The sequence below is a fragment of the Solanum lycopersicum genome, chromosome 9 (genome assembly GCF_036512215.1).
Source record: "Solanum lycopersicum chromosome 9, SLM_r2.1".
Lineage (NCBI taxonomy): Eukaryota > Viridiplantae > Streptophyta > Magnoliopsida > Solanales > Solanaceae > Solanum > Solanum lycopersicum.
The window spans coordinates 50,899,375-51,043,553 of NC_090808.1; the positions used below are offsets into that span (position 1 = coordinate 50,899,375).

Here is a 144,179-nt window from a genome sequence, read left to right on the forward strand (position 1 = left end):
TGATTATAATATTGGAAGCATGAAATAGCATAGTAGAGGAGAGTGATATGAGAGAGGTGACAAGATCTTATGACAAGGTTAGACAAAAAAATTAAAAGCAATTAACAGAACATGCAAGTAAGCAAATAAGAATTAATTTTGTTAAGTGTACTAACATGCGTACGAACTTTTTTTATTTTAAAAGCAACTAACTAGAGCTAAAGACATCTTTTTATGAAATGGACAATAATTATGCTTCGATTTAACTACAGATAAAAGACATATTACTAAACACATCGAGAACCAAGAATTTAATCTATCTATATGTTCGACAAGTTAAGCTAAAACAAATATAAATACCAAAATTCATACGAGCAGCAAGTGATAAAGATAGCTTACAATGCTATAAAGATGTAACAGAAACTAACTTATATTATCAAATCATATGTATACATTGATCTTTGATCATTTTTAACATCAAGTCAGGCTGTATGAGAATAAAATCTAAAGTATGAACCAAAAAACTTTTAACACCGTATTCTATCAAAACAAATCTGAAGTTGATTACGAGAGGGGGTCTCAGTCATACTATAATGTCATGGGTATGAGGAAATATTAACTTAAATAAAAAATAGGTTGTTAGTTGCGACAACATGCCATTTAAGAATGTAAATAGGTCACAATATGACAGTTTCAGTTGAATGCATATTTATGAGACAAATCTGATGTATGCTCCCACTATCAGTCAACGGAGCAGGTCCCTTGTCATAAACAGTAATAAAGAGTAAACGATGAACAGAAGACAACACAAGCATACGTGGAAATGTCCTTTTACAAGGAAGTAAAACTACGACCTATCACACAGGATTTTCAACAGTTTCCACTAATCTCTTCAAGCAACAGGTAAAACCAGTTATAATCAAAGTGTGAAGAAGTTATTAATCTCACAGCTAAGTAATAACTCTATTACTTACTAAGCCTAAGCATATACCACACTGCCCTACTAAACCATCTAACAGTAGATGGTTTAGAATTTGACTAAGCAACACACAGGTTGCTCACTAAACCACCACCCTATGGACAATTCAGATGTTGACTAAGCAATAACAATGTTGCTCACTAAATCACCTAACTATAGATGACTTAGACTTTTAAAAACCGAAACAAAATATTTGAATCCTTTATAGATTAGGAACAGATTTACAATGTAAGCACGAAAGATATACTCTTAACACAACTAAAAAACTTTCAGCTCTATCAGGTCTCTGTTGCTTTTGAGGATAATCATTCTTGAAGATTGCTTTTGCTTCTTCAGCTTTTAGATTTTCTAAAATCCAAAATTTGTTTACCAAAACTTGAGTTTGTGTTGAAGGAGAAAAGACTATATCAAAATGAACACAAATCTTTGGGAGAAGGCCATTGGCTGAAAGCCTGTTGTTTACAAAAGTTATGCACCAACCATATCATACCTTTTCATATAGGCACTTTTTGGTACCACGTCCCTTGTTGCGTTCTTTGATACATGAGTTCTTTGATAAAGACGTGCTCACTTTATTCATCTTTTTGAATGAATGAACTTAATATTTTTTTCATGTTCAAAATATCAACCATAAAGAGTTATTAACTGATGAACAAAAAACAACTTCCATTTTGATTGGTTCAGTACGTTGGTGCCTCACCTACCATTAACAGGATATCATTACAGCCCATTATGCATCAGATGGAGAGAAATCTCTCTCTGCCAAGGACCTAGTCCCTACATTAGTGAGGATCATCAAAACACCTAGAATATAACATTTTCCCCATTTTTGATGAAGACACACAAATATTCCTCATGTTGAGTTTATTCATTCACTTCCCATTTCATTTGTCACAATACCAGAGGACCCTTTCGTGGATTTGCTGGTGCCTAGTTAGATTTTGGATTTGTCAGGATCATCAAAATACCTAGAATATAGCATTTTCCCCCTTTTTGATGATGACGTACAAATGTTCCTCACATTGAATTTATTCATTAATTTGCCTCATCATTAATCCCTATAATAAGGATCTTGTACCTTGTTAAATCCATAAGTTTGTTAAATATTCAAAACTTAAAATTAGCTCCAAAAATTATATTTTTTGCTTTTTTGATTATAACAGATTTATTGACCAGTTCCTCTTTCACCAGTTCCCCTATCAACAAGGGATTGATCCTAACTGTGTCAAATCATCAAAACTTCTCATCATCAACAAAATAGAGTTTTCACCCTTTTTGATGATGACAAACTGGTTCAACACTTCTTCCCCTTATCAGCCTAATAACTATGTCTTTTTCAAGTAACACCGATTCCCCCTATTGGTATGACCATGTCCTCATCAAGTAGCTTCATGATTCCCCCTATTGCATGACCATGTCCTCTTCAAGTAGTTAAATCATTGATCTCATACCATAAAAATTTTCTCCCTTTTGATATCATAAAAAGTGTTAAAGCAGTAAACTAGGTTACCAGAAATACAGTTCAACAAAATTCATGGTCACTTGGGCAACACTGAGCATGAGTAAAAATGCATAAAGTAATGAGACAAGTCAGTAGAAATAAGGAATTTTTCATTCAAAAATAAAAGATTAGCAATCAAAGCATTGAAAATAATGTTGTGAATAAGAATCAAGGAAATACCCACTGAGTTTTGATTTTAAAAAAAAAAGAGGAATGAAGACTGACATGTTAACTTATGGAGAAATGGGATGACTTAGAAGCAAGGAATGGAAAGAATAGAATTAGTAGAACATATGGCTTAGCATGGTTTCTTGGAAGCTTCTCTTTAAGTTCAGCATGCTTTGCTGCCATAATTATTTTTATTCTTTTTTTAAACTCTGTTACTCTGATTTTTCCCCCAGAATCTAAGCCTTCAAACAAAGAATGTTAGTATCCATGTTAGCAGGAGAAACTTCCATAGCTTTCATATCAAGCCTAAGTTTCTCGTAACAGAAGATTAGTAAGTTAAACTTACTCCAGGCCTCTATATGAATAGATCAATAATTGAGGTATCATTTCATATATATTTTCATTTCCATTCGGTTATTTTTCTTTAAGTCAGACACCCTCCTATTCAACATATTTGAGTTCTCAGGCTATCAGCCTTTTACTGTTTTATCTTCATTTTTTCCGCCTTCTTCTTTTTGCTTATTGGACCTGCTCCCTCTTCACCCTCAAAAATTTCTTAACTAAAAATTCTCCAATAGGAACAAAAGGGTTTAAGCATTTGAAGTGTTTCTGAGAGAGGAGAACATGGTCTTGAGTATTTTTTACTTTTGGAAGGGAGTTTGAGTTTTCTAGGTGTATGGAAAGAAATATAGAGTATAAGGGAAATGGAAGGGTGTATCATGTGGAGGCAAGTGTCATCTTGGTACTCCAAAGATTGCACAACATTCGGATCCCTGAATGACAGACATTTGGCGATTTCAGCGGTTCTCATGCATAATTCAAAATGCAATGTTAAGAATGTTAACCTTCAAGAACGGACCGGGTCCCTCTTTATAATTTGAACGTTATTTCCAAGATCTGTACTGACCTCCCTTTTCCTTCATCCTATTCACGTGTGTATACCTACAAAGGTATGAGAATTAATTTTCTAAAACATACATAGCTGAAAAGCAAGGATACTCGTTCCCTTTGCATAGTCATGAGAGAGTTTATTTATAAGGCAAGATCTGTTCAAGAAAGTTTCAGCATTCCCAACTTCAACTTGATTATCTTAGCCAGTTCTTCTAAGAGCTTCAAGATGTTGCTTGATCTACAAGATTTGACCACTTCAAGCTTCACTTGCTACATATTGTACCTCGGTTGTTAAAAGAGCAACTGAATCTTGCCTTTTAGTTCCCCATGAATGAGATATTAGCCTAAAACAACCATTCATAAGGTACTCTTTCTACAAACTAGATGTCCATCATGATCATCATCACTATCACGACCAGAGTCTACACCCCAGACGTGACCGACGTCGTTGACCTCTCAGAGGTTGCAGACAAGCCTACTTACGTCATCGTTACTTCATCTAGGTTAATTTTAGCAGAAAATTTGAACTTTTTGTTTACTTATTTCATATGAAACATATTATACTTAACATCATAGGCGTTCATAATCAACCATATTATGTTAAGATCATCAAATGAAAGAAATAGTTTGATACTGCATTAAGTGTATACTTGCCAAAATGGCACCAAATACAATGTCTGAAATAAAATGAGAAAGGAAACGCTAGTGGAACATACTCCACTAGCTAAAACCTACATCTATGCTAGATTATAACAGCAGACATCCTCAAAATCATGAGGGACTACCAAGTCCGGATGAATGCTCCACGTCTGGATAGCTGCAGTGTCGTATCGTAAGCTCTAGCGTCCGCTTGTGCCTGCACCTAAAAGTATAGAGTTGTGTGTGAGTAGTACACACTTGTACTAAGTACGGTATATGCAAGCAAACACCAAGGACATGCATGATTAAGAATATCTCTTTCCTAACGATATGAATTATGGAAAGTCAACTCACTGGACTTTGCCAAATTCAGATTAGGAAAGTCATGCCATGAGAGTAACATGCATCATCATATTTATCATTTTTCAAACAACACATAACATATTACACATATCATATCACATATTTCATATCATTCTTTCATATGCCATGAGACCTTGGGATCATGGACTTGACATTAGAACTTCCCAAAATGAGGGCTCAACATATGGGACCTCAACCAGGGAGCCTTATTTAACAAACACAGAGTCTGCTTCATTCATTCATACGTACTTCATTTTCATTCTTTCATATACCAGTGCAGCCACCAATCATACCTAGGATGTCGTTTAAGACTCTCATCGGATTTGTTATGTAATGACCAAGAATAACCTAGTGTGATTACTTCAGTCTAGATCACCTGTTGATTACCCTATCCTAACACCTTTGGTATCGTTCATTTCATTATGCACATTCGTTGAGGCTGGCCTCATTCTTTCTTTGGAAACTTTAACCTTAACTGACATAGTTCATGTGAGCATTATGAAATCTAGTGTTTGGCCCACACCAAAAAGAGGTGGAATCATCGTCCAAAGTGACCCGAACATGCTAACGTATATAGGGAGTCAAACCCTGCTAGATCCCTATATTGGCAGTATAGGTTCAAAGACTAGGAGATATAAGGAGACCCATACCTGGCATGCCGGACAGTCTCATCTCATGAGAGTTACGTGAAGCTCTACCCTTTCGGAAGAAAGGCATCACCCCTCATAGCTAGCCTATCGGTGCTCAATATAAAGTTCCATTACATTCAACTCATACATCATGGAAGTTGGCTTCTAGCATGAGGACATCATATCTCATTAGATGATTTCTCATCTTATCATTAGTACTAAGTATGCATTAACTTCAATACTTTCATTACAGTGTTCATAGAGACTGGTCTCTTCATTAACTTTACACTCTCATAGGTGAGTATGTTTTGGTAACATTTACTAAGGCTCATTTTCCTCTCGTCTTTCACATTAGCCTCTTATCATGTTGTCACCACATTCATTACCTTTAGCACATTTGCTCTTCATAATTACTCACCCCTTGTACGTGAATGTTCATTCATCATGCACTTAGACCTTTAGTGTGTTTCACACTCTTATTTAACTGTTTTAGGTTACATCTTTTCATCACATACATCTTAGGTTCACTTACTTTTAAACGTATGCTAGACTTATGAGTCTATACATACAATCCATGGGGCTTCATCCATAGTTTGTCTAAGTGACTCATATTTACCCAAGATTATGTGGTACAAGACTTATGCATCCTCTAGATATGCCAAGATATTGATTTCGATCATTAGAGGCAGCATTCATTAAATATTTATTTACGTATGACTTATGTGTCAATACGGAATTGGGCAAGGGAACCCGATTTTGAATCCCTTGAGTAACACTTAAGCTTATAGTAAACTTGATAATTGCATTTTTTAGATTTGGGGGACCATAGTTCAATCCCATCACTCCCATAATATTTTCCTTACTTTTTCTCCTCTATTTTTTTTCGTTTAAGGCAAGGAGGTTATGGGATCAATCCCCCACAAGATCTTCTTTTTCCTTTAATTTATTTCTTAACTTTCTCATTTATCCAAGAGGTTGTGGGTTCAATACCCACTCACTACATCTATTTTTCCTCCTTTATTTTTCTCCAAACTCTCTCATCTATTCAAGAGGTTGTGGGTTCAAATCCCCACAGCCTCACCTTATTTTAATTTACATTTTCTCCTTACCTTCTCATTCTGCCAAGAGGTTGTGGGTTCGAATCCCACATACCTCATTTTTTATTATTTCTTTATTTCATTCTTCTCCTCTCTCATTCATCTGTCCAAGAGGTTGTGAGTTTGAAACCCATACGCCTCACTTCATTTTCTTTCATTTTCCCCCTAACTTTTAACTTGAGCTTTGCCCCATCAAATCCCCCTTATCATATTTTATTATTAAATTTTTTATGACATGTATATGGTGAAGTCTTGGTTACAATCCCCACTGACCTCAAGCATTTGAAAAACTATTTTAGAACGTGATTTTTCTACAGTAAGATGCCCAAAATCAAATTTCTAGAATGCTGGAAATTTGTTCACCCTCTTTGCATTCCATTTTCTCAACTTTAAGATGTTAGATTTAGGATAAATTTTCGTGTAACATCTAGTGCATCTTTAGGTGAGTTTTCATGGTTATTTTCGAGAGTTTAATCACACCTTTTTACAGTCCACTTTCTCACCCTTTTTCACGTTAAACATTAAGACATTTTGAGCAGTTTTTTTTAGGGAGATCTTTAGGAGAATTTTCAAGATTACTTTCAATCGAGAATTTTCATTTAATTCAGCAACCTTGAACTTACATGAACATCATGTTTCTAACATATTCATACACGTAAAATACAAAAATTTAATCATGCAGAATCTCATACTCTTGGCTGAGAACAAGTCATAGTACACACGTGCACTCACAAGTCAACATATCACACATTTTCGGGAACATTTTCTTCATTACTACATAATTCCAAATACACATTCAAACACGTAATCGCAACCAGCCCTAAAATCATCTACCAGAAGTCATAGCAACCTAAGATCATAGGGAGCTAGTGCCAAGGACATGCAACAGTGAACAACCCTAGTTTTCTAGTAGATTCATCTGAGCCTTAAGGGTCTCTTGGGAAAGGGACCAAGACTAAGAAAACTTATACCTTAATGTCGTTCAAAACATATTTAAATGCTGCCAATTCCATGAAACCAAGCCTTACCACCAAAACATCAAGCATAATCCCGTCAAGAACTTTGTTTTGCTTTACATTTTTAGATTGCTTTGTCGTTTGTAATTTTCATGTAAGTTCTTCAAGTATGAAGAACTTTTGATTTTTTTTGTTATTATTTGATTGTTGTTTTCTGTTTGTTCAGAAAAAAGAACATGAAAGAGAGTGTTGAAGAGAGGAAGATATATACGTGAAAGAGAGAGATGTGAGGTAGTGTTCTCTTAGAACTAGGACTTTTCGACAAGACTTAGTCAAATAATATATCTTAATTAATAACTAATAATTAATAATAAAAATTGGATTTTCTTATTTCTTAAATCAGCTATTAAATATTAATTAATTAAATTAATTCACCAAATTAAATAATCAAATTAAATCATTGCTTCCACCTAGGTTCGAACACAGGTGGAGCAAGATTTTGCTCAAAGAACAATTTTGGCTCTTTCTCCCCAAAATGCCCCTCCACCATATTAATTACATATTTAGGGTAATTACAATACTACCCTTAAGCTGGAAAAATACCATTTTTACCATAGACCCTCCAAACTTAAGATTTCCCCTTTTAAAGTCCGATAAAGACACATCCGAGTAAATCTTCATATTCGGGAACCCTAAATGGCTGGACCCAACCTTTCCTAGATCAAATAACTCCCCAAGTTAGTTGGCTTGGCTGTTGCAAGGGTTAAGAGGTTTGGTTCTATGCGCATCAATCCGTGTGAATCCGATCTAATCGTAGGCATTCTAGATACATTAAGCATTACTTAGCATAGTCATTTTAGGGTTGTTACAATCACCTTGTTCCTCCAAGTCAAAAAGTCTCCTAATGCACAAAATAGAACCAGGTCCATGTATTCTTCAAATGTCTTAGGATTTTTTGAGCAACTTTCAAATGTGATTCCGTAGGACAACTATGGAATCTTACATAAATCCTAATACTTCAATCATTTATATGTGGAAAATATTATAAGCATCCAGCATCAAGTTGGTACCCATGGGAGTATCAGTTGACTTGGCTTCCATAATATGAAACTTCATTACTAGCTTCTCTGAGCTGGAACCAGTTCCCTATTCTTGAAAAAATGGTCCTTACTTAGGAATTTGGTGAAGATGTCAGTCATTTGATCTTCCATTTTTCAAATCTTAGAAGTTCGCTTGATTTACAACTCCACAAAGAAATTTAATTATTCCAGCATGCTCACTTTACAACTCACTACTCATGAGTGCAACAAACTCTTCACCCAATACCTCAGATCACTACTCATGAGTGCAACAAACTCTTCACCCAATACCTCAGAAGTTGCTTCAAAGATGATATCGTCGATGTATACTTGAATAGTCAGCAAGTCATTTCCTTGTGATTTCAAAAAGAGGATTTCGTTGATTTTACCTCTTTTGAAACCAATGTTGAGGAGGAACTTGGGAAACCAGTAAAATTTTCAGGAACCGAGTGACATACTTTGCTTCTTTCAAAATAAGCTTGATCAACTTTTGCTTTCTCACCTTCACAATTCACATTATCAATTTGAACTGCATCATCTTTGTTCAACATTATTTACTAGACCAGGTCCCGCATCAGGTTCATCATTTGCATTTGCTTCTTTGATATTTTTAGATTCATGAAGAGGATATTCTTTAGCAAGCTAACTATTTGGACCATCTCTCTAAATCTGAAGCAGCTCTTCCATCTCAGAATCTTCTTTGCTTTGAAACTTCTCAATTCTTCTAGACTCATAAAAACCACGTTAACATCTTTTTTTAATGCATACATTTTTATAGACCGGATAAGAATTGCTGATGGAGGACCATTCCACAAATAATTTTTATCATTACTTGGATCAATCTTCCCAATATCATCATTTTGGTCACAAGAACATGCACTATTCACCACTTCAGCTGGAACATTCTTTGGAAGATTAAATTTCTGCTTATTCCATTTGAAGGATAGTGTGATTTACTTCTTTTTAACGCAAGTATCACAAACATTGTTATCTGCAAATTTTATTTTGGGCAGAACATGGTCTAGGTCCCCTGATACAAATTTGTTCATAGAGAAGACCTCACATGACTAAGTCTCATACATCATGGATCAAAATTCTCACCTTGACCGCTAAGGAAAGTCAAAATGTTTCAACGATCAGTGTTTTGATCATCATTACATAATCTTACATCTCCTTCTTGTCAGCATCATCATTTGGGAGATCAAGTTGTGGCCACCTATCTATCTTATGATAGTTCAACTTAATTTTCTTTATAACAAATCTGTGAAACACTTGGAATATTGTACTTCAACTCATTGACCTAGTACACAACTTCAAAAAGAGTATCCCACAGACTTTCAAGTCCTGCCAACACCAAGAATGTATCAGTATTTACCATTTCCAAAAGAGACACCTCCATCTTGAAGTGTCTTGAGAGAGATGAGGTTTTTTTTTGTTATCTCTGTCATGGATTTGAGTATGTACTATTCATAAACCAAACTGACCAATACTACCTCCTCTCAAATGCATAGAATATCACTTGTTTGTCTTGGGAACCTATTTGAGATAGAGTTCCAAGCAAGCATATAACAAAGTAATAAGAAAATCTTTTGTCCAGGGAGGCAGACTGATTTTCTTCAACATAGGACCACAGGCAAGACCAGGCCCCTTCTTATGTATGTTCCTCTGTTTCCAGTAATTTGAAGAACTTTCTGTGCTTCTCTTCTAAGATAGACACTCCTTTTTCATATGACCATTTCTCCCACAGTGCAAACATAACAGATTGTCACCAACAACACTTCTTTTGGTGTGAGGATTGTATAGGGAATCTATATTCTCACAACCCACCCTTCTTCTACTGTTTTTACCCTTGATGATTATATTGATAAGGATTTTAGAGGAAGTGGTCCTTTTGAAGGATTTTTCCAGTTCCTCTATTACATATATTAGGTCCCTCTCCAACACCAAATTTCTTTCTAGAGCCAAGTTCATCTTCATATCAGCAGTTTGCAGCTTATTTTAAAGCTCCAAGTGCAATTTGTTGGCCTCGTTCTTTCTTTTAGAAATTGTAATAGTCACTATTTTTATCATTTTCGTCAGTTCTAGATTTTTAGCTTCGAGAACGACCATTTGTTTTCCAATATAAGATATTTGGGTAACTACCGCAATATTTTCATTTTGAAAGATGTCTAAGCTATTGTTCAATATACCTTTTTCAGTAGTTACATCATTGATTGAATCAATGAGTACAACAACTAGCTTTCTTATTTTCTAATGGAAAAGACATTCACATTTTGCTTGAAGTCAAATAAAGTTACCTTTTCATGAACATATTCATCATCTTACTTTGCAATGAAAGAAAACATAACATCAAACACATCTTCATCATCTTTGATTGCAAGCATGGATGCTTCTTCAGAATGTTCTGACTCTTCTGACTTGCTTGAGAAATTACCCGAGACAGAAAGAGCCTTTTTCACAACATTATAAACAGTTTCTCTTCTACTTGACTTGTCACAGACATGGTCCCTACTTTTGTTCTTGTCTCCTCCGAACTTGACACATTTTTGTACTCACCATTGTGCATAGGATAGTCTCTAATGATCTGGTCTGGTTTACAACACTTGAAACACATATCATTTGAGTTTTTAGTCTTGTCAAGATTTCTTTATTCATGAGAGCTCCACATTTTCTAAGAACTTTGAAATCATCAAGTGATATAGTCCATGTTCTCATTTATTTCAGGTACTTCACTTTGTGACACCTTGAGAGCAAGTGATTTGTCCTTTTTTGCATCTTTCTTCCGATCATCTTCATTAATCATCCGAATTTTTGTCATTACCCTTGAGGATGAGATGACTCATTTTTCTGTGTATCCCATCATCAAAATCACTAGAGGCATTTTCCTATACTGCAAGGACTTACCTGACCACCCAATCAACATTAGCCTTTTCCTTAGCATTATTAGGGATCTGGTCCCTTCGCCTTTTTTTGAGGTCTTCACATTCATACTTGTGGCTTGAGAGTCATTCATAAGCATGGTCACTTATGACAGGGGTTGTTTAGCTTTGTTGTTCTGTTGGAATTTCCCTTATTTTGAAATGCTACATGTTTTTTACTATTTTTTTAAAAACCGTTTAGTCAAATAAGTCATCTCATATTCATCTTTGGGAGCATCATTATGAGATACCTTTAGAAATATTGACCTATCCTTCTTTCTGTCTACTTCTTGATTTCTGTTCAGTAGAGAAATTACCTTTCCACAAGAATCTATCTTGGTGTTAACCAGTTAGATATCCCCCACTATAATACCAATTGATAAGATGTATGCGTCCATATTTAGTTAATGGACTAGGACCCTTGACTCAACAAGAATAGTAATAAAGAGACAATGAACACAAGCAGTTTATGTGGAAACCCTCTTGCTCAAGGGAATAAAGTCAAGACCTGTCACACAAAACATTCAATTGTTTCAACTAATCTCTTCTAGAAAATGTGAAATGCAGTTACAACCGAAGTGACAAAAAGTTGTTAATCTCACAACTAAGTAATAACTCTATTATTTACCAAGCCTAAGCAGATACCACATTGCCCACTAAGCTATCACCCCTACATAACTTAGACTTTTCTAAGCAGATATCACATTACCCACTAAACCACCTAACTCTAGATAATTTAGAATTTGACTAAGAAACACACAGGTTCCCACTAAGCCATTTAACTATAGATGATTTAGAATTTGACTAAGAAACACACAGGTTTCCTACTAAAACACCACCCTATGGACAATTTAGATTTTAACTAAGCAACAACCATGTCTCCCACTAAATCACCTAACTCTAGATGACTTAGACTTTTAGAAACCGAAACAAAATATCTGAATTCTTTATATATTAGGAATAGATTTACAATATAAGCACGGAATATATAATCTTAAGACAACTAGATAACTTGCAGCTCTATCAGGGTCATGTTGCTCTTGAGGATAATACTTCTTAAAGATGGACTTTGCTTTTGAGCTTTTGGATTTTCTGAAATCCAAAACTTTTTTTTGCCAAAACATGAGTTTATGTTGAGGGAAAAGAGACTTATCAAAATGAACACAAATCCTAAAGACAAGGCCATTAGCTGAGAGCATGTTGTTTTCAAAAGTTGTGCACCAACCACATTAGAGTTGGTAGCCTTTTCACAGGTGTCTTTTCGTTATTTTCACATACGCACTTTTCTGAACTAGGTTCCTTGTTGCGTTCATTGATGCTTGAGCTCTTTGACAAATACGACTTTCTTTGTAATTTTAAATAAATGAACTTAATATGTTGTTTTCCATGTTGAAAGTATCAACCATAAAGAGTCATTAATCGTTAGACAGACAACCGCTTCCATTCTGATTGGTTCAGTACGTTGGCGCCTCACCAACCACTGACAGGACAACTTTATAGTTGTACCCCATTGTGCATCAGATGGAGAGAACTCTGGCAGAGACCTGGTCTCTGCATTTGTAAGGATCATCAAAACGCCTAGGATATAATAAAATCTAAACCATATTTATGAGAAAACAAAGTTTAAATATCGCTAATATTACCAAGCGAGCAAGAGATACATGTTCAAAAAAAATATGCTTGCATTGATGGATTTGTATCAAGGCTCAAACAAGAAAATATATAAAAGAAGAAATATTAAAAAAAATAAACATCGAGGGAACAAGAGGTTTTAAACATTACAGACTAAAGAGTATATAATAGTGAAGCAGTAAAAAGGCATTTACCTTTTTTTTAGGGCAGCGACTAGGACAAACGAGCTACTCGAAGAAACTTCAACCACAAAATTTGAATGTGAATAGCAAGCCAAGAAAATATGAGCAGATACCTTCTTAGAACTTAGAATCAAAGATCTAAAAACAAAATTCTTAAGTTTAAAATTACTATTGCCAAAGAACCGAACTCAAAACCTCTCCCAATCACTTGAGTGTAAAGGGCTATTTATAGGGGGAAATGAAGCGATTTTGGGGGATCTCTTGGAAAATTTCTAGAGAAAATTTAAATTTCCTTTCCAATTCTCCAAGACCATTAGTGAAAAATGGGAAAAAGTTGTGACTTCTGCAAAAGGGGGAAAAGGGGACGACGCGGATACTAGCGTGTCATGCCCTGAGAGAAACCCCTAGCATGACATGGCGTATAAGACTTTGGAGAACCTCATACAAACCTCATAGTCTTTCATTGCATTCAAAATAGAAATAGAGCGTAATGAAAACTCATTTAAATCAAAAATATCAAACTTCACTTAAAGGAAATACTTGAAAATACACGGTGGAAGTCCAAAATCTCACATCGTCATCTACATAATGACTTGAAAACTAGAGTAAAGACACGGCCCTTTACGATCGAAAAGATTATAATTGTCTATAACATGAATAAAAGGAAACATAAAATCACTCGTCCTCAAATCCACGAGGTCATATCAAGCCTTTAAGCCAACATTCTTCATTAGCTTCATTTGGAACACTTTCATTCATTAAGGACACGTTCATTCATTGATCATTAAGACCTTGGAACTCTCTATAGCCCTCTCAAAGCCTACTCGTCCAATGCATGGATGACATTCCATACTGCCACCCACACTTCATAGAACTTATCAAGAGACTACAATGCACATCTTACATGATGGGAATAAATGTTTAAACAACATAGACCATGAGATCTAAATCATGAATCCAGTGTCATAAATCCTTACATTTTAAATAGGTGGTCTACTTGTTTAAGTTAAACTGGTAGTTAGCTTAAATGGATACACTAGCTAGAACTATGTGGGCACATAGTTATGGTATAAGAAGGTTGCTACTAGATACCTCGCCTCTACTCTGATGGGCATCCATACCAAGAGATTGATACTAGGTACCCCACCTCAACTCATGGATGAGTACCCATCTCATTCAATATCCACTCTGTGCTTAGCCTACATTCCCATAAAGTATTTAATTCTTTAGTTCATCAGCACGAGAAAAATTTATAACTAGATACTCCGCCTCACATACGGATGAGCACCTGTCTCATAGAATTGCTACTAGATACCCCGCCTTAACTCATGGAAGAGTATCCATACCATCCTAACATTCATTCATAGATAGCTCAAAGGGATGTTGAGATTGTTACCAAACAGTCTATCTCAACTTACAAATGAGTATCCATCTTTTAGGATTGCTACTAGATACCCCACCTCAACTCATGAATGAGTATCAATCCATCCCAACATTCATTCATTGGATATCTCAAAGGGATATTGAGATGATTACTATACACTATACCTTATCTTACATATCAGCATACATCTCAAATCCCACACTCATTAGGAAGGAATATAGAAATTTCTACTAGACACTCCGCCTCATCTAACGGATGAGCATCCATCTCAAATCCCACATTCATTCATTAGGAAGGGATATAGAGATTACTAGACACTCTGTATCATCTTACGAATGAACGTCCATCCCCAATCCCACATTCATTCATTATGAAGGGATATAGAGATAGATACTAGACACTCTGCCTCATCTTACAGATGAGCATCCATGTCAAAGCCTACACTCATTCATTAATGTACAATTGAGAATAGCCTTTCAATAAACACTTCTTCATTAACATAGTCATAGAAACTTCGTTCATTCTTCATTCATCAGTGTATAAGTTTGTGTATGTGAGAATAGCCTTTCACATAGAACCTCATCATTCGTAAGTGTTAATTAAAAATAAGAGTTTAATCATAAATACTATTAGACTCTAGGCATAATCATGATACATTCATAGAGATCACACACATACATCACTTTTATGATCATACATATATCTTTCATACATATAGAGGTACAAGTAAGATGACCATCAATTAAATACCACAATGAATGGATCAAGTAAACACCTCCACCATCCAAGTAGATCAACATCAAATTCACAATTCTAATTTATCAAGTAAATGATCATAACTTGACCTTAAGGTCATAAGTCTAAAATCACCAAAACACCAATAATTCACTATAATAAAGGCATGGATGGTTAAACAATTCAATAATTTAAATCAATCTAGACATAATGATTCATAAACTCTCATCATCAACAAATCCACTTCATAAAGGAATAATTGAGAAATTAAGAGAGTTCATAGGTTCATAGAGTTTCATCATATATCATCAATAAAACCTTAATAAAATCATGATATGGCATTAAAACCCTTTTGAAATCATGGTGAAAGGACCAATGATATTGAGTAAAAATTGGTGTTTTTCTTGAACTTGGAAACATTTAAATTACTTTTGATTGACTCTAGGGATGAAATTTATCCCTATATGAAGGATCAACATACCTTAATATATGAAATACACAAAAATCCAATCAATTAGCCTTCCTCTTTAAGCTCTAAACATTCTTATTCTTTTGGTTCATTAATGGAGTTTCAGACAGAAGTTTGTTGGAGAGAAAGGGTTTTGATTTGGGGATTTTGAATAATGAATCTAAAATAGTATTTTATTATTTTAATACTCTCAATATGTCTTAAAATACTTAGAATAAATGTCCATACACTTAAAGAATCAATTAGCAATTTACCATCTTGTCATCTTTTTAGTCGAGCCCAAACTAGTAAAGCAGTGCCCATTCACGCCCCAGGATCATGGACCTTGAGTTTACTCATGAACCATTCTGTTGGTCCGTGGTCAGGGGTTACAGCATGCTTTTAGGTATCATGACCTACGGAGGCCATCCACGGGGAGTGGATTGACCTACGGAGGCCATCCAGGGGGCGTGGATGGACCTACAGGGTGTGAACCCCATCCATAGGTCACCCTATTTTTGAAAAAATAAAGGTTTCCTTGGGGTTTAGACTTACGGTCCTTGTCAAGGACCCTTAGGGTTGTCATTGGGGGTCATAGATTGATGTCTAACCCCTCCTCCTACACACCTAAACCATGGCTAGTGACAACTTTCAACCAGTTCAAAACTCAAAACGTACTAACACACTCACTAGTTAGGCTCTAGATTTACCAATTCGTTTTACAGGTCGTTACATGAAGGGAAAGTACTTTTAGCCCAGAAAAAAATGACATGTGTACGGGTAAACACTATCGCGTCGTTGGGATCTGGATTCGGTCGAGTTTGAGGGAAAACAAGGAGAAGGAGTATAGGGGTGGGGTCATTGGATACTGGTATTGTGCGCCGCTGCTGATGGGTTATTTGTGATCGACAAATGGGATGATTTTATTTGGGCAATGGGATGGATTAGGATAAAAATTTGAATTAAGGAAGTTGGGCTTGAGTTTGTTTGAATGGAATGTGGGCTGCTAAAAAGAGTTAAAATAAAAGGCCTAAAGTTTTGTCTTTTAATGGGTTAAAGATAGGATAACCAATTGGCTAAAAATTGCAACAAGACATATTTTCATAAATTAATTAATGAATTTCTTAATCTCAAAGAAAAAAAATAATTGATTCCATTGTGAAAAAATAACCAATTTTAATTACAAACTAATTAAGTCAAAATAATAGCTATAATTTAAACTAATAAGATACTTAACTAAAAATTAAAATCTTTTGTGATGATTTTCAAATACTTATAAAATATATGAATTATATAAAATAAAATGAGAAATTTACAAGAATTGGCTTCAAGGATCAAAATATTTTTGAGATTTTATAAAAGCTAATTATTTTTAAATCGTTTGAAATTGAAGAAGCTCGATTACTAATTTATATTGTGGAGGTCCGAAATTGGGAATCAAAAACAACCCCTAACTTAAAAGTTGTCGGGCCAACAGACGGACTGAACGACGGTTCATACACTGACCCACTGCCCGTCTTTTCATCTGTCGACTTTCAGAGATTAAGGTCCTAGGGTCTCGATCCACGGCTCGTGAACAAAACTACGGTTCGTTGGTCCGAACGTAGGTCAACCCTTAGACAGTTTTCTGGACTTCTCTCGAAATGGTTGTATGTGGACATCCAAAGACCACCACCTACGTCCCGTGGGTCACCCTATGATTTGTGGGTGGCACCTATGGATTGCACCTGCAACTTGTTGAAATCTAATGGTTGGTCTGTTTAAGATATAGGGTGTTATATTAGGATAAAGCAAAAGTTTTAGTTTTGCTTCGTCATCATCTCAATGAAAGCCTAAAGGTTGAATATTTAACAATAAAAGATACGTTTGAATTGTGGAGAGGTTTGAAAGAGAGATATGAACATCTCAAGGCAAGGATATTGTCAAGGGCTCGTTATGACTGGATGCACTTACAGTTTCAATATTATAAAATCTTAACTAATTATAACTCTAATGTGTATAGAATCACTTTCCAATTAAAATTATGTGGAAAAGTTATAAAAGATGAGGGCATGTAGGAAAATACATTAACTATTTCCTATGCCTGCAATATGATATTACAGCAGAAATACCATGAAAAGGGTTTTTTTAGAAAACTCCAAATTAATCTCATGTCTTATGGTGGCTGAGCAGCATGATGACCTTTTAATGAATAATCATGAAGTTTGTTCCACTGAAAGTGCTCCATTACTGGAGGCACACGAGGAAGAAGCACACGGTTTGTCTGAAGAAAGACAAAATAATTGGGGTCATAATAATGTGAGGGCATAGCAAAGGCAAAAGACAATATAATAATCGTCGAGGTAGTGATCATAACAAAAAGGAGAACAATATGGTTATCATATTAATCCTTCAATAGTCAAGTGTGATCACTGTCATCGTTGTATCCTTAAAGTTCATTAGAAAAATGAATGTTCGGCACCTGAGCATTTTGTCAGGCTATATCAAAATTCCTTTAAAAGGAAAGGAAATAAAGTTGGTGTCTCCTCTTGTAATGCACGAGTATAGTCACATTTGACTCTCAAATATGATGCTCAAGAATGATCTTCTCAAACATAAGATGAGAATATTGAGGCAAATTTAGAATTGAAAGATGATGATTTTGATGGGGCTCGGTGAAATTTATCATATAAAAGCTGAAGACTTTTTTTGAGATCGCTATTGAAGATTGATAATTGAATTAGAAAATTAATAATGTTGTTGTGTATTTTTAATGTCGTTCTTAAAGTTCATGTACTTGAATTTTCTTTTGTTAAGTCTTGATCACCTTGGGAAACTAATTCTCCTTGGACAGGAGCTCCCTCATTCACCACACAAACTTCCACTCTTCTTGTGGGCGTCCTTCTTGTATTTATATCTTATAAATACAAGAGAAGATATTAGGAATAGACACTTATAACCTAAACTCGATGGCATGACACGAGAGTAATGAAGAAAGTGAAACTTTCATCGTCCTATAGCCTCTCACTCATAGACGTGGCCTCATGAGACTTTTGAACCTTAAGGACGACTTCATAATTTTATACTCTAACTCTAAGTTTGTAATGACCTAAGAGTAACCCTTACGCGTCACACACGTACTTGACCTCTCAGAGGTCTTATACAAGCCTCTTAAAATTCATTCATTGCATATATATGAAAAGTAGTACGGGATTAAAACTTTTCACAATTATTGTCAAACTATTTTATAGAACGTAAAAAAGAAACTAAGTCTCATCATAAGCCCACTTAGACTCATATTAATATCAAAGGATCATAGTCGTTACATTGAAAAGAAACTTATAGTCTAATACAAAGTCATTAATGAAAAGAAACTAGAAACATAGTCCATGTCCTCGAACATATGAGAACATACCAAGCGTCTTGAGAGAATTCTGCTTCCCAAGTATCAACTCTAGAAATCCTCACTTGCCACCACCTACACTTGTAGACATAGAGAAACATATGACATTAACACAATTAATGCACTAAGTATGGTGAACATGCAAGAAAACCATACAAAAAGGGACATTTACTAGTAGATATGTTTTGCATGCTCTATTGGTAAAAATCTCATAAGACAAGCATAAGAAACATCTTCAAGTCAATATCACATATAAGGTAAGACCACAATAATTAATTAACCCATTAAACCATATAATCCTCTACTAATTGTTTTCCTAAGACCCATCTAAGTGAGACGTGAAGAGACTGCTTATATAACCTCTTCAATACACACCTAAGTGTTCCTTAAGGACTACCAAAGATAAGGACATTTCTAATTCAATATACTAGCATTAGGAGAACGTGCATTACATAAGTCTTTTAGAAGTCAATCATACAATTAGGGTCTTCAAATAATGGTCTTGGAAGACCTTAGGAACTCACTTTAGCATTTTCAAATCCTACTTGTTCCATGTGTCGATAACGTCCCATTCCACTACTCATACGTTGTAGAACCTATCCAATAACTAGAGTGCACATCCCACATGATAAGAATAGGCATTAACTGACATAGACCATACTATTTAGGAATGGAATCCAGTGTCATAAGACCCCACACCATGGAAGGTGTTCAACTTGCCAAAGGTAGAACTAATGACACATCCCATGTTGGTACATGGTTTAAAGGATATCAAGGGCTTCTTTGTACTCTAGTCTCATTCTCAAGTAGATATACTACCACAAGCATATCCACTCGGTGCTTTGCCTTAATTCTCATAGAGTAAGTTCATTAACATAAAGGTATTTGAGAAGGTAGAATTTCTTAGCCCTACCAACACATAATACCTCTACCAAAAAAAGGGTCCACAAGGGTTGTCGATCAAGGTTCCTTAGGATAGCTCATTCTTAACCTTATTTTCATATTCAAGTTTCTATATTAGATTTCATAGATGGGTAACAACTTTAGGTCTACCGATCCTAGACTTCCATTCTTTCTTTCAAGACAAGGGTGTCTAAGCCTACCAAGTCAAGAGATTACATTCAAGAAACTTTCATGTATCAAGAAGAGGGACTTAAGTCTACCAAATCAAGACACAACATTCATCATATAATTTATTCAATATCACTCAAGTACCAAGTAGGGACAACTAAGTCTACCCACACAAGATACCACATCATTTCATATAGACTCTTCTTAGTCCTTCATCATCACATATCATCCATTAACGAAGAATCATAACATTATAACACACATAAAGGATTATATAGGCATGACATGAGTACTTTCACCTTATGCATTCATATATATCATAACATCCTTCACTTTTTACACCCATATAATCCATAACATAATAACATCACAACTCACATAATAATACCGACAAGGCCATATTCATAATGTTTATACCATATAAGTATCGCCACCATAAGTGGAACATACCAAGAAATTGCAATTCTATATCAATTCTACATTATATAAAGGAATTAGGTCAACTTACCACGTTCCAATAGCCATAATTATCATCTCTCAACTTCTAACACTTCCACATATTAATATAATTTACCAAATTACAATGCCCATAGGGCTAGACCACCAATTCACCCATATCAATGATTCAACAAAATCCAATATAAATATCAATATTAAACTAAAAACTATGAACAATAATCAACATATAATTCAATAGCCCATAACGATCAAAACATGAATTCAACATAATTAGGTCATAATCAATATACCCACTTTAAGAAAAAATTAGGAATTCAAGGAATACATGGGTTCATGGAATTTTTTTATCATAAAACCATCAATTAACATTTAGTACTTCATAAATCTTCAATTAAAACCTTTATGTAAGAACCCATGCTTAGAATTCGAAATAGAGCTTTAGGATTTTTGAGATCTTTTGAAAAGCCTTTAATATTGACTCCTTGAATGAGAAAATAATCAAGGATTAAATCACCATACCTTATTGAAGTTCTATCCACGAAATTAGGGTTGAAAACTTGGATAATTTGGTCTTCTTCCTTGGAGCTTGAAGTTCATCAATGGAGGATTTAACTAATAGAATTTTTTTAGAGAATAGAGAGCTTATAATTTTTCTTTGATTTTTATTAAGGGTTGGGTTTTTTTATTAGGGTAATGGGTGTTTATTGAACTAAATTCAATGTATAATACACCTCCAAATACCCAAAACACCCGTACATTAATTGGACCTTTTTAAACAAGTCAAATTAAACTTAAATTTTCAGAACTAATGTCGGGTAACAAGTCCGCGTCACGGAGTTGTTCCCTCGAGATTTTTTAGTATAATTTTTTGGGAAACGTAGAGTACGCAACGCGGACCAAAACTTTTTCCCATAGTGAACCTAGTCTGCGATGCAGACTTGTTTCTTCCATGCCTATTTGCTTGCTGTCTTGGGCAGCTTGTTGGCCAAAGGTTGGGTCCTTCTCAAGGAACCCTAGGGTGGTCCTTGGGGATTCGTAACCAAACTTTTTGACCCAAAAAATGTCCATATAGGTTTTAGGTTCATCCCCACTTATAGACTCCAAATAACACCTAAAAACACGTACAACATACAAGGATGCACGAGCACACACTCAAAACTAGTTTCCGAAAGTCTTGGCCGCCTTTTGACGTTTGACTTCAAAACTCTTTTAAACCGACTTGTAAGGATATTCTTCACTATTTTAACAAATTATTAACTCATTAAACCCATGTTAGGCTCTAGTTTATCGTAGTTCATTTTGAGAGTTGTTACATAATCCCCTACATATCCGGAACGGATACAAGGTGATATATGTATACATATTCACCATGCATGTGGACCAGTTGAATATTATATGGTCTTGATAAATGTATCTGCAAGATGGTCACATGTGTGCTTATTGTCAACTCACAGTTTGACTTTTGCGAGGTTGTTAGCTTAAATAATAAGGTTAAAAACACAATTTCCAAATTATGCAATAAAGACAATTTGTCTTGATAATACCAGTAAAATTACATCTCATACCATGTTCATACTCAAAACGTCTAGTAGGGTCACTGACTAAACGTCTCAAATTGATACGTAGACCATTATAGATGAGGACAAAGTTGTTAGTGTAAGTTTGGTGCATGCTATTTCGCATGCAGCGGCACATATGTGTAAAAGGCCAACCGGTTACCATATCTCCCCATCACAATTGATTTTTGGTGGGATTCAAATATTTTTCATGTTAGAATCTTTGTTTGTGTAGTATATGTTCCAATTACTCCACCTCAACGGATAGAGATGGTTAGGATATATGTGCAAGACCTCGTAAAATGACATAGGTGAACTAGATCCTAATATGGTTTCATGATGATATAAGGTCATAAATAAGTGTATAAAGAGGTATTGATGCAGTGTCTAAGAGTTTAGGTGAATTGGAAGTCAAACGTCAAAGGACGACTAAGACGTTCGACGACTAAATCACCTATGTGCCTCATATGTGGTTCTATGTTTTTATGTGTGATTCAAGAGGTTATAATATCCTTAAATAATTTAGTATAGCATATATAGGCAGTGTGTCAAGTTTCGTGAAGTTTGGAGGTCAAATGTCCAAGAACGTCCATGATGTTCGAAAGTGTTGCCTTGAAATGACCTTGTGTGTCTAAGCATGTTTCGTTGAGTTTTACATGTTCGTTTTGGGTGAAATTCATGTGAGAGGTGCTACACTCATATAAGATCATGTTTGGGTTGGAAACGCCGGGGCAAACATCCCCAAGGACCAACCAAGGGTCCTTGAGGAAGGACCCATGTTGGTGGCCAAAACTGCCCAAGGCAATCCCACCTATGGATGGCAAACGACGGCCAATGGCCTGGTCGACGCCCCGTAGGTGGAGGGATTCATCTGGTACTTATCCTAGGGATCTAATATTCCAGTTTCCAGTCTCTAAACCCATCGACGGAGGACAGTACGGTCCGTGTGTGGGGCGTACCGTCGTTTGGGGTCTGTGTTCCTACGCAGGCTACTGTTAAGTGAGGGGTGAAAGTGTAATTTCTTCCCACTTCAAAATAAAAGTATTGGAGGTTTCTTAAGGGTCTTTTGGGGATTTTAAATGTGTATATAAGTGTTTAACACTTACAAGATTTCATTATTCCAAATCAAAAACCCAAATCCCTTAGAATTCTCTCTAGAACTCCATTGGAGTCAAAACTCAAGGAAGGGCTTGGAGTGACGAAGTGAGTGGAGATTCTTCATCAAAGTGAAGAATTAGCTTCATCAAGGCATGAATTTTGATCCTTGAAACTCTCTTCATCAAGGAGCCCAACTTTCAAAGATGTTTTCTAAAGTTTTCAAGTTGAATTGTCCAATTTTATGATCTATTCCATGGGTTCTTGCATTAGTAGTTTCTAAAAATTGAATAATTATTTAATTGTTATTGTATTGACGATTTCTAAATAAAATAACCTACGAACCCATGAATTGGATGAGCCCTAGTTTTAGACTACTAAGTTATGAGTTACTTGATATTGATCTAATGTTGATGAATTATAATGTAGTTTTATGTAGGCTATTGATTGATGTATTAATTAAAGTAACTTGATATCTAGGTTGCATTGGATTGATGAATACGTAGTAATTTGACCTAGTTTCATCAAAATTGTTATAATTATGTTGAATTGTTGGTTATGGTCACGGGTAAGGGCCTTGTGATATCAAATGTGGTGATTTGGCATTGGATTGAGGTGTTGAGGATTATGTGGTGGTAATTTGTCCTATTTTCTTTGTTTTATGATTAATTATACTTCAATTATGTTGTGATTGGTATGGTCCACTTATGGTGGCGGTGTTATGTGTTTTGCTTCCAATTGATGTGGCCTTGTTGGCGTTATTTTAAGTAATATGATTATCATGGCCTTGTCGGCGAATTACTTGAAGTAATGTGATTATTTGTGTAGTTGATTATGTGAAGTATGATGATATCTATCTACATGTTAAGTAATGTGAAAGTATATGTGTTATATTGATGTTATGTAGGTGATCGTGTTAGACTATGAATGTGGCTTTGTGTGCAAAGTCTTAGGGTTGATGTATGTTATTCCTACTTGACTATATGAGTTTATGATTGTCATTATTACGTTGATATGATAGTATATAGGATGACTAGAAGATGATAAAGGCTATTTCTATGTGTTTCTAGAATGATATGTGTTATGAGTTAAAGTGAAGTATGTGTTGTCTTATCTTGGTTGACTTGTGTCCCTTGCTTGATGTATGTATGTATGTGAATATGTGATGTCTTCACTTAGGATGCTAAAGTCTCTTAGTCTTGAATGTATGAATGATATGTGACCTTAAATGAAGTTAAGAGGGTCTTTTATGTGAAACCTTGAACCTAGTGGTAAGGTTATGAATGTTGAAGTCGTAAGTTGTATGGTATCCTTCAAAGTAAAGGAATGATAGACTTAAGGTCAATTGGTTGTAACGGCATCATATTAATCCTTAGGAAAGTCATCATGAGCTTCTTGTCGCCATTTGGAGGTGGCCAAGTGGACCTTTTTTTGGTAGGGTAAATGTGATTAGGTTTATGAACTTGACATGGAACCCCTTTATATGAACCTTAAGTGTAAATTACTCTATGAGAACAAAGGATAGCACCGAGTGAGTATGGTAAGGGAAGTAGTTCTAGTAAAGAATAATACTAGATTACAAAGCATGCCCTTCATATTCCTTAACCATGTGCCTACATGGGATGTGTCTAAGTTCTACCATTGGCAAGTAGAACACCCTCATTGGAATAGGTTAGAGCTTTAGATTCCATGTCTTGCTATCATGGTATATGTCGATTATTGCATATTCTCATCATATTGAATACCTATTAGCATTAGAGAAGTTCTATGAAGTTTAGGTGGTGATATGGGACACTATCTAGACATTGCACAATAAGCTTTGAAGGTGTTATTGGGAGCTCTTAGGTCTTGTCCAAGACCATTACTTGAATGTCCTTTGTGTTAAAAGTCTCCTAAATGAACTAATGAATGAAATTACTTAAGTTAAGAAAGTATGTTAATTGAATAAGTACTTATCTAGAGTAGTTAAGGGTTGTCTAGTTAAGATGTGAAGGGGGCACAAGAATGATCACTTCGTATCTTACCTAGATGAGTTTTAAGAATGACTCTAGTTAGGGAAGATGTTGATTATGTGGACATTATCTAAACTTAGGAAGTCTTAAGGATTGTTTAGGTACTCTTGAAGAGGTAAATCATGGACATTATCTTCTTGATTTACTTAAGTAAGTCTTTTGATAGCCTTTGGTAGGAGAATGTCATATTATTTATATGTTGATGTGTTGAGTTCTTGTAAGTGTGTATGTGTCTTATTATAAGTAGTCTTGAGGGTCATTTAGGTATGCTTAGGGAGGTTGTATGGGAGGTCTCTCTTTGTGTTTCTTAAGTGGGTCTTAAGATAGCGTTTAGTGAGAAGACTACATGCTAGAAAGTGTCTAAGGAAGAAGTAGACAACTTCACTATAAGAGTAGTGAGTTGAGCTCACTGTTAAGTTGGCTCATAAATGTGTTAAACTATCTAAATGTTATCTTATGTGTTTCTAAGTTGTTAAAAATTGTTCTTATGATTATAATATGATTTTTAAATAGAAAAGATGCATATTTCTAATAAATGTCCATTTTCATGATTTGCATGCATTATGTCATACTTAGTACATGTGGTTGTACTAATTCATGCTATTATCTATCTTTATAGTTGTTGGTAGGTGAGGAGCATTTGGGAAGGAAGACTTGGACCGTAGCATCGTTCAAGAGAAGTCAAAGTATGTCCTCATTTGATTAGAGGGCATAGATGTCTTTTCTGTTTCCATTTGAAGTATTGTAATAGATGAAGTATTTCTATATTCTATATCAGTATTGTGTATGGGCCGTGTCCCAAATGTATTCTCGTATCTTAAGTTTGATGAGATTGAGACTTAGTATTTCCTATGACTTTATATGAAGAGTTTTTAAAGACTATGATATGTTTTGTGAAAGTTTTAATTCCGCATTACTTTTCATTATGTTTATGCGATTAATGATATGTAAGGGATTGTATAAGACCTCTGAGAGGTCAAGTACGCCGGTTGCAATCTGAGATTGCCCCTGCCTTCTAGGATGTGGTTTCGGGATGTGACAATATGTTGGGTGTGTATTTTGTTCTATTATAAAATACTTGGAACCTAGAACTGAAAATTTATTCACGACAAGGCTTGCTAATTTTCATTTTGATGAATCAGTATACTCAACATTAGGGGGAGACAAAAGCATTTGGGAAATGATATAAATTGGAATTCACGTTCATTGTCTTATTTAGATCCTTGAGCGAATCAATGTGTGCAGAAAGTTCAAAGGTGACTTATTTGCAGAATATTGCCAATCAACTACCGGATGCATTTACTAATCTTTTACGGGTTACTAAATCATATATCTCAGTTTCTATTGCTCAAGTTCGAGTTGATGTCTCGATTGAAAAAAATGTTAAGACAAAAGAGTCCAGACAACGATTAAAATATGGTAGACCAATTGATTTCAAGAATAAAAATTCTCAAAAAAGAAAAGAAATAAATGATTAAGATAATCATAATATAAAGACAATTGCTCATGAAGAGCTCTGAGACATAGTAAATGATGACAACACTAAAGAGGTCCACGTACCTAGAAATAATGAGTATGAAGAAATCTCGAAAAATTATGTCTCCGCGAGAAAAATATGGAACAGAAATAATTGTGGTGGATAATGTTTTTGCCTATAATGTTGTACTTCAAATGATACAACAAGATGAGGATTTTGAATCAAGATATGTCAATGAATGTAGACATGGAGATGATTGGTCAAAATAGAAGGAAGAAATTCAAACAAAATTGGTTTCACTTGAAAACGTGAAGTTATCGGACCAATAGGTCAGAACACCGGAAGGTGTCAAGCCAGTGAGGTACAAATGGATTTTTGTGTGAAAACACAATGAAAATGGTAAAGTCGTAAGATATAAAGTACGATTTGTGGAACAAGAATTTTCACAAAAGTCTGTCATTGATTATGAGGATACATATTTGTCTGTGGTTGATGCAATTGTCGTCAGGTAACTGATAAATATAACAGTTAATGAAAAATTGAAATTCATCTTATGGACCTTGTCACAACCTACTTATATGGCTCACTAGACCACAATATTTTCATGAGAATGCCTGAAGTACTCAAAGTGCCCAAAGCATATAAAAATTCAAAGAGAATTGATCAATAAAGCTTCAGAAATGCTTGTATGAATTGAAGCAATAGGGCGGATGTGGTATAATCGCCTTAGCAATATTTGTTAAAGGAAGGGTATAAGAATGACTTTAAATGTCCTTGTATGTTTACATAAAGGTCAAAATATGAATTTGTAATCATATTTGTTTATCTGGATGACTTGAACATCATTGGAACTCTTAAAGAGCTTTCAAAAGTTGTTGATTGTTTGAAGGAAAAAATTGAAATGAAAGATTTTGGTAAGACAAAATTTTGTCTTGGCCTTCAGATTGAACATCCGACGGATGAAATATGTATCCATAAATCAACATATACTAAAAATGTTCTGAAGCGGTTTTATATGGTTAAATCACACCCATAAAGTACCCTGATGGTTGTGAGATTTCTTGATATAAATAAAGATCTATTTCGACCTCAAAAAAAGGATGAAGAGTTTCTTGATGATAAAACATCATATCCCAGTGCTATTGAGGCACTAATGTACCTTGTCATCAATACTTAACCAGATACTTGTTTCGCAATAAGTTTATTAGTGAGATTCATCTCATGTCCAACAAGAAGACATTGAAAAGATTTCAACCATATAATCAGAGATCTTCGAGGAACAATTGATATGAGATTCTTGTATTCTAATGCATCCATGTTAGAATTGATCGATTATGCAGATGCGGGATATTCGTTTGACCCACATAAAACCTGATCTCAGACAAGCTATTTATTCACATATAGAGGTATAACTATATTATGGCGTTCGATAAAGCAAACAATAGTTGTTATTTCTTCAAATCATGCAGAGATAATAGTCATTCATGAAGCTAGTCGAGAGTGTGCATGGTTGAGAGTAATGACTCAATACAATTTACATTTATGCGGTCTTTTCTGTGCAAACAACGACTTCAAAAATATTCTTTGAAGATAAAGTTGCTTGCATAGATCATTTATAGGGAGGATATATCAAAGGAGACCAAATAAAAACATATTTTACCTAAGTTCTTTTTCACGCATGATCTTCAACAAAATGGTGAGATAATTGTTCAACAGATTCATTCGAGTGATAATCTTGCATATATATTCACTAATGCATTGTCAACGCCAACATTTGAGAATCTAAGATATAAGATTGGAATGTGTCTTCTCCAATATATCAAATAATTTTTTTCATCATGGCGAGCAAAATACGCGATGTACTCTTTTTCCCTTAGCCAAGGTTTTTTCACATTGGTTTTACCTGGTAAGGTTTATAATGAGGCAACACTCAAAGTGTATAACAAGATGTGTGTACTTTTTTTTCCTTCAGTAGGCTTTTTCCCACTGGTTTTTTCCTAATAAGATTTTAACGAGACAAATTATATATATACATCCAAGGGGAAGTGTTACAAATCCATTTAATTGTGGATGATTGTCTTAATTATCCCTAACGTAATGTATGTATTTATTGTATTTATTAAAGGTGTACTAACGTATTTGGTTAAAGGATGTAACCGGGTGTTTTATAAATCCTATAAAAGGGTATTCTTTTCACCCTTGTAAAACACACTTGAAGAGATTTATACGTCTCATCACCATTTGTCTCCCTATAATGTTTAATATTCTTATATTTTCTTCTTGATTTACAATAATATTCAAATTTTCAAGGGAGACGGTACAAGTACCCCCTAGACTATGACCGCAATTCCAGAGACACATAACTAAACTAAGTAACTATCTCCCCCCCCCCCTCTCTTCCCCTAGCGAACTCATTTTATGTATAATATTGTACACCTTTGACTTATATGGCACATCTCGTGACTCCATGCAGTTGAAGCGCATGAAATATATTTGGATGTCACGTAAATCAAAAAGGTGTACAAAATTACAAAATGAGTTTATGGGGTAATAGGGTCTTAGTTTAGTTAAGGTGTGTCTCTGGGATTTGGGTCATAGTCTAGGGTTGTACTTCTATCCTTTCCCAATTTTCAATCAATATTATACATTTTTTGAAGGGTTGAAATCTTTAATTATCATGTATTTTCCTTTTTTCTTGTAATCTTAAAAAATTAGTGTTGTTATCTTCTTCTTGTTTCCTAATTATGTAAAATTATACGTAAAATATAAATAAAATAATTGTACGTAAACATAAAATAAAATATAAAATTTATTATATAAAAAGAAAATTATTAGATGAACTTAACTAAATATATGAGGTATGTTAATTAATTAATAAGAGTTATATATATGAGACATTTGTCTTTTCAGGCTTTTAATAATAGAATTTTTTTAGTTTATTCCCAAATGCTTACTTGTATTTTTAGAAGGTTTAATGCTTACTTGTATTTAAAAACAGTTTTAGAGGTTTACAAACACCTATTTTTCAAAGAAAAATAATTTTTCTTATTTTTTTCAAAATAAGTGTTCCCGACTTCAACAGCAATGCTTCTTGGTATGGATAGTAAAAGTTTTCCAAACGACCCCTAAGTGGCAGGAACAAGAAGATAAACGTGTCAAACTATTATTGGTATTGTTTCGTGTCAATCCCACAATGAATTCTAGGATGTAAACCATGGTTCAGCGCGCCCACTACTTATATACTAGCAGTAGTAATAAATAACTCCATTAATTAGTTGTGTATAGTTTATAGTGCATAACAGTAATCAAATCAAAAGGAAGAAGAAATGGGTGAAAAGGGTTTACAAACGCCGGCGAGGAAAGTGTATTTGTGGGTTCGAAAGCAATCGAAGAAGGTGAAGACTGTTTTAGGTGTTGTTACATGTCTCACCTTACTCATTACTCTCAGATTACTCATCCATGACCACAATCACTTCTTTGTTTTAGCTGAGTTTGTTCATTTCATCGGTATCTTATGTTTGATTTACAAGTTGTCTACTCTCAAAACTTGCTCAGGTAATCTCCTCTTCCACTTAAATCATCCGTTGACCAAATAATTGATTTTTTTTGTACGATTATCAATTAATTTGCTATGCAGTTTATCTAATTAATTTGTGTAAACATACATATACATCAATTTATTTGCTGTAACGATTGAAATAAAAGTTTAGGAGTTTGCTTGACTACTTCTGTTGTACTGGTTTCAAGCCTGTGGTAACTGAATATGCAGTTGGTTGCACAGATACAAGTCTGCGTTGAGTGATATTTATTGTTGCTAATATTGGTTTAAAGTCTATCTATATTGTACATAATAGGAAGGTTTGGAGGTGGAAGATCAGAATAGGAGGTTAGTAGGTAGTCTGACTGTGGTCTATTTCCCTCATCAGTGTTGTTTTTATTACTCTCCTACTGTCTTTTGCTTCGATTTTATTGTCTCCTTAACTGCAGTTATCATATTATTATTTATTGCTACTGCTCTATTCCCATTTGTTTCAGTATGGATTCTTCACTACATAAGTTTCTTTACATACTTTTTTTTATATGCTTTACTTGAGCGTCTATTGCAAACAACTTCTCTACCTTCTCAAGGTAGAGATAAGGCTGCATACGCACCACCCTCCCTAAGACTCCACTTGTGGGATTACACTAGGTATGTATGTTCTTAGCCGTTAACATGTTTGATTAGTGACATTATCTTATTAATGATTCATCATTGGCCAAAGCAGTAAAAAGCACTTACGCAGTGCATTTTAACTTTTTCCAATAAGTTGGCGAAATTTTGTATGACCGAACACCTTTAGGCGAGGTAATTGTTCAGTACTTAGTACGCTCCTGTTTTCCTACAAATAGATAGGTGAAAACAGTATACTTATCTATATAATCTTTGTCGTGTGTATTGTGTGTATAATCCTGTCATGTGAAATGTGCAACTCCCAAATCCATGTTATTGCAGTTAGGACTGCAATAATTCAAAAGTTGTATCGTCCATTGTAATTCTTAATTATGTTTTCAAGTATCGTCTGCTTTTTCTCATCACTTTTCATCTAATGATCTGTCTTCACCTGCTATGACAAGGCTTGTCATTGAAGAGTCAAGTGCTTACGGCGATCTTTCTGGCTGTAAGAGTATTTTGTAGTTTCATCATGGAAGGAGATATACACACCATTCTAGATTTTGTTACACTTGCGGCAACATTGTGGGTAATATATATGATGAAGTTCAAGTTGAAGTCGTCCTTCATGACAGATCTGGATAATATGCACTATTTGTATTTGGTAAATACAATTTTCCCAGCTGCTTTCTGTTGTCCTGGTTGTTACTGCAATTGAACTCTAGTTTTATACTAACCCCCTTTTGTGATTTGTATAGCATGTATGTTTCTTGCAGAGTTGGTGTAGGTCATGTCCGACACTTCACACATCAAACATAATAGGAGAACATGTTCTTTTTTACGTTGTTTACAATCCTTGATGTTGTTTTCTTTCAAACAAGACATTGCCTTTTATTCTTTTCCAGCGAATCACTCCAGAATTTTGAGATATTTTAGATGAACATAGATTGTTTACCATGAGAGCAAGAAAAATATGAGAAAGAAGATCAAAGGTTTTTCTATTAAAGTACTGAAGGATGTTTCTGGTAGACCTATCATTGACAATAGTATATGACTTTATTATGCCAATGTATATGTGCTTATGCTTTTGTCTGTCAAATGATTGTGAACTAGTAATAGAGATAATATGCAATGTATATTGTTGTGTAATGCATTTCTTTTGGGTCCGAGCCGTTTAAGGTGACAAACTTCTTCCATTCTGTTAAAAAAAATTATTCATCGCTCAACTGTCATTTGTTGCTTTGTGGGAGCATCTGTAGCTGTTGAACGTTGAAAATGTAGAACTCTTAGATATTGTTTGGTTTTGTATTTAGGTTTTGGAAGTCGAAAACAGATAGTGGTGATTACTAGCTGGAAGTAGCTTTAGGTTTTCAGTCTATATGCAGTCAACTTGATTTACTATAGCAGACTAGTACACATTTCGAAAATAACTCTTTATCTCCTGCTCAGCTCCTGCTGGTTAAGGCTGCATGAACTTAGCATAGTGCACAATTGAGATTCTCAATATTCTAGTTTTGCAAAATATATTTTCTTCTTGTTGGTTATAATTTATATGATGTACCTAACAACTAGTGCTAGTGTGGTAATAGTTGACTTAAATGTTTTATGTCACCAAATTATGCAAATTTTTAAATGATGTAATGTGGTCTTTTGGAAATAAATATGTTGAAGTTGCTTTAGCTTCTGGAAGTAGTAGCATTACTTTCCTTCTCAGTCAGGATACCTCTCCTGTAGCTACTTTTGTGCATGATAGTGGTAAAACAGTAGGAAGTTCTTTATTTCCCAGTAAATAGCTTGGATGACATTCTTTTCCCAATGAACTTTTTGCACAGATTGTGCCTTGTGTGGTTGCAGCCTTCTTAATCCATCCTGCTACGGCTCATAATTTCTTCTTCCGGATTCTTTGGGCTTTTTGTGTATACATGGAGTCTATCTCAGTGCTGCCTCAGCTTCGCTTGATGCAGAATGTCCAGGTTTGTATCGGCTCTTTCCTATGAGGAAAATCATATGTTAGTTTGCAGACCTTACTTTCTAGTGTGAATAGCTTATATATATAGTTTGTATTCTTGTATTCCAGATAATTGAGCCGTTCACAGCTCATTATGTGTTTGCATTGGGTGTTGCAAGATTCTTGGGCTGTGCTCATTGGATTAATCAGGTTTGTTTTGAAGTGTTAATTTTTATGCGGTAAAACTTTTGAATCAAGTGGAGTACTTGAATAAATCCCCACCCTCTTTTCTTTTCTTCCTATAATCCAGACTTGTTCATATACAGGTCTATGACACTAGCGGAGCATATCTATATTTGGCTGGACGGGGTTACTTTTGGATACCGATGGTCTTTTTGGCGGAAATTGTTCAAACGTTCATTTTGGCAGATTTCTGCTACTATTACATAAAGAGGTGAGAACCATGGTAATTCAACAATTCGGTTGCTTTCTTGACGATATCTCCGTTCGTATGTGACAAACCCTTTTTTGCAGTGTCATGAGCGGTCAACTTTTGGTCCGTCTGCCGCAGCCTGTATAGAAGTTCAAATTACTATATCCTACAAAATGTAACATATGTTGTATTTCTTGTGTTATGGTGTGGATATAGAGCTTTTTCTACCTCGTATTTTCTGTTTTTCATCTTCTCCTCTTTTCTCTAGTTCCTCTCTTGCCAATGCAACTGAACATATAAATAAATAAATAAATTTGCTAGATGCATTGCCACGACTGATCTTGCTTCTTGAAGTCTTGTGCACCTAATTTTCTGGAGATTGTTTCTATACTGGGCTGAATTTTGGATTAATCGTTCACTTGACATCCAAGTTGATACAGCGTTTAGAACGATACACTCAGTTTCAACAGCATAGCTTTTTCTTTATACTGGTATCTTTTGCGTGGATGGGGTACCCTTTTGAACAAAGAAGAGCTTGGATGACAGCATAGCTTTTTCTTTCTCCGGACTCTTCCGAGAGAAGAGGCTCTTTACATTCCTAGTACGGTAGAGTCAGGATTGCTTGATAACTCCTTGATTAAGCTCATTTCTTCTCCGTAGTTCGACTCCGTAAAAACACAACTACATTAAATCAAATCAGATCGCAAGTAGAGTGCCACAATGAAATTGATATATGCAATTCATGCAAATCTATATCGGTAGCATAGTGTCATTAAACACCTTAATTATATAATTGTACATGTCCCATTTCTTATTCCATCTTGGAAGCCAATGCACTAAACACTTGATCTGGTAATTCAGTTCGAAATGTTAGATTGCTGTGTTATTTTCTTGTGATAATTAGACCTGTCATTGAAGACCAAGGGTGTTTGGTACGAAGGAAATATTTTTCATGGAAAATGTTTTTCTAGAAAATATTTTCCTGGAAAACAAGTAGATTTTGAACTTATTTTTTCATGTTTGGTTGGTGAGTAGAAAATATTTTTCAGAAATGATTTTGTATTTGATTTATGAATAAAAGATGTTTTTGAGAGACATCTTTTATTTTTATTAGAATAAAAATAATTTATGAAATTGAAAGAGCGACCTAGATTTAGGAGAGAAAGAAGGGGGAGAGAATGTATCTTCTCGCAAATTTTGGAGAAAAAACATACAAACATGAATTGATTCGTTCAAAATGATTTTTATCAATAAAAAATGTTTTTTGAGAGATATCTCTTATTTTTATTAGAGTAAAAAATAATTTATGAAATTGAGAGAGGCGAGTTAGATCTACGAGAGAAAGAAGGGGGAGAGAATGTATCTTATTGTGTCTTCTCGCAAATTTTGGAGGAAAAAAATACAAACATAAATTGATTCGTTCAAAAATGAATACTTAGGAGGAGAAAGCAACCGAGATGTATTTTGTATTTATTGTAAGAGTAAAATGGAACAATTACTTTTAGTACGGTTTTCTGTATTCACTCTCAATCACTAAAAAGCCAATATATTATTTACTTCCCGTCCTCTATCTTCATTCACCATTGCAACACAGCAACAGACACAAGTTACATTCAAATGGCACCTACTAAGCAAACAGCTCGTATATCCACCGGTGGGAAGGCCCCAAGGAAGCAGCTAGCTACCAAAGCTGCTAGAAAATTATCTCCGGCAACTGAAGGAGTGAACAAGCCTCATCGTTTCTTCCCAGGAACTGTTGCTTTAAGAGAAATCAGGAAGTAGCAGAGGTCTACGAAGTTGTTGATCAGGAAGCTTCGATTTCAGAGGCTTGTAGGGAAATTGCTCAGGATTTCAAGACAGATCTGAGGTTCCAGATTAGTGTTGTTGCTGCTCTACAAGAGACTGCTGAGGCCTACTTCGTTGGGCTCTTTGAAGATACCAATCTCTGTGCTATCCATGCCAAGAGGGTAACTATCATGCCCAAGGATATTCACCTTGCTAGGAGGATTCGAGGAGAAAGGTTTTAAGAAAAAGATTGTTACAGTTAAAGGTTGTTTCAGTTGAAGTATTTCGAAATCTGAATGCTGATATTTTTAACTCTTTTTGTGCAATCAAAGATCTTGCCCTTACTCGGAACTTTCAAGAAATTACTTTTTCTTGGTAACATTTTCATTAACAGTTACACTTCCTGTTCTGCTTAGTATTTTGTCTATATAGGAAATGGAATCCCAATACTAGCAGTTCCTTAGATATGAGTCATTTGACATTACTTAACAATCCTTTCTGTGGGATTTTATCATATACTTTTTCATGACTTGTGGTGGGCCGCCTAACTGAACCTTGGGATGTGCTATGTAAGCTGTGCAAGGTTGCAAAATGTTCATCCTCAAGTCAGGATTTCAACTTGATTCAAATGGTGACCGGCTTTCGTGCCATTTGTATGATAAGTTTAAGATTTCTAGGGGCTTCATGACATTTTATGGTGAGAGAAGTATGTTAAAAAAAATGGGTCTGTCTTTGTTGTGTAGATTTTTTTAATGACTTATCTGCTACAACACTGATTTGGCTTGAAATGAAGCTTACGAATAAGTAAAATGGCCTGAATGATAAGAATTGTCATTTTGAATTGATTCGTGAAGAAAGTGTGTGTAAATTGCTGGTTTATTAGCATTTTAGATCTAACTAGTGCATCCACTTATTAGTTTTTGTTCTAAATTGAAGGCCTTGACCGTACATATTTGTGTGATAAATTTGCCAACAACTGAAGTCTTGAGCTCTATTTTGGGATGAGGATTGGGTTTACATACATAAAACTGCTCTATCTGGAATCAGGGATTTTGGTTTACCTTGTATTTTTGGGTATGAAGAAGTTCCATTTATGGTAGTTGTTCACTGCTTGTTGTTTTTATGTATTGTGTGGAGGAATAAATTCATCTAGATCCCAAAATATTTATGACGGTACTACCTGACCTTGGCATTATTTATGGTTATGCAATATATGAAAAATAATCCAGATAATGAAATGAATTTTCTTAATGTAGATTATGAATACTAACACCATTACTTTATAGGTCTCAAGATTTGAGTTACTCTTAATTCAACATTGACTTAGAAAGTCCTCACTCTGTGGCATCACCATTTTACAAGTTATGTGTTCCCTTTATCAGTTGTCCGAAAGTGAGTTGATTTGGGTTTGTTAGTTGTTATCCAAATGCAACTGTATAGATTTTAAATCATAGTGTATACTATTAGTTGCAGAGGGTGGGCTGATGCTTATTCTTTTGCCAATAGTATTACAGGTGGAGCTTGGATGCAATTGAAGTGGTAGTAGCAATCTTAAAGGATTTTTTGTTTCACTTTTGCTTCAGAAAAGATGAGTTGTGGTACTGCAATTGGTTGTGTTTTAAATGGAGTGAGATGGTCTATTTCGAGGCATCAAATATCTAGCTCATGTAAGCATTTGACTGGGTTTACCTTCAATGAATAGTAAGAAAGAGTTCTAAAACTTACTTTCATTTATTAGAATCTCATTCCGATATTGCTACTTTACTACTGCTGCCAAATAACTAAAACAAACCAAAAGATCGTCTATTCATCTATGGCTTCAGTTTCTTCTTATAATCATTCAATATTTCTTTAGAACTTCTTGAAAATTAACTGTTGTTTGGCACAAATAAGAAATATCTTTATTATCTACCTATGATATCTACATCTTCACTTGGTTAGAACGGGATGTTGAACTTAACCTTGAGACAACTATCTTTTTTTTCAAGCTCACGAGATCATCCTCGGGTCAGTATTTCCAATAGATTCCAATGGTTGATGGCTTTTGGTGCCAGAGATAAAGTAAGAGTTCAGGCATGAATACTGCTATTAGGAGAACAACCGAAGCATTCTAATGCATTGCAGATCTGAAAACAAACTAGATTATAGGAAAATGGGGCTCAGGTGCTGTGCTCTGCTCCTAAGGATCTCTACTCTTAATTCAACATTGACAGTAAAAATCCTTGCTATGTTGAATGAGAAGTGTACAGCCTTTACTCCTCAGAAGGTAATTTTAGTTCTGTTGTCTTGCAAAATAAGTCTTGTTTATTACTTCTCTCATTTCTAACTTGAGATGAACCAATCTACTTCCATATGTCTTGTCTCCTACAAGTTTTTCTATATTAAATTTAAACTTAGAGTTGATTGAGTTTGTGAGTGTATGACTATGAAAAGGGGATGTGTTAGTTACTAGTTACAGTCTTACAGATTAGAGAGCCCCTTTACTTAATAACTATTTCTTGCTTAAATAGGTGATTGATTTTCTATAGAGAAAAGTGTAATCAGTTTGTTGGCTTCTGATGTTTCAAGTTATCATGTGGCTCGACTAGCCAGGAGAAAACATAGAGCCAAAACATAAGTAAGCATGCCGCTGTAACTTCTCTATTTCAAAATAAAAGATCATTCATATATACAAAAAATGAAGTGAATGCTGATACTCTTCAAAATTACAAGACAAAAAAGTAAGAACAAAATTTCCAACAACTCGAATTATCATGATCTCAAAACCTTTTCCTAGTCCAACAATGCTTGGAAGAAGGAGGGTCATAAGAAGTTTAGGCGTTTGATGAAAGTCTATCGTTATAATCCTTCTCTTGGCTTCCCTTTGATCTGCTAACCTTTGCTCGAACTTCCTCTTGCTTGATTCAAATTTCTTCTTCATATCACTGTCGCTTTGTGTTTCTATTTGCATTGGTCTTGCAACTGCAGAACTTTGTGATATTTTCTGCATTGGTCTTGTACTTGAACTACAGTTTCTTTGTTTTGGATGGGGAGGAGGAGCAACTTCTACATTCATCATCATCAACGGCAGCAGCATGCTCTTCGTTGAGCCAGTGGTGCACTCTTTTCTCCTACTTTGGATAGGGGTCTGTCGTGCTCCATCTTCTCTCTTCTTTTCTGTGTCACTCTCCATCTTCCTGAAGCCTTTGGGACTCTGTTTCTGGAGTTGCTTGCCTGTGTGAAGGTGCTTCTGGAAAGATAAATCAGAAAGAAGTCTTACACGAGGAGCAGCAACGTGTACTCGTCTGGTGGACTCCTTCATCCTCTTTCTTGATTCCATAGTAGTAGTATTATGCGACTGTGGTGTTCCTTGTTTATCCAATTGTTGAACCAAGTCAGTTTTCTTCAACTCCGTGCCGCTTTCCGTTATTGAATTGTTATTGTTCTGTTTCTCCAGAGCAACTTGTACAGACTTGCTGATGACTATTCTAAGCTTTGTCACCAAGGGTTTGTTGCTTTCGGCGGTAACTTGTTGTGTTGCTAACCCATCCTCTTCTTCTTTCTCAGGGTCTTCAATGCTGGTCACGTCATCTTCTTCTTCTTCTTCTTCATCATCATCATCATCATCATCATCATCAATACTAATGGCGTCGTCTTCCTCATCAATATCATGTTCGCCGGGATACTTTATCAGGTTGAATATCCTATTTTTCCGCTTCTCAAACTCAACAGGATACTTTGATGCACCAATAAGTATAGCAGCTTCGATCAATTCACATATATCAGGCTTCTTCTCTATAGAATAAGAATTCAAGAACATCTTCGATATCCATTACTTTAGTCCAACTAGAAGAAACAATTATCAAAAGAGTAGTTTACTTAAGGTGATGATCACAATTTACATCTCTCTTAATTATATACATCTTAACCCTACCATTTTTAGAAACTTTTTCCTTTTTTTCAATACTAGTTTCTAAGTACGTGCGTTGCATGTGTGTCTTGTGTTAATAAGTACAAAAAAATTAAATGATATAGATGCTACTAAAAATTACAAGTAGTATTGAGTAACTAAATTTTGAAAGAGAAGTATAATTGTTTGTAGTTATATACATTCAATTGAATTGGTCTATATATGTAATATTTTTCTTATATAGTTCTAATATATCTTATACTTAGTACAACATATCCATTTTTTAAAAAAAAAAAATATTCACAACAAATAGTTTCTATGTGACGTAAAAATAATGTTGATTATGTTTTCAAGTGTTTTACACATCTTACAGTTTATATCGTATGTAAGAAATTGTAACCTCATTTTTATAGACACATGCATATCAAAAAGTTGCCGAATAAAAGTCGTTTTTCATGTTGTACAAATATTGATCAACATATGTTTCTTTAAGGTGGATAATGTATTATTGTAAATGTCATGTTATGGGATACACTTTTTTAGAATATTGCTTATTTGCGATCGAGATAGTTAATAATTAGTAGCATTAGAAAATTTAATCGATATATAAAAATTTAATTGCACGTACAACTTTCTTTGTTTGATTCAAGATTATGAGTTCCTTCATATGTAAGTTTGACTGGAAAATATTAATTAACTTATTAAGATATAAATCATATTACGGAATATAACATAATCGAGCTATGCTTACAAATAAAAAACTTGATATAAATGGTTGAAATATTTAAAATATCTTATCTAAAAATATTGGGTCTACGTTTTCAAAAAAACATCCACTCAAAGAAATAATAATTTTGTATGAATCTAAAGTCTATCATTTATTCCCTACAAAAAATTTTCATACATATCGGTATTTTCTTACAGATTATATTATATTTTTGTGAAACGAACATCATACTTATTACTTACATGATGATGTGAATGAGAAGTGAAGTACTCAAATTCGTAAGATAAAAACCTGAAACATGAGAAAAATAAATAAGAATTAATAATTAGCAAAAACAAATCAAGAAAAAGATATATATTAAAGAAAAACAAATATAAAAAATATCTAGAATAAATACAGAAGACAAAATATAAAGAGATGATAATAGACTAACATATATATAGATTTAATGAAGTTAGCTATTCATATTCCTAACTAAGGAGATTTCATGCATTTGTCGTAACATTCAATTTAATTTAATTAAATATATATCTAGAAAACTGAAAAAAAATCTTGATGCTTAGAAAACTGATTTTGATGTTTAGAAAACTGAAAATGATTAATAGTCATGTTGGAGGAGGTATAACTCATAACTAATGATTAAAAAATTAATTTTTCTGTTGAATTAGTAGTTATAATATTAATATAAATACTTTATAATATTTTAATTTAGCATAGGGATAAAAAGGTAATTTAACTTTGTACTTTGGTGCTTCCGAGTTTTAATAATATATGATGATATGATGATCGTTTAGGATTGCCCTCAAATTACTAAATTATTTTTCTTACTTTTCCATATTGTTTAGAACTAACCACAAATTTAGTAACTTTTTTCTCTTTTCAAATATTATTTAGGACCGTCCACAAATTTACCAAATTATTTTTCCTTTTTCTATACTGTTTTTCCAATATTATTTAGGACTGTCCACAAATTTACTAAATTATTTTTCCTTTTTCTATACTGTTTAGGATTGGCCAGTAGCCACTATAATAAATAACCCCTTCTCCAATACTTCATATTTAAATAAAGTAATATTTTTACAGAATAAACATATTACATCTCAATTTTTCTTAAATTTCATATCAAATCAAACTATATCACATAAGTTGAAGAGACCAAGTACTACAACAAACAAGTTATTAATTAAAAAAGGGATAATGCACAAGTATCCCCTCAACATATTCCCGAAATATCAGAAACACACTTATACTATACTAACGTCCTATTAGCCCATGAACTTATTTTATTAATAATTTTATACCCCTTTTCGGCCTACGTGGCACTACCTTGTGGACTCAACGCTGGTTGACTATTTTTTTCAAGTTTAGTGCCACGTAGGCCGAAAAAGGGTCGAAAATTACTTATAAAATAAGTTCAGGAGGTAATAGGATCTTTGTATAGTATAAGCGTGTCTCTGAATTTCGAACATATATTGAAGGGGTACTTGTGCATTTTCCCATTAAAAAACAAAAAGTTGCAATTTTAGTTAGCTAATACTTTATTCATCTCAAAATAAATATCACTTTAAATCATTTCAATGCCCTAATTGATTTTCCTAATTAGTTTTCTACCTTCGCCAATTTGAAGCAACACTTTTGCTTGCTATGCTTAAGAAAATAAGTGTCAAAACTGCTTTAAATTGATTAGTTATGACAAAGAGAAACTAATATGTGATTCACAAACATATACACCGCAAACAATTTGAGTACTTATAAGCAAAACATAGAGGATCTATGATGTGATACAAACTTTTTTGTATCAATTTTTGGTTTATCATAGATGGTAAAAATATTGTTTGTTCATCCAGCATATCAGAAACAAATTTGAGAAAGCAAAAGTCATTAAATTAGTGCGTTGTATAAATTTGTTGGCTATAGCGGTCGTTAAGATTCAGCTATTATTGAAACTTACATACCACACCAATTATTATATTAGTGCACTATATATAGTATTTGCTAATGTTTTTGCATATGTTATTTCAATTTCGTACCTTTTTTACATATCATTTAGGTTTTGGGGTCGACTCATCATTGCTAGACAAACTCTAACTTATGTGATCATGTCAATCTGATGTACTTTTAATATGATTAAGAACAAAAAGTGAATAGAGTGGGTAAACCTTTATTTTCACCATTGATGCAGCAAAAGTTCTTAATGCAATATCTGATGGTTAGGCATTCTCGACCCTGCCTTTGTGCATATACTCCTATTCAGTAGCTTACTACGGATAAACCAATGAATTTCAAGGCGGAAGAAAAAAAGAAACAAAACTTTAACTTTCAAATAATCTCTTTTTTTATTTAACTTTAATTACTATTTTTTAAAAAAGTACTATTCAATTAATGTCCAAACATTTACTGACGATGATTTTTTTGATTAATTTTCGAAGATGAGTTTGAAAACTGATTTCTAAAAATACATTTTATTGTTTAATTTCTATTTTCTACCTTGTGATTTTTGGGTATGAAGAAGTTCGTCGTTGTTGCCATGTAAATACATCCAAAGGAGGGAAGTTTTGTGTTAATGGTAAAGTTGGTGTCATGTGATTAAGAGGTTTCGAGTTTAAGTTGTGAAAATACTCTCTCACAGAATAAGATTATGTACAATAGATCCTTGTAATTCAAAGTTGACTCCACTCATAGTAATAATCGTTTAGAAGGATTTTCTTTTTCAGTGTACCCTCTCTAGCAAATTAAGAAGTTTGTTGCGACTGTTGTTGTTTATACCATGGAAGATGATTTATTGTGAATCATCTCATATTTAAAACTGTTGTGATATAAGTAGGTGACATTAAGGGTTGATATTAGTTAGCAAAAGAAAGGGTAGATTAGTCTTTTTCAGCAAAGGTTTTATAATTACTTTCTGGAAGTTAGTTACATAACTATATAAATAGCTACTTCATACAAAAAATACAATGTTCCTCTCTTCTCTTCTAATTCTCTCAATCATGGCGTTGATTGAGCTTTTTAGTTACGAATATGGTATCAGAGCCACATGCTTCAGATTGATTAGGATTTGAAGCTGGTATTTGTCAAAGTATCAAATAATTAATTGGTTGATTCATAAATTCATAGAGTTGTATCAAAATTTGGTACAAATCGTAGCTTGAGATAAGTTTGGAATCTCTATCTTCTGGAAACTGTTAGTTGATTGTTTTCGTGAGAAGAAGCTCAAGTAGATCATCAAATGGCTCTTGGAAGTAGCTCAACTGATTTACCTCAGCCTGAATTTGCACCTCTTGTTTCTCAAACTAGCATTTCAGTACAAGGTCAAGGTATTCACTACAATCATCTCCTGTTTCTTGATCCTACTGATGTTAGTGGTATTAGTTTGATTTCATTTCAACTGCTGGGGACCGAAAACTATATGTTATGGAGTAGATCTATTCGACTAGCACTATTAGGAAGGTATAAGTTTGAGTTAATTGATGGAAGTGTAAGAAAGAGATGTATAGTGTAGAATTGTGGGGAACTTGAGAAAGAGTGAATGCAATTGTGTTGTCTTGGCTACTAAACATGTATCTAAGTTTCTGCTGAGTGGACTTGCGTTTGCCTCTAGTGCATTTGATGTTTGGACTGATTTAAGTGAGAGGTTTGATCAAGTAGATGTTTCCAGAACCTATAGCTTGCACAAAGATATTGCATCTATGCAAGAAAGTATTGCATCTGCTCCGAGTATTACACAAGGCTGAAAACTTTGTGGGATGAGTTTGAGATATTTATATTAGCTCCTTGTTGTAATTGTGAGGTTTCAAAGGGATTTGTAACTCATATGAACAGGCAGAAGCTTTATCAGTTCCCAATGGGACTAAATGAATCTTATTAGGAAGCTAGAAGTCAAATTCTCATGCTAGATCCATTACCAACATTCTATCATGTGACTCTATAATAGTTGGGGATGATGTTAAAAGGTTGTGGTGGATTGTACTACTATCTTGGGAATGACTTCTATTAGCTCAGATCCATCTGTGGCTATGTACTCAAAAGATGGCAGTAGTTCGAGTGTTAGTAATAGCTCAGGTGTGATTCAGAAGTTCAAGAGGAATTCAATACTAATATGTGATTTCTGCAAATGCAAAGGTCACAACAAAGAGTTTTGCTACAAAGTGGTTGGTTATCCTCATGATTTTAAGTCACAAAGAAAGGTGAAATGGGGATCAATTTCCCCAACTGGCAATAACTCCAATAATTAACCATTAGCTCAGGCAACCTTTACATATTGTCTCAAAACCAATACTCCTCCACCATGATTGGGTATTTCACCTAATTCATGTTGACACTCAATTTTGACCGACCTTTAACCATTTTTAGGATTATTATTTAATTAAATATGTACTTTAAAATTTATTTAAAGTTTAGAATATTTAGTCGATTTTGCCTGAAAATTTTATATTTTAGTATGTTTTACTTTATAAAAGTATTGTAAATATTGTTAAAATATTTTAAAATTATTAATGAATTTCAAATGTTTTAAAATTTAAGTGATTTTCAATTATATAAAAAATATTTTAAAATATGTAGTATTTTAATTAAATAGCAATTCCTAAATTTTCTTCAAAATCATTTAAATCTTAACCCATTTTATTTTAATTTCTAGCTACTCCAATTCAAATTTTATTCCAATCATAATCACTCTTCCATTTTAATTCAATCCAATTTAATTGCAATTTTAGTCACTCCAATACTCCAACCAATTTGATTTTAAGACTTCATCTTTTAATCTCATCCGTCCATCTTTAAATTAAATTCTAATCAAATCCTAACCCTCCATATCTGTCTAATCTAACGGTTGAGATCAACTGTGTCTATCTCTTTCTTTAACACCAAAAGACCAAAACCTAATCTAATCTTCATTTTCTCCTCTCTAAGAAGCGCAGGCAGCAGCTTCTCCAAGTTCCCTTCCTCTCCTATTCCTCTTCTCCCGCGAAGCAGCGAGCTGCCGATCGACCCCAATCACCGTTGATCTCTCTTCCCGACTTCTTCTTCCCCTCTCCTCCCGCCTTCTTCTTCCTCTCAATCCTTCTCGCCTTCCTCTTCCTTCCTCTTCTTTGTCTCCCTCATTTTTTTTCTCTTTTCTGGTAGGGACAAGTGTAGCAACAGAAACACCACCAGCGGCCGGCCAGTAGCTCCGACAACACCAGCGAAGCAGCTCCGAGAAGAGAGCTATTGCGAGGACGAAAATCCAGGCAGCAGCTCCAGCGCCTCCCGCCAGCAAGCAGTTCGCTCGCCCCCTCCCTTTTCCGGTGAAACAACGGACAGCAACTCCGGCTATGGTCAGCAATGGCACGAAATTCGAACTTAGCGTTTGAGAAATGGCGGATCTGGACAGATCCATCTAGGTTTGTTCTAGTCAATTAATTGTTATTCATCTCTTAATACTCTTAGTTGTTGGTCCTTGGCATGCTCTTGACTTCTATATAAATTGTACTTTTTATGCATCTACTTTATGTGAGTAAAAAAATGTTTTGAACTGCATCGTAGAAGGAGCCATAATTTTTTTTTATCTTAAGCATGTTTCGTTGTAAGTTGTTGATGCTTGAATGTTCTTATATCTATATTATCGGCTTCATTGTAATTTGGTGATATGCAGAAAGAAATAATATGTTCTTGATTTAGAATTTTGAACCCCTGGTTTTAAATTGATTAATTTCTTAAACAAATATGTTGCAATTATATTTTACTTTTACTTGCTTACATGGTAATGGTATATATTTTTTAATTCCGATTTTTGGATCCTTTGAAATAAGGAAAATAATATTAATTGACCCCCCTTCCCTTATTTAAAATTGACAGATCTCTATCTTGTTTTCATATATGAAAAAAATATAAATAATTTCAATTTTGGCTCTTTTTTAATTCAAGGAAAGTAATATTGTCCTCTCTTAATTTATTCTTATTTGTTTATATTTTGTAACATAATATTTTAAAATCTGATTTTGGCTCTTTTTATTTAAGGGGAAATATTATACTTTTTGCTTACTTTTACTAGTTTATTTTTTGTAATGAAATAATTAGAATATTTTCTGATTTTGGCTCTCCTTGAAAATAAGGAAATTGTGATCTAATTGACTCCTTAATTTATTCTATTTCCCTTATTATGCTCCCCTCTTCTACTATATAAACTAGACCCCCTCCTCACATTCACTTACTCATTCACTCACATTGACTCTCTAACAAGCTTTTCTCACTACTCTCACATCTTGAGAAGAGCTCACATTTTTCCAACTCACACTAAACTCATTCATTCTCTCTCTCAACACAAGAACTAGACTCCTCACTCTCTCATTGCTCTCTTGCTACTCTTAAAAAAATAAATTAAGATTCCGGTAAAATATTCAAGTGCTCTTCTTTGCTACTTTTCTGCTTTGCTTTTGTTCGAATACAAGTTGGATCAACTTGTTTTCATTGCTACTATTTCTTTTCTGCTTAAACGGTTAGTATTCTTACTTAGCATTTTACTATTAGTCAGCCCTCTTTTATTTTTTATTTTTTGTTTTGCATTTATTATTACTATTGTGTATTGGGAATAAAAGGAAGCACTCATTATCTATTTCCTCCTATGTGTGTTGATATGTCTATGCCTATGTTTTGTCCTTTTTATTTCTTATATGTGTTGTTTAAATGAGAGTAATTTGTTACTATGAATATTTTACTTTACAATCAGTATTCCATTGTATACGTTTTTATCTTACTTATTCTAGTAGGTTTTGGACTTAAAGTTCAAGATGATGAAGAGTGGCCTAGAAGAATTTTTGGACAAAGCTTTATTTATCTTATATTGTGTATATTTTCATCTGTTATTTTTAATACAATATGTGTGTAACTCTAAAGCAAATCTTATATATGAAGCAATTTGGGGGGATCACCTAGGGAGGGGAAATTATGTGTTAATCTTTTCTTTTTTTTTTGCAAACTTGTTTGTGTTTAAAAGCATGCCTATAAATTCATAATTTGTTTGATAAATGTTTATGTGATAAACTAATTTTAGATCTAACCAAAAAAAATAAGAAAAAAAATAAAAATAAAGCAAATCATATTCGCTCAATCATTTAGTTAATTTTGCCCAATTGTTGTTTGATGTTAATTTTATCCAATTTGGCGTGTTAAATAATGAGTTATGACTAATTTGCTAAATCTTAAGTAAATAATTTATGTGCATTTTAGTTACTCATTGAATAAATCATGTCTATAGAATTTATGCATTCATATGTCATTTGGAGTTAGAAAACATGCCTATAGGTCTTATTTAAATGTGTTGATTATTAAATCACTTTGAAATCATGTTTGACTAATTTTAGCATGTTCATAATTGATTTGTTTCTTTACTTTGTCATTTAAGTATGTTAAACACCTAGAGATCATGTCGATGGGCTTGTAAATTTTCAGCATATCAATAACTAAAATAAAACTCGTTGTGCATATTTTTGACATTTTTAAAATAAACAATTCCTATTGATTTATTGCATCTAAAAAGTTTACTATCTCTTAAACATAATTTCTGCATTAATAAATAAATTTGCTATTATAAAATGCTCTTAATTAACTAATTTTTGCATGTTAAACATTTTTTAAAATAATTTTCTTTACTCATAGTATTTTGCTACTTCTTTTTTCTAAAATAAATTTATAGCCTAAATAGATAAAATTTGGTTGTCCTAAGTTATATTTTGCACTAATAATTAAATTCTCTAGTGTTTTAAATATATGTGTATGTGGATCATACCCTTTGCTACTTGGAAATAAAATTAAATCTATCATGTCACTATTGTTGCTCACTTTAAAGTTAATATTAAAATCTACATTCGTGTTATCATATTTGCCCTCTCATAATTAAATTGTCTTTACTATAATTTTATGTTTGTATGTTCACACACTTAGCATGATACCTTCACAATTATATGTTGTTTGCAAGCATGTCTAATGGATTTTTAGAGGCCAAATTGAGACTTGTATTGCTAAAATGACTGTCTTTGCCATGTTTGTTTGACTTGTGTCTAGGAGGCCTTATATTCTATTTTGTCTAAATCCACCCTTTAAGAGTTCAATGCCTCTTGGACAATCAAGTTGGGGACGATTAGGCACCTTTAGGGTACGAAATGCATGCGGTGGTTGGGTAGGGGTACTTGGCCCTACGGAGATGATGACATTGACTCAGATTTGAAAGACAAACTTTGGTTTTGTCTGTCCCTATACGGCAGCCTATCGGAAAATAAAAAAAAGTCGAGTTCTGGTCCAAAAAGTCTCTTAGAGTCTCCCTTCCCTTTTATCCCTTCACTTGTTTGTTTTAAATTATATTTATTTGGGATAGATTAAAATAAAAATAATAAAATTATTTGCTTATTTATTTGTCTCTTTTCTATCCTTTCGCTTATCTCTTTTTTAATTGTTTAGTATATCTAATTTATTGTTATCACTTAGTCTCGCATGTTTAAATATTAATTAAGATAATAATGAGCTATTTGATTCAACTTGTTGCTATATCACCTAGTCTCACATGTTAGATTTAATAAAAATGATTTTAACTATTAATATTTGCTATCACCTAGCCTTTATTAATTAATTGGTCAAAAATAATAAAATGGTCTCATTTGTTTTATACTTCTTATCACTTAGCAAGCATGCTACTTAAATAAACTAATAAATGAAGTGACCTTATTTGCTACTTGTAACCCTCACATAAATTGCATGATATACGGTCGACACCCACATTAGTGGACCTCGAGGGATGCCTAACACCTTTCCCTCGAGGTAATTTGAACTCTTACCCTAATCTCTGGCTCGTTGACCTTAGGTAGACTTAGTTAGGTTAGATAGGTGTCCTAACGAGCCTTAATTCGTTAGGTGGCAACTTCAAACTCAAAATCTCAAAAGAGTTGTTAGGTCGTGCACATAACTCATTTTTTACGAAAAAATGGGGGCGCGACAGAATGGCGAGTCCGCTGGGGATATTAGGTTCTTACCATTACGTGTTGCATGCTTATTTATGTGGGGTTTACTTTATTTTTGTTGTTTCTTTATTTGTTAGGTGTTTATCATGTTTAGTTATCATTTTGTTTTCTTATTTACTGTTCCTCTTCCTTATTTATTTATTACCATGTTTCACCTTTTCCCTTTTCCCTTATTTGTTTACTTACATATTTAATCACATACTCTTTTTCCTTATTTGCGTGATTTTTAGTATATTTTTATGTTTACTTTCCTTTGTTTGTTTATGCTTACTTATTTATTGTTTTATAAACTGCATATATGTTACCAGTTTCCAATTTAAATGCTAAGTGTTTGTTGCTTTGATAACTAGCATTCCGCTCATACTTCCCCCAATTGGGACCCTCTTCCTTTTTTTATTTTGTTCTTGTGATGTTGTGCCTTTGCACCTCTCACAACTACTCCAATTCTATTCTAATACCCATTATAGAGAGTCGACATATGCGTGGACGTAACAGATAGTTTTACTACCGCGAAACCATGAACCTCTCGCATAGAATCCATTTCAAGTCCGTGTCAAGCCAACTCTTAGAAGTCCTGGTTAGGTCATACATGTTGCATAAGCCATAGGTAGTTTGACCCTTGGTGTCAATCCACATAATTAGTAGTCACCCTCTCGTCTAAAGGGCCCTAATACCCTTAGACAAATTGCATATTTATGTATCAACGTGATCATAATAATTAAATCAAGCCAACTTTGCTAAAACGGAGTTTGAAAGTTGTTTATTATTTTATTTGCAGAGTCATGGATGAGTATGAAACCCCAAACACTCAAATGGTGACAGAGGTGAGTCAGAGACTTAAGACCTGGTAGATAGATAATAGGAGATATAGGGAAAGGGAGATTCATCAATTGCTGGGTGGCCTCATATTTCTTATCTTCGTCACACCAAACCCTAACCTGACTAGGGCGCTACTAGAGTTTTGGGACCCTGTGAGGATGGTGTTCAAGTTTATAGATTGCAACTTGACACCAACAATTGAAGAAATTAGCGGTTTCATCGACCTTCCATACCATGAGTGCCAAATGATGATACCTTATAAGTCGTCATCAAGAGAATTTATAAAAAGTATGGGGATGAAGTCTAATCCAACCTGGACTTCTTTAGACCTTGGGTGGACTCATTTAGACTTCTAATACTCACGATTCGTCCGAGATGATGGCTACTACATTTATGGCTATGAATTTGAGTGCTCCGTTGAAGAATGGGAAGAGTATCGTCTGCATGCCTTTGCCATCGCCTTATTGGGATCCTTGGTTTTTCCTAAATCAAGGGGAAGAACCGATACATGTCTAAGGTACGTGGTTTGATACCTAGCTCAAAGAGGGGGCGATCCTAGGAAAACCATAGTGCCCATGATTCTAGCGGAGATAATGAGGAGTCTGCCAGTATGTGTTGATGGTAGAATGTTCTTCAAAGGATGCAACCTTCTACTTCAACTATGGGCTATCGATCACTTCCACGAGTGATCTGACGTGGTAGATACATATCTTGGCCAAGGAAACAAGATTGATAACCATCCAAAGAGGTTGGCACGTTTCGCCGCACCTGTAGGATTTGTGGACTGGCAGATATTTTTGACTAAGCTTGAGAGCTACCGAATTCAGTGGAAGCTTCATTGGTTGTCCACACCTAATGTCATAGTAAGAGGGGAAGAACGATACTTCATTGAGCTTATTGACTTAAAAGGTGTCCAACCATATACGCCTCTTCGAGTACTTCGCCAATTTGCACAAACTCAAATCATACCACTCTGATCTGACATAGAGCCATTTAAATACGAGTTTGGACTAGATAAACCACAAGTCCACAACATACTTTGACGACCTATTGGTGCACAACAGGCTTTATGCACGCATGAGTACCGCATATGGATCTTGATAGAATCTAAAGTCCCTATATCAAGTGGAGAAGGATACCATGGGCTTGACGATGAAAGGGAAAACGTATGGGCACGGAGTGTGTTGAACATGAGACAAGAAGTCCCACCCATGACAAGAGGTCAATTGATGCCAAGCTCTTGGAGTCGATACCTCCAAGATTTCACAATTTAGGATGATTTCCTCCAAGTTATCCCTTTTCCCTTAGTTTATTTCAGTTGGCAAATAAGGCTTGAATTAATTATTGTGCATCACTTATGTGTCGCTTAGGCCTACCTCTTGCTCAACGAGACTCCTTTGCATTTAGGGCGTTTATCATAAAATAATGTGTTTGATATCCCAACTTATGCACTGTTCTAACTTGGGCTTTGTTTTGCTTTTATTTTTTTATCTTCTTTACCCTTTCCCAATGGTGGATCTGTAGACCATGGTTTACCACACGCGATCAAAGGGTTCACTTCCTTCTCTTCCCACTAAGAATTGCAAAGGAAAAGTGAAAGCGACTAATGCTAGGGTTATGTGTAAAACTATTGAAAAGAAGTGTCTTTCAAACGAGTTGGTATCAAATCTTGAGCAGAAAATAAAGAAGTTAGAAGAAGAGGTGTTGTATATGCGCGAGTGGGCAAAGTTGTTACTCTCCGCCAATCCCACTTTAGAGACAAACATGGATATGTCACCTTGGGAAGTCACTCTCCAAAATAATCCTCCAGATTACTCTACCTCTCAAAGTCAACCAATCTCCATTCAAATGCCTCCAAAGAACATCTACTTTCCAAATCATCCATATCCTCCGTAGCATCATGCATATGCTTCTAAACCTCAACATCTTACTTCACACCCGCATCATCCTACTACGCAAGCTCCTCAATACGAAACACCTCTGCACCAAGTTCCCTGGCATCATGCGCCTCTCATACCACTTCCAATCCCTCCATATCAAATGTCTTTGTACCAAAGGCCTCCTATGCCATATCGACAACCAACATATCCTGACCACAATGCCAAAGTCATCACTCGACCGCATATCCGCAAAAACCTCATCAAGGTTGAGGAGAGACTACAAAACTTATACTCCTCTGATTGAGCCTATAGGACAACTTTATGAAAAGTTTAAAATCGTTGGTCACATCGCTCCTATCAATGAAATAAGGATGACTACGTGTGCATCGTGGATTGAAACCTCCAAGGTTTGTGCTTATCATTCAGGAATGGAAGGACATACAATAGAAGAATGTCGTGATATGAAAAACAAGATTCAACAACTGATTGATACTAAGACCATATGCTTGGAGGACTTTGCAACAAAGAAAGTTCAAATGTGAATGCACCAAAGTCTACTTGATCCAGTTTTCCAAATAAGGCTTGCACCATTTAAGTTCATGTTTTCCACATTCAGACACCCATGATAACATATAGGCAAATAAAGTTGGTCAAAATTTACCATTCAATTGCTGCTCCAGAATGTTTTCAATATCTCGCTTATGCTCTTTTTGTAACTTAGAACTACGTCAGACCTGATTCCCATTTAAGAGGGGATACGTAGGCGCTACGATGGGGTTCGGTCTTATCATAAATAAAATTTTCATTTTCCCCTTCTATTGATAACTGGGCAGAATTTTTTAGAGGGTCTCAAATATTCCATCAAGATTTCTCCTTGCACATAAACTCAAAAATTCTATCAAAAACATTTCTTCTCAACAATCGGGACAGAATTTTGAGAAGATCTCAAAATTGCTGAAAATCAAGATTTAAGCTACAACTACAACTGATCAGAATGACAAAAGTTCTACCCTGGAGCAGAAATTTTGAGGGGTCTCAAAATTTTCGACAACACTCCGAAGAACATTCTATCAGACACCAAAGGAGCACGCTGTGCAAAATCATGGATACAAATCAACCTTCCCCTTTTAAACTAACTATTTTTCTTTGAATGCAAAAAAATACAGGTACATATACAAAGGCAACTTTAACAATCAACATACCACTTTTGAGCCCGACAAATGACACTCGACCCTTCCAATAAGGCGGACACCTAAGCTATTGTACGCCCTCAAGCAACTGTTGTGCTGTTAAATTACACTCTGCCCGATATTGCATCATTTGCACCTAGGCCCGATATCGCATTATGCTCGAAGAACTGCATCATTATATTATGCCCGAGATTGCAGAAATGCATTATTGCATGTGCTCGATATTTCATGTGTCCGAAGAAATGCATCATTGCATCTGTTCGATATTGCATGTGCCCGAAGAAATGCATCATTGCATGTGCCCGATATTACATTGTGCCCGATATTACATTGTGCCCTAAGAAACACATCATTGCATGTGCCTGAAGAAATGCATCATTGCATTGTGCCCGAAGTTCGCATGTGCCGGAATCAAATCAAGTCACAAGTATCAACAAATGCCAAAAAAAAAGATACGCAATCTCTTTACTCATTACTTATATTCCAAAGGCATCATCTTTCATGGCCTGCGGACTTCATGTCATGGCCTTAGAACTTATTTTATGCTTATCATGTTCCTAAGGCATCATCCTCATGGCCTGTAGACATCATATCATGGCCTAAGGGTTTAATTTCTGTCTATCATGATCCGAAGGTGTCATAGTCTAAAGGCATCATTTTCATGGCATGCAGACAACATTTTCATGACCTGAGCATACATTTTGTGTATCAGGCTCTAGACATCATAGCCTAAGATGTAATTTTTTATGGTGTTAAGGCAAACATTCATGGTCAACATGGGAATTGCATCATGTTTACATTTACCGTTTATTTTGATATATTTGTACTATAATCACTCTATTTAAGTTATAGTACGAGTTACAGATGTGCATATTACAGATAAAATCAACCGCCTTTTGAGCAACCACCTTCATGCTTACAAACAAAGACTGTCAAATTCTCGGCTACTCACATTATCATTCGGCTACTCAGCTATCTTTAGACTACCATGGAGATATTGTCAGACTCAACTCGCTACTGTGACCTACCTTTTCTTCAGTTGGGCTCGTCTGCCTCAAAATGACATCCAGGCTCGTCCTCCTTACAATGCGACATCTAGGCTCGTCCACCTTACAACGCAATATTTAGGCTCGTCCTCCTTACAATGCGACATCTAGACTCATCCGCCTTACAATGTGATATTTAAGATCGTCCTCCTTATAGGATATTTAGGCCTGTCCGCCTTAAAAGGACATTTAGGCTCGTCCCCCTTAAAAGTACATTTAGGTCGTCCGCCTTAAGACGACATTTAGGCTCGTCCGCTTCATAGGACATTTATGTTCATCCGCTTTATAAGACATTTAGGTCGTCCGCCTTAAAATTACACTTAGGCTCGTCTGCCTTAAAATGACGTTTAGATTCTTCTGCCTTGCAACAGGATGCTTATGTACATCCACCTTACAACCAGACATTCCCGTCTATTTTATTATATCGCTATATTATCAGATCTATTGGAGTTTGACGTTATTCTTCGGAGATAGGTTTCAGTCCTTCAATAAGTTAAGCCAAAGACTATCAAGGCTTGCACTGCGTCTCAAAACAGATACGCTTCTTAGCACCTCTTGTCATTTATTTAGAACTAATATTTTATCATTATTGGTCATATTTTACCTATTTATAAGCTAACATATTATCTAGTCATACTAGAATTTGCAGATATGATCGATCGCCCCTTGATTACAATTATTATGCTATATCTATCACAAAGAAGACCCTATCAATTCTTTGCTATTCATACTCTGAACCTTACTCAAAGGCTGATAACCTCACTCTATCATGCTCTTTTCGCATCTCTGTCATTCTCTTTTAGCCTCTAAATCTCTCTCTTCTCGCTACTCTAATCTTATCCATTCAAGTGGATATCGTGCCCTTCGAATACCTTAACACTCTTTGAAATTTTAAGAGTTTCATTTGCTCATGAATATAGAACTACACAAGACCTGATTCTCGTATAACCAAAGATATGTAGGAGGCTTAATACCAAAGTCTAGGTCGTACCCTTTTTTTAACTCTACCTCGCTTCAAGAGTTTTGCTACAAAGTGGTTGATTATCCTCCTGATTTTAAGTCAAAAAGAAAGGTGCAAGGGGGATAAGTTTCCCCAACTAGCAATAACTCCGATCATTATCCATTAGCTCTAAAAACCTTTACATATCGTCTCAAAACCAATATTCTTCCATCATGATGGGGAATTCCACCTAATCCATGTTGACACCCAATTTTGACCGACCTTTAACCATTTTTTAGGATTACTATTTGATTAAATACGCATTTTAAAATTTATTTAAAGTTTAGAATATTTAGTCGATTTTTACCTGATAATTTTATATTTTAGTATGTTTTACTTTATAAAAGTATTGTAAATATTGTTAAAATATTTTAAAATTACTAATGAATTTCAAATGTTTTAAAATTTAAGTGATTTTCAATTATATAAAAAAGATTTTAAAATATGTAGTATTTAAATTAAATAGAAATTCCTAAATTTTCCTCAAAATCATTTAAATCTTAACCCATTTTATTTTAATTTCTAGCTACTCCAGTTCAAATTTTATTCCAATCATAATCACTCTTTCATTTTAATTCTAGACAATTTAATTGCAATTTTAGTCACTTCAATCCTCCAACCAATTTGATTTTAAGACTTCATCTTTTAATCTCATCCGTCCATCTTTAAATTAAATTCTAATTGAATCCTTACCCTCCATATCTATCTAATCTAACGGTTGAGATCAACTTTGCCTATCTCTTTCTTTAAAACCAAAAGACCAAAACCTAATCTAATCTTCATTTTCTCCTCTCTAAGAAGCGCGGGCAGCAGCTTCTCCAAGTTCCCTTCCTCTCCTATTCCTCTTCTCCGGTGAAGCAGTGAGCTGTCAGTCGACCCTAATCGCCGGTGATCTCTCTTCCCGTCTTTTTCTTCCCCTCTCCTCCCGTCTTCTTCTTCCTCTCAATCTTCTCGCCTTCCTCTTCCTTCCTCTTCTCTGTCTCCCTCGTTTTTTTTCTCTGTTCTGGTAGGGACGAGTGTAGCAACAGAAACACCATCAGCGGCCGGCCAGCAGCTCCGACAACACCAGCGAAGCAGCTCCGAGCAGAGAGCCATTGCGAGGACAGCAATCCAGGCAGCAGCTCCAGCTTCTCCCGCCAGCAAGCAGTTTGCTCGCCCCCTCCCTTTTTCGGTGAAACTACGGACGGCAAGTCCGGCTATGGTCAGCAATGGCATGAAATTCGAACTCAGCGTTTGAAAAATGGCGGATGTGGACAGATCTGTCTAGGTTTGTTCTAGTCAATTAATTGTTATTCATCTCTTAATACTCTTAGTTGTTGAACCTTGGCATGCTCTTGTTTTCTATATGAATTGTACTTTTTATGCATCTACTTTATGTGAGTAAAAAAAATTTTGAACTGAATTGTAGAAGCAGCCATAATTATTTTTTATCTTAAGCATGTTTCGTTGTAAGTTGTTGATGTTTGAATGTTCTTATATCTCTATTATCGGCTTCGTTGTAATTTGGTTATATGCAGAAAGAAATAATATGTTCTTGATTCAGAATTGTGGACCCCTGGTTTTAAATTGATTAACTTCTTAAACTAATATGATGCAAATTTGCCCTCAACTTTGATGCCTACAGATTTGTTTTTGATATCAACTTGGTAATTTTGTATGATTCTTTTGTTGAACTACGTGACTGATGCACATGATGAAATTGTAGGTTCTGTGATCTTTGTAATATTGATACTTCTCCCTTAATTAGTTACTCTTGCCCGGCGATTTCTAATTGATAGCTTATTAATCAATTTCTTGTTTTATTCGGTTATGTATATTTTTTGACATGTTAATTTTGGTTTTAGTATTTTGGAATTTGACTTATATTTGACTCTTCATTATTTAAGGGAAAACTATATATCTCTTCCCAATTTTATTTTTACTTGCTTACATGGTAATGATATATATTTTTTAATTCCGATTTTTGGATCCTTTGAAATAAGGAAAATTTAATTGATCCCCCTTTCCTTATTTAAAATTGACAGATCTCCATCTTGTTTTCATATATGAAAAAATAAAATTATTTCAATTTTGGCTCTTTTTTTATTCAAGGAAAGTAATATTGTCCTCTCTTAATTTATTCTTATTTGTTTATATTTTGTAACATAATATTTTAAAATCTGATTTTGGCTCTTTTTATTTAAGGGGAAATATTATTATTTTTGCTAACTTTTACTAGTTTATTTTTTGTATTGATATAATTTGAATATTTTTTGATTTTGTCTCTCCTTGAAAATAAGGAAATTGTGATCTAATTGACTCCTTAATTTATTCTATTTCCCTTATTATGCTCCCCTCTACTACTATATAAGCTAGACCCCCTCCTCACATTCACTTACTCATTCACTCAAGACTCTCTAACAAGCTTTTCTCACTACTCTCACATCTTGAGAAGAGCTCACATTTTTCCAACTCACACTAAACTCATTCATTCTCTCTCTCAACACAAGAAGAAGACTCCTCACTCTCTCATTGCTCTCTTGCTACTCTTAAAAAAATAAATTAAGATTCCGGTAAAATATTCAAGTGCTCTTCTTTGCTACTTTTCTTCTTTGCTTTTGTTCGAATACAAGTTGGATCAACTTGTTTTCATTGCTACTATTTCTTTTCTGCTTAAACAGTTAGTATACTTAATTAGCATATAACTATTAGTCAACCCTTTATTATTTTTTATTTTTTATTTTGTATTTATTATTATTGTTGTGTGTTGGGAATAAAAGGAAGCACTTATTATCTTTTTCCCCCTATGTGTGTTGATATGTCTATGCCTATGTTTTGTCCTTTTTATTTCTTATGTGTGTCCTTTATATGAGAGTAATTTGTTACTATGAATATTTTACATTACAATCAGTATTCCATTGTATACGTGTTATCTTACTTATTCTAGTAGGTTTTGGACTTAAAGTTCAAGATGATGAAGAGTGGCCTAGAAAAATTTTCGGACAAAGCTTTATTTATCTTATATTGTGTATATTTTCATCTGTTATTTTTAATACAATATGTGTGTAACTCTAAAGCAAATCTTATATATGAAGCAATTTGGGGGGATCACCTAGGGAGGGGGAATTATGTGTTAATCTTTTTTTTTATTTATTTATTTTTGCAAACTTGTTTGTGTTTAAAAGCATGCCTATAAATTCATAATTTGTTTGATAAATGTTTATGTGATAAACTAATTTTAGATCTAACCAAAAAAAATAAGAAAAAAAATAAAAATAAAGCAAATCATATTCGCTCAATCATTTAGTTAAGTTTGCCCAATTGTTGTTTGATGTTAATTTTATCCAATTTGGCGTGTTAAATAATGAGTTATGACTAATTCGCTAAATCTTAAGTAAATAATTTATGTGCATTTTAATTACTCATTGAATAAATCATGTGTATAAAATTTATGCATTCATACGTCATTTGGAGTTAGAAAACATGCCTATAGGTCTTATTTAAATGTGTTGATTATTAAATCACTTAGAAATCATGTTTAACTAATTTTAGCATGTTCATAATTGATTTATTTCTTTACTTTGTCATTTTAGTATGTCAAACACCTAGACATCATGTCAATAGGCTTGTAAATTTTCAGCATATCAATAACTAAAATAAAATTTGTTGTTCATATTTTTGACATTTTTAAAATAAACAATTTCTATTGTTTTGTTGCATCTAAAAAGTTTACTATCTCTTAAACATAATTTCTGCATTAATAAATAAATTTGCTATTATAAAAAGCTCTAAATTAACAAATTTTTGCATGTTAAACATTTTTTAAAATAATTTTCTTTACTCATTGTATTTTGCTACTACTTTTTTTGGAGCCCCTCGCCTTTGAGTACGGCAGCAACCCAGACATAGACCTAATTAGGGGCTTAAACTCTTGAGTAGATTGCCCATGGAAGGGAGCTTACTACAAGATCTGTTGCATTGGTTCAGTCAATCCGACCGGCGCACTTGCTTTTGTTGTAGTTTGTTAGTCTCCTTTGATCCGTAAACCAACCGGAGCAAGAACTGAACATAGGCTTCAGTCTACATACAGGTTGCGTCCTCTATCGTTGCCGGGGAGCTCTTGGCGAGGAGACATTAATCTAAAATAAATTTTCTGCCTAAATAGATAAAATTTGGTTGTACTAAGTTATATTTTGCACTAATAATTAAATTCTCTAGTGTTTTAAACATATGTGTATGTGGATCATACCTTTTGCTACTTGGAAATAAAATAAAATCTATCATGTCAGTATTGTTGCTAAATTTGAAGTTAATATTAAAATCTACATCCATGTTATCATATTTGCCCTCTCATAATTAAATTGTCGTTACTATAATTTTCTGTTTGTATGTTCACACACGTAGCATGAAACCTTCACAATTATATGTTGTTTGCAAGCATGTCTAATGGATTTTTAGAGGCCAAATTGAGACTTGTATTGCTAAAATGACTGTCTTGTTTGCTTTGTTTGTTTGACTTGTGTCTAGCAGGGCCTTATATTCTATTTTGTCTAAATCCACCCTTTAAGAGTTCAATGCCTCTTGGACAATCAAGTTGGGGACGATTAGGCACCTTTAGGGTACGAAATGTATGCGGTGGTTGGGTAGGGGTAGTTGACCCTACGGAGATGATGACATCGGCTCAGTCTTGAAAGACAAACTTTGATTTTGTTTGTCCCTATACGGCAGCCTATCGGAAAAATAAAAAAAAATCGAGTGTTGATCCATAAAGTCTCTTAGAGTCTACCTTCCCTTTTATCCCTTCACTTGTTTTGTTTTAAATTATATTTATTTGCGGTAGATTAAAATAAAAATAATAAAATTATTTGCTTATTTATTTGTCTCTTTTCTATCCTCTCGCTTATCTCTTTTTTAATTGTTTAGTATATCTATTTTATTGTTATCACTTAGTCTCGTATGTTTAAATATTAATTAAGATAATAATGAGCTATTATTTGATTCAAATTGTTGCTATATCACCTAGTCTCACATGTTAGATTTAATAAAAATGATTTTAATTGTTAATATTTGCTATCCCTAGACTGTATTAATTAATTGGTCAAAAATAATAAAACGGTCTCATTTATTTTATATTTCTTATCACATAACAAGCATGCTACTTAAATAAACTAATAAATGAAGTGACCTTATTTTCTACTTGTAACCCCCACATAAATTGCATGAGATATGACGGGGACCCATATTTGTGGACCTCGAGGGATGCCTAACACCTTCCCCTCGAGGTAATTTGAACCCTTACCCTGATCTCTGGCTCATTGACCTTAGCTAGACTTAGTTAGGTTAGACAGGTGCCTTAACGCGCCTTAATTCGTTAGGTGGCGACTCCAAACTCAAAATTCTAAAAGAGTTGTTAGGTCGTGCATAAAACCTATTTTTTTATGAAAAAATGGGGGCGCAAAAATCCACATTAACATTCTTTTGAGGGATCCAATGTTAATCTCAAAATTAGTAAAGTTGAGAAAGAGGTTCAACAGATATTGCCGGGATATACTTTTACAAAGGAACAATACGATCATATTTTGAAGATGATTCAATAGAAGTCAGATGTGCCTACTGTTCCTACCTACAATTAAGCTAGTACTATAGGTAAGGACTCTTTTGTTGTTGATCACAGTCGAGTAAAGATTATTAATACTGGTGTAACGAATCATATGGTCTCTAGCTTAGATAGGATGGTGAAAGGTTCAGTGTCAAAGCTTACAGAATTAAAACCAGTATATCTTCCAAAAGGTACTACCACTCAAGTTTCTCATGTTGGTTCATTTCCCTATCAACTAGAAGTATCATCACTAATGCATTACATGTTCCTGACTTCAAGTATAATCTATTATCAGTCAGTCAGATCACAAAGGAGTTAGGTTGTTTTGTCACCTTCTTTCCTAATTTTTGTATTTTCCAGGAACTCTACTGTAACACCCCATACGTCTAATCTTCCTAACTCTAAACTAAGGTTCTAATACCTAAACGCCAAGGCACGACAACCCTAGGACCCTCCCAAGCGCCCATAAAAAGACCTAAGGAAGAGTCCAAAAAGCTATTAAAAAAACAACTTTGGTTCACGAGGACCATTAACAACCCATCAATGGACTCACGCAATGTCAATGGGAGTCGTGAGTCCACAATTAGTCTCCTCCAACATTTTCCCCAAAAACCAGCCTCAGTATCAATTGACGATTGACCAGTAAGGTCCGTCAAATGATTGACGCCCCATCAATGGGGACTCGTCATTGGGAGTTGCATTTACTGCCTCCACACGAAATAGTGGGGGTTAGTTAGGTAATTAGTTAATCATTTAATTAACAATTAAATATGATTACAATTTGTTAGTTAGGTATATTAAAGAGTATTAAAACAATAAAACAAGTCTTCCACCATGTAACTCCAATCATAAAATCAAAACCCACTTTCCCTCTCTCACAAATTCTATGTCATACCCATCATTTAAGAACAAGGAAGAACTCAAGTTTGGGCACTCAAGACTCACCCTTTTAACTTCAAACTCGTGGTCTAACATCAAGTTTCTCCATGAAGGCCTTCAAAACTTATATTTTCAAAATTGATATGGTGACCAAAAATTAGGGCTTGTGATCTAGCCATGGGTCCACTTAAAAATCATTTTCATTATGCTATTTTACTTATATCATGAATATGTTGGGATTAACTGATGATTTCTATTGTGAGAACTTCCCAAGAACCCATGTGCACCCTATGACCTAATTTCACGAATGTTGTTGGATGAATTAAGTAGATATGAACATTGTAAATTGTGATTGATGATTATGTAGTTATAAAATCTTGTTTTTCATGCCTATTGTGATGTGTATGGGTGTAATTGTGATACTTGATCTTGACCATGAAAAGGGGGTAAATCCTAGGGTTTGTATATATTTGGAGAATGTGGTTTATGAACTTTGGATTTGCTTGCAAGGTACATGGCTTATGAAAGGATGCAAGTAAGGTATTATTTGATAGTCTTCACTCTCTTGAACCTTACCTATTATGTTGCATGAACTGTGTATAATGATGCTAAAGTAATGTGTTGATTGAAAGTATAGTCCACATGAAAAACACTATGATTGATATTGTGAAAGTACTGCTCACATATGTATGTTGACTCTAGATTGAAATCGTATTATTACCTAATGAATGTAAGAGCTTTATGTGGAATTGTATTGAATGAAGAAAGAAAACTACTTCTTCACACATGTAGATACTATTAAAAATACTAATAGTGGTAAATTGGGAAAGTATACTAAGCACCGGGAGGATATGGCCAATGAGGAAAAGAGCATTCCTTCCATTAATGCAAAAGATTGGTTCATCCTAGAGATATTGTCGAGATGGGGACTCCTCCATTAATGCAACAGGTAGAGTCTCTAGAAGCAATCTTCTTATACCTTAAATACATGCCCCCATAAGACTTAGCTATTGGATCCACATAGTAGCTAGTATATAGGTAATACCTTGGCAAATAGAACACCTTTTTCGGTGTGAGGCTTTATGACATCAGATTCCATGTAAGCTCTCATGATCTATGTCGATTATGGTTGATCTTTCCTAAATAATGAAGTATGGACTAGTATATGATATCCTAATAGGTTTACAAAGTAGAAGTGGTGGTATGAGACTTCACTTGTACATTGCACTAGTAGCCTTAAAGGGGTATTATGGGTGGTTCCTTGTAGTTATGAAATGATATGAAAGCATGTATGTTGAATGGATAATGGTTGGGATGAACTTATCTATATTCAACTGTAGTTTATGATGTATGTGCTTTGACTATGCTTATGGTATGTGGTGAAACGTAAAGGTAATGTGTATGGCTAAGGTGGTTTCTAGGGGATGCTTGGTAAAGTTGGTATTATGGTATGCTAACTTTATGTTGCACAAGAAGACCTTAGGAAATGCTAAAGTCATGCTTTTATTGTAGTATGGACATTACGGTGGTGTTGCCTGATGTATTGTGTTGGTGATCTAAATTGCTTTCAATAATATCATAAATGTATGATTTTCTTGAAAATGTCCCTTTCTCATGTTTTAAAGGTTTTTGTGCATTTTTCCATACTTAGTGCATTAAGTGTACTAGCCCTTTTCTCCTTTTCTCTTATGAGTATAGGTTCCGGCTAAGTGGTTGGCTTCTACATCCTTGAAAAAAGCTTGGACATCTTATCTCCAAGACTAATTGTAGGTCCTCAAAGATCTTAGGACTAATGCATTTCATGCCACTCTATGAATTCTCTATTGATGTAATAGACTGTTGTGTCTAAAGGATAAGAACCCTATTCGAAGACTTTATGTTGCATTATTCTATCTAATCCTTTTCTTCTAATCCTTTTTTGTGTGCTTATAGGCCATGAATACAAGAAGGAATAATGCTAGGAGGGTCGAGGAGGAGAATGTTAATGAGGCGGTTCCTCCTCAAGCTCCTCAAAACCCTCAAGTCCCTATTGAAGGAGGTGTTATGTCCAATGTTAAGATAAGGGCGGCCATCCATAGTTTAACTCAAGTGTTGGCTACTACAATTGGTAGGGATGTTAGGGTGCAAGTGAACCCCAATGCTAGCACAACTGCTTCAAGGATAAGGGATTTCACAAGGATGTATGAATCTCCTACTTTCTTTGGTTCCAAAGTGGAGGAGGATCCGCAAGGGTTCATTGATTCAAGGTGATAGATTCTATGGGTGTGTCTTTTCAAGAAAAGGCAGAACTAATTGTCTATCAACTTAAAGATATGGCTCAAGTTTGGTATGAACAATGGAAAGGGGAGAGGACTATTAGAGAAAGTCCGGTTAATTGGGCAACATTCAAAACGACTTTCCTTGATAGGTTCTTCCCATTTGAATTATGGGAGAGGAAATGCAAAAATTCATCAATATTCGTCAAGGCGGTATTAGTGTGAAGGAGTATAGCCTCAAGTTCACTCAACTATCCAAACATGCTCCTACTATTGTGGCAGACTCTAGGTCCAAGATGAATAAATTTATTATGGGAATATCCGATCTTGTGGTGAAAGAATGTAGGTTGGCTATGCTAATTCCAAGTTTGTAAAGAGTTGAAAAGGCCAAGGCCCCAAGAGGGAAATTCTTCCAAGTCTAGGTTTAAAGTACAAGACAAGCCAAGGTTCAAAAAGAGGTCTTCTAACTCAAGTCCCTTCAATGTCTTAGGTCAAATCAAGGGAAGATGTCTACCCCTAAGCCTCAAGGAAGTAATAGGAGTAATCCTTTTGTTGAAAGAACTAGTTGTGCCAAGTGTGGAAGCTTGAAGGGAAGTGTCTTACCGGTCTGGATGTTTGCTATGGATGCAGAAAAAATGGCAACCAATTGAAAGATTTTCCAATCTTTGCGGCCAAAGGGAGAGACGGTACCCGAGCTCCAACTAATTCTCCAAACTCCGATGCTCCCAAGAAGAATCGCTTATATATGCTCTTCAATCAAGGAGTGATCAACAAAGCTCTCCGGATGTTATTACCGGTATGTTACAAGTATTTTTACAAAAGATGTTTATGCATTATTCGACCCCGGCGCCACCTTATCTTTTGTAACTCCTTTGGAGGCTATGAAATTTAATGTGCTCCCTAAGATCCTAAAAGAACCTTTTTTCATGTCTACCCCGGCAAGTGACTCGATGATAGCTAAAAGAGTTTGTAGGGATTGTCCCATATTATTGTCCCATAGAGTCACATTGGTTGATACATGGATTTTGATGTCATTTTGAGGATGGATTGATTACGTGCATGTTTTGCTTCCATTGATTGTACAACTCGAGTATTAAAGTTTCAATTTCAAAATGAACCCATTTTTGAATGGAAAGGGGGAAACCTAATCCCTAGAGGTTAAATTATTTCATTTCTAAAAGCTTGTAAATTGATATCAAAGGGTTGTATCTATCATAGTGTGAGGGTCAGGGATCTTGAGTGCGAAACTCCTTAGAGTAAGTCCCCTTAGTGAAGGACATTTTGAAAGTCTTTCCTGATGACTTGCCCAGAATTCCTCCCGTACGGGAAATAAATTTTGGCATTGATTTATTGCCTGATACTCAACCTATTTCAACCACTCCTTACGGGATAGACCTGGCAGAGTTGAAGGAATTAAAGGCTCAACTCAAGGATTTGCTAGATAGGGGTTTTATCAACCAAGCATATCTCCATGGGGTGCTCCAGTACTGTTTGTGAAGAAGAAAGATGGGTCTCTTCGTATGTGTATTGACTATCGGCAACTGAAAAAGGTCACAGTAAAGAATAAGTATCCACATCCTAAGATCGATGATTTATTTGACAAACTCCAAGGAGCGAGTTACTTTTCAAAAATTGACTTGAGATCGGATTATCACCAACTTAGAGTGAGAGGTGTTGATATTTCAAAAACGATATTTTGAACTAGATATGGTAATTTTGAATTCTTAGTCATGTCCTTTGGTCTAACAAATGCCCCGCAACTTTCATGGACCTTATGAATCGAGTTTTTAGAAGTTAAATTGATTTGTTTGTGATCGTGTTTATTGACGACATCTTGATATACTCTAAGAGTGACAATGATCATATGAAAAATTTAAGGATATTTTTCATGTCCTCAAGGATAATCAACTTTTTGCAAAATTTAGTAAATGTGAATTTTGGTTGATATCGATTGTTTTTATTGGTCACATTGTCTCTAGTGAAGGGGTAGAGGTCTATTAGAGAAAAATGGAAGAGGTCAAAAGCTAGCCTAGACCTTTAAGTCCTATCGACATCCGAAGTTTTTTGGGTTTGGCCATGTATTATTGGAGGTTTGTTGAGAGATTTTCCTCTATATCAACTCCATTAACGTCCTTGACCCAAAAGAAGGCTAATTTTGAATAGTCTAAGGCATGTGAGAAGAATTTTCAATTGTTGAAAGACAAGCTTACCTCCGCTCCGATATTGATCTTGTCAGAAGGCACCGAAGGATTTGTGGTATATTGTGACGCTTCTCGAGTAGGTTTGGGTTGTGTCCTCATGAAATATGGTAAGGTTATAGCTTATGCCTCAAGAAAACTCAAGGTACACAAGAAGAACTACCCGACTAATGATCTTGAACTAGCGACCATGGTATTTTCTTTGAAAATATGGAGACACTATCTATATGGAATGTATGTAGATGTGTTCACCGACCACAAAAGTCTTCAATATGTAATCACCCAAAAAGAGTTAAACCTCCGACAAAAAGATGGTTAAAGCTTTTGAAAGACTATGATATGAGAGTCATCTACCCTCCCGGCAAAGCCAATGTTGTCGCGAATATGTTGAGTCGCATATCTATTGGTAGTGTTTCTCATATGTAAGATGAGAAGAATGAGTTAGTCATGATGTGCATAGGTTGTCCCAATTGGGAGTCCAACTAGTATATTCTCTTAAGGGTGGTGTAATGATCTAACCTAGCTCTGAATCTTCCTTAATGGTTGATGTGAAAGTGAAGCAACACCTTGATCCCATATTGATGGAGTTAAAAGACTCAGTTTTTGGGAAATTCGTTGAAGCTTTCTCCCAAGAGGGAGATGGTGTACTTAGGTATCAAGGTAGGTTATGTGTACCGGATGCGGATGACTTACGAAGGAAAATTTTGGAAGAGGCCCACGTTTTGCGATACTTCATTCATCCGGGTGCCACCAAGATGTACTGCGACTTGTGGGAGGTCTATTAGTGTAATGATTTAAAATGGGACATAGCAGAGTTTGTGGCTAAATGTCCAAATTGTCAACAAGTCAAGGCCGAACATCAAAGGTCGGGAGGCATGACTCAAGATATAGCAATACCCACTTGGAAATGGGAAGATGTCAACATGGATTTTGTTGTGGGTTTGACTCGCACTCGAAGGCAACATGATTCGATTTGGGTTATTATTAATAGAAGGAACAATTCAGCCCATTTTATTCCCTTTAAGACTACTTGTTCGGCTAAAGAATATGCTAAATTATACCTTAAGGAGATTGTGAGAATGCATGTGGTTCGCTTGTCTATCATCTTGGATAGGGGTGAATTTACTTCTCATTTTTGGAAGGCATTCTAAAGTGGACTTGGCACTAATTTTCATGTGCAAATAGATGGTTTGGTGGAACGAACCATCCAAACCCTATAAAATATGTTGAGGGCATGTGTCATTTACTTTAAGGGCAATTGGGATAACCATCTACCATTGATTGAATTTGCCTGTAATAATAGTTATCACTCAAGTATTGTTGTGGTTCAATTTGAGGCTTTTTATGGGAGAAAAATGTAGATCCCCCATTGGGTGATTTGAGGTAAATGAGTTTGCTCTGATAGGTCCCGAAGTAGTTTATGAGGTCGTGGAGAAAGTCCGACTCATAATGGATAGATTGAAGACGGCTCAAAGTCGGCAAAAATCCTATACCAACAATTGGAAAAGAGACCTTGAGTTCATGGTAGGTGACTTGGTCTATTTGAATATATCACCCATGAAAGAGGTGATGAGGTTTGGGAAGGAGGGGAAACATAGCCCCCGGTATGTGGGGCCATATGAGATTTTGAAACGCATCAAAAGTGTTGCCTATGAATTGAAATTACCTATTAAGTTGGCTCAGGTGCATTTGGATTTCTATGTGTCCATGCTCAAAAAGGGCATAGACGTCAAGTGTCTACCCTTCCTCAATAAGATGTAGGAGTTGATGCTAACATTTCCTATAAAGAGGTCCCGGTTGAGATTTTAGACCAGCAAGTGAAGAGGTTGAGAAATAAGGAAGTAGCTTCCGTTAAGGTTTTACGGAGGAACCATCTTGTGGAAAGTACTACTTGGGAGGCCGAGACCGATATGATGTCCCGTTATCCTCACATTTTTCCTTCTACTCCTATTTAAACTTGAGGTAACAAGTTCCTTCTAAATTTTAGTATTTTGGGAGTTATATATGTCATGTGTAGATTTTCATGATTTTCCCTATAAGTTGCATGTTCTTGTGAAAAAATCATGTTTTAGTATATATATTGAGTTTTCATGATACCTATGTTTCTCATGTTGAATTGCATTTAGTATGATGGTTGCAATTTGGTTCATGAGGTAAAATGGTGAGCATGTTGTAGATGTGTTGATAAAGTCACAATTTTGCTCTAAATTTTTGTGTTGAGAATAATTGAGGTGGAGAAGTTAGATTGTCCTATACTTAGTGAGTTAATGAGTACTTTCATATTGAGTTGATAAAAGTAGTTACTACCCACTTGTGTTGCTTTGCCCGTGTGGTGGTTTGATGGGTCTTCTATCCTCGATAATGGTTCAAGTGGTGAATAGTGCAATTTAGGTTTGTGCACATTTTTAAGGTTATAAGTTTTGTGGGTTGTTGGCATGGAGTTTTAACTTGGATGAATCCTTGAGAGGTTTTTTTTAGTGATTTGTTATTTGGTTATTTGTTTACTTTCAAATTTTTATATTTCCAAACCCATTTTAAGTTGGGCAACTTAAGCTTTGAGACTAACTTGAAAATTATTCATATTCTTTCATAGTTAGTATTTAGCTTTTTTTTTAATCCACGTCGATTGTGTCGCTCATTTTGACTCAAAAACTTGACCCAAAATATTGTGAAGTTAAAATTTTATTTTGGCATTTTAACATTTGAATTATTTCATTATTTGGGATAATATAAATGTACAAGTATCAAAAGATTCCCCAATTTCAAAATAATAAGATTTTAAAAGTAATTTAGGTTCTGTTTAAAAATTAGCCAAACTTTTAAATCCCTCGATCAACCGTGTGTTTGCGGATTATCTAAAATGCCTAAACCCTTTTAAATGATTTTCTTAATTTCCTAAAAAATTAAGTGGCGATTCTTAAATTATAACTTTTTTTTTCAAAAACTTAACAAAATTGCCAGAGTTGCGAAAATCGACTTCGAAATCCTTAAGTTCTCGAAATTGGTCCGTACAAAGAATATAGTCCTTTGACTGTTTGACAATTTATAAAAATGGCCCTTGGCCGGCCAATTTCCCCAAGACCCCAACGTTATAATTTATGGGGAATTGATTACAAATAACAAATCACTAAAAAAAACGTCTGAAGGATTCATCTAAGTTAAGAAGAGAAACACTTGAAATTGTTATACTTCACAATCAAATATAATAAAGAAAACATAGCACTGACAAGGAGGGAATAAGAAAACGCGGTGGTTCAACCCGATTTCGCTCCTCGTTTTCTGCCTTTTAGGGGTTTCTGTTGCTAATGGTCATTTTACCAAGCTTTAAAGTCCAAAATACCCATATTTCATCCCTTTAGGACTGTTATACTTTGCTAATAAGTTGTTGCCTTTGACAACAAATGGATCTTTAAATCCAAAATCCTTCAAATTTCAGCCTCTTAAGGCTGCTGCAATCTGCCCTGTTTATTGGGTTTTAAACTCAATAAATATAACTTCTCTTTCACGATTCCAATGGAGGTTGACTCGAGAACAGGTAAATGCAAGAGAGGGGAGACTCATTCGGAGAGAGTTCATGCGAAGAATGAATAAGAAAAGGAATTAACAAGTAGATTAGCTCTAAAGAAAACATAATGAACTAAAATTCTTGTCAAACTAACCAAGCTTGAAACACATTATCATTGTTAGTCATAGCTTTTTCAAAACATTAGTATGGCAAACTGGACAGATTTTTTAGAACAAGGAAAAACTAACTCAATAGACAAGTCATCAGAAGGCGAAAGAAAAAATAAAATAAAATAAATGAGGGATCAGAGAACATAAAACCAAAGCATTCAATACTAAACATCACATATCAACCTTCTTAAGCAAGGCACAAGACAAAGAAAACTATTTTGAGAAATGAAGAAAAGTTGGAAATAAATTATACATACAGAGAAGCTATATGTGAACTTAAACAAGATTATAGTATTCTAATCTACATCAAAACATACAAAACTAAAATTAAAACAAGCAGACAGCTCTGGCTCTTTTTATCTGTATCTAATACGATTCGGAATAAATACTAATAAAAACAAAGCACAAAGATAGGAGAAGTTTCTAAAGAGATAAAGTAAAACACCAGCCTTGTGTCTATTTAAACAGATTCAGGTTTCAATCTGACATTGTTAAGTCATAAATAACTTGCCTCTAACTTGTGAAATTACCAAACTTTAATTGATTTTTAACAAAGAGTAAACAATCAACATAATTAACAATGTACCAACATATGTTATCATTTAGCTGCATAATTGACTTATAATAAATCTAGGTAACTAAGCATAACAGAACTTCAAAAACTGTACTTGGAAGAAATCATTGTAAGGCTAACATACTCTACCATTTCGAAAATTGAGAAAATCAACAAAAAGATCACAACTAGTAAAGCAACACATGACCTTTGATCTCTTAAATAGCTACAAGTTTAAACGAATAACCAGCAATTAGGACGAATTCCAAACCAAGTCAATACACGATGTTTAGGATCTATAGCTAGAAGGAGTGACATGAGGATCTAAGGAATTTAGGAGAAATCAAAGAGAAGTCTGGAGCTCAACTAATCCTAGGATTAACTCATGACTCCTGAAAGAATAAGATCCTTAATAGGACGAACAATGGCAACAATGATAATAGACATTTGATGATACATAACTGTTACAAATAAAGATGGTGAAACTTATAGTAAAGCAAGGCAATCAAACTAAGCTTACCAAAACCTTTGAACTTCTTAAATAAAAAACATGATGTAGCCAAACCTTTAAACCCAAGAGAAGACACAAAATACATAATTATCAACTCAAATATATTCTTACACATGTATTCTTAGTAAAATAAGCAGCTGATAATTCTAAAAGGGGATTTGAAGGCTAACTGTTAAAACTAATTCAATAATATGAAGGAAAAAATGAAACCAGTAGTAAAACTAATGACCATTCAATCATACAGCTTACCATAACTCTTGAAAGCACAAATGGATACCAAACAATTAAGAAGTCAAACACTTAAACAACAACAAGAATAAACATCAAAACAGAATAAACAATTTGATTTCTTAAACTTAACCAGGTAAAGGGAGAAAAGGGATGGGGGCATGAGCTGTAACAGTAGACTTTAGATACATATATGACGCCATGTTACAAAATGCACAAGAGAACACAAATTGCAGACTATCTCAGAGGCAAATGTGATAAAACTTGAATAAGGAATTTACCAATGTGACACGAAATCACAAGGAAAAGTCACATCTTAGTTATAATTAAACACATAAAGATAGTAGGAACTAATTATGAAAACAAAGAACCGAAAAATAATGAAAAAAGATATTACTAAACAATACCCATCATCCAAATTCTAACATACAGAGACTAAACACGACTAAAACACATACCAACCCAAGGATACATAAACAGAACGGAACTAGAGATTAAAAGGAAACAAAATTAAAGAAAAAATTTACCTCTTTTCGGCAGCGAACCGGATGACAGTTTAACGAAGACGATTCCACCACCTCTCTAAACTCGAATAGCCACAAAAGCCACAAACTATGGAACCAAGAATTCCCAAGACCTCTATGGGTACTCTTTGATCTCCAAAAATCCTCCTTTAAACAGTGAATGGAATGGGTTTATATAGAAACCCAAAAATCCCAAAATAAAATGAAATCTCGATGTGGAACTGTTGCAAATTCAAAATCGTTTGAGAAACGATGTGGGAGAGGCTGAAATCTCCCATTTTCATAGTGGATAAAGTGTATGAGCTGGAGAGTGTACGAATTTGAGGCGAAAAACGAAGACAAAAAGGAAATTAAGAAGGACCACACCATGGTTGTCTCCGGAAGCTCTGCGTGTCTTTTCGCTCATGCTAAGCACGTAGATTGTACGAATTCGAGGGAGAGAAGAGTAAATTGAGGCTGGGAATTGGGGAATGGTTTTCTTCTTTGGTTTGTTCTGTTCTTGCATCTCTGTATTGAGAATGAGGAGGAGAAGAGTATGGAAAATTTTGAGCTTTAGAATGGACCGGGTCACTGGAAAAATATTGGGTTGAGCTATTTGATGGTCCAAATTTTGAGCGAATAGATCACTGAATTGAAAGTTGAATGACTTGGTCCTTTGACCCTTTCTTAAATAAATTCCAAGATAAATAAATTACTATTTACTTAACTATCTGAGCTTCTTAACTTCAACAATATAAAATAATGGGATAATGTCCAAGTACCTCCTCAATCTATGCCCGAAATCTCAGAGACACGCTTATACTATACTAAGGTCTTATTACCCCTGAACTTATTTTATTAATAATTTTTTACCTCTTTTCGACCTACATGGCACTATCTTGTGGGCCCAAGGATGGTTGACTTTTTTTTTTCAAATTAGTACCACGTAGGCTAAAAGGTGTCGAAAATTACTTATAAAATAAATTCAGGGGTAATAGGACCTTAGTATAGTATAAGTGTGTCTCTGGGATTTCGGACATAGGTTGAGGGTACTTGTGCATCATCCCTAAAATAATTATTAAATAGAAAAATAATTATAGTTATTCCAAAATAAAGAGACTAGTTATGTACTCTATCGATCTTTCAAAGAAATAAAATGCACACTTAGTTAAACTCTATTTTTAGTAAAACTATCCTTTTTAAAGTGGTTTTCGAAAGATTCGTAAATAATTATTTCAAATTGTTTGAAATTAAAGAATCTTGAAAATTAACTAAATTGTGGAGGGTCAAAATTAGGTGTCAACATTCTTTAATTCCAAATTTTCAACATATCATCACAATTCACAAACAATTTCTAAAAACTATATATACATAAGTTTGAGAATATATAAGTTTGAGAATATATGTTTGGTAACTTCGTTCAACTCTAATTTTATATTTATTTTTTATATTTATTATTTGTAACTTGTAAGTTGTTCTTAATATATTATTTGTTCTTATTAAATTTCGTATTTTGTAATTTATAATTTTATATCATGAAGTCTTCTAAAAAAGTGGAGGTAAAAAAGGTCAAGTAGAATCAGTAAAAAATTTAGTTACAAAAAAATAAAATTAAAGGTGCTAGTTCTTCTAAATCTAAATTTTCTCTTGTTAGTATTAATATGGATGAATTTATGCATATGAATAAAACTAGTTTTTCCCGTCCTAGTCCTATAGATATTAATTTGAATACTCCTATGATTCCCCATGAACTTTATGAAAGACATTATGGTATTAATCAAGAAAATGAAGAATTAGATATTGATGAAGAATTAAATTTAGATAAAGAAGTAGATTTAGATGACACACCGACTAGTCCCGACCTCAATAGTACAGGTACTGAAGTTCCACCTCCGGTTGAAACTACTCGTCCCCCTATTATTCCAACTAGAGGTAAGACCAAAAAACAACGTTCTTTAAAATCACGTGTGGGAATTTTGTCCTTTGAATGAAGAAAATACTTTAGTATATGTAATATTTGTAAACAACATTTTAAATATACATATGGTGGGAGTGGAGGTTCAACGGAGGGACTAAAAAAATATTTGATTAACAAGCATAGTAAAGAGTGGTTTGCATATATGTCTTCTCTTGAAGTTGGTGATAATTCTAGCATTGAAGCATCGATTAGAGGATCAAATATGGTTCAAGGTGAATTAAATACTTGGAACCCAAGTGGTCCTCTTACACATCGAACCTATAACAAGGATCGTGATCGTGAAAATTTTGCTAAAATAGTTGTTGTTTGTGATTTACCTTTTAGTTTTGGAGAACAATCGATTTTTATTGCATATATTCGTGAAACATATAATCCTAGTTTTAAAGATTTATCAAGAAGCATGGTAAAAAGAGATATTTTTGAATTTCAAGAAAAACATTGTCAACATTTACGTGCCTATTTTGAACTAATAGATTGTAGAGTTGATATTACCACTGATATGAGTCGTAGTCCTAGTGGTTTTCATTATTTAACTGTTACTGCGCATTGGATTGATTATAATTGGAATTTACAAAAAAAGAATTATTGGTTATAAAATTTGTCAAAAGAAAAAAACTGGAATGTATATTGCTATTATTGTGTTGAAAATTTTAGTTTCTTTTGTTCTTTGTGATAAAGTCATTAGTATTACTTTAGATAATGATTCTGCTAATTTTAAATGCTATTAATATGCTAGAACCTAGACTTCGTCCTACTAGTAAATATGTTTTTCATGTTAGATGTGTTGCGCATATATTAAATTTGGTTGTTAGTGACGGTGTGAAATTATTTGAATATAGTTGTGATAAAATTGATAATGCTTGTTTTTATATTTTTCATATGAATAGTAGCAATATAATTAATCAATTTAAAAAGCTTTGTAATGCATTTAAACTTCCATTTAGAAAAGTTCCGAAGCATGTAAAAACTAAATGAAATTCCTTTTATGATATGCTTGAAGTTGCTTATACATATAGATAATCTATAACTACGCTATTTAATAATCATATGTTTATTCTGAATTTAAACTTGATGATAGTGATTGGGATGAAGTAAATGAACTTAGAATATTTTTGAATTCATTTTATGATGCTACTAACGTTTTTTCTGGAATATATTATCCTACTATTTCTGAATTTTTAATACACATATGTGAGATTTCATCTATTTTTTCTGAATATTAAACAAATAATTTATTTACCACTGCTATTGAAGTTATGATTACAAAATTTAAGAAATATTTTTTTTCTATCCTTCAAATTTTATTTAACTGCAAATCTTTTCAACCCCGAATATAAAGAATATGATGAAAAGTTTTAGTTGAATGCATTTATCATAATTTAGATGTTAAATCAGAAGAAGAACCTGCTTTGCTAACATGTCAAAATAGTATAAAATTACTTGCTAAAGAAATGTATGATAAATATTCTTCCTTAGATAATGTTGAAAATCCCCAAACGTCTACGCCTCAAGTAGGTGCTCATGGACGAATGAAACATAAACTTGATCTTGACTCTTCTAATAAATGTGAATTTGCTAAATATCTTGAACAGGGTTCGGATGATATTACAAACGATGAAGGTATACCACAACTATTGAACTTGTGGAACTCAATTTTTAAAACTTAATAGGATAGTGAAGGATGTGCTTGCAATTCAAGGATCATCAGTAACTTCGGAGGCAGCTTTCAGCGCGGTAAGATTTCAAATTAGAGACCACATATATTCGTTAGCAGAAGACAGCTTGGAGATATCGGTGTTGTTTAGAGATTGGATAAATGTTGAGCGGCGAAATCAAGGACTTCCAAAGTTAGATAGTCAATTTGAACTTTTTCATAAATTCAGCCATTGGATTTGGTAGTGACGATGGTATCGAACTTCAAAATCGTCAACGAGCATTACCAAGACCAGAAATTGATTACGGTCAATTTGTAGCTGAGTTGGAAAGAGGATCTATGGGACTATACAACTAGTAATATTACATTCGAGACTTAGTTGAAACAGAACCCTTCCTAGAAGGTGTCTGCGTAAATTATGCACTCTACTAATAGTTGTAAATTGAAATTGTAATTTGTAATACAAATTTAAATAAATTAAATTGATATTTTTTATCTGTATAGTTGTTTTATCCTTACTTTTATTTAATTTTTTTAAAGTTACAAATTTAATTTATTTATATTACAAGACACTCATTATAAATATAACTTATAACTTATAAATATTAATAAATAATAAGTAATAACTTATAAACTTTAAAAGATTTAAATCTTGAAAACTTAATTAGACTTAACTTGCGAACATATTAAGTAAAATTTTTTATTAAAATAAAATTAAGTAAAAAATTATATTATAAATCTAAAAACTATCGATTTAAACTTAGAAAAAATAAAAAAACATTCATACTTTCGTAATTCAAAAAAATCATTTTTTGAAATAACTAGATGTGTCATCCCGTTTATCTCATCCCGTTCATTTCCGGTTTCATCCCGGTATATAGTGGGACAGGATGAACCGAATATTCGTCCCGATAATTTCGATCCGATATCACGATACCGATCGACGGGTCTCGTTCCGATCCGGTACCTGTTCGTTCCGGTCCAGTGATCCCGTTCCAGTCCTTTGTCCAGTCTTAGCTGAGATTGGACCAGATATGGTAAAATGATGTACCAATAAAAATTTGAAAAGATCAAGTACTAGTTCGTTGACTATTGAAGCGATTGATGAAATGATTTTGTATAAATGGTGTCTCGTTGGAAAATACTGCAGGAGATAAATATGATGAACAAAGTCAACCAATTAATGATGCCCCTAAAGCAAATGTCTCTTCAAAAGTATCAACTGATCAAAGAAATAAGAAATCTAAACATAATCATTTAGAAGACATGGCTGATATGTTGAGAGGTAACATGGATAATTTGACTCATGTCATTAATCGACTTTCAACTATGCCAAATATTTCTGAAAGCGAGACCTGACAAATAATAAAAGAGATGAATTGAGAATCTCATATGAACTCAAAGGTTTATAGATTTATTTATCAAGATGCAAGTACATGTCGCACATTGATGGAATATCCACAGGAAGAACACGAGTCTCTTCTATTGACCATGATGCTAGCACATCATTAAGTTTAGATTAATTTATTGAATTTTAAGTATTTTTGATTTTATAAACATATGAATATTTTAGTTTTGACAATTATATATTGTGCACTTTAAGTCAAATTATTTGAATTATTTTTTTTGTTATGAATATTTATAGCATATATCATCGGTATTATTATCAGTATAATCTAAGTTAAGAATCAAGTGATATACATAGTTTTACATCTACATTATTGTAAGTTGATATGGATAATTGATTTAACAATTTATGAACGAATTAAAATTTATAGTTAACGATCTAGAGTTACAATTGGTGAATGAATAAATAGATTAATTAGTTAATTTGTAAAGAGCAATATTTTCTCATCTTTTCATTATTTTTCAAATTTTCTTAATTAATATGGTACGTGATAATTTTTAGAATTGAATATAAATTTTTTAATTTTATCAACTTTTTAATTAATTCAATCTAGATAGAAACGTGATAATAATGTTTGATAATATATAATTGATACAATTTTATGTTATTTTCATATGACATAAAAGAATATGCATGAATGATCAATAATTTTGTTTATGTTATAAATTCATCGAATGAGTGGATAGTCCATAAGGTTGGTACATGAACAACCATTCATATTCACTAGGTTACATGAACCTTTTTAGATAAGAATGTACCTATTTATTATGATACTTAATATGGTGACCTTTGGAGTGATTTCTCACTCTATAAATAGGGTTGTTCATTCACTATTGTAATATAGATACATATGAGATTTGCATACACTTGAATAAGAAGAAAGTCTTATCTTCCATCTTACTCCTCTTGTCTTCATCTCTTTATATTTATATTGCCATGAGCTTGATTTTATAACACGTTATCAACACGAGTCTCTAGCCAATTAAGATTGAGTTTTACTTTTTCTTTAACTCATGTTTTGGTTGATCTCGTTATGAAGATCAAATTATTATATGCATAAAATCAGGTATGTATTTTCTAGAATATTTTTATGATTTAGAATAAAATAGTATTCAGTCACTAACAATTATCAGGAACCGAAGACATATACTACTATTGGTTGAATATGACATGCTATACAAAATTTCTTAAATAGAAGAAGGTATAAAATTTTAATAGCATGAATTTGAATGTTATTTTGATTGTTTTGAAAGACTCAAAGGATGAGTCATGTTGTACTTCGATTTATTATACCGTTGGTTAAGGGTAAGACGATGGATTCAAGTTTCATCGCACCAAAAGGGTAAGACATCAGGTTAAAGTCCGGATGCACCATAATGAAAAATATTTGAGGATAAGACGATAGATTCAAGTTCTATCGCACCAAAAGGGTAAGACATCAATTTGAGTTTTGATGCACCGTGATTGGGTTCAAGTCCCATAGAATTATGGCGTAAAACGCCTTATATGGATAAGACATTGAGTTTGAGTCAATGCACCATAATTATGATATAATGATGACTAGGCTTTGATGAAAAGTCTTGAAATTCGTTCTATTGAGTTTGCTTCATTCCTTGAAAAGAATGTGGTAGCAACATGTAATAACTCTGAAATCCGCCTGTTAACTTGCTCCATTCAATCATACGAATGTGGTAGCAGTGAATGTTAGTCTGAAAGATGACAAATGATTAATGATATGAATAAGGGCGTGGAGGGACATAAATATAATAGTCATCATTGTGGTAATTATAAAAGGAAGAACACTATGGGTTCTCCAAATAGTCCTTCAAAATGTGAAGGCAGTTTTCATTATCAAAATGGTATGAAAGGACATTGGACTTGTGAATGTTATCGACCCAATAATTTATAAATCCTCCATCAAAAGACAAGAAGATAAAGTGATGGTACACTTGATCTTTCAAAGTGATGTTGAGGTGTGTCATGGAAATATGATGAATTTTAAAGCCATGACAATGTGCTTATAATGCAAATTTATGAAGTACATATAAATAATTAGTCCAATCCTTGAAGAGAATGTGACTTGTAATGAGTATCGTGAATACTCGACCATTCTATAAGAGAATGGGTCCAGATGTGATAAAATCATTATGGGTTGGATATATGTCACAACTCACCTCAATGGAAGGTTTGAGAAAAAATGATACATGTCACTTCTCATCTTTACGGGAGATTTGAGAGGAAATAAATTTTATTTGGCAGAAATGGCTAATTGTATTGTACGGTTTATATGTCACTATGGTATGAACTACCGAAAGGGCAAAAGAAAGAAATAGTTCTTGCCTATAAGGGTTGTGGTCATTATTGTGTGGCAATACAAATTTGTCATTGGTTGTGTACCTATGGTACAACAAAAGTAGAGCAAGAAAGACGTCTTGCTCGTAATGATTTTGACCATGACAATAATAATATAATTTCCTCCTTGAAGGAGATGCTCACCATAGGGATGGTGTCATGCAATATGTCATAGTACACAAAATTAATTGCAAGCTCTAACGAGTTGTGCTATTATCAGAGGAATAATATTGGGGTTGTAGTAAGTCTCAAAAGAAACTTTTTAAGTTTCGGATGAATGAAAATAAATATTGAGACTATAAATCACTACAACCGAAGAGGGTTATAAATGTTTATGTAAAAGATTACCCCACTTTTCCTCTTGTTTGTTCCATACAAACATGTACATGCTGATGAAATCACATGTAAAAGTAAATTATAAGTGTACTAAAATAAAGATCAGTTGGCATGACTGATTGACCATTTCGATTAAATGTGATGCAAACGTGATTGAGAATTCAGGTGACTTATATGATGAAGAAATAAAGATTCTTCCAGAATTCTCTTGTGTTGCTTGTTCTCTTGATAAAATGATCATTGTACCAGCTAAGATCGGGACTGTAATCCCCTAAAATTTTTGGAACATATAAAAGGGTGAATATGGGCCCGTTCACCTGTCATGTGGATCATTTGCAACTATATGATTAATGCATCTATGCGATGGTCACATGTATTTTGTTGTCAACTTACAAATTGATTTTTGTAAGGTTGAAATAGTTCCAAACTATGAAATTATATTGATAATGCTGGTTGATTTAGCAGAAATTTTATGCCTCCAATTATAGCTAAATCATGGTTATGAGAACAAAACTCCCAAATAAGATTTGGTATGAGATAATTTTGTTTAACATGTAGCAACACATGTATGCATCAAACCAACAAGGTTTCCCCATTAAAATTGGTTCAGGGTCAGGAACCATATAATTTTCATCTAAAATGTTGAATGTGCGGTTATGATTTTAATTACTCCACCACGCACAAAGATGAACTTCCAAATAAGGTTGGAATGAATGTTAGATTTTCTAACATTAGGGGGAGAGATGATTGACAGCAGAAAATTATGTGTGAGGTTAATTATGAATTATCTAGATCCTCGTTAAAATAAATATGTGAACTTAAAGTTCAAGGGATAATTCAGTTGCATAATGTTGCAAATCAGTTGCCAGATGAATGCACTGACACTATGATATAATTCAGCTGCAAATGCTCCAATGTGAAGTCCTCGAAGGACAGAGTCTATGATACGCCGGAAGCGTAATAGACCAATCGATTCCAAATATAAAATTCCTTGAAGAAGGAAGGAGCAAATGATCAATATGGTCATGATAATGAGACAAGTGCTATAAAAGAGCACATTGACATAACAATTCATAAAATCTTGAAAAAGGTTCAGGTACCTGAAATAATGAAAAATGAAAAGATCTCGATAAGTTATGTCTTGTTGGAATTGATATCAAATAACCGTCGACGGTATCTTTGATATGAGGTAGCGCTCAATGATATAAATTGTGATGAGGATCTTGAATTCAAATCTGTCATATAGTGTGAACAGATAAATGGTTGGCCAAGTAAAAATGCACAATTCAAGTATATTTTGTTTCACTTAGAAAAGTGACAATTTGGACTGGTAGTCCATAAATCAAGGTATAATGTCAGTGGGGTACAAATAAATTATTATGCGATAGTATAACCGTAAGATATCAAATACGGTTTGTGCCTTGGGGCATAAAGGTTTATCGCAAAAATCCTGACATTAGTGGAGATGTTTTCTCCTTTGGTGGATGAAATGAGGTTTGTTTTGATCTGGCAACATATGAAAACTTGAATGCAATTCAAGGTGTCTGAAGCATATAAGAGTTTGAAAGAAAATTTTCCAATAAAGCTTCAAGAATCCTTATATGGATTGAAATAGTCAAGGAAGAAAAAAGGTACAAAAGAATGACCCTAATTTTCCTTGTATTTTTATGAAAAGGTCTTGGTAAGACAAAATTTTGTCTAGACCTACAGATTGTTAATTTGACAAATAAAATATTTGTCTAGCAGTGCACATACACTGAAAATTTTTGATGCAATTTTATGTGGATATATCGCATTCATTGAGTACCCCAATGATTATGAGATCACTTGACATAAATGATGATTCAGTTTGATCTCAAAAGAAGGATGAAGAGTTTCTTGGTGATGAAACTCTATCTTGGTGCAATCAGGGCACTAGTGCATCTTACTAACGATATTTGACCAGATATTTGTTTTGCAGTAAATTTACTGGCAAGATTCAGTTTCTCCCCGATAAAGGACATTGAAATGGTGTTGAACACATGATTGAATATCCTCAAAGGACCATAGTTATGGGCTTATTCTATTCCGAGGAATCCAAAACAAAATTGATTGGTTACGCAGATGCAGAATATTTATCTGATCCGCATAAAGTTCTATCTCAATCACGCTATGTGTTTGCATGTGGAGGCACAATAATATCCTGGGGATCAATGAAGCAAATGTTGCTCTGCAGAAATAAAAGTCCTTTATGAAGCAAGTCAAAAGCGCGTCTGGTTGAGATAAATGACATACCATATTCAAGAAATGTGTGGTTTTTCTTTAAAAAAAGAATATACCAACCACAATGTACAAAGATTGGAGACATCATCACAAGAAATCAAGTGATGTTTTAATCAGGGGGAGTACAATACGCGTTGCACTCTTTTTCCCTTGATCGAGGTTTTTTCCCACTGGGTTTTCCTGGCAAGGTTTTTAATGAGGCAACAAATAGTGCGTATCAAAAGATATGTGTACTCTTTTTCCTTCACTAGAATTTTTTCCCACAGGGTTTTTCCTAGTAAGGTTTTAACGAGGCACATTATCTATGGACATCCAAGGGGGAGTGTTATAAATTCATTGAATGAGTGGATAGTCAATAAGGTTGGTACATGAACAACCATTCATATTCACTAGGTTACATGAACCTTTTTAGATAAGAATATACCTATTTATTATGATACTTAATATGGTGACCTTTGGAGTGATTTCTCACTCTATAAATAGGGTTGTTCATTCACTATTGTAATATAGATACATATGAGATTTGCATACACTTGAATAAGAAGAAAGTCTTATCTTCCATCTTACTCCTCTTGTCTTCATCTCTTTATATTTATATTGCCATGAGCTTGATTTTATAATAGTTTATTTTATTAGTAATTATTGACAAATTTAGTATTTAAAATGATTAAGAACATTTTAGTAAATTTTTAAATTACAATACAGTAAAAAAAAAGAATAAAAATGTTATTAAACAACAAACAAACAATATAGTCCAAACGTTATCTACCATAAGGTACAATACAATACTATACAATACAATACAATATAGTACATTATGAAACAATGACTAACAATGATCCAAACAGAGTGTTAATTTCTCGAGGCATGGATTCCGTTAATATAAATCTAAGCTATTTGTATTTAGAAAAATGGACAAAGACCAAACTTGATAAGTTTTTGAAAATTTAAAGGAATAAAATCGGTAAGTCTATTGTTAAGGGACTCTGACCGGTAAGTGTATATTTAAGGATCAAAGCCGATAAGTTTTTGAATAGTTAAATGACTAAATCCATTAAGTGTATAGTTAAGAGACCATTTTAGACCTACTCCTATAGTTAAGGAATAATTTGTGTCATTTTTTCTCTTGATAAAACCAACTATAGAAATGAAAAAGTGATAATTAAGTAGGGGTATGCACTACTTGGATTAAATCGAAAAATCAAACCAAATACTTATTTGGATTGTTCTTTTGGATTTTTGATTTAATTTTAGATTTATAATTTACTTTGTTTGGTTTTGTGTTTTGGTTTCGAATTTAGAAAAATGAAAATTGATATATATATAAACATTTTTTTAAAATTGCAAATATAACTTTGTTATGTTTCTAATTATTGACATAACTGATTAACCGAATTGAAATAATTCAGATCAAAAAGAAAAAATCAAGTCAAATCAAATTTATTTTAATTCGAATTGAATTACACCTTCCAAAAATTAAAAAAAATCTAAATTAAATATTATAAAATCAAACCGAATGCACACCCTAAATTTAAGAGACTCAAAAAGTACTAGTACTCCAATCACAATAATTACAAAATCTAAAATCTAAAATAAAATAAAAATAAAAAAGAATAACAATTATTCTTAAAATTTAAAGTTGAATTCCGTAAAACCCTCTTTCAATCTCTCTCAATAGTCGCGCTTCTTCACGATCCACCACTCGCTACCTACCAAAACCCTAAAATACACACAAATCTCCATAGGCGAGAGTGTGTGTGTACGTTTATGTGCGTCACTTTGTGTATCTGAGAGAGTTGATTAAAGGAGAAGAAGCTTAGAGGGAAAGAGCATATTTCTCTCTCTTTCTTTCTCTCCTATTTTATTGCTCCTGGTACTTTAGATCACTCTAATGCTTCTTTTTTCTGGTTTATTTTTTCAGTTTACGTGTTATTTTTTTTGAATACTGGTGCTGATGTATGGTGTTTAGAGAGATGGCTCTCGGGTTTTATGGATATTTTCCCTGATTTGTTAACTTTTTGTTATTTTATAGTTTGTGACTTGAGATCGATCGGCGATGGCGGCGGCTCAACCACCTGTGTCTGCTCAAGTTGTGCGTGTTAATATCATTATCTACATTTTTTTTCTCTAACCGTAGTTTTAGTTTTAGTTGTTTTGTTTTTATTTTTTTGCCTACTTTTTCGCGGTATAGATGGATACTGAGTGAGTTGATTTTGTGCGATTGTAGGTGGGAAATGCATTTGTGCAGCAGTATTATCATATACTTCACCATTCACCAGGGCTGGTATTTAGGTTTTATCAGGATATTAGCAAGCTTGGTCGCCCTGAAGATGATGGCTCCATGAGCATTACGTCCACAATGCAAGTAAGCCCTGAACTGTTCTTTCCACCATGTGTTCTTCTTTTGTCCGCTTTCAGGAACTTGCAGGCTTTGTGTCTTAGCTATACTCCTTTATTTTCGTTTGGTATGACATTTTTTTTGTATTTGGGAGGTCTTTTGTTAGTGATGACATTTTTTTTTTATTTGGGAGATCTATTTGTTCCAATAAAGGCAAAATTGCATTTTAATGCTTATTCTAACATGTTAATTTGGTGTTAACAGTTCACAAAATTCAAAATTTTAAGTTAAAAACTTATCTGCTTATTAATTGAAACGTTTTTTTAAAAATTATGTGGGGCGGGCTTATGCGGAGCGGGGCGGGTTGAAAACAACAGATCATGCTATGCGTGGCGGGTTGGAACTTTTGCGGTTGTGGAGTGTGGCGGGTTTAAATATATTTTTTCGAAATTTATGTTGGGCGGGGCTGTTGTGGGTTAGTGCTAAACAATCTTTTAATTTTCTGTTTACATGAATTCGGTATTAGCTTTTTACATGTTTTTACATTTGTCATAAAAAATGAAACTGATTGAATTTTTATGATTTTTCTGAATGGACGAAAAACTAGAAAGAAGAAAAAAGGGATTTTGTTTAATACATCAAATGTAACTAAGTCAAAGTTACCAAAAAAAGTTATTTTTATGCTTAAAAGAAGAGATTATAAAGGCAAAATTGAATTTTAATGCTACGCTAACATGCTAATGTAGTGTTAACAGTTAACAAAATTCAAAATTCTAAAGTTAAAAACTTATCCGCTTAATAATTGAAACGTCTTTTTACAAATTATGTGGGGTGGGTTTATGCAGGGTGGGGTGGATTGAAAACAACAAATCATGCGATGCGGGGCGGGTTGAGATCTTAGCGGTTTAGGAGAATTTGCCCTGCAACCGGCCCATCCCATTGCCGTGCTTACTTTTTGTCTTTGCCACAGGCCTTCATATATTTTCGAAATATTTTTAGAACTTTAGTTATAAAATGTCTAACTTGCTATATTCTTTATACACGGTTGGAATTTGGACATTATATATAGATATTTTGAAAATAAGATATCGTGTCCTAATTAAGGCTGAACTTTGCATGGTTCACTGTATTTGCAACTTGTGTTATTATTTCCGCTTGTCCTAGGAAAATACTGCAATGAAGACAGAAACAAAGCAGTTGTGATGCATGATCTTGTTGCTTTTTTTTTTTTTGGTTTCATACTTCAATGGTTTTACACCTTGTCTTCGGTGTCCGGGCTTTATTAATAACTTTTTTTGGTTAGCAAGAAATCCAGAGGGCCAGCTGGTGCATGTTTTTTGGGGTTTTGAAAATTTAATGGAGTGCTGATCTATTGCTTTTTCCAAGAGCTCAAAAATGGTTTAACCTAGTGACCTTGCTTTTAGTAATTAATTAAAGCAGTTTGCTCTTCTACCGTATCTTGTTTTTCCTTGTTAAGCGTCAAGCTGGCAGTACTAAAGTCTCACATTTTGTATTGTTTAATGGCCACCGTTTAGGCTATCAATGATAAGATACTGTCACTTAACTATGCGGACTTCAGAGCAGAGATTAAGTCTGTGGATTCCCAAGAGTCCTTCAATGGGGGAGTGCATGTCCTTGTTACTGGATATTTGACTGGGAAAGACAACTTGATCCGAAATTTCTCTCAAACTTTCTTCCTGGCTCCGCAAGACCGAGGGTACTTTGTTTTGAATGATATGTTTCGATATGTGGAGATTGCCAATCAACAAGATGCTGTACAAGTTCCAGAAACTGATGTGTTGGCTCCTGTTACTCCAGAGCAAAGTAATTGAACAATTGATTAAATTTTTGTTTTTATAATGACCTTATTAGCAGCTGAGCACTGACTTATTTGTTTGCAGTTGTTGTAGATCCCTCTCCAGCTCAGGAGAATCACATTTCTGATCAGAGCACACCATCTGCTGAGGAAGCTAATGGGGGAGAAGTTTACAATCCTCCCCAGAATGATAATGTGCCTGATATGGTAGAGGAAGTGCCAGTGGCTGAGGTTGTTGATGAAGTGCAAGGTGACTCGACAATGGTAGCTGAAACTAACATCATAATTGAAGAAGTTCCAAAGAAGTCTTATGCTTCAATTGTGAGTCACCATGGGAAAAGAAGATTTAGACGCATTTCATCTTAGTTTTACCTTTTAAGGGTTAATTTCCAATTTTCATTTGGTTGTGTAAATGTCGAAGATTAACATTTAGGTGTGTCGCTTTAAGATTTTTGTGCTAGTGTTTGTTGAGCACAACTCATATAATTTGCAGAGTCAGTTTTTGTCTTTGGTGGTGACAATTTTAGGAAGGGCATCTTTGGAAGCTTTTAGTTGAACAGTTTGCAATGTAATTTTCAGGTCATGCATCTAAAGGAAAGTGCTGCAACTTTCTCCCCTCCTCCAGCGCCTGCTCCTAGGAAGATCGTACCTAAGAATGTTGAGCATGTTAGACAACTTCTTGCACCAGCACCAGCTGATAGCCCTGCTTTAAGCTCTGACTTTGTTGATAATGTGAACAACCAAGAGGGAGAAGGCATGGCACTGCTCCATAGTAGTTTTAAAATTTTTGCCTGTTGATTTGCTTCATCGTATTTATTCTTATTGATATCCTTGCTCTAACTGCATCCAACAGCTGATGGTCACTCCATCTACATCAAAGGTCTACCTATGAGTGCCACCACCGCCATGCTAGAAGACGAGTTCAAGAAGTTTGGACCTATAAAGAATGGAGGCATTCAAGTCCGAAGTAACAGAGTATGTGTTCTTGCACTAATATTTTGGCTTTTTGGGCGATACATTTATCAGTTTATACTTGTTTCTGCGTATTTTTATAATAAGTTATTGTTGGTGGATGACAGCAACAGGGATTTTGTTTTGGCTTTGTGGAATTTGAGGTGGAAACTGCTGTGCAAAAAGCAATTGAGGTACTTTCCCTGATTTGTTATGAGTAACTTTCATGTGATTCTCCGCATAATGTTTTCCTTTATGGGTTGTAGTTTCTGAGAAAAGAAGTGGCTACTTGGATGGTATTTTCATTGCTTTAAGTGTTTCCGTGTATGTTTTAAGTTGTTGTGCACATCGGTACATTGCTTTAAGTGTTTCCGTGTGTGTTATAAGATGTTGTGCACATTGGTACTGCCGATGGCTGTCAGCTGCCTATAGCTAGGAATGTTGTAATTCCTGTTGTCTTTATGCATCTCTCTGTTCATGTGTGGTGTTAGGTCATTACAGATACTTAAATCTTTTTCATTTTATTGCATTTCTCTAGTTGTATACGTACCAAATTGTCAAATTTAGCTAGTTTTATCTAGCTGTCAATTTGTTTCTAAAAAGCTGAGTGCAACATTTTGTGCTTGGCTAAATCGTTTGGGAAGGAAGTACTCTTGTTGGTAGTTTGAGTCTGGATAATTTTTTAAAATGTTTTTGAAGAATCAAATTGTGGAAAAAGATGCACTTAAGTTGTCACCTACTTATCAGTTAGCAAGGTGTCACAAAAATGGGTACATTTAGTTCTGTCAATAAATTAGTGTTATATTTTATTAAGATATGAGCATCATCTAAAAGATAAATATTACTTGAATTTTATCAAAAGATTAATATTTGATTAAATAAAATAATGCTTGCATATTATAATTTATAGTTTCTAATTTAGTTTGACAGCTCATGAATTTTTCTTAATGGAATATACCCTACCAAATAAGTAGAGAAACAAATCTTAACCATAAAGAACTTCTAAACTACAAAAAGAAGTCGGATTAAATAGTACTTTACTTAAGAATTCCACGAATTCAATATGGAGAAGATATTTTAGTCTTTTTTTAGACGAAAAATGTTGAACATGCTTTATTTAATTTCATTGTATCATAAAAAAAAATCCTTTAACTTTTCAATATAAAATAAATTTATGTAATAACAAGATGAAAATGTTTTTCATTTCAAAGTAAATCAATATTTGCATTTCAGGACTAAAACATGCTTAATGCACTTTAAGCAATGTCAATAGTAAAATATATGATCTGCTTATTTTACGCTATTATTAACTATCTAATATAGAATTAAATAAATAAATTAAATGTAATTATAATTAACAAAAGAAATGTACTTTTGAGTTAGTTATTTTTGAGGGTCAAAGATTTCACTTTTTCAATTATAAAGAAAAACAGTTAGTTCTATAGAATTACATAAAAAGGAAGAGAAGTTACACTATTTTTAGTGATATCATGAATTTTGAGTGAATAAAAAGTTAGAATCTTAACCCATTTGGCTAATTCATATTTTACCCCGCAATATTTAAATATATAGAATGTAATTATAATTACAAAAAAGAAATGTACATTTGAATTAGATATTTTTGAGGGTCAAAGACTTCACCTTTTCAATTATAAAGAAGAATAGTTGGTTCTATAGAATAACATAAAAAAGAAGAGAAGTTACACTATTTTTAGTGATATCATGAATTTTGAGTGAATAAATTTTTATGGGTCAAATATGGTTATCAACCCATATTTTACCCATGTGAAAAAAATCACTCACCGAACCCATTAAAATATGGGCGGGTCACCAAAATGTGGGCTCATTTTGCTGGTACTAATCCAAATCAAACCTTGGACATCACCACAAATCATTTCATTAAATGTAAAGAGAAATCTTAACATTAAGTTGTTTCTAATTATAGAAAGGTGACATTCTTTTTAGGACAGATACAATAGGAAAAGGGGCCACAAATTTGGGACAAAGGGAATACTAATTAGTTTGGTTAATATGAACTTTTGATGTGAATATTCTTGATATGAGTACTAATTAATTTGTCATGAGCTGAAAAATCATTGTTGCTTCTATTCGAAAACTCATTTTAGAGAATAAAGAGTTAACATTAACAGATAATAAAAAAATTGTTAACCACTTGAGGTACTAAAAACATGTTGAGAACTTACGACTCCATCAGTTTTCAGAAAATATATAAATTATAAAAGAAAAGAAATGTTGCAACTTGGTTTGCTTATATTTATGCTCATGCATAATTCTACTATTAGACCACTCATGTTCTTTGATGAAGTACTCTTGTTTATATTTACACTCATGAAGTGCAGTTTTACATGTTAAAAAATAAAAACCAATGGACATGCATCGGTTGTCATTAAATAAAATAAAAAACCATTGGTGTATCATCGGTTTTTTATAAACTATGAAGAACAATCATAATCATTTTTAAAAACCATTGGTGTACCGTCTGTGTTCTTTAAAAAAAGATTTTTTAAAAATTCATTGACAAAACCAAAGGAGTCCATCGTTTTTGAAGTAGTGTTGGTTCTGCCAATAAATTTAATGTTCTATTTCGTCACCAAAAGCTGGGCCAAACCTCTTTATCCTCTAAAATAAGCGCCGTTTAAAAGCACTTGACTGTTCAAAAGGCTGGCCAATGAAAGCTATAAAAGGCTCTTAGTCTCTTACCAACTGTTTATGGGTCCATCTAATAGAAAAGCTAAATTTATTGTAGAATATAGTTGCAACAGACCATGTGATCAGCTCCAGTATTATATTAACTCTATTGGAGGGGATGTATGTGTATCTGATGGAAGTTGGGACTGCTAAAGAGTTGTTGCTAATTTTGCATTGCTAAGTTGAAAGTAGACTGAATAGCCTGATTGACATCTCTACCTGTTCGGTTTGAAGTCCCATTATCTTGCTAAACAACGTTTCAACCAAATACCTGAACTCGATCAAAATAGTAATTTTCTATTAAAATTGCAGCACTTATACAGGTATATACCTTTGCTGTGTGATGCTTCTTTTTTCTGAATCGTTTCAGGTTTTTTGGCATGTCTGATTACTTTTTTTGTCTCTACGTATCAGGCTTCTCCAATTTTAATTGGTGGACGCCAAGCTGCCGTTGAAGAGAAGAAGTCCACCAGTTCTCGAGGCAAGTTTATTTACTTTCCAATGGAAGTAATGAATAATGATGACATCAATGAAATTGAAAAAAAATTTATCAAGTGAAAATGGGCAAATATACCCCTCAACTATGTTACTTAGAGCAGATATATCCTTTGTTAGATAGGCGGTGCATAATATATCCTGTTGTCTAACAAATAATGGTGCTCATTTAGCTTTTTCATTAACAGGCCTATATTTACTGAAATTTTAAAAAGATCTTTAAAATGATCTTTTAATTTAAAAAAATTTCACGTGACTTGAAAGAATTACCTCACACATTCATGGAAAAAAAAACTCAAATCCCTCTTCTACTCGGACATAAAATGGGCTTGGATAGGATCTGGGTAAATTTTTTTTTTTTTTTTGCAGTTACAAAAAAAAGTTATTGTTTTTTTTAGTTGGGTCAGGTCTGGGTGAGTGGGAATTGGTAAAAAATGAGTGATGTTGTTTTGTTAACTCACATTTGGATTTTTCTAGTTTAGTCCATCAACGGAAGGGGTAAATATGTGCCATTTGTTAGGCAGGGTTTATATGCACCACTATTTGCCCCCTTCCCCAACTAAGAAGATATCAATTATACATGGCTGTGGAGAGTATATTTCTAGTGTTTCTTTTCTCGTATAGGTAAATAGAGTGACGTTCCACTTGCTGGGTAAGCATTCTATATATCAATATACTGAAATTGTAAATTGAATGTACCTTGAGATAGTATTATGTTCACGAAGAGTAACAGGAGGTTTGAATCCATCAATCTTAGTGGGGTTATGCCCTATCTCAATTAGTTAGAATATACAAGAAGATTGCTTGAAAATTTTGCGTTTAATAACTGGCAAGTATTGCTGATATTTTTAAATTGTAAGCAAGACAGATATAGCATGTTGCATAACTTGGTACTTCTCCTTCCTGACAAGTCTCTTAAAATAGACTAGATTTGTGGTTTTTTCATGAATTTTTGTAGGCACCTATGTTCCAATAATTTTTGTATTGATTTTATCCCTAGAACTGCTTTGTATCTTGTGATAATTCGTTGAAGACATGTATGTCGATAGTTGAAATGAATTATCTTCCCTCTGTTTCAGGTAACACTAGGGGTAGATATCCATCTGGAAGGGGTAATGGAGTCAGAAATGATGGAGTACGTGGGCGAGGTAACTATGGAGGCAGTGGGAGGGGCTATAATCGTGGTGATTTCAATGGAAGAAGCGAGTTCAACAACAGAGGTGGCAATCGCGGAGGGTCATCCAATCGTGGAGGTGGTGATGGCTTTCAGCGAAGTGACAACATGGGAGGCAACAACTGGCGAATGAATCGTGGTGGTGGTATGGCAAATGGAACTGCCAAGAATATGACACCACGGATTTCTGCTACAGCTTGAGAAGCTGTTTTTGGCAAATAAGTGAAGCTAATTTAGTAATTCTTTTTTGATTTGAAATGGTTGGATGTCCGCAGGTAGAGAGTTTTGTCTTGAGCTGTTTTTCATAAGAGCTCTTACTGCATACTTGTTCATTTATCCTTTCCCTAATTTTTGCCGTTAATTGGTGTAGAGGTTGGATAGAAATTGAGTTTTAAGTAGCTTCTGTTCTGTAGCATATTGTTATCTTATCCCCTAGGAAGAGATTGATTATCCACTCATTTTGTAAGCCACGTTGTATTTGTTAAATTATTTTTGGTCTCTTGCTGACCCCCCTTTAGTTTTTTCTGCGCTTAACCATATGTACAGCTGTGAAATGTTTGTTACTTACATTCTCCTCCTTTTGAGAGTATAACCACGTGAATTACGTTAGATTTTCTTAAGCTAAACTATTTCATTTGATTTTCTTAAGCTAAACTATTTCGTTTTAAAAGTTCGAGTTTGAATTTTGGGTGGTTATTAAGTATCATCTTTCTTATTTAAACGACTGCTACCACAAGTTTTAATTACATCATGCTGTGCACATAAGAAAAAACGTAGGGTCGTAAATTGATCGCGTCCAATTCTACACCTCAAATGAAATGTAGTATGGATGAAGCAATAATAAGGATTGATACCATGAGAGATTCCCGTATCCAAATCAATACATGTTGAGATTGATACCATGAATTTATGACTTTTCTAAGCTTATCTTCAAATAAAAGAGTGATTGAGCAACTAATTTTAAAACTAGATTATTGTGTAAATGGAATACTTGGAATGCACGACAATGTCTTGTTTTTCATTTTTAAAAGGGATCAGAGTTATAATGTTAATATGACACATCTATTAATGAAAAATGAATATAAGAGTCTTGCTTACATGCAAGAGACTGATGATTATAATTCAATAGAAAGCTACTTACTGGTTTTTTCAACTCTAGCAAAGTTAATGTCTGAGTTTGGATTGCTTAGATGGTCATTCAACTTGAGGTAATAGGTCATCAAAGTTATTTATTTTCTTTCAAAAGTCAATTCACTTGGCCTGATTTGTTTCAACTTTCAATGGCCATCTTCACTAAATTTTGTATTACATGATGAATTCCATAGCGGGACAAATTTAATTTTTTTAAAAAATATTACAACACCAATTAAGAATCTGGCATGGGATCTCAAGAACACTTCAAAACAGAACATGAAGAGATCCAAAAAATCAAGAGAAGAGACCCAAACAAGCAAAAGTAACTGTCTATGGAACCACAGAGGATCCTAGTTACAAGTAGATCCAATAGCATAAAGGATCTTCTGTTGGGAAATTGCATCCTGGTCCTTGGTGAACGGCAGTGTATAATGCAGACATCACAGCCCAATTGCTTGCCACACAAGCCATAATCACATTTCTATCCTTTTACAAGGGTTATATCCTCACCATCTTGTTGGTACGTCAACTACCTCCTGCCAACACAGTTATATGGACCTATGCAAATCAAGATTTAGCCAGATGGGAAGGTAATAACTTGTCTCTGCTGAGTTTGAGCCATTCTCGTTTTGCAAATGAACAAAGTAAAGGTTGGATTCATAGGAATGATCATTTACCAGAATTTCAGAGGGAGGTTTGTCTATTCCTTGCATATTTTGAAATAGTAGTACCTTTTGAGTGGTACTTCATAACATAAAACAATGTCATTAGCAGACACGACACACTCAGTCCAGTGTTATAACCTCATTAATGTGCAGTTAGAATATATCTTTCATTGACAAAGTAAATGAATGTGTTCATAGGAACAGATACCCACTTCTCAGAATTTCAGAGGAAGGTTTGTCTATTTTTAGAAGTACTCCTTCTGTCCCAATTTATATGGTGTAGTTTAGTTTGACACAATATTTAAGAAGAAAGATAAGACTTTTTAAGACTTATGGTCTAAAACAAGTCATAGATGTGTAGGTGACTATAAATCATTTTATTGAAGTTAAAATGAACGTTTAAAGTCAAATTGTTACTCCCTCAATCCCAATTTTTGAGACATTATGACTCATTTTTTTTTACTAAATCCAAATTTCTATATATAGTAATAACTTAACTTTAAAATATCTATTTTACCCTTAATAAAATGATTTATAGTCACACAAACATCTATAACTTACTTTAGACCACAAGATTCAAAAGCTTTTGTTTCTTAAACTTCGTGTCGGATCAAACAACATCAATTTGGCAAGTACTAAATATAGAATTGTGGTCAATTCTTTTTGGGACGAATTAAAAAAGAAAGTGAGTCTTATAAAGTGGAACATATGGAGTAGTACCTTTTGAGTGGTCGTTCATAACATAAAACAGTGTCACTAGCAAACACAACACACTCATGTTCATTGTTATAAACCCATAAATGTGCATTGTATTTCTGTTCTCTTTTTTTTTTGTCTGTTTTAGTTTTCAATTATCAATTTCCTAGCATGTGGATGTTGGTAGACTTAGTTCCTAATTATTAGGAAGATCCTATTTTTGAACTACTGCCTGCAGATTGTTTGGATTTCCTTCTATTTAAATATCTCTTCTTTCTGCTTGATAAAAGTATGCTCTTTTTCTTCTTCATCATATGTTTTCAAATTGGTATCAGAGCTCTCTTCTTAAGAGACCCATGAGCGACTTGTGAGTGTAGTCTGAGTAAACCATCAACAAAGTCTGTCCCTATTTGTTGCCCCGAGAACAATTGATTCTTATGCTATTTCTCCACCCGTGTTTGATGGAGATAACTACCAGGTATGGGCTATCAAGATGCAAACTCACATGGAGACATGTGATCTTTAGGAAGCAGTAGAGGATGATTATGAAATTCCTGCATTATCAGGCAATCCAACAATGGCGCAAATCAAGTTTCACAAGGAAAGGAAGACAAGAAATCCAAGGCGAACTCTTGCTTATCTGCTGCACTTTCGCCTACATTTTTTTCCAGAATCATGACATTGGAATCGGCAAAAGCAATTTGGGATTTTCTAAAAGAAGAATAACAAGGAGATGAGCAAATCAAAGGTATGAAAACTATGAATCTTATTAGAGAAATTAAGTACAAAGAACGAAAGATTCTGAAACTGCCAAAGAATACTCAGATAGGCTTCTTAGCATTGTGAACAAGGTAAGAATGTTGGGCAATAAGCTTCCTGATATCAGAGTTGTTGAGAAAATTCTTGTCACATTACCTGAAAAGTTTGAACTAACCATTGCTTCCTTAAAAAATACCAAGGATCTGTCACTGATCACTTTGGCAGAATTGCTAAATGCATTGCAGGCACAAGAACAAAAGAAGGTTAATGAGACAAGAAGGATAGAAGGTGCACTTCAGGCCAAGTTGCAGAACTATTCGGGAAGCAAATACAAAAAAACAGGGAAGGAGAACTATGTTGAAAATAATCAGGTTCCCCGTTGGCAATGGAAGCAGCCTCAATTCGGGTAGTAACAAAGGAGACAAATTTCCTTCGTGTCAATAATGCGGAAGGAAGAATCATCCTCACTTCAAATGATGGAGAAAGTCGAATATGAGATGCTAGAAATGTCAAGAACTTGGGCATGCTAAGATCATTTGCAAGGAAAAAGGATAGCTGCAACAAGGAGAAGCTCAAGTTACAAATCAGCATGAGGAAGAACAATTCTTTGTTCAATCATGTTTTGCATCTAGTATTTTAAGTGATTGTTGGCTAATTGATAGTGGTTGTACAAACCACATGACTAGTGATGAAACACTTTTCAAAAGGCTTGATAGAACAACAACATCAAGAGTCAGGATTGGAAATGGAGAATACCTTCCTGCAAAAGGGGAGGGGACTCTAGTTATTGAGAGTTATACATGTACAAAACTTATTTTTGAAGTTTTGTTTGTTCCCCAACTTGCTAAGAATTTATTAAGTGTTGGACAGTTGCTTGAAAATAGATTCAAATTATTTTTTTGAAGTTAAGGCATTCTTGATCATTGATCCAAGTGGCCAGAAACCGTTTAGAATTAAAATGCAGTATAAAAGCTTTACGTTGAATCCAATGGAGGAAGAACAAATAGCTTTTCCAAGTAAGTCCACTGTTGCAGAAACATGGCACAAATAGTTGGGTCACTTCTATCACAGGGCGATTTTGTATATGCAGAGAAAAAGGTTGGCAAAAGGTTTACCTTCACTTGAAGATAAACTTCTAAGTTGTGAGGCATGTCAATTTGGTAAGCACACAAGATTGTCATTCCCAAAATCACCTTGGAGAATGACTAAAAAATTGCTGATGATTCATACAGATCTTGGAGGCTCCCAAAGAACATCATTGAAACGATGCAGGTAGTACATAATTTCAATTGACGATCTAACAAGGATGTGTTGGATATACTTCATAAGATTCAAATCGGAGGTTGCTGATTTTTTTTGGAAATTCAAAGCCTAGGTAGAAAATCAAAGCGGTTGCAAACTGCAAGTGCTCAGATCAGATAATGGAACTGAGTACACTTTGACCAGTTCAAAACTTTTGTGAAGTTGCTGGAATAGAGCATCAACTTACTACTCCATATACTCCTCATCAAAATGGGGTAAGTGAAAGGAAGAATAGGGCCATCATGGAGATGTCAAGGTGTATGTTGCACAAGAAAGAGCTTTCCAAAAAGTTTCGGGCAGAGGCAATCAATGTTGCTGTATTTTTGTTGAATAGGCTGCCCAGAAAAGTAGTGAATAGTCACAAAAACCTTTTGAAGCTTGGCATGGGTATAAACCTTTACTAAAGAATCTCAAGATTTTTGGTTGTATATTTTCCTCACATACCTCAGCCGAAAAGGGATAAAAACTTGAAAGAAGGCAAAATTTGGAATTTTCATTAGCTATAGCTTGCCAGAAAAGCTTATAGAACTTTCCAACCACAAACACTTAAAATTGGGTAAGCTAGAAAAACAAGAAAAAGAAGCTAATGAGTTGCACAATTTTGAGGAACGAGTTGATGATCCTCTAGTTTGGGGAACCAGATCACTTACACATTTCAATCAAAGATACAATGTAGCCGTATTTGAACGTGTTGAATATGCAAAAGCTGAAAGAGACAAGAAATGGATAGTTGCAATGTAGGAGGAGCTAAGCACGATCGACAAAAATGACACATGGAAGCTGGTAGAAAAACCTCGAGACCAAAAAGGTTATTGGTGTTAAATGGGTTTACAGAACTAAGCTAAATACAAATGGTTCAACGAACAAACACAAAGCTAGGCTAGTGGTGAAGGGTTATGTTGTGATTTTCTGTGTAGATTTTTCTAAAACATTTGTACCATCGCAAGACTTGACACAATCAGGCTTCTTTTGGCAATTGCAGGACATAAGGTTTGGGAAATGTACCAACTAAATGTTAAAAAACAAGAAGAAATCTATGTTGAGCAACTTTGTTGCAGAAGGACAAGAAGATAAAGTCTACTTGCTCAAAAAGGCCCTCTACAAATTAAAGCAAGTTCCAAGGGTTTGGTATAGTAGAATCGATGATCATCTTTCTTACTTAGGTTTTGAAAAAAGCCTAAGTGCTTCAACTCTTTACATAAAGCATTTTTAACACTGACATCATTATAATTTCTTTGTATGTTGATGATCTTTTAGTAAGAGGAGTAATGTTGTGCTCATAGAAGAGTTGAAAAAGGAGATGATGAAAGTCTTTGAAATGACGGATCTCGGAGAGATGACTTTCTTTCTTGGAATGGAGGTTAAACAAATCCAAGATGAAATATTCATTTGACAGAAGAAGTATGCAAAAGAAATTATAAGGAAATTTAGAGTGAAGGGTCGCAAAAGTATGAGTACGCTCAAAAGTAGAAGCTGATGAAGGACGATGGTGTTGAATGAGTACAAAAAAGGAAGCTACAGAAGCTTGATAGGCTGTTTGATGTATCTTACAGCAACAAGGCCGTATGTTGTAAGTGTACTATCTCGCTTCTTGAATGCTCCTAGTGAATTGCATATGCAAGTTGCAAAAAGAGTACTCAAATATGTCAAAGGCACAATGGACTATGGAGTCAAATTTAGCAAGTGCTAGGATTTCAAGCTTCAAGGTTTTTCTGACAGTGATTGAGGTGGTTCTGCTGAAGATAAAAGTACTTCAGGCATCTGTTGGCGCTGGATGCTTTTCTTTGTGTTAAAAAACATGAGTTTGTTTCTCAATCAACTGCAGAGGTAGAACTCATTGCTGCTACAGCTGAAGTGAATCAAGGTTTATGGATAAAGAAAATCTTTTGCGATCTTAGGTTCGAGATGAAGGAAAGCACTGAGATATTTGTGGACAATCAAGCTGCCATTGCTATTTCTCACAATCTAGTTTTTCATAGAGACAAAGCATTTCGATGTGAAGCTACATTTTCTTAGAGAAGTGCAGAAGGATGGTTTAGTGAATCTAGAGCTAAAGAGCAGCTGGCTGATATTTTTACAAAAGCTCTTCCAGCAAGCAAATTTGAGTTCTTGAGAAAAGAACTTGGAATTTGCAGCTCTTGATGCAACGAGGAGTGTTGAAAGCTGCCTCATGAGCTTTTAATTGAGGTTGAGTTGGCATGATGAATAGCTGTTGATGATGTTTTTTGTTTTCAGAAGATGGAATTTTTCTGTTTTAGTTTTCAGTTGTGAGTTCCTACTCTTTAGGCTTGTAGTTGTTGGTAGACTTAGTTCCTAGTTATTAAAAAGATTCCATTTTTGAACTAATAATGCAGATTGTTAGAATTTTCTTCTATTTAAATATCTCTTCGTTTAGGTTAATAAAGTTATGATTTTTTTCTTCTTCTATTGTATGTTTTCTTTATCTGTAAGCAACAACATCAACCCATTTCATATGTACACCAAATTAAGTCATGAGAAATCTTGACAAAATATTTTAACTAATTTTTTTGGGTCATATATAGACATAATAAAGAAACTTTTCTTATTAGGTACTTACAGGTTTTAAAAGAACAAATAATACAATTAAAACATAGTAAGAATTGGACGGGTCGGATTATGACTCATTACCTGACCCATTTTGACCCAACCCATTTTAGTCCAAGCAAATTTTTTGCTTGGTTGGAATGGGTCTTGACCCGTTTTGACAGCCTCAAATTTAACCCATCCTGTCCAATTGTCATCCTTAATCTAACACACACAACACACTGCACTCTTACGCTAGACCAAAGCCCTGGGGCTAATTGTAAGTAGCGGCGTCAAGTTGTGCCAGGGCAGACAATTATTTGGGTGACTGTACTAATGAGTTGCTTCATTAGCATGGCACATAACACACATCACTTTAGTTTCTTTAGGACCACAAAAACCAAGGAATTTGATTCTGCTATATCAGTTAACAAGGAGATTCACATGTAGATATCAGATAGATGAATGTCTATAATCAACCTGAATGAAGTAGCCTAACTTATCTAACCCAGTCATGTTTACCAATTTATCTGGACACAACAAATTCTGCAATTGTTGGTCATCCCTTTCCCCCATAAAGTTTGAAGAAGGGTGTGATGTGCAGAGCCTTAAGTTATCTGACATCAATAGGTGGAGAATTGCTTTTAATGTCTACACTTATCTTAGCATTTTGAATTCAACCAACCTGTAAAAACTTGCATCCCAGATTCAGTGCAATTTGGAAGGAGAATCTTGATGATGATTACATAAAAGGCAGTAAAAGGAATTGTTCATTACCTATGAGAAAAAGTTTCAAGAATGAAATACACATGGGCCTTCCATTCAAAAATATATAATTACTAGGAGTAATTATATATTTTTGAAAGAAAAGACCATGCATACTGCTATCATGAAAATTATACTTTTTCTAGCATAGGCAAGCAAGCGTTTGCTCAAGATTCACACTCCCAAAATCGAAATTGATCTTGCAATTATTCTTCAGGTTGGGGTGGTAGTTTTTTAATACAAGAAAATCATTGTGCGTCCTTAGAGTACAAGAATATAAGATGGATAAGGAACAAAACAAAAATTTATAGGCACCATGCAAAGTTGGCCTTCCATTCCATGTTTGGACTACACAGCCAATTCTAGTTATTATTCATCTAATTTCTGCAGTGCAAACTTCATTCACCAGAAATTCTTCTGAACCAGTATATCTGATATGAGAACCCTACTTATCAATTAATTCTACAAAATCTCAAATTACCAATGAAGTCGAGAAAATATAGCTCATATCTATGCTAATCTAATGTAGCAGCATTGCCAGACAACTGAAGCCTGAGAAAAAGGTAATATGAATTTATTCTACCTGCACCAAAGTGTGACGAGGAAACACTTGAATCCCTAAATTGACAACTTCATTACTCAACTAGACCATCACATCAGCATATGCATGTTTATACTAAGTGATCCTAAAGTGTAAAGGTTTGTTGCATTGACTCCTGCAAGTTCGGGTGCAAATTAAAGCTCAAGTTCTATCTAGTCTTGTTTAGTTCAAGCCTATTGGGCATTTAAAGCAATTCTGAAAATTTACTGGAGTGCTTAAGAGTAATCCTCTCTAACAATACTCTTTTGTGGATAACAGAGAATCGTCCCTCGTGAGTTAGCTGGCCTAACCCTAGTTGGCCAACACGTTTGAATCTCGGTATAGTATGAGCCTCTCACTCCAATCTCAAATACCGCGCTTCGTGTCACTGGCAGGATGTGAACTCGTGATGTGCTCCCAATCAACATATTACCAACCCATGCCCTTTAGTCTTGTGATGATAAACTTGTCATGTGGAAAGTTGGAACTAAAGAGTTGCTAAAAAGATAAAGATGAATTCTTTCTTAAACGGATTCCAAAGAAAAGTAGGACAAATTAATTGAAACGGGGGGAGTATAAAACATAGATATTTATTATTTATTTTTTGATAAATCAAACACACTTACAATTTGCTAAGGTTACCATACTGTTATATGATGTTATGAGAAAGGGAGTTTCAACAACATGATTAGAATGAAACCAACACCAATCAAAATTTATATGTTCATGAGATAGCCAACACCAGAGGCTACAAAGAATGTCTACCAAACAACATGCCTATCTTTTTTCCTCAAATATATGCTTGGCAAGGATTAACGATAAAAGAAAAGTAGGTCGATTGTCATGTGAAACTATAATTATTATGCAATGCAAACTTGAAAATGTGCTTGGGAGGGATTGAAATAAAAGAAAAGGGAGAAACCACCTCTTGAATCGCCGTATGAGACTTATAAATTATTATGCAATGAACTCTTGACATGTGCTTGGATTTGACCTTTTCTCAAAAACAAAGCTTGGCATGTTCTTGGGAAGGATTGACAATAAAAGAAAAGGTAGAGATCACTTCTTTAATTGCCATGTCAAACTATATATTTTTATGCAAAGAAAACTTGAAGGGCCCATATTCAAAAATCAAATGGTAGCAAGCATACATGAAGGACAATTAAATACCAGACAAGATGTTACCTAGTCACAAATTTCCAGATAAGAGTTGCTTAATCCTCAAAATATATTAAGCCCTAAAAATTGACAGGATACACTGACAAAAACTTCAAACCTAAGAGATCAGTTGAAATAATTTTCCCAGCTGCTAAGAATGGTAAAAAATTATGAACAATTGAAAACTGAAACACTGAATTGACATAGAAAAAGAAAAATGCTAAAACTAAGGTAGACATAATAGTAAGTTTAAAATTGAATACTTACTTCACGTGTGAGGGAGAAGTGTCAAGCCAAACAGGAGATGCTCGTAGGACTAGCTTGTTAACTCCATCAAGCATATGTTCAACCATCACCAAACTTGAAATTACATACCTGCACATGCTCATTTCTTTATCAACATACTTCGACCAAAGAGGCCGAAATTTGTTAATTGCATTATCGAGCCATGGTCTCATATTCCCATTGAAATGGACCACAGAGACATTGCCGATATCATTCATGCTGACGCTTGGATTAAAGTGAGGGTCTAGTACATGCCAAGACTTATCAAGTACCTTTGTTGTGGAGTAAAATGTGATCAAACCTGGAGGCAATGTTCCTAATCTCCATAATGTCCGATTTTCAATATGCAAAATATTAGTAGCTCTATTAGTCAGAATGAATAAACTTGCAGTTAAAAGTAGTCCTGGAAAAAGCTAATTAAACCCAGTTAAGAAATAGGACAATGTGACTTTTAGCAATACAAAACCTAGAGTGTAATATCACACACTCTATGGAGAAGCAGAAGACATCTGCAAGCATATATGGGGGAGATATATTTGCTTAATACAGAACACTATGACATCTACTAATCTAGAAACTTCAAAGAAGCTAACTGCATCTCACCATGTTCTGCAAGTAATGGTATTCTTCAGTGGACTTCTCCCTCCTCCAAGCATTAAAGTCAAAGAAGTTCATTCCAAAAGCCCATGCACATGCTTTGGGGTTAAACTTGTTTTTAATCAATGGATGTGAGAAATCCATCAATTATCGATAACGATAGAATGAACCAAAACATGTCTCTACAGCTCCATTCACCTTACCATCCATATCTATTTTCCAGAGGCCTGTCAGATCCCTCTGAACAACTACATCATCGTCCAAGAACAAAATCCTGTGCAGCTTGGGATACATTTCGGGCAAATAGAACATAAGGTGGTTCATTATTGACAGATGGATGTCACGACCCAAATCCGGGCCGCGACTGGCACCCACACTTACCCTCCTATGTGAGCGAACCAACCGATCTAAACCTTAACATTTCAATGTAATAGCAACAGAAAGTAATGCGGAAGACTTAAACTCATTAATAAAACCAATTCAATAACTAGCAATATTCAACATCTATTATTCCCAAAACCTGGAAGTCATCACCACAAGAACATCTACAATCAAATGACTAAACTAAGAGTATTCTAAAAGCTAAAAATACATAAGAAGCTAGTCCATGCCGGAAGTTCAAGGCATCAAGACTTGAAGAAGAAGATCCAGTCTAAGCTAGAAGCATTAGCTCACCCTGATGATCCGATGTGACGAAGACTGGCTAGAGTTACTGTTGAGTCGAAGATGACGGCACGTTTGCTGCACTCCACAATTAAACACGAAGAAAACAATAAAAGTAGGGGTCAGTACAAAGCACGGGTACTGAGTAGATATCATCGGCCAACTCAAAATAGAAATCGATATATATCAAGTAATATCATAAAATCAACTATGATACTCAACATGTAGCAACAACAAGCACTATATCGTTAACAATTACCGTCAAGTTCACACATGAGGACTCAAGCCTCAATACCATACTCATTTGGGAATCATGTTCATTAGATTGAGTATATTTACATCTTTCAAGATTCATTATCTTTATTTCTCTTGTGTCGGTAAGTGACACTCCGCTCCCTCATATTCATTAATCCTCTTGTGTCGGTACGTGACACTCCGATCCCCTAAATCTACGTGTCGGTTCGTGACACCCGATCCCCTAAATCTACGTGTCGGTTCGTGACACCCGATCCCCTAATTCTACGTGTCGGTTCGTGACACCCAATCCCCTAATTCTACGTGTCGGTTCGTGACACCCGATCCCCTAATTCTACGTGTCGGTTCGTGACACCCGATCCCCTAATTCTACGTGTCGGTTCGTGACACCCGATCCCCTAATTCTACGTGTCGATTCGTGACACCCGATCCCCTAATTCTACGTGTCGGTTCGTGACACCCGATCCCCTAATTCTACGTGTCTGTTCGTGACACCCGATCCACTAATACTATGTGTCGGTACGTGACACTCCGATCCACTAATTCTACGTGTCGGTTCGTGACACCTGATCCACTAATATCATTTTGTAAATCATCAAGCCTTCTCTATACCAAGGCATCCTCAATCCCATTACTTTAATTCATCAAGCCTTCTTCTATACCAAGGCATCATCAATCCCATTACTTTAATTCATCAAGCCTTCTTCTATACCAAGGCATCATCATTAATAATGTATATTAAAGTTTCTTTTCAAGATTTGGGATTCAATATTTTCATCATGATTATCTTATCACAATCACATAATCATATTCATGCAAACATACATTTAAGCATATAGTAGGGTTTACAATACTACCAATACATATCATTCTCTATTAAGAGTTTACTATGAAAGCATGAAAACCATAACCTACCTCCACCGAAGAATTGCGATCAAGTAAGTTAATCCTCAAAGCTTGGTGTTTTCCTCTTCTTCTCGATCGTTTCTCTCTCAATTCGTTTCTCATTCCTTCTCTTTGTTCTTTCTAGTTTTCTTTATTCAACCCTCTTTCTTTTACCCTAATTAATATATAATTAAGAATAAAAGATGACAATAATACCCTGCTAATTAACTTAGGGTTACCTCTTTTAACCCCCAAGAATTTGAGTTATTAATATAAACCCACGAAATCTATAATTAAGGAAAGAATATTCCAAAAACGTCCCTTAAAACGTGTAAGGAAATCCGATTCTGCCTGGGATTTGCGCAACCTGTGACGGGCCGTCGTGCCTGCGACGGTTCGTCCTACAGGTCGTCGTGCCTGCGACGGTCCGTCCTACAGGTCGTCGCAAGGGTCAGAGAGTCAATTTCTACTGAACAATCTATGACGGTCCGTCACGCGTGTGACGGTCCGTCCTGCCATTCCGTCACGAACTTCAGAGAGTCATTCCCTGTACCAAATTCTCAAGAGTTGAAGTGTTTTGAAACAGTGGATCACGACGGTCCGTCGTGCCTATGACGGTCCGTCCTGCGTGTCCGTCACAGAGTTCAGAGAGTCGATTTCAGCACCCAAATTTCAGAATTTCTAAGTGTTTAGAAACGAGACCCTGCGACGGTCTGTCGTGCCCATGACGTTCCGTCGTGGGGTCCGTCCATTCTGCCAGTTTTTCCAGAATTGAAGTCTGTTGCTCAAAACGACTAAACGGGTCGTTACAATGGAGTTCCTAAATTTCATATTATCCTTGGTTGCATGCATCATTGCAAATTCAAGTTGCTTAAGTACTGGGACATAAGAAGCACTGGGACATAAGAAGCACTGGGACATAAGAGGAGTTGAAGAACTTAAAATCTTCAACAACCTTCACTTCAATGTGAGCTCCACTGTAATCTTTCATCTTGAACATAACTTGCATAGCCCAAAAGTTCACTTTATCAGTCACAATATGAAAGAAGTGTTGTGATGGATTTTTCGAATTATTTACAGCTGAGTTCATAACAACTGAAGCAGCAAGCACATTATGAGAGAAAGCTGCATAATGATAAAGCTTAGGATCCTCAAACTCCAATGGAGTAGGTTTCCCATCATCTATATATGTATTTCTTCGAATGTGCAATGCGTTCTTCCATCAACCTCATTGACAAACAATGCATACTCTCTGGAATAGACTTTGCAGCTATCCAAGCACCTTGCTTACTTGCCTGGGTTAATTGCTCCTTCAGTGCAAAAACAGTGTCTTTTACCCTTGAGCTAAAAGGATTCGATTTCAAGCCTAGAATGGAACTATTATTAGATCGAACCCCATACAAATCACCCTATTTAAACAAAAAACATGGAATTAATACAAAAAAAGGCATAGAAGATTGAACAGCGAAGGATAGGACATACTAGACGATGATGGGAACTATTGCAGGAGGAGACGTAGAGAAAAGGGAGAGATGTTAAAAGGAAAAAGGCAACCGCGACAAAAATGGTGAAAAATCTAAAGGTGATAAAGTGCTTTAACGGCCGATTCTCCGAATGGAGCTCTGAAGATCCATCGAAACTGGCCGGAGTGGAACAGTTCTGAGAAGCACCGAAACTGACAGGGGAAATGCAACAATAAGAGAGTGGATTCCGCAGCAATCGGACCATATTATTGTTATTCATTTCATTTACTTGTTCATTCTTGTGTTTATCCACTCATTTCTAATTTTCTACCTATCTTCATGGAAACTACATAAAAATCCTTTAATACTTAAATTATACTGGGTGTTTTAAATACCCCTTAACCCGTTACATCATAGTCATGAAAGTATTTTTTATTAAACACTTTTTAAGATTAAATATATTAATTAATTAATTTATAAATGCATATCTCCATTCACTCTCTTTCTTTCTTCTTTGTTGTTCACCATTTCAACCTTCAATACTTATTTTTCTTCTATTTCTTCACTATTCAACAATTTTTTTAAATAATTAGAATGAAAAAATTTACTATAATATTCATATTATCTATTTCGAACCCACCCCACGAATTTACCCTCTTGGAGAATAATTTTTTTAAAAAGTCAAAGTTTTTCTTGACAACTCTAATAAGAAATGAACATTGCATAAGAAAGTTGATAAAAAAATATAAATTCTATGAGAAATATTTGAATAAATCTAGAAATCAAAATGAGTCACTCAAAATTCAAGAAAGTTTACTTTACAAAATCGACATCAATAATATAGAGCAAAATCAACGTCAATAAAATGACTTTGGTATTGAATTTTACGATTTAGTAAAGAAATAGTAAAATGAAAATAGTTTTTTTTTCAATGGAGAAAAAAGTGTATTGAGGAATACAAACAAAATGAAAAGAAAAAAAATTAAAGAAATTAAAAGGAGAACCACTAATTCTATATACCTCTAAATAAAAAATTACATATTTTTAGAGAGTTAATATATCAAGAAAAAATATTTGAAATATTAATTATATATGGGATAATGAACAAGTACCCCTCAACCTATGCCCGAAATTTCAGAGACACACTTATACTATACTAAGGTCCTATTATCCCTCTGAACTTATTATTAATAATTTTCTACCCCTTTTTGGCCTACGTGACACTATCTTGTGGGTCCAACACTAGTTGACTTTTTCTTTCAAGCTAGTGTCACGTAGGTCGAAAAGGGATAGAAAATTACTTATAAATTAAGCTCAGGGGTAATAGGAACTTAGTATAATATAAGTATCTCTGAGATTTCGGGCATATTTTAAGGGGGTACTTGTGCATTTTTCAATTTATATATTGACCAATAAAAAAAGGCCATATGTAGGACTTTAAAAACATTTAGTTTTTCACGTGCTTCAAGGAGAGTACACTCCCTCTCCCTCCCACGTCATTCCTTAGAAGGTGTTTAAAACACTTGAAAAATGTTAAGGAGATATTTAAACGCTTGTGTAGTTTAAGAATTAAAGTAAATTTTGCTAGTCAAATTTGATATATATATATATATATATATATATATATATATATATATATATATATATATATATATATATATATATATATATATATATATATATATATATATATATATATATATATAATGTATTTTCTCTATCTTTTATTTAAAACTTACTATTTATCTGTTACTACATTTGAAGTAAACTACTTTTCTTTTACCATTTATTTAGATGGAACCTGTTTGGATTTGACTTAAAAGTTTAGTGTTTTTTTTAGTTATTGGGAGTGTATAACAAAACTAAAATAAATTAAAAATGACTTATAAAAAGTTAAAAAAAATCAAAAGTAGGATTTTTCCTATTATTTTTTTTGACTTAGAACTCGTTTGGATTGACTTGAGAGTTGGTTGAGCCTATTTTAAAGTCATTTTTTAGTTTTTGAAAATGTTTGATAAGGTTAAAAATAATTTTAAATGACTTTTAAAAAGTTAAAAACTTGAAGTAGGTTTCCTCCTACTTTTAATTTGTTTTTTTTTTTTACTTAAATACTAGGTTTCCTCTTACTTTTTATTTGTTTTTTTTTTACTTAAATACTACTCTTTTTAAGTCAATCTAAACGGGCACTTACTACTTTTAAATTATTAATGCATTTGAAGTAAACATTTTTTAGTGTATGCAATTACTTTTAAAATTTAAACATGTTAATATATTAATACGATTATAAGTCCAATATGTTGATACACTCGTTTAAAAATACGAAGAAAGATACAACTATGGATCAATACAGGACATATACTGAATATATATTATTATTAGACTCAAAATAAAAATTAATATGCATAACGTATAACAGGAAATTAACTATAATACTTAACAAGTGGCAAGCAACATGTACAAGTGATAGACAATAATAAAAGCTAGTATGTAATAATTATTCAACACTATTAAGATCACACACATGAGGACTTGGTCCTCACTTCAGGCTGTTGCATAATACCCTTTTTGCCAGCTCCAAATTGGTCCCTATATGAAGTTCACCACCAAAAGGTTGTCCAGCGGTAAAGTGATGCCCACTATAATCAATTACATGAGTTGATATGCTGCCTCTAATGCCTGAGTAACCATTTGCATGACTAGGACACATGTATGGAGGTCAATATCCAATGTAAGAACCCTGAGGAAAACACTGATGTGCCTTTGTTGCATATGATGCAAGATTAGCCAGAGGTTTAAAATTCTCTAGATAACCTATGAGTTGATAGCAATCCAACGTTGTGTGGCCATACATCTTGCAATGATCGCATTGGTCATTCCAGTTCCTCTTAGGTTTCTGATAACCACAATTAGGTGGTATTCCTCGACCCTAACTCGCATTCCTTCCATTGTTAGAAGATCTTGGTCCTCGTGCACTCCAAAAAGCACAATGTCATGACAATCCCCTAGAGTAGGTTTCCTCGAGTCATTGACATATATGTGACTCTCCTCTTCCATGATCATGTCATTACATCGATTTTAACTAGACTTAGTCATGTTCTTAAGGATCTGTTGCTTAGATTGTGCATAAGCATCATTCAATCCACTATGTTGTTGCAAATGTTCAAGATACTCCTTATATCTGGGACAACCACAATTGGGAAAAGGTAGTATCACATTAGATTCAACCCAATGTTCTTTCAATTTAGTGAAGTAGGTGGAGACAGTGTCAGTCACATGTGAAATTGTTGTGATATTCCTGTGTAATTGAAACATCCTCACGCGTTTAACCTTATCAAATCTCTTCTGCAAGTCCTCCAAATTGTGTGAGTTATGTCGTAATTCTACTATCTCTAGAAAAATCACATTTTGAGATGTTCTAAATATAAAATAATTTGAGAAAAAATACTAATAAAATAGTCGCCATTTAATTTTTAAAAAATTAAAAAAACTTAATTTAAAGACTAACAAATTAAGTCTTTAAAAATTCAGAGAAAATAGGTAAGGAATTCTTATTTACACTTCAAGAAGGTTTTTAAAGTATTGAATATCCGCTAACATGCGGTTATCCTACGACTTAAATTAAATATTTGACTATTTTCTAGAAAAAGGACTTAACATAAATAAAACAAAAAGTTAACAATATATGATTAACTTGGAGAAAATAATTTTAAAAAATGACACATTTTTTTTTTAGAGAAATTGGCCTAAAATGAAACATTTGAATTAAAATGCAAGTGAATAGACTTATAATAAAATTAGATTAATCAGAATTTATTTGACTCATTTTTTAAAAATAATAAGTTAAATCAAATTGATAATTTAAGCATGAAAGTATTTCGAATAAATTGAAGAACAAAAGTTGAATAACATTTTTGAGAAAATGACTAAGTATTTTTAAATTAATTGAAAAATTTTTGACGAACATTTATAAATTTTATTTCAGAAAAATACTTTAATTTAAAATAATTTTAAAATGATTAAAAATGTGATTAAGTGAAAAGCATTAAAGAACATATCTTTTTGAGAACAAAGATTTAACTTTATTAAAGATATAAAATTTGACCGGTATACTTGATATAAATTAATGAATACAAAAAAATGTATTAAAAGTAAACCAACACAGAAAATCACTCATGTCTTGGAGGATCTAAGTAAGTTAATTAATAATTCTAAAGTTAAAGTTAAATAAAATTAGTCTAGCATAGTCAAACCAATTAGAAGAGTAAAAGAGATAAGGAAATTAGGCCCCCTTCTTGATCCAATTTCGCTGCAAATTTTTTGGCACTAACCCAATTTCCATTTTTTCGTATACACCAGATATATATCAGTGTATTATTAGTGTATATGAGCGTGAGTATCAGCACTTGTCATATATTTCTTGCTTCTGAACACATGTATTTCGCCTTAGCCCTGTATTTTTCATTTTGACCAGTATATCGATATATATAGTTGTATACATCTTGTATACAACTCCCTACTGAGCTTTTGGGACTTGAAAATTGTAATTTGTTTTCAGATAAACTTCCCTTATTTCCAAGACATTTAAGGTTAACTCGATGGAGAAAAATTGAACTTCTATGGCTCACCTCGAGGATGCAAAAGAGAAGGAGTCCACCACAGACTCGAAAAAGTTCATGTAAGGAAAATAAGTCGATAAGAATTACAATGGTAATTTAAACAACTCAAGATCATAAATCAACAATGATGAGAAACATATTACAAGAAACAACTAATAACTCTAACAAAATGAATTAGCCTATTAAACTTAAACAACTACAAATAACAAATCATGATTTATTAATTTAAGGACAAATATGGATGCTGGAAGTATGGTTGGTCATGGTTAAAAAAAAACAAATCGTAATTTGAAGCAAATTGATTAAAAATATTGATTTTTGGTTGAGTTCGATTAGGTTTGATTTTAAATTTTGAAAACCGATATTGTTTGGTTTGGTATTGGTTTTACTAAAGAATCCCACAAAAATAACCAAATCGAACCGATAAATTAGATATATAAACTTTATAGTTATTTATATATTATTCATAAATAAAATATAAATATTTTATTGAATTTTAATCAACTTATGTCTTTGACTTTACAATTTTCTCAAGTCCAACTATATCAATTCTAAGTCCAAGTCCAAGTCATTAAAAATCCATTTTAGTCTTTACCTACCTTATTTCACATTAAGTAGTCACTCTTTCTCTTAATTGGAATACTTTGTTCATGTAATGGTAACTCTAGTATTGCTTAATTACTTAATTGAACCGATAATAACTTTTCTGCGGATTGTTCATGTGCTAGATGTTTGTATCTATCGACTTAAGTCCTCAAAAAAATTACTATTAATTTCCAATCGGATAAACCAGAAAAACTAAACCGAACCCAACCAAACCGTCAATTATTTTTTCGTGTGGTTTCCTTTGGTTTTAGAAATTTTAAAATCCGACCAGATTGGTTTGGTTTTGATTTTAATCAATAATCGATCCAAACCGAATTACAAACACCCCTAACTAGATGAGTTTGAAAACTAAAGCATCCTATTTATATTAACATCATATCTACATGTCAAGATTATTATACATTATTCACAAATAAGAACTTCAATACAATACTCTTAACAGTAAAAAAAAAGGAGCAAGTAGGGCTAAATCAATATTTACTATAAAGCTGTGTAATGACCCTCTTGGTCATTTTTGTGTTTTACCTTTTGTGTGTCATTTAGAGCATCTCTATAGTGAACCCAAGTCATTTATGACTTGTTGGGAGTGACAGTTCAGTCACCTGGTTGTTCGTTTGGTTATTGTGCGAGTTTTAGTGTTTTTGCAGCTTATGAACCTCGAACGATTATTTTTATCAAAATTTTAAGAAGATGACAATGGAATCAAATTCTGACGATTCCATCAGCTCTTATAGGCAAGTAGCATGGTCGACACGACTCTCGATGTTTTCAATTGAGTTTGTGCAATTAGGCGTTTGAACTTTAAGTTTAAGCCTATGTTTGACTTAAGGCAATATTCGGAGCAATTTTGTCAGTGCGGTTAGCTTTGAAATATCGAGTTTGGTCTAGATCCATTTTTTTGTCAAGATAACTTTGTATGAAAATTTTGACTGCGCTATTGAGTCAGAAATATCAAATTTGATCTGATTGCACGGGGTTCTGAACGAGTTCGGAGCACCCTATCAGAGTTTTTATGTTTTCGAGAAAAAGTGCAGAAAAATATGCTATAAATTACAGAAAAATCAGCACATTTTGGAAATCTTTAAAACCTCTTAACTCTCTTATCTCTCAACCTAATTAGGTGATTGGAAGTGCAGGAGCTTCGTACTTTGCTAGATTTGGTATAGAGTTTTTGGATGTTGTCGGGTGTACGTATTTCGAGGTAAATTCTGCAATTAACCTGACTGCTAGGCCCTTTTTTCGAGCTATTGTTTTTAGTTGTCTTGTTTTGGTCACACCTCTATCATTTTGGATCGATTTTGGGTGATTCAAAGTCCCACGAGTTGGGAAGTATGGTGGCTATGTCGTTGAGTGTTCAAAAAGGGCTTGGCACCTTTCGATTCCTGTAAATTCCTAGTTTACACTGCTGCATGTTTCTTTTAAGTTGATTGAAGTATGGGTTTCTTGCATGTTGGGGTTTTTCGGTGTTTTGAGCCCCGAATTGTGTCCCAGAACATAAGATCGAGGTATTGTTTTGAGTCTTTTGGTAGAGCCATATCCAAACAGTTCGATGCGAGTCCCACGATTTCTGTTTTGACTCCCAAAATTGACCCATTTCCGTTTGTTGTGATTTTTGTGTCTAAATGAGCGTACTAACGTTGTGATCCTATATTTGATAGAGTAATAACGTTCAAGGGCATTCGGAAAGGATAAGCTCTAGCAAAGTGATTTGGAGCATGCACGGTTGGCCTAAAGGTAGCCTACAACTTCCTTTCTATTAGATTGAGCTTAAAATTGTGTAAAAGCATGTCAATTGGAGTGAATTGGGGGTGGGTATTGGTTTTCTACTTTACTTTGATTAGATACCTTATGTTAGGATCCATTGACCTTATTTAGGGTGTAGTACCATGTTAATCGGGTTAGTAGAGTTGCATGCTTATGTGCTAAATGCTATTGTATGCTTGTATCTTGTGTTTTGTACGCTTTGTTCATCCTTAAATATGAACATGATTTCCTTAGTCTAGGTTAGACTAGTGTTGCCTTAGACTTATGACCCGTGTGGGCTGGATAACCTTGACTTCCTGTCGATGTTGTTCGGATGACTTAGCTCCTTGTAGATCGGAGTAGCAGACTCGAAGGTTCGGTGCATCACTAGAGGTGTGGGATTGAGATAGCATAGACTAGGAGCCTTTTCTGTGATTTCATAGAGTAGACGACGTTCCATGATGGCTGTTGTTGGATTGGTTCTCATTGGAGATACTATCGCCCCTGGGGTCATTCTTTCTAGCTGGGTTGGGAGGGTATCACTGGATGGGTAGACACAGTGATTTCGGCAACTGCCCCCGAGCCTCTCTTTCTAGCTGGGTTGGGTGTATGCTGCTGGCTAAGTGTCTCCGGGCCGCTCTTTCTAGTTGGGCTGAAAGTTGACTGAATGGTAGGATGACTTGCGATATCAACCTCACCCCCGGTTCCCTCTTTCTAGCTAGGTTGGGAGTGGACTGTTTGGTAGGGTGCCCCCTGGGGTCACTCTTTCTAGCTGGGCTGGGAGTGCACCGCTGGCTGGGTGGAGTCTGATGGATTATCTTTGTTACTTTGGGCTGGGAGCCCGATTTTTTTCTTTCTCAATAGACTTAACTATTTGTGTACCTGTCAGGCTTATAGGGGTTTGTTCAAGTTTTATTTAAACTTGCGCACGAGTGTACCTTCTAGATTTACCGGGGTCCTGTTAAGTTTAGTTTATCTGTACTAGGTTATTCCTGGTATACTTGTGTGCTTTTTTTTGTACCCGCTTTGACCTCTTTGTGTCTAGATTTTCTCCTTTCTTATTGTTTTTACCCTTTTTTTCTCAGTCGACCTTTGATGCTTACTAAGTACCTTTTATTTTGGTACTGATGCTACACTCTTTATCTATTTCGTGATGCAGGTCCAGTACCAGTTATCAATGGTGTTTAGTTTCAACATTTTGTTGCAGTTGTGACTCGTAGACAAGGGTGAGCACTTGATGTTTTGGGTTTCTCCTGTCTCCTTCTTTTGTCTTAGCTAGTCTTGTTGCTTTTGAGACACGATTTGTCGTGGTCCACTATTGAAACTTGTACTCTTTATTAGATAATCTGTACTCGTGACTTCTAGCGTCTGGGAGATGTTTCTGTTTATATATATTTTGGTTTGCTTCCGCCTTATAGTCCTTGTTTAGATTGTTATTTTCGTTAGTTTTTGCCGTTTCGCTCATTACTTGATGTTTAGGTCACGTGTTGGCTTACCTACTAGTGGGGCATAGTAGGTGCCATCATGATTCGAGAAATAGGATCGTGACAAGCTTACTACTTTTTTATTGAAGAAGAAGAAGAAAACTGATGATTGGAACATAATGAAACAAGTTGAACGAAGTTGACTGACATATCTATATCGAAATGTTGAAGATGAAGGAAGATGATGATTGGAACTTGTCAAAGAATTTGGTCCAACAAAGCTTACTACGAGTTTACAACACTGTTATAGAATTAGAGTCGACTAGGATTAGACAACTTATATTAATTAGGATTATATTAGACTAGAATTATATTATGATTAGGATTATAGTCACTAAGATTAGATTATTTATAATTGCATTAGTAGTAGTAGTAGTAGGTATTGTAGTAGGACTTTAAGTATAGTTAACTTAGGACTCTACAATTCTCTTCCTATATAAGGAGTATGATGGCGGGGATAACGATTATCAAGTTTTGATGCTAGACATATTGTAAGCCAATGCAGAAGCAATAATACAGTAATCAACATATTCAATACATAAGCAATGATAAAATAATAGGTAACATAATTGCGGCAAAGACGCGGGTCGAAACAAACACGTATAGAAATAGGCATAAGTGTGTCGTATTTAGAAGTCGAAACAAACAAGGAAAACCTGAAGTTTGCGTATATGTCAAGGATAATTAAAAAGGAAAGTTATGTATAAAAAGGTTTGTACAAATTGTATTCCTTTTTGTACCATACTTCTAATTCTTCTCCTTGTACGATAAGAACTTGAGTTTTCATAAGTCTATAAAAAGAGATCAAATGCAGAAGAGATATTCAAGACTTTTAAATCAATCGAGAATCAAGAAAGCGAAAGCTATTCAACACGTAAAAGCCTGTAAGTTCGAAATTGTTATAGAGTTTAAGAAGTTCTTGAGTGTGTAAATTGTTTTCTGATTCATAGTTAGAGTCGCTATTTAAGGTTCATCATACAAGAAGTGGGTTTGGCTTCGAGTTTTGGTGGGTTTGTAACAAGAGGTGGGTTTGGCCTCTTGGAGAGTAAAGTTAGTCGATTATAGTTAATCGAGAATTGTTGTTGTGATGAGGTTATTGGTTATTGAGTTGTAATCACAAATCATCATATTTGAATAAATAAAATGAGGTGTTTCTTCCTTGGTTGAGAAAGGTTTTAGCTTCAAATTTTTGTGTTCTGTTGTAAACAAACCTACAAGAACCTGGTTTTTGTTCTAGGGGTAAGGTTTTTTCAATTGGTATTAGAGAAGGTCTTTTCGTTAAAAGATTTATACCTTGAAAAGACTCAATAGCAGCAACACCTACCCCACAAGAGGGAGCTTCACAGACACGACCACCACTGTTTAATGGAAAGTACTATGAATGGTGGAAAAATCATATGATGGATCATCTTATCAGCGAAAATACTTACCTATGGGTAGTCATCCTGGACTGACCAACTATACCTATGAAAACTGCCACTAATGGGATCACCAAAATCCCAAAGGAGAAAAAGGACTTGGATGTTGCAGACAAACTCGCAATCCAGAACAATGCCAAAGCCAAGATAATCCTGATCTGTGGTATAGGACCAAATGAATACAATCGAATCTCATTATGTCAAGATGCTAAAGTCATATGGGAAACACTACAAACAGCTTATGAAGGGACAACACAAGTTAAAAAGTCCAAAATTGATAACTTAAATAGATAATATGAATTGTTTAGAATGGCAGACGGCGAGACTATACAAGACATGCACACCAGGTTCACTTCAATCATTAATGAGATGTATTCCTTGGGAGAAATAGTTCCCAACAAAAAGGCAGTAAGAAAACTCTTAAGTGTCCTTCCTGAGTCTTGGGAAAGCAAAGTCGAAGCTATCACTGAAACTCGCGACTTAGATGCACTGGCCATGGATGAACTAATTGGAAATCTCATTACATACGAACTCAAGAAAAATCAAGAAAAAGAAATCGAAGGCAAGAGAAAGGAAAGGAACCTGGTTCTAAAGTCTACTGCACTAGAAGACTTCGAGGACGAAAATATTGCACTTATGACCAAAAGGTTCACTAGAATGCTAAAAAGAGGACAAACATTCCAAAAGAAAAGTCTTTAGAGAACCAATGAAAACACTAAAAATCAAGTCTTTCATAAGTGTCAAAGTTCATATCATTTCATAAAATTTTGTCCACTCTAGGCTTTGGAGCAGAAAAGAACAACCTCAGAGAAGGGAAAAGATATCAAGAAAGATAAGTTCATTCCTTCAAACAGAAGAATAACGATTCAACAAGCAGATCTTTCAATGAAAAGAGCCTTAACAACAATGGAAAACTCATCTGACGAAGAATGTGATGATGGTGAGACAGAAAATAAATCACTTCTTGCATTAGAACAATTTGATGAATATGACTTTCTCGCCTTTGTGGCCATGGAGACAAAAGAATAAAAGGACACCTACAGATCCCAAGAAACCATACTAGCCCTTATGGCTGGATCAGATTCTGAAGAAGATAAAGAAGAAGAAGAGGAAGACATGTATGAAAAGGGATCAGTGAGAAGGAAGCAAAAACAATGGTACTTGGACAGTGCATTCTCCAGACACATGACTGGAGATAAAAGTAACTTTCTCTCACTCAGAAACTTCAAAGAAGGAAACATTGCTTTTGGTAATGGAAAAAGTGGTGAATTGGTAATGGAAAAAGTGGTGAAATTCAGGGAATTGGACAAGTCGGGTCTATGGATACTCATGCAATTGACAACGTACACTATGTGAATGGTCTACTCTTAGTGTGTCTTAGATATGCGACAAAGGAAACAATGTGCTCTTTACAGATAAAGAATGCAGGGTGGTAAATTCAGTGTTTGGGAAACTAGTTCTACTAGGTAGGAGACATAAGAATATGTATAAAACAAATATTTTGGAGTCACAAAAAACCACTCTCAAGTGCCTGAGTGCAGTCTCCAATTGCCCTGTGCTCTGGCACAAAAGAATGGGACATATATGCATGTAAACAATAAAAAAAAACTCATATCTAAGGACCTGGTTAAGGGACTACCAACCAAAAATTTCAGCAATGATAAAGTATGTGGAACCTGCATTCATAGAAAACATGTAAGATCATTCAAATCAAAGTTGGTAGTCAGTACTACCATGCCATTAGATTTGTCTGGACCAATGTGTGTACAAATATTCTTACTCCGCTAAAACACCTGAAACAGAAGATAAGTATACTACAAAAACAGGTCCTCCTGCGTTTGAAGAATTTTCCAACATCCAATCTCATAGTTGGAAGCATCAAGGTTCACATCCTCTACAAAATATTCTTACTCCTCTAAATTTAGGTATTTCTACAAGAGCCAAATTATGCAATATGTGTGCCTTTTCTGCCTATGTATCCCTGATTGAGCCAAAAAATATAAATGAGTCATTATCAGATCCTGACTGGATTAGTGCTATGCAAGAGGAACTAAATCAGTTTGAATGAAGCAGAGTATGGAACCTAGTTCCTAAACCCAAAAACAGAACAGTGATAGGAACAAGGTGGGTCTTTAAGAATAAGCTTGATGAACAAGGACAAATCATACGCAACAAATCCAGGCTAGTTGTATAGGGATATAACCAAGAAGAGTCGATAGACTATGATAAAACCTTTGCACCCGTGGCAAGAATAAAAGCAATTAGAATATTGATACCATATGCCGCTCATATGGAACAAACTCTTTCAGATGGAAGTCAAAAGTGCCTTTCTAAATACAAGAAGAGGTATATGTAAAACAACCTCCCGGTTTTGAAAACACCGAGCACCCTGAGTACGTATACAAATTAGATAAAGCACTTTATGGACTGAAGCAAGAACCAAGAGCATGGTATGATCGATTGTCCACTTTCCTTCTCATACATGGGTATTCTAGAGGAAAAAACTGATAATACATTTTTTTTGAAAACAAAGTGAAGATCTATTCATCGTTCAGGTTTATGTAGACGATATTATATTTGGAGGAACTAATGACGCACTTGCGGTGGAGGAGCAATAATATAGTAATCAACATATTCAATACAGAAGCAATGATACAGTAACAGGAAACATAATTGCAGCAAAGGCGCGGGTCTAAACAAACACGTACAGAAAAGACATAATTGCGTCGTATTTAGAAGTCGAAACAAACAAGAAAAACCTGAAGTTTGTGTACATGTCAAGGATAATTAAAAAGGAAAGTTATGTATAAAAAGGTTTGTACAAATTGTATTCCTTTTTATACCATACTTATAATTCTTATCCTTGTACGATAAGAACTTGAGTTCTCATAAGTCTATAAAAAGGGATCAAACGCAGAAGAGATATTCAAGACTTTTACATCGATCGAGAATCAAGAAAGCCAAAGCTACTCAACATGTAAAAGCGTGTGAGTTCGAAACTGTCACAAAGTTAAGTTCTTGAGTGTGTACATTGTTTTCTGATTCATAGTTAGAGTCTCTATTTAAGGTTCATTGTACAAGAAGTGGGTTTTGCTTCTTGTAGAGTCGAGTTTTGGTAAGGTTTGTAACAAGAGGTGGGTTTGGCCTCTTGGAGAGTAGATTTAGTCGATTATGGTTAATCGAGAGTTGTTGTTGTGGTGAGGTTATTGGTTATCGAGTTATAATCATAAATCATCATATTTGAATAAATAAAATGAGGTTTTTCCTTCCTTGATTGAGGAAGGTTTTAGCTTCAAGTTTTCGTGTTCTGTTGTAAACAAACTTACAAGAACCCGGTTCTTGTTCTAGTGGTAAGGTTTCTTGAGAGTATGTACTAAACAATTTTAAATATCAATACAATCTTTGATTTCTCTAATCCAAGACGTGAGATTTCTACGCTTTTCCATAAGTAATTTCATTGAATCAAAACCTAGGACAACATAGAAAAGTACACAAAGGAACATAAAGTTAAAACTTCCAAATGGGAACAAGCAGAGAACCCAAAGAAATAAGCAAGTTAAGAGGGCATTTTTAACAATTCTAATTGGAAAATATGGTTAACTTGGGGATTCAATAGATAGAGCACAAAGTGAAAGAGCAAGTGTAATATCAAGTTAACCAAATACTACATGGTGTTAAAGAATGATTACAATAACATTGAATTCACATTGACCATTGAACAACATGATAATCAGCAAAAGATGTAGTGACACTTAACTATATAAAAAAACTTATAATTTCTATTAATATTGGACAAGAAAATGTTTAAGAACAACTACATTTTTGCTGAAATAAGCGTACTTCATATAGACAATACCATCTTCACAATATAGGAGATCATATATGTATAAGAAACCTAAACAACTAAATTGAAAGTTGTACAAGCAGGAAAATTAAGCTAAATATGCATAACGAGAAGTTGAGATTCATACATATATGAAAGGAGAAGTTGAGCATCGCATAAGCTTAGGATAATATCAAGTTAAAAGAGCATATGCAGTAACAAAGAACAAAATTAGTTTTAGTTGGACAAAGACATATTCTGAACCAAAAATAAGAAGATTAACAAATTTAAAAATTATTTAAAGCAATAGCTACTAAAATGGACTCAAATCTATAACAAGAAAAGTTGACATGGAACGAACACTCCCACAGCTAGAAATAATTAGTTTTGTCAACTCAAAATACGAGATAACCGTGAGTATACGACTAATTCCATTATATAAGAAATTTTAGAGATACAACTACCAATGGATGAGTCGCAACACCTAATTTGCAAGTAACAAAGATGATATCGAACTTCACGATTGAGCCACAACTCTCATAGCCTGTCAGATGACATTAACAGTGAAACAAAAAGAAAATAGGAAGAAACCTACTCAAAAGCCAAACATAATCACTAAAATTTTGAGCACAACGGAACCACATAACAACATGAATAGTGAACAAGTTAAACCACTAATTATTATACCATCTTCACGTCAGTCTAACAGCAGGATACATGATCAGACCATAAAATTAAACTACTGTTAATTCACGACGAATAGACTAAAATCATAAAAGAAGTGTTATCTTTTCGGGGCAGTGGACTGAGAATAAAATGAGCCAAAGAGAGTAACAACTTCTTACACCGATTATTTCCAAAAAACCTAACTCCAAAACCTTTTCTCGAATCACTGAATGTAGAGAATGATTTATAGGGGAAAATTGGGCGATGTAGGGAGGAAGTACGTGTTCAAATTTTGAATTTACTTTAGTCTTTTTCAAGGCAAAGGATAGGGCTGTTGTGCAGGCCTACGACTCTACAAAAAAGGGAAAAATATGTGAGGGCGGCTGATGTTGATGTCTCGAAGTCGCGTCATGTTGTTGTTAACATTTGGAGAAAGTTGAACTTTTTGTATTGCTTTTGCTAAAAAAAAACGAGCTGGTCGTATTAGGGGTATCAAATGGACGGGTTGGTTGAAACAGGTAATATTAAAATGGATTGAAACACATATCAACTTGAATCTTGACCTGCCCAAGATTAAATGTTTGGGTTCAAATGGGCTAAAAACACAGATCGGGTCTTGATTCGCATTTGACCCGATTAATCTCAATAATTTTAACATAGTGATATTTAACTTTTATAAATGTAATACAAATTTCAGCTTAAGAGTTTTTTAATAAATGAATAGATAAAACCTAAAAGATATTTAATAGATAAAATAATTCATACCTTTAATATAGGAATATATCTTTGTGAAGAGTTTTAAAACATGTTGAAATTGGATATTTAATTAAGCTCAATTGATGATTCGCTGAAACTAGGTTATGCTTGTTGGGAAAGACAAGACACTAACAAAGAATGCCTGACAGGATAACAACGGAAGAATACCCAAGTCTATACTTTCCCTTCTCGATTTGAACCAAGAGAAGACAAACAACCACAAGCAATATGATAGTAAGGCAGCAAGTAATTCAATCAAACAAATATAACAAGGCTATGATAAACCAATCACACAAGACACCAAGATTTACGTGGAAAACCCTTCGATGTGAAGAGTAAAAAACCACGGGACCAAAAGCTCCACTATAATCACCAAGAGTTACAATATTGTTCTCCAAAATTGGCCACAAAACAAGTGCCAAACAACGAACAACAACAAAATAAGATTGCACCAAATCTAGAGAATTAAAGGAGCAAAATCACCAATTTCGCAGCTACTATTCACGACAGCAAAACTGAAGCTGCAGGCCACCAAATCCAACTCTGTCAGTTCCTAATCAAAGATTGAGATGAAGATAATATGCTGTCCAAAAATCAGATCAATCGGACAAGAAACGAAGCGGGAATCGCAATTTGAAGTTGGCTGTTAGGGCTGAATTTTGACTGCGAAAATCTGCTCTTTTTCTCTCTTTTTGGCTGCTAAAAAACTCTCTGTATGTCTGAAAATAAGACCCTAAATAGGTTTATATTTTCCTCATAAGAATGGGCCTATGGGCAAAAAATGGATTGGTCCAAATTGGGCTTTTATTTATCCACATAGGAAGGGAAAAAAGACCCATAACCCAATAATTCTCCCCCTCACGACTATGTGGAGGAGACCGCCATCCCGGCGACCATGCAACAATCTTCAAACTTCCCTCTTGGCAAAGTTTTAGTCATCATATCGGAACCATTGTCATTTGTATGAATCTTTTCAAGTTCAAGCAACTTAGAATCCAACACATCTCGAATCCAATGGTATCTCACATCAATGTGTTTAGACCGACCATGGAACGTAGAATTCTTGCCAAGATGTATAGCACTTTGACTGTCACAATAAAGCACATACCTCTCTTGAGCACAACCAAGTTCCCCCAAGAATCTCTTCATCCAAAGCAATTCTTTACAAGCTTCAACGATAGCAATAAGCTCAGCTTCTGTAGTAGATAGAGCAACACATTTTTGCAACCTAGATTGCCAAGACACAGCCCCCCCTACAAAAATAACCAAGTACCCTGAAGTAGACTTGCGAGTATTAACATCACCAGCCATGTCTGAATCAGTATAACCACAAAGAATAGGCTTCCCTGTACCAAAACACAAACTCAGACTAGAAGTGCCACAGAGATATCTCATAACCCACTTCACAGCATTCCAATGTTCTCTTCCCGAATTAGAAAGAAAACGACTAACAACTCCAACAGCGTGAGCAATATCCGGTCTTGTACAAACCATCGCATACATCAAACTACCAACAGCTGAAGCATAAGGAACTTTCTTCATATGTTCCTTCTCATCATCACTAGAAGGACACTGTTTCGTGCTCAATTTGAAGTGCATAGCTAAAGGTGTACTGACAACCTTAGCTTTATCCATGTTGAATCTGCGAAGTACTTTCTGAATGTACTTCTCTTGTGATAAATACCAATTTCTTGGCCTTTCTATCAAGGACAATCTGCATGCCAAGAATCTGCCTTGCTGGTCCTAAGTCTTTCATAGCAAAAGACTTACTCAACTCTTGCTTCAACTTCTGAATCCTGCAAGTATTATGACCAACAACAAGCATGTCATCAACATAAAGCAACACAATAATAAAGTCACCATCAGAGAACTTTTGCACAAAAACACAATGGTCTGAAGAAGTCTTCTTGAAGCCCTGCTGACTCATAAAAGAACCAAACTTTCTGTACCACTGCCTGGGAGCTTGTTTCAAACCATACAAGCTCTTCTTCAATTTGCAAACATAATTCTCTTTACCCTTGACTTCAAAACCTTCCGGTTGCTCCATATAAATTTCTTCATCTAAGTCACCATGGAGGAAAGCAGTTTTAACATCCATTTGTTCAACCTCTAAATCTAGACTTGCAGCCAAGCCTAGAACCACACGAATGGATGACATCTTCACAACTGGAGAGAATATCTCATCAAAATCAACTCCTTTTTTCTGATTAAATCCCTTGACAACTAATCTAGCTTTGTACCGTGGAACTGGATTACCATCTTCATGTTTCACCCGAAAAACCTACCTGTTTTTCAAAGCTTTTCTGTCTTTAGGTAACTTAACCAAATCAAAGGTATGATTATCATGCAAGGATTTAATTTCATCTTCCATAGCATCAAACCACCTTTCTTTTTCTTCACTTTCCATGGCCTCATCAAGACTCTCAGGTTCTCCCCCGTCAGTCAAGAGTACATACTCATTGGGAGAATAACGAGATGAAGGAGTTCTCTCTCTACTAGATCGTCTGAGAGAACTCTCTGGAGCATCTATAATTGGTTGTTGGACAACCAAATCATCTTGCACTGGAGCATCAACAACATCATGCCGGTCATTCTGAACATGATCACCATCTTCATTATCAACTTGATTTTCATCATTATGAAGATTTTCTTCCGGTGCAATAGTCAAAGGAACTTGATCAACATCAACTAAGCTCTCACTAGTCTGAAAATCAGCCTTGTCAGCTTTGTCAAAATCTTCAATTGTTTGGTCTTCAAAGAACACAACATCACGGCTTCTAACAAGTTTCTTCTCAACAGGATCATAGAAACGATAGCCAAATTCATCTTGACTATAACCAATGAAGATACACTGCCTAGTTTTAACATCCAACTTTGACCTTTCATCCTTAGGAACATGTACAAAGGCTTTACACCCAAAGACTCTAAGATGATCATAAGAAACATTCTTACCAGTCCAAACTCTGTCAGGGACATCACCATCTAAAGCAACAGCAGGAGATAAATTGATAACATAAGCAGCAGTATTAAGTGCTTCTGCCCAAAAGGAATCTGACAGCTTAGCATCTGAAAGCATACATCTAACCCTCTCAACTAGAGTTCTGTTCATCCTCTCTGCTAAACCATTTAACTGAGGAGTCTTTGGAGGAGTTTTCTGATGCCTAATACCCTGCTCTCTGCAATATCTATCAAAAGGACCAATATACTCACCACCATTATCTGAGCGGATGCATTTCAATGTCTTCCCTGTTTGTCTTTCAACCAAGGCCTGAAAACCCTTGAACACATCAAGTACTTGATCCTTGGACTTCAAAGAAAATACCCAGAGTTTGCGAGAATGATCATCAATAAAAGTCACAAAGTAAAGTGCACCACCATGATATCTTACCTTAAAAGGACCACACAAATCAGAATGTACCAACTCCAGCAAATCGAGCTTTCTTGAAGGCGGATGACTCTGAAAAGAAACTCTTTTCTGTTTACCGACTAAGCAATGAACACATTTCTTCAATTTTGCTTGTTTCACTCCAGAAAGCAAATTTTTCTTAGCCAAACTATCAATCCCCTTCTCGCTCATATGACTCAGCCTTCTATGCCATAACTCTGATGAAGTATCATTCTCCACCAAATTTACTGAGTCTCTGGACATGGAGCCCTGAAATACATACAAGTTAGACAACTTGTCACCACGGGCCACAACCATCAAACCTCTAGTAAGCTTCCACTGGCCAGCACCAAGTGTATTAACATAACCCTCATCATCAAGATATCCCACAGAAATCAAATTCAAGCGAACATCTGGAGCATGCTTGACATTATTAAGAACTAGTTTGGAACTATTGTTACTTTCCAAACAAACTGTCCCTATGCCAATAACTTCAACTTCATGATTATTGCCCATATTCAACGTTCCAAAATTACCTGGAGTATAAGAAGAAAATAATTCCTTCTTTGGCGTGACATGAGAAGTAGCACCAGAATCCACAAACCAGCTAGACTCATCACGAACAAGATTAATGACATTTTTATCACAAGAAACAAGAAGATCATTATTAGCAACAATAGCAACATGATTTTCATTATCGCCTTCTCTCTTTTGTTGTCTCATATCTCTCTTGTGCTTGTAACAATATTTCATGATATGCCCATTCTTGTGGCAATAGTCACATGTAGTATTCTTGTATTTAGACTTTGATTTGCTTCTACTTTTACCTCTATCATTTAGACCTCTGGACTTGTTTCTCCCCCTATCTTCAGTAACCAAAACATCGGAGTGTGAAGCTGAAGAAGATGAGGCTTGAGATCTTCTTCTAATTTCTTCATTCAAGACACCACTCTTAGTATATTCCATGGTTACAACACCACTGGGAGCAGAATTAGTCAAAGAAACTCGAAGAGTTTCCCAAGAGTCTGGCAGAGTATTAAGAAGCCAAAGTCCCTGTATCTCATCATCAAACTTTACACCCATTTCGGACAGCTGGTCAAGAACACCCTGAAAATCATTAATATGATCAGAAATAGGAGTGCCCTCTTTATACCTGATATTCATTAATTGTTTCAATAGGAACAACTTGATGTTGCCAGTCTTCGAAGCATAAAGTGTCTCGAGCTTGTCCCACAAACTTTTGGCATGTGTCTCATTCACAATATGATTTCTAACATTATCTTCAACCCATTGTCTAATATATCCACAAACCTGCAGATGCTCAAATTCCCATTCTTCATCATTCAAAGACTGAGGCTTATTAGAAGCAAACACAGGTAAATGCATCTTCTTGACAAATAGAAGATCTTTCATCTTGCCTTTCCAAATATGATAGTTACTACCATTTAAACACACCATTTTGCTCATATTTGCCTCCATCATTCAAAAACGACAATCAACAATAACCAATGCTCTGATACCACTTTGTTGGGAAAGACAAGACACTAACAAAGAATGCCTGACAGGATAACAGCGGAAGAATACCCAAGTCTATACTTTCCCTTCTCGATTTGAACCAAGAGAAGACAAACAACCACAAGCAATATGATAGTAAGGCAGCAAGTAATTCAATCAAACAAATATAACAAGACAATGATAAACCAATCACACAAGACACCAAAATTTACGTGGAAAATCCTTCGATGTGAAGAGTAAAAAACCACGGGACCAAAAGCTTCACTATAATCACCAAGATTTACAATATTGTTCTCCAAAATTGTCCACAAAACAAGTGCCAAACAACGAGCAACAACAAAATAAGATTGCACCAAATCTAGAGAATTAAAGGAGCAAAATCACCAATTTCGCAGCTACTATTCACGACAGTAAAACTGAAGCTGCAGGCCACCAAATCCAACTCTGTCAGTTCCTAATCAAAGATTGAGATGAAGATAATATGCTGTCCAAAAATCAGATCAATCGGACAAGAAACGAAGCGGGAATCGCAATTTGAAGTTGGCTGTTAGGGCTGAATTTTGACTGCGAAAATCTGCTCTTTTTCTCTCTTTTTGGCTGCTAAAAAACTCTCTGTATGTCTGAAAATAAGACCCTAAATAGGTTTATATTTGCCTCATAAGAATGGGCCTATGGGCAAAAATGGGTTGGTCCAAATTGGGCTTTTATTTATCCACATAGGAAGGGAAAAAAGACCCATAACCCAACAATGCTTAAATGGGTTGAAATTGAATCTAATTCAAATTATGTCGTAAGTTACCTATGTTTGGTTTCATTTTGTACACCCCTAGGTTGGATATATATTAAGGTGTCCGAAAATAGTTTGGAATTTGAGGGGGGGGGGGGGGGGAATGGCCCAAAAAATGAAATAAAATTTGATGTAAGGATTGGCTAAAATTGCAATTGAGAAAAGGACCAATTATTACAATTATAGCCAATTGAAGTTAAGAACCTAACCAAATTGATCAAATATAGTGAACTCGGCTAGTAGTTAAATAAGATGAATTAGTATGATTAATTAATCAAGTTCTTAATCTTAAGGAAATAAAATAAACAACTTAATAAACTAAATAATTTGAAATTATGTCATGATTCAAACTAAACTATTTAATAAAATAATTACTAAAATAAAAAAATTTTGAGACATTTTTCCAGTATTCATAAAATTTATTATTCAAAAATTATAAAAAGGTGACAATATGATTTAAAAGTAACTTGTAAATTATTATTATAATTTTAAATTTTTCTAAAATTAATTATTTTAAATTAGTTTATATGGTGGAGGACCAAAATTGGGTGTCAACAGTAGCATAAACAATTCCACTGAAAAGAGATGGAGCCACAATTTGATGATCCACGATAAGAGGATTGCGTTGCAGGTTTCCCATTGCTCCTAAAATTCTTTCTCGAACGAGCTCTTTAAGCATCTTTCGAGTATGAACTCTAATTTTCTCTTTGCATGATGTGCTATGTACATCGATTTTTGCCATAATCCATAGTTATCAAATCTTTTTAATTGAATCAGACTTAATAAAAACCCAGATCCGTCTGATGAGGTCTCTTTTTTGGAAAAAAGAAACTGTAAAACGAGACATAAAAAAGAGACTGAAAAAGAGACTTCAACGGCAGGTTACTCTAATGTATATGACCTTTTGGTAGAGAACTCATGAGATTGTCGAATCAAGACCTCACAAGGTCACCATAAATTTCTCGATTTTTTTGAAAAGAGACCTCATTAGCTCGCAATTTCATAATTTACTTTTGTTTTATTTTTAATAAAGGTCTCATGAGGTCACTATTATATTATTTATATTAATTTTATATTTAAATAAAGAGATTTCGTGAGGTCCATACAGTTAATTAAATTTATTTAAATTTCTAAATAGAGACCTTATGAGGTTGTTTTAATTAAAAAGAAGAAGTAAACAACGACCTCATGAGGTCTATGAAATTGCAAAAAGAGACCTCGTGAAGTCTCTTTACTGTGTTTCAAAAAAATAAACTGCAGAAAAGAGCCTCCATGAGATCTTTTTCGTGAAATTTCAGGAAAATAAAATGCAGAAAAGAGACTTTTATGAATTTTTTGGAAAATAAGACGCGAAAAAAAATACCTCATGAGGTCTCTTTTCCTGGAAAAAAACTCGCAGTTTCTTACTATTTTTATAGTAGTTCATCACATGTCATATTAATTCGATATCTCTCTAATTATCTAAATCAAGCTTAAAGAGTTTTCAACAATCAACTGGTACAATACATTTACTAAATATTCCCTTATCAACTCAATATCCATAAGTTATATAATGAGATTTCAGTGTTATCATGCATTCACAAAATAAATAAGTCCAACAACAAGATTATAAAGTAAAGATCTTAGATTATCTATTACAACTGTAAATCTGTCATATTTCGTTGTTAACTATACACTGGATATCGAGTAGGTTGAGACTGAGAGAGTCGAGGAGGAAAAGTGACATCATTGGAACACGGGGGAATTCCTCCTGAAGCAAGTAATGCATCGAATTGCTCCTTAAGACCCGCATGCTCTAAGTTCCTTCACCTTTTCCTAGCCTGCGAGTATTCGACTTGGCTAGATAACTCAGCTATATTTTGCTCCATAGACAAATTTTTCGTCATCGTTTCATCATCACAGGAACTACTTAGGACTTCAAACTCGGAATGATATTCAGAAAGGTTTGTTGTGGTATTCCTAGGCATATCCATATCTACTCAGTCCACCAATCAAGTCTAACCACACTCTCTCAGCCTGTTATTGAGTAAGTGACATAACTCAATTTTCTTCTAGCTGAGTTTATCGTAAATCCTCCAAAGCTTGAAGATATCAATTCTAAATTGAATTATTAATATTAGAATATATGTTTAGAAAATAATTAACTATTATTTTAAATTACAGGCTTACATAAGTGATTTCAGCTCGCGGCTCAGCCCACACGTGTGGATCTTCTGAATTTTTCTTCTTTCTTATGTGTGTTACCTTGAATGTCTCAGCCTGAGTTACCGGTCTTCCTAGTTCCTTTTCCTACAGATAAAACTAATTAAGTTATGATCAAGAGTAATTAAGTATTAATACCTAAAATATATAAAAGCTTAAATAAAAGTGATACATACCATTTTCTTCCTCACAATTCCTTGATTTTGTGCCCCACTTGCGTGTAGAGAACCACTCTTAGTAGATGATCTAGCCTTATTACCGATCTCACTTATCTGCTTAAATATTGAATCATTCATCCAATGCACAAGTAATTTTTCCCAATTATTTGATATAACCCACCAAGGATTCTTATTATTTTTACGAGCATTAATCAACAAACTAGCAAGAACACACACAACTTTCTTGTGAAAGTTTGCACAAATTTTGGCATCACGTTTCGGACACCAAGCACATTTTTTTCTACAATGAAAGCAGAAATTTTTTGATTAATATTGAAGACAAGTATTTCAATAGTAATAAACAAATAAATTTAAATATACCCTGATCTCCAAAAAATATTTGTCTCTTTAGATTGCTTTGCATGCCCCAAGTCGGAAAAACATCTCTATAGAGATCGTTAATTGCTTGAGAAATGATCCCCATAGCATCATCTAGATTAAAACTGTAATGCAAAATTTTAATTGTTATAGGTTAAAACAAAGACAATTAAACGAGATAATCATAAACATAAGATATTTTTTAAAATATAAAATATTATATATAGCCGTCAGGTTCGATGAGAAGTCTATTATGCATATCCCTCATGCCAACTCGTGTAAGGACTTGACCAAGTGTAACTGACTGATTTGTGGTAGGAGTGTTAGTCTCAAAACACCTTAAAGGTGAAGACTCCACATCCCAAGTTATGAAGTAGATGGTAATGAAGGTTGTGAGTCTTCAGAGTTGTAAGTAATTGTGCGAGAGACAGTAGAGCCTCTGGAGACAAAACACTATTTTATGTGGGGTAGCATACCCTGATGTGGGCATCATCATATGTTTCCGAGGGGGGACTGAGTATATTTCAATGGTGGAGGCATATAGGTCAATGGAGGATTAATATGTGGAGGCACGTGATTGTATGACTCGGTCTGCCTAGAATAGCAATATGTCGGAGTGTCTCTTGGTGGAAGAGATGTTATGGAGTCTGATCTTATATGCATCGTTATCGGTCATCTACTAACCATACCATCTTTATTTTCTTTTTTTTTATTTGGGGACATTATCAATATCTTTATTCTTATTTCCACCTGCCATCTAATTAATAACAAAAACATTTAAGTCAAATAAGATTAGGTATTTACGTAACAAGTAAAGTCTCAATTAAAATTAACTAAACCTGAAACTAAATTAACTACTGGTGTATTTTGGTATGTTCATGAATATTTGTTGTCATTTCATCTATCAAATAACATAACCTTAAAGAAAAAATAAGTAAACTTTCGAGTTCTCAAGGAAACAAGTTACCTAATTTAAGATTGGGGTAGCAGAGTTATGCATATATATATATATATATATATATATATATATATATTCCACTTATTCTAATTTAATTTTTTGGGATAGTTTTCATCTTACAGAGAAAACATACAAATTTTAGTTTATCAGATTCTTGTCCAACATTTAAGTGACTTTTTCTAATATATTCCACATGCAAAGTCCAACAATGTCTAATTTTTTAAGTGTACTCAAAGACATGTGTCATTTTGTTTATGTTTATTTCCTTTTTTATTGCTTAAGCAAGTACTTATGTGGTAATAAAATAGTTATAAGACAAATTAGTTATTTAGTTATATTTACCTTATATTAGACATTTTATAAGTTAGTGATTACAATGACATAATTTCGGATTTTGAACTTACCATTTGTTGAGTTAGTTAATTTAAGCAAATAGAATGCAAGGACAAAAAACTAATGCAAGGGCACATGCTTTTAATAACTTCTTTTCAAGCCAACAAGTACTATTAACAACATGAAGAGAAGCAAATGTTGAAGATATAGTTTAAGGACCTTAAAGTCTATCCTCTCAAACATTTTAATATATTATATAGATAGTCATATTAACAAGAATCGAGAAACAATATAAAAATTAGGGATCCATTTCTACAGAGAATCGAGAAACAACTTAGTGATGCAATATAAAATAATTAATTAAGAAAAAGAATAAAGTAATATATATATATATATATATATATATATATATATATATATATATATATATATATATATATATATATATATATATATATATATATATATATACTAATTACTATTCCTCCTCATCCTCTTTTTTCAACCATTCTTCTTCATCTAACCACTTTTCCTCATTAATTGATGCATTTTCCCCATTCATTTGTTATTTCTTCTATATCAACCTCTTCTAATATGTGTTTAGAATGCTCTAAATCATTTTCTAATTAAACATCCATGGTGCGGTGGACATTTGATAAATCATCATCATGGTATGCAACATCCAACATGTTTTCAACTTCCACACGACCCATAAGTTTGGTTTTAATCACCACCCACCAATCAACTTTATCTGGACGCAAGAGATAAGGAACATAGTACACTTGCTTAACATTTTGTGCAATAATTAAAGGAACATATGCTCCATATTCCCTTGTATGCTTTTTCAATGGTACTATATGTTTGATTTCTCTCGTACCTTTTTTTGGGGTTGAATCAAAACACGCATCTAAACAATACACTCTTTTTTATAGGACACCCAGGGTACTCCATTTTCAAAAGGCATAATACATATATTGGACCCTAAACTTAGCTTCAAATTTTAACTTTGACCTCCAACTTTTATAATGCACAAACAGACACTTTAACTATCCAACTTTTAATTAAATAAACACATGAGTCCTACATGACACGATACACAAAGAACACCACGTAGGAAAAAAATAACATGTAGGACAAGTGTGTCTATTTGTTCAACTTTATACAAGTTTAAGTGTCTATTTGTGCACATCCAAAGTTGAAGGACATAAATATAATTTGAAGCAAAGTTGAAGGGCACATTTATGTATTATGCCTTTTCAAAACCTCCTTAAGCATGCCATCACAATCAACTCCATCTTGATTTCCATCCCCACCTTTCACCCAAACTCCACTATTGTTAGTTTTTTAAATATTTTGGAGCATTCTTTCGTATTGAATTTAAAACCATTGACAAGATACTTGTCCATTGAATAAACCTTAATGGGTCCCCAAGAAAGGTCCTGCAAAATATGATCAAATTGACCATTTTAGTGTCATAAATCTATAAATATTTGAAAAGTAAGAAATTAGCATCAATTAAATATAGATTTATTTAATAATGATAGTATTATGAAAATATTATAAGGCTTACGTAATCTTGAAACCACTTTGAAAAATATTCAAACACTTTTTCATTGCAATATAAATGTACAAAGTAGCTGTCAAAAAAGATGGATATTGAGTTAATTGTTTTACCTTGTAATTACATATTTTCGTGCAAAAATAACAACTTACTCAAGAAATGGTTTAACTTGTGGGCAATTCAACAAGACATATGTCGATGCAGACTTAAACTCCATGGCATTAAGATTCCTCCTTGTACTTTTTTTTAACCTTTGCTTGGGTGATTGAAGATTTATAGTGGCTTTATAGTCTCACCATCATCATAATTGCGATTAGGTATATTTTGCAAGCATGACACACTAGTTTTGAAGTAATAAGAACCTAAATTAGTTATCTCCTAGCAAGATCAACCATTGAGCCTTCAAGTCTATGTTTTTGCTTCATGCCCCGTTTAGACTTGCCAATAGTTCTATATTAAAATATATTATATTATATTATATTATATTATATTATATTATATTATATTATATTATATTATATTATATTATATTATATTATCATTAATTTTAACAAACTATTGATATAAAAATATTAAGAGATAAAACACTTACCTCACAAATGGATACATTCATCTATATTGAATCAAAAAAATCCATATGGTAGAATCTTCAGCAACTTATTTGTAAATATAGAAATATTTTGACCCATTTCAATTAGGTTGTCTTCCCTTAATGTATTAGAACACAAGTCCTTGAAGAACAAATTTCAGTAATAGGTTTCCAAATTCTATCGGGCAAGCCACTAAATGCAATGGGTAGTAATGTTTCCATGAAGACGTGACAATCATGACTTTTCATACCATGTGATTTTCGTGTTTCATACCGACACGTTTTTCCAAATTTGAAGCATGTCCATCAGGCATCTTAAGTTGCTCAACCCATTCACATATTTTACGCTTTTGATCCAATGTAAATGAATAACTAGCCTTAGGCTTGAAGAACTTGTTGTTCTGTTTCTCTAGCAATCATAACTCTTTTCACCTACAGTATTCTGGTAAGTCCATTCTAGGTTTAACATTATATTTTGTCATGCCATTGACTTTCATTACTATATAGAATAAATGATCAAAGTAATTTTTTTTCGATATGCATAACATCAAGATTATGTCGAAGAAGATTATCCTTCCGATATGGTACCTCCCGGAATATGCTTTGTTTTGTCCAATTATGTACAACACCATACCCATCAAATTTGTACGGTTGTTTTTCTGTGACCTTTGGAAAGTGTTGAATCCTCTCCCAAACTTTTTCACCAGTCAAGGTTGGAGGTGAAAGACTTTTTTCAATACTATTCTTTCTGAATGCATTATTCATACTCCTAAACTCATGATCTATTGGCAAGAATTGTCGATGACAATCAAACCAATATTTTTTACGACTATGTTTCAAAGTAAATGATTTAGTATTTTTCATACAGTAAAGACAAGTTAACTTCCCCGCTGTCATCTACCCTGACAAAATTTCATACGGTGAAAAATCATTAATATTTCACATTAAGTTATCCCGTAAGTCAACATTTTGTTTAAGAGACACATCAGATGTTTCAACCCCTTGAACCCACAATTGTTCAACTCATCAATCAAAGGTTGCAAGTGTACATCAATCAAGACTTTTAGATTTCGTGGTCCAGGAATAACATAATTGAGAAATATATATGGACTGGTCATACATATCTCAGGTTAAAGATTATATGGTGTTACAAATACAGGCCAACAAGAATATGGTGCATCAGAAACAAATGTGGTATGAATCCATCTGAACAAAAGCCTAATCTAATGTCTCGTGGTTTGGCCACAAACTGTGGATATGTTCTATCAAAATGCTTCCATGCCTCTCCATCAGAAGGATGACACATAACACCAGGTGGTCTTTTATTTTCATGGTGACATCTTATATGAGGAGCGGAGATATTAGATGCATACAACCTCTTTAACCTTGGTATAAGAGTAAAGTAATGTATCACCTTAATAGGAACTTTCTTCCCTCTAGGAGTCCGCTTATAACAAGATTTTTCACAAAAAAATTTACATGATTATAGATCAATATAATCCTTATAGTATAACATGCAACTATTTTCACAACAATGAATTCTCATCGTTGACAATTCTAACTTTAACACCAATCTGATTGCCTTATAAAAATTATCAGGTATCTCTATATTTGGGTCAACTAAATCATGCATAAGGTCAATCATAGAGTGTGTTTCCCTTTGAAGAACATTTGTCACGACCCAAATCGGGCCGCGACTGGCACCCACACTTACCCTCCTATGTGAGCAAACCAACCAATCTAAACTTTAACATTTCAATATAATATCAACAGAAAGTAATGCGGAAGACTTAACTCATTAATAAAAACCAATTCAATAACTTCTAAAAACTCAACAACTATTATTATCCCAAAAATCTGGAAGTCATCATCACAAGAACATCTATCCTCAAATTACTAATCTAAGAGTATCTAAGAAGCTAAAATACATAAAAAGCTAGTCCATGCCGGAACTTCAAGGCATCAAGACATGAAGAGGAAGATCCAGTCCAAGCTAGAAGCATTAGCTCACCCTGAAATCCGGAGTAATGAAGACTGGCTAGAGTTGCGGTTGAGTTGAAGACGACGGCACGTTTGCTGCACTCCACAAATAATCAAAAAGAAACATATAAGTAGGGGTCAGTACAAAACACGGGTACTGAGTAGATATCATCGGCCAACTCAAAATAGAAAACAGTATATACCAAGTAATATCATAAAATCAACTATGATACTCAACATGTAGCAACAACAAGTACTATATCATTAACAATTACCGTCAAGTTCACACATGAGGACTCAAGCCTCAATACCATACTCATTTGCGAATTAGATTCATTAGATTGAGTATATTAACATCTTTCAAGATTCATTATCTTTATTCCTCTTGTGTCGGTACGTGACACTCCGATCCCCTAATTCTACGTGTCGGTTCGTGACACTCGATCCCCTAAATCTACGTGTCGGTTCGTGACACCCGATCCTTAAATTCTACGTGTCAGTTTGTGACACCCGATCCCCTAAATCTACGTGTCGATTCGTGACACCCGATCCCCTAAATCTACGTGTTGGTTCGTGACACCCGATTCCCTAAATCTACGTGTCGGTTCGTGACACCCGATCTCCTAAATCTACATGTCGGTTTGTGACACCCGATTCCCTTAATCTACGTGTCAGTTCGTGACACCCGATCCCCTAAATCTACGTGTTAGTTCGTGACACCCGATCCCCTAAATCTACGTGTTGGTTCGTGACACCCGATTCCCTAATCTCATTCTATCAATTCATCAAGCCTTTTCTTATAGCAAGGCATCATCAATCTCATTACTTTAGTTCATCAACCCTTCTTTTATACCAAGGCATCATCAATCTCATTACTTTAGTTCATGAAACCTTCTTTTATACCAAGGCATCATCATTAACAAGAGATTAGGTTTTTTATCAAGATTTGGGATTCAATAGCTTGATCATGCTTATTTTATCATAATCATATAATCACATTCATGCAGGCATACAATTAAGCATATGGCAGGATTTACAACACTACCAATACATATCATTCGCTATTAAGAGTTTACTACGAATAGCATAAAACCATAACCTACCTCCACCGAAGACTAGTAATCAAGCAAGCAATTTCCCGAAGCTTTGTGTTTCTCCTCTTCATTTCACCTTCTCGTTCGATTCTCCCTCTCTCTCTTTGTTCTTTCTCATTTTCTTGTTCCAACTCCCTTTCTTTTACCCTAATTAGCATATAATTAAGTATAAAAGATGACAATAATACCCCACTAATTAACTCAAGGTTACCACTTTTAACCCCCAAGTAATTAGATTTTATTAACATTAACCCACTAAATTTATAATTAAAGCAGGAATAGTCAAAAACGTCCCTTAAAACATTTAAAGAAATCCGACCCAGACTGGGATTATGCTGTTTGTGACGGCCCGTCGCGCCTGTGATGGTCCGTCCTGCTGCCCCGTCACAGAGTTCAGAGACTCAATTTCTCTGAAGAGTCTGTGACGGTCCGTCACACCTGTGACGGTCCGTCCTGTCATTCCGTTACGAAGTTTAGAAAGTCGATTTCAGTGCCCATTTTTCAGAATTCTAAGTATTTTGGAACGAGACCCCCCTCGACGGTCCGTCGTGCCCATGACGGTCCATCGTGGGGTCTGTTGTTCCTGCCAGTTTTTCCCGAATCAAAGTCTGCTGCTCAAAACGACTAAACAGGTCGTTACAATAGATACCAATTTACCCATCGTTCATCCCCGAGCGATCATAAGTGGAAAAACAAGGGCGAAAAGAAGTACCTGAATCTGTAAACAGGCGTGGGTATCTTTCTTGCATATCAGCCTCTTTCTCCCAAGTGGCTTCTTCAACGGGTCGATTCCTCCATTGAACTTTGATGGATGCAATCTCCTTTGACCTCAACTTGCGAACTTCTCTACCTAAAATAGCAACAGGATCCTCCTCATAAGACAAATTCTCATCAAGGAAAATTGAATCCCAACGGATAGTGTAGTTTCCATCCCCATGGTATCTTTTCAACATAGAGACATGAAATACCGGATGCACTCCGGACAGCCCTGGAGGCAAGGCTAACTCATAAGCCACCTCCCCTACTCGCTTAAGTACTTCAAAGGGACCAATATACCTTTGGCTTAGTTTACCTTGCTTACCAAACCGCATCACCCCTTTTATTGGCGAAACCTTCAACAAGACTTGTTCACCCTCTATGAACTCTAAGTCTCTAACCTTTCGATCTGCATATTCTTTTTGCCTACTTTGCGCCGCTAGAAGCTTTTCTTGAATAGATTTCACTTTCTCTAATGAATCCCTCAAAAGGTTAGTACCCCAAGGTCTAACCTCAAATGCATCAAACCACCCAATGGGAGGCCTACATCTCCTACCATACAATGCTTCAAATGGGGCCATATCAATACTTGAGTGATAGCTATTATTGTATGAAAACTCCGCTAAGGGTAAGAAGTTATCCCAATGAACACCAAATTCTATCACACATGCGCGAAGCATATCCTCCAACACTTGAATCATTCTCTCAGACTGACCATCGGTTTGAGGATGGAACGCAGTACTAAGGTCCAACCTAGTACCCAATTCCGCATGCAATGTTTTCCGAAACTTAGAAGTAAACTGCGTACCTCTATCTGATATGATGGAGAGTGGAACCCTATGCAACCGAACAATTTCTGAGATATAGATTTTTGCTAACTTCTCTGCATTGTAAGTCACCTTGACCGGAATGAAATGAGCAGACTTAGTTAACCTATCAACAATCACCCTAATAGAGTCATACTTACCCATTGTCTTTGGAAGACCAACCACGAAATCCATTGCAATCCTTTCCCACTTCCATTCAGGAATGGGCATTCTCTGAAGTGTTCCTCCGGGCCTCTGGTGTTCATACTTTACTTGCTGGCAATTTGGACATTTGGCAATAAAATTAACAATATCACGCTTCATCCTACTCCACCAAAAGTGTTGTTTTAGGTCACGATACATCTTGGTTGCACCAGGATGTATAGAATACCTTGAACTATGAGCCTCTGTCAGAATAGTGTTGATCAAATCATCGACGCGGGGTACACATACCCTTCCCTTGATTCTCAAAACACCTTCCTCATCGATTTGTGCTTCCTTAGCCTCTCCTCGCAATACTTTATCCTGAATTCGGCTTAGCTTCTCATCATCAAGCTGTTTCCCCTTGATCTTGTCAAGAAAAGAAGATCTCGCCTCCACACAAGCTAAAAATCCTCCCTTCTCATTTACTTCTAATCTCATAAGGTCATTCGCCAGAATCTAAACTTCTCTAGCCAATGGGAGTCTAGAAGCTTGCAAGTGAGCTAGACTTCCCATGCTTCCCGCCTTTCTACTTAAAGTATCCGCTACAACATTTGCCTTTTCCGGATGATACAGAATAGTGATATCGTAGTCCTTCAGTAGTTCCATCCATCTCCTCTCTCTCAAGTCCAAATCTTTTTGAGTGAAGACATACTGTAGGCTACGATGATCCGTGTATACTTCACACTTAACTCCATATAGATAGTGCCTCCATTGCTTTAATGCAAACACTACCGCAGCCAACTCCAAATCATGGGTCGGATAATTACGTTTGTGCACCTTTAATTGCCTTGAATCATAAGCAATTACATTATTCTCTTGCATTAGCACCGCACCCAAGCCAGAATAGGATGCATCACAATAAACAATGAAATTCTTACCTTCCACTGGCAAGGTAAGAATTGGTGCGGTAGTCAACAAAGTCTTGAGCTTCTGGAAGCTCTCTTCACATTCATCTGACCATACAAATGGAACATTCTGCTTAGTCAAGTTCGTCAATTGGGAAGCAATGAAAGAGAATCCCTTGACAAATCGACAGTAATAGATAGCTAAACCAACAAAGCTCCTTATTTCTGACACATTAGTAGGTCTTGCCCAATTCTTCACTGTCTCAATCTTAGAAGGATCCACCATCACCTCTTCCTTAGAAACTACATGCCCCAAGAAGGACACTGCATCTAGCCAAAACTCACATTTAGAGAACTTGGCATAAAGCTTTTTCTCCCTCAACATTTCTAATACAATCTTCAAATGCTCCTCATGTTCCTTCTTACTTTTAGAGTATATCAGTATATCATCAATAAGTACGATCACGAAGAGGTCCAAATATGGCTTAAAAATCCCATTCATCAAGCTCATGAACGCAGCAGGGGCATTCGTAAGACCAAAAGACATCACTACAAATTCGTAATGCCCATACCTTGTTCGAAAAGCAGTCTTTGGCACATCCGTTGCCCGTATTTTCAATTGATGATAACCGGATCTCAAGTCAATCTTAGAGAAGACACAAGTACCTTGTAACTGATCGAACAAGTCATCAATGCGAGGAAGAGGATACTTGTTCTTAATAGTTACCTTGTTCAACTACCGGTAGTCTATGCACATCCGAAAACTCCCATGCTTCTTCTTCACAAACAAAACTGGAGCACCCCAAGGAGATGCACTTGGTCTAATGAAGCCTTTGCTCAGCAACTCTTGAAGTTTGGCCTTTAACTCTCTTAACTCAGCGGGAGCCATTCTATAAGGGGGTATAGAAATGGGGTGAGTAACCGGTTCAAGATCAATACAGAAGTCAATATCCCTATCCGGTGGCATACCAGGAAGATCTGCAGGGAACACATCCAAAAACTCACGGACTACCGAAACCGACTCAATCGAAGGTACTTGGGTAGTATCATCCTGGAGGTGCGCCAAGAAAGCTAGACAACCCTTACTAACCATCTTCTTAGCACGAAGAAAGGAGACGATACGAACCGGATTGGAAGTGTAGTCGCCCTCCCATACTAACGGATCTATCCAAGGATTGGCTAACGTCACTGTTTTAGCATTACAATCCAAAATCGCAAAATTCGGAGAAAGCAAAGTCATACCAAGAATTACATCAAAGTCAACCATTTCTAAGATAACCAAATCTACATGAGTGTTACTCCCTACAAAAGTCACCAAACAAGACCTATACACTTTTTCAACTATCACAGACTCACCCACCGGAGTAGAAACACGAATAGGCATGTCAAGTAATTCACAATGTAAATTAAGACCATTAGCAAATGAGGAACATACATAAGGAAATGTGGATCCGGGATCGAATAATACAGAAGCCATGCCATCACAAACCAAAAGATTACCTGTGATGACAACATCCGATGTCTCCGCTTCAGATCTCCCAGGGAAAGCGTAACAATGGGCCCCATTACTTGTCTGTCCGTTGCCCCTACCATGTTGTATTGTAGTGGCTCCAGTTTGCCCATCACTCCGGCCGTTTTGGTGACCACCATTACCTCGGCCACCACGTCCTCTGGAATAACGGCCTCTACCATGACCACCTTTACCTCTAGCTATTGGGGGTCTATAACTCTGGTTTGGAAAATTTCTCCTAATATGTCCAGTCTCCCCACATCCATAACACTCTCTGGAGTCAGTCATAGGTCTCTCAAAGAAGTGTTGACCGGTCTGAGGTGGACCCCCAACTACAATTTGTAGTGAAGACTGAATTGGTTGAACTGAGTAACCTCCGGAGCCCTGTCCTCTAGAGTAAGAACCATTAAACTCACCTCCCTTTCGAAACCTTTTTGATGTCGATGCCATGGTGAATTCATCTGGCTTCACTCCTTCCACCTCTACCACGAAATCTACCACTTCTTGGAAGGATTTTGCCGTAGCCGCTACCTGTAAGGCTGAAATCCGCAACTCTGACCTCAACCCCTTCACAAAACGACGAATCCGCTCTTGTGGACTGAAACAAAGTTGGGTGGCATATCGGGATAGTGCACGAAACTTAGCCTCATATGCAGTAACCGACATCCTACCTTGCTCTAGACTTAAGAATTCATCTCTTTTCCTATCCCTCAAAGTCCGCGGGATATACTTCTACATAAACAAACTAGAGAATGATGCCCAAGTCATAGGTGTTGCCTCTGTCGGTTGACACTCAACATGTGATCGCCACCACATTTTGGCGTTCCCTTGAAACTGATAAGTCACAAACTCAACACCAAACTGTTCTACTATACCCATCTTGTGTAGTAGCTCATGACAGTCAACCAGAAAATCGTAGGCATCCTCAGATTCAGCACCCTTGAAGACTGGAGGTTTCAATTTCAAGAACATACTGAAAAGTTCATGCTGATCATTTGTCATTATAGGCCATGTAGTCAGACGAGGATACGTGCCTATTTCCAATGAGGCATCTATACGGGGAGTCCCAGCAGCGGCATGTCGTACCTCTGAAACCGGAGGTGCTGGTGCAGAAACACTGGAGGTGTCTGGCCTTGATCAGATAACCCGCTAAGATAAGCAAGAACCTGATTGATCATTTCTAGGGTAGGTTGGGGTGGCAATTCCTCATTCTGCAGTTGTTCATTCTCCCCATCCTCCCCTTCTCTTACTATTTCCTCAGTCGGTGGAGGAGTCACCGCCCTAGTACCAGATGGGTAGGTGCTCGTCCTCTTCTCCTAGAGGACGTCCTCCCACGACCTCTTCCACGGCCTTTTGCCGCTACTCTTCCTCGAGCTACAACCCCAGTGGCTGGCTCAGATGCTTCTTGTCTTGTCGATGTTGGTGTTGGCGCAGTCGTTGCTCTAGTTCTAACCATCCGCGAAATAGAGTGAAGATGGTCAGATACCAATTTGTATCACCTAGATACCAATTGGATCCAAGTAATAGCACGAAAGAAAGAATGAAAGAATGGAATTTTCCTAAAGTCTTATAGCCTCTCAAAGAAAAGTAAAGGCATCCCCCTACCGTTCCTTAAGACTCTACTAGACTCGTTCTTGTGTGATGAGACCAACGAACCTAATGCTCTGATACCAAGTTTGTCACGACCCAAATTGGGCCGCGACTAGCACCCACACTTACCCTCCTATGTGAGCGAACCAACCAATCTAAACTTTAACATTTCAATATAATATCAACAGAAAGTAATGCGGAAGAATTAAATCATTAATAAAAACCAATTCAATAACTTCTAAAAACTCAACAACTATTATTATTCCCAAAATCTGGAAGTCATCATCACAAGAACATCTATCCTCAAATTACTAATATAAGAGTATCTAAGAAGCTAAAATACATAAAAAGCTAGTCCATGCCGAAACTTCAAGGCATCAAGACATGAAGGGGAAGATCCAGTCCAAGCTAGAAGCATTAGCTCACCCTGAAATCCGGAGTAATGAAGACTGGCTAGAGTTGCGGTTGAGTTGAAGACGACGGCACGTTTGCTGCACTCCACAAATAATAAAAAAGAAACATACAAGTAGGGGTCAGTACAAAACACGGGTACTGAGTAGATATCATCGGCCAACTCAAAATAGAAAACAGTATATACCAAGTAATATCATAAAATCAACTATGATACTCAACATGTAGCAACAACAAGTACTATATCATTAACAATTACCGTCAAGTTCACACATGAGGATTCAAGCCTCAATACCATACTCATTTGGGAATTAGATTCATTAGATTGAGTATATTAACATCTTTCAAGATTCATTATTTTTATTCCTCTTGTGTTAGTACGTGACACTCCGATCCACTAATTCTACGTGTCAGTTTGTGACACCCGATCCCCTAATTCTACGTGTCGGTTTGTGACACCCGGTCCCCTAAATCTACGTGTTAGTTCGTGACACCCGATCCCCAAATTCTACGTGCCGGTTCATGACACCCAATCCCCTAAATCTACGTGTCGATTCGTGACACCCGATCCCCTAAATCTACGTGTCGGTTCGTGACACCCGATACCCTAAATCTACGTGTTGGTTCGTGACACCCGATCCCCTAAATCTACATGTCGGTTCGTGACACACGATCCCCTAAATCTACGTGTCAGTTCGTGACACCCGATCCCCTAAATCTACGTGTCGGTTCGTGACACCCGATCCCCTAATCTTATTCTATCAATTCATCAAGCCTTCTCTTATAGCAAGGCATCATCAATCTCATTACTTTAGTTCATCAAGCCTTCTTTTATACCAAGGCATCATCAATCTCATTACTTTAGTTCATGAAGCCTTCTTTTATACCAAGGCATCATCATTAACAAGAGATTAGGTTTTTTTTATCAAGATTTGGGATTCAATAGCTTCATCATGCTTATTTCATCACAATCATATAATCACATTCATGCAAGCATACAATTAAGCATATAGCAGGGTTTACAACACTACCAATACATATCATTCGCTATTAAGAGTTTACTACGAATAGCATAAAACCATAACCTACCTCCTCCGAAGACTAGTAATCAAGCAAGCAATTTCCCAAAGCTTTGTGTTTCTCCTCTTCTTTTCACCTTCTCGTTCGATTCTCCCTCTCTCTTTGTTCTTTCTCGTTTTCTTGTTCCAACTCCCTTTCTTTTACCCTAATTAGCATATAATTAAGTATAAAAGATGACAATAATACCCCACTAAATTAACTCAAGGTTACCTCTTTTAACCCCCAAGTAATTAGATTTTATTAACATTAACCCACTAAATTTATAATTAAAGCAGGAATAGTAAAAAACATCCCTTAAAACATTTAAAGAAATCCGATCCTGACTGGGATTACACAGTCTGTGACGGCCCGTCGCGCCTGCGAAGGTCCGTCCTGCGGCCCCGTCACAGAGTTTAGAGACTCAATTTCTCTGAAGAGTCTGTGACGGTCCGTCACACCTGTGACGGTCCGTCCTGCCATTCCGTTACGAAGTTCAGAGAGTCGATTTCAGTGTCCATTTTTCAGAATTCTAAGTATTTTGGAACGAGACCCCCCTCGACGGTCCGTCGTGCCCATGACGGTCCGTCGTGGGGTCCGTTGTTCTTGCCAGTTTTTCCCGAATCAAAGTATGCTGCTCAAAACGACTAAACAGGTCGTTGCAACATTCCAATTTGATTTGATAGTTAATAATCTAATAGCAATAGACAATTGCGAGTGTGGACACTCCTCATATAAAGGTCGACTAGCAGCTTCCAATTGTTCAAAGAAAATTTTACATTCAGCATTAGGAGTTTCTTCACATTGATTACCAGATTTGAAATCAGAATGCAACCCAAATGCAACCCAAACCGTGTCATGCAATCTATTAGGGTTGGACATTCATTAATTTGATTTTGTTTCAATTTTTTTTAGTTTTTTTGATTTTTGATTCTTATACAACGTGTACCGAATATCGAATCGATTGATTTTTGTTTGGTTCATTTTGATTCATGTAATTTTGGTTTGGTATTTCTAATGGGCCTTCTTAGTGGGCTTTCTAAAAATTTTACAATTTTTTTTATTTCAGAACTCGTTCATATTATTCATGTAGGCCTCAACTAGCCCTGAAACATGATACATTTGTTCATCATCTTGCTTTATTTCGAGCCTAAAATTAAATCATGGAAACAACATGAAACTATCATATGATAGGTTTAGTATAAGACTCAAATTTTCTATACCCATCTAAAACTGAGGTTGCTAAGGGAGCAGTGTCCTAAAAAACTTTAGCTATCGTAATAAAAACTAAGAGGAAATCGTATAAATAGGGATAAAATGACACCATCAAAATAATTGGTTTCTATGAGTGATTTAAGTGATTACACCTATCCGAATCATTATAATGAAAGTTGATCAGTCAGTGCTGCGTGATGCTGGACTACAAGTCAATGGCTGCGTGCTGGGACAACTAGTCGTTGGCTACGTGGTGGATACTGGGACTGTTAATGACTGCTGATCATTGGGAATTCATGGTCGATCGTGTTGGGAAAACGCGGACAAGCACAAAAGTATATATGGTAAAAGTAATGGAAATAAAATGAGAAAATAACGACACCAATAATTTTACGTGGAAACCCTTCTGAATAAGGGAAAAAGCCACGGGCCAAGAGGAGCACCTGATATTACTATAGTAAGAAATTTTACACTGTGTAGTCACGAATACAACACTCAAAGTGACTACTACACACTCAAAAGGAACAACACTCTTTTGGTTTCCGTCTTACTAAAATATCGCTCACACTCTATTTTTCGTCACAGACTATTTTCTTATATAGTATATGGAATACCTCACTTTGCTCTCAAAATGGTTTTTCTCTCTAACTTGGTGTGTATTACAAATGAGCAAGAATGCTCTATTTATAGAAGGATAAAACCATGCTTATGTCACTAATGACATAGGTAAATATAGCAAAGTCAAAAAAAATGGTTGCAAATCTTACCGATTTGCCAACTACCAAATCTTTTCTTTTCAACTCCAATTACTATTCCTTTTTAACAATTGCTTGTACCAATTGAATAGCTAAAGTTGACTAAAACAATGGGATGGATTCAACAAATCTTCGCCTCCAGTCCCATTTACTAGAAGAAGGTATCTTCAACTTTTTTAGAGAGAGCTCATACCCACAAGTTCTTTGTATAACTCGAACTTGTCTTTTGGTATCATCTTGGTCAGCATATCTGTAGGATTTTCACTTGTGTGAATCTTTTTGACGTGAAATGATTCATTCTCCACTTTCTCACCAATCCAATGATATCTGACGTTAATGTGTTTTGTTCTTGCATGGTACATGGAGTTCTTGCTCAAGTCTATTGCACTCTGACTGTCACAATAGACAATATACTCCATCTGATTCAAATCAAGCTCTTGAAGAAATCGCTTTAGCCATATCATCTCCTTGCCGGCTTCAGTAACCGCAATATACTCAGCTTCAGTTGTAGATAGTGCAACACACTTCTGCAACTTTGACTGCCATGATATAGCTCCCCCTGAAAAAGTAAACAAATATCCAGTAGTGGATTTTCTGTTATCAAGGTCACCTGCCATATCATAATCTGTATAGCCTTTCAAGATTGGATTTGATGCTCCAAAACACAAGCATTCATCTGAGCTTTCTCTAAGATACCTGAGTATCCATTTCACAGCTTCCCAATGCTTTTTTCCAGGATTTTCGAGAAATCTACTGACAACACCAACTGCGTGAGCAATATCAGGTCTAGTGCACACCATTGCATACATTAGACTTCCGACGACGGAGGAATATGGAACTTTGGCCATGTTCTCTTTTTCCTCCCTAGCTGTAGGACACATCTTCTTGC

The 144,179-nt window shown here is 34.8% G+C and overlaps 3 protein-coding genes, 2 long non-coding RNA genes and 1 pseudogene across 6 annotated transcripts; 4 read left to right on the forward strand and 2 right to left on the reverse strand.

Moving 5' to 3' along the window:
- Positions 1-29,540: 29,540 nt before the first annotated feature.
- Positions 29,541-33,498, forward strand: LOC101246374 (uncharacterized). The gene is made up of 6 exons (XM_004247014.5): positions 29,541-30,187; positions 31,247-31,446; positions 32,615-32,755; positions 32,860-32,940; positions 33,057-33,184; positions 33,265-33,498. The coding sequence occupies exons 1-6, from the start codon at positions 29,959-29,961 to the stop codon at positions 33,308-33,310; spliced, it is 825 nt and encodes a 274-aa protein (XP_004247062.1). The 5' UTR covers positions 29,541-29,958; the 3' UTR covers positions 33,311-33,498.
- A 1,152-nt stretch (positions 33,499-34,650) lies between these two features.
- LOC101246957 (histone H3.2-like) lies at positions 34,651-36,668 on the forward strand (annotated as a pseudogene).
- Positions 36,669-39,689: 3,021 nt separating this feature from the next.
- Positions 39,690-71,926, reverse strand: LOC112942117 (uncharacterized). Its single transcript, XR_003248067.2, has 2 exons — positions 70,891-71,926; positions 39,690-39,855 (listed from the first exon to the last, which is right to left on the reverse strand). It is a non-coding gene; the product is annotated as an uncharacterized lncRNA (long non-coding RNA).
- Positions 44,133-60,676, forward strand: LOC138338225 (uncharacterized). The gene is made up of 2 exons (XR_011211659.1): positions 44,133-44,561; positions 44,686-60,676. It is a non-coding gene; the product is annotated as an uncharacterized lncRNA (long non-coding RNA).
- Positions 71,927-82,411: 10,485 nt separating the features above from the next.
- On the forward strand, positions 82,412-90,856 carry LOC101245491 (nuclear transport factor 2). Of its 2 annotated transcripts, none has more exons than XM_019215693.3 (10): positions 82,412-82,729; positions 82,889-82,948; positions 83,084-83,221; positions 84,730-85,018; positions 85,096-85,331; positions 85,590-85,764; positions 85,864-85,985; positions 86,090-86,155; positions 89,085-89,151; positions 90,245-90,856. In XM_019215693.3, the coding sequence occupies exons 2-10, from the start codon at positions 82,913-82,915 to the stop codon at positions 90,538-90,540; spliced, it is 1,425 nt and encodes a 474-aa protein (XP_019071238.2). In that variant the 5' UTR covers positions 82,412-82,729; positions 82,889-82,912; the 3' UTR covers positions 90,541-90,856. The 2 variants fall into 2 exon arrangements, 1 of the variants encoding a protein (XP_019071238.2); XR_011211773.1 differs by having other exon boundaries at positions 82,479-82,729; positions 88,729-89,151.
- Positions 90,857-100,054: 9,198 nt separating this feature from the next.
- On the reverse strand, positions 100,055-104,355 carry LOC101257106 (galacturonosyltransferase 8). The gene is given in 6 exon segments (XM_010328182.2): positions 100,055-100,588; positions 100,821-101,163; positions 103,441-103,520; positions 103,555-103,816; positions 103,818-104,036; positions 104,110-104,355. Coding segments are annotated over 6 exon segments (1,533 nt in total). The 3' UTR covers positions 100,055-100,205.
- Positions 104,356-144,179: the final 39,824 nt, after the last annotated feature.

Excerpts from the sequence above, each read along its gene's own strand:
- LOC101246374 (XM_004247014.5), top strand. The coding sequence starts at position 29,959 with ATGGGTGAAAAGGGTTTACAAACGCCGGCGAGGAAAGTGTATTTGTGG. Across the intron at positions 32,756-32,859 it reads GCTTGATGCAGAATGTCCAG|ATAATTGAGCCGTTCACAGC; the intron begins GTTTGTATCGGC and ends CTTGTATTCCAG. Across the intron at positions 32,941-33,056 it reads GTGCTCATTGGATTAATCAG|GTCTATGACACTAGCGGAGC; the intron begins GTTTGTTTTGAA and ends GTTCATATACAG.
- LOC101245491 (XM_019215693.3), top strand. The coding sequence starts at position 82,913 with ATGGCGGCGGCTCAACCACCTGTGTCTGCTCAAGTT. Across the intron at positions 82,949-83,083 it reads CACCTGTGTCTGCTCAAGTT|GTGGGAAATGCATTTGTGCA; the intron begins GTGCGTGTTAAT and ends GTGCGATTGTAG. Across the intron at positions 83,222-84,729 it reads GCATTACGTCCACAATGCAA|GCTATCAATGATAAGATACT; the intron begins GTAAGCCCTGAA and ends GCCACCGTTTAG.